The sequence below is a fragment of the Schistocerca gregaria genome, chromosome 3, assembly GCF_023897955.1.
Source record: "Schistocerca gregaria isolate iqSchGreg1 chromosome 3, iqSchGreg1.2, whole genome shotgun sequence".
NCBI lineage: Eukaryota > Metazoa > Arthropoda > Insecta > Orthoptera > Acrididae > Schistocerca > Schistocerca gregaria.
In genome coordinates this window covers 332,516,877-332,661,055 of record NC_064922.1, presented here as the reverse complement: position 1 = coordinate 332,661,055, position 144,179 = coordinate 332,516,877, and the positions used below count along the sequence as shown (strand labels likewise).

General features: G+C 40.7%; 1 protein-coding gene across 4 annotated transcripts; it reads right to left on the bottom strand.

Annotated features, from left to right (window-relative positions):
* Positions 1-23,672: 23,672 nt before the first annotated feature.
* LOC126354324 (RISC-loading complex subunit tarbp2) lies at positions 23,673-142,551 on the bottom strand. 4 transcript variants are annotated; one of them, XM_050003882.1, is made up of 9 exons: positions 141,663-141,732; positions 129,388-129,578; positions 122,424-122,583; positions 86,389-86,518; positions 78,263-78,444; positions 69,264-69,379; positions 50,936-51,088; positions 38,546-38,657; positions 23,673-25,967 (listed from the first exon to the last, which is right to left on the bottom strand). In XM_050003882.1, exons 3-9 carry the CDS (start codon positions 122,578-122,580, stop codon positions 25,831-25,833), a joined length of 987 nt encoding a protein of 328 aa, XP_049859839.1. In that variant the 5' UTR covers positions 122,581-122,583; positions 129,388-129,578; positions 141,663-141,732; the 3' UTR covers positions 23,673-25,830. The 4 variants fall into 4 exon arrangements, with proteins under 4 accessions (XP_049859839.1, XP_049859838.1, XP_049859841.1 ...); XM_050003881.1 differs by lacking the exon at positions 129,388-129,578 and having other exon boundaries at positions 141,663-142,551; XM_050003884.1 differs by lacking the exon at positions 50,936-51,088 and having other exon boundaries at positions 141,663-141,727.
* Between the last annotated feature and the right edge of the window lie 1,628 nt (positions 142,552-144,179).

Genomic DNA, 144,179 nt, shown 5'->3' with positions numbered 1-144,179 from the left:
CCTAAGCTTACACACTACTTAACCTAAACTATCCTAAGGACAAACACACACACACACACACACACACACACACACACACATGCTTGAGGGAGGACTCGAACCTCCGCCGGGACCAGCCGCACAGTCCATGACTGCAGCGCCCTAGACCTTTTGATTCTCGAATGGCAAGCTGTTTTTGTGTCCCCTGCCTTAAGAAGCAGTCTTTCAGAAGGGACAGAGAAGGGCACTACTCCCAGGCATTTACGAGCCGCACTATGCAAAACAGGATACACATTGCCTTTCCAGAACTGCAAAGGTGATTTCCGGCTTACTACACGTTGGTGTAACTTAATCTTGGCTGTTTGCTGTTACTGTGGTAGAACTCCGCTCGTGCTGTGTTGAGCCTAATGTCTCATGAATGCTCCACGTAGCCGGAAACTGTAATTGTGTTTCTTCGACTTCAGCAACACATACATTCTCTCTTCCATTTTAATGCGTTATGGTGCCTACATTTTTGATTCTCCTCTGTGATGACTAATTTATGATCACCATTGAAAAGCCCTGCTTAAAGTCGGCAGGACAGAACAGGTAGTTGTAATTGTGGAAAGGGCCCAAAAGGGGGCTGTCAGTCAAACACTACAACTTTATTTAGTTGTCCAAACAATACAGCAAAAGTTTTTGAACTTAGTTATCGGCTGAATAGGCCACACTATCATACGCTTTAAGGGCACAACCACTTAAATTTAAAAACAGCTGTAAGCCATTAACTTAAAATTCAGAATCAAAACAGAATAGTTAGATGGCAGAAGGCCTCACGTAAGTAGGTTCTATAACTTGGCTCAAGGCCCAACAAATCTAACCCTTGAAAAGCAAACAAGTTTAATTTAAAGATGGCTGAAGGCCCATGATTTAAGACTGCAGGTAAATTAACTAAAAAAAAAAACACACAAGCAGAAGGCTTTATACTTGAAAGACAAGAACTTCAATTTAAAAACGGCTACAGGCCGATTAGTTAAAACAACTAAAATAATGTTTAGTAGGCAGAAGGCCCAAAGCTTTATCTTTAAACAATATTTTAGACAGGCTGAAGGCCCAAACAATCTAAGGTTTAACAAGTAAGGAATTTAAATTTTAAAGCGGCTTAAGGCCCATTATTGGAAAACGCAACTACAATAAATTTTCAAAAGGCAGAAGGCTCAAAGCCTTATCCAAAAAAATATTTTAAATGAGGCTGAAGGCCCAAACAATGCAAGATTTGAGAAGTAAGGAATTTTCAATTTTAACTAAAAGCATGCAAATTCAAACGATCGGCTATAAGCCATTAAAATACACAATCAAACACCAATAAGAAAAGGCAGTACAGCCAGCGGCACTCAGAAGTTTCCGGGGGTCGGTCTGCACTTGAAATATTAACGTTCGCTAAGGGGAGACAGGTAGTCGGCCCAGCTATGTCCGATCTGCTGGCAACCCAACCAAGAGACAGTCAACAGACTCACCAACAAGACGAATTGCTTTCCACCCGACCAGTGCACAAGGAGCTCCAAAGCCAAAACGTAAAAGGCGTAGCCGCGCACAACCAAGTATGCATAAGCTGTCAAAACTACACACACGTGTTGGACAGCGACAACACGGTGAGGAAAGGACACTGCCTGAATTTTACGTCAGCGGCCAGGGCAGGTAACCGGAATGCTAACGGCCACAAGGCAGAAAATTCCGCTGGTGCACTTGGACTTCAAATAACCAAAATGCAGTTAAACTCCACTGAATGGTGGCCAAACTTTCGCCAACTCGAACACTCGCTGTAGCTCACCGGAATACCCCCAACAGCCAATCATGAAAACCAACGGCACAAGGTGAACAGACTGGCTTCGGTAATTAAATCACCACTCAACTTTGATGTCCTGGGTCGGTGATCCACGAACCCCGTAGCAATCGGAACAGCTCCCACACACTCCGACACTGCGTAGAGACCGCCAGCGGGCCCGGTCCACTATGCTGCGCGGAGGTTTCCTGCCTGATCCACACCAACCGACCGACTCCTCAGAGCCAGTAGGCCGACAACATTAAAATAACTTGTCATTCAAAATCACACAAGGTACACACAGTTTCAAGAACACTTGCACGAAGAACTAGTCAGTGCTAATGGCAGTGCCTGTACAGTAACAGGGACGAATCACGAGTCGGCACACACAGCCAACCCATAAGCGATCGCCGGCCAAATAGACGTCGTCCGGCAAGACGAACGACCGACAACCAACCTAAGTCGTCCCCACTCCAATCATTTGTGTCGGCAATCGTCGTTCGTGTCATCGCGGTCCAGGCCTCAACTGCTGCCACGCCCCGATTGAACTTGTGCCGCGTGCCAACTCAAACACTACCAAGTCCGAACTGCTGGCACGTTCCAACTCACTGATCGACACACGACGACAGGGAAGTAATAGCAGTCCAGCAAAAATAATACAGCAGAGCTTATATCGATAAGCGCTGCTGCTGCCGCTCATGTGCAGGCAAGGCAGCAACTCAGTGACACAAGTAACTGAAACTAATATAACGAGGTGGCAGAACGGCAAAAACAGGGTGTTAAATAACAGATTGCGCGACCACGAGCCACGCATGGCTCAATCATAGTTAATGGAGCATAATCAAATGCAGCCTCACCAAAAGACTCCCACGTTTCACATGTAAAGGTAAGACTCTCCGTTTGTCGTACAGGCTTTGAATGACGCCGTCGTTGTGAGTCTTCAAGCGTCTTGGAAGCTGTAAAGGGACACTCACACGTTCAATAATATTGTCGAACTGTCAATATATTGACGTCTCAGAGCGAGTACTGACATGTTGTCAGTACTAGTAATATTGATTAGGAGTATTCAAAAATGGTTCAAATGGCTCTGAGCACTATGGGACTTAACTTGTGAGGTCATCAGTCCCCTAGAACTTAGAACTACTTAAACTTCACTAACCTAAGGACATCACACACATCCATGCCCGAGGCAGGATTCGAACCTGCGACTGTAGCGGTCGCGCGGTTCCAGACTGCAGCGCCTAGAACCGCTCGGCCACCCCGGCCGGCGATGAGGAGTATTGACGCTCCTCCAAATATCCTCAGTATTGTCTCTATATACTAGTGTTACTTTAGAAATTGATAATATTGGTATTAGTATGGAAGTATTGATTAAAAACTTCGAGAATTGAATAAGCATTGTATTGATTATCTTGAATCATATTACGAAGAACACATCAAGCATTAAATGCATTTTCATAAATACGTTAACTGTTCCCATTGTATTACGGGACAAACTCGCTGCTGCACTTAAAGAACTGCAAGATAGCGGAGTAAATCTTCAGGTCGCATTCGCCTCTGCGTTGACTTAAAGTCTACAGTCGACCCACAAACTGTCATTGACACTTATCCATTACCACGCCCAGATCTCATAGACAAATTTTCCAAAAATTGATTTGCGCGACACATATCTTCAAATACCACTCGATGAATAATCTCAAAAAGTGTGTGCAGTAAATTCTCGTGTGGGCTTGTTTAAATATTTGCATTTGCATTTTGGCAGTGTTTCTGCGCCCGCCATTTTCCAACGGTATTTGGAACAGCTAACTGCGCAAGTACCAAACTGTTCAAACTATTTGGACGATATTGTAGTAGCAAGTCGTACACCTGAAGAACATATTGCAAATTTGCGTGCTTTGTTTCGTGTGTTATCTGAAGCAGGACTGAAGTGTAGGCTGGACAGGAGTGATTTTTTTAAAGCGGAATTCCAGTATCTTGGTCATGTTATAAACAGTTATAGTGTAAAACCTCTTCAGTCGCATTTGTTTGCCAGACGAGATTTGCCAGTTCCTCTCAAAACCACAGAACTGCAGCTAGTGTTAGGGAAAATGAACTATTATATTAGCTTCATACCGAATGCTGGACAATTAGCGGCTCAATTGCATCGCTTGCGTCGCAAAAATGTCCCCTTTGTTTGGACAGACGAGCGCCAACTAGCTTTTCAAAAACTTAAAGATGCATTGTTCAGTAATCGATGGTTGGTTCATTTTGATCCTGACAAACCTGTTGTATTGCAAGCTGACGCTTCCTCTTACGGAATTGGTGCAGTGCTTTCGCACAGAATTGGTGATGGAGACAGGCCTATTGCTTTCGCATCAAAAGTGTTGTCCAAAGCTCAGTGTAACTATTCACAAATTGAAAAGAAGGCTTTTGCTACTGTGTATGGTGCCACCAAATTCCACCACTATTTGTATGGCAGAAAATTCTACTTAGTAACGGATCAAAAGCCTTTGCAGTCCTTGTTTCATCCGACTAAACCGGTTCCTGTACGAACTGCCCAAAAATTGCAAAGATGGGCTCTATTGTTGTCTCAGTACCAGAACTAGATTGTATATCGTCCGACAACTCAACATGGTAACGCGGACACACTTTCACGTCTTCCGCTTGGCCCTGGTACAAACTTTGACGCTTCTGCTGCATCTTGTTGTCACATCGATGCTCAGGATTCTCAATTGCTTCAGTCTTTTCCACTGAACTATTAGAAAATTGCACAGGCCACCGACGCTGATCCAGATTTGAACGTTTTGCTCAACTACATTCGCACAACTTGGCCTCACTCAATGAATAGCATAAAGAACTCTGTCGTGCGCCGTTACTTTGCCCGAGAGCATAGCCTCGCTGTACAACAAGGTGTGATTCTTGTTCGAAGTGACAGAGGACAGTTACGTGTGTTGATCCCTAAAGCTTTGCAAAGAGAAGTGTTGCAGTTACTTCACCAAGGACACTGGGGGATTGGTCGTACGAAACAGTTTGCGCGTTGACACTGACCTTGGCAGGGTGGAGACGCCCAAATAGAATAGATGACGTCACAGTGTCACGCATGTGTGGAAAATCAGTCCGCTCCGACGCAAAAATTCTTTGCTTGGCCTATGTCGCAACCGCCATGGCAACGTGTGCACATAGACTTTGCGGGACCCTTTTGGAACACTCGCTGGTTGATTGTGGGTTGACTCGTATAGCAAGTTTCCTTTTGCTGTGCCCATGAACTCGACAATGTCACGTAGCACAATTCCGATTTTTTGCCTAGAAGGCTTACCTGAAGTCATAGTGTCAGACAACGGCCCTCAGTTCTCGTCACCTGCATTTGAAACATTCTGTGAACACAGGTGCTTACAGCATCTAACTAGTGCATCGTTCCATCCACAGTCAAACGGCGAAGTGGAACGTTTTGTCAGAACTTACAAGCAGCAGATGGCCGAACTTCGCTCCGCACACACCAGGCAACAAGCATTGCAACTGTTTCTTGCCTCATATCGTTCGCACCCACGGGATGGACCATCGCCGGCGGAATTGCTTCAAAGCCACCGCCATTGCACTCTGCTCCACCCTGCTCAGCGTCTGGCGCCAAAGGCAGGCCCGCAAGTATCGCTTCACGCCGCATGATATAGTCTTTCATACGGTTTTCAGCGGCGGCAGACAGTGGGTGCGAGGCGAGTTCGTCCGTCGACTTGGCGCTTGCGTGCATCTTCTTTCAGGTCCAGATGGCTTGCAGCGCTCCCATCAAAATCAACTTTGTCATATACGCGATCATCTTTCAGTCTCTCTTCCCCAGATTTACGGGTCCAGATGGCAGTGCGGCCACAGCAGCCGCCAGACGGTGTCATCACGACACCGCGGGACGAGACCATGGAGATGGATGGAGCCTTCGCTTCCTCCGCCTCCTCTCGCCCTGCCAATGGAGCTGGACCCAACTACACCGCAGCAGTTGCCGCCTTCATCTGGTTCATGGCAGCAAGAGGTGGGCGCGTACCCTTCCCGTTGTTTTCCGCGGGATGTTTCCGCCAGAGCGCAGGCTAGATGGTGGGGCACAGCCGAAGTTTGACATCCCCTGCAGCAGATGAGGAACGCAAGACAGAGAAAGCAGTGTGGAAATGTCAGCAAATAGCCCACTGACAAGGAACACGCCGCGCCAGGAGCGAACTCTGCAATAGTGAATATAAGCTCCGCTCCAGCCTACCTCGGCGGCTCATATCGGCTCAATATAAGGACATAAGTGGAATGTATTTGCGGAGCGTGCTGCAAGACCAGATTGTAGTGATCTATATCAAGTGCTTACTTGGACTTCGTATGTAGCGAAGATTATTACTGTTTGCATGTCACTTGTGACACCGATATAACTCCAAAGTATTGTCAATCTGTTTTACAGAAATCAAACTACTAATGTTATTTGTTTGAATTGTTGTATAGCATTCCGAGAACGCAGCATCCTTTAAGCACCCTACAAGCGACGAGTGAGCAAGATCCAACGAAGTCAACTTTGGACTCTTGTGCCAGAGGCTTGGGCTCGACAAAAGTACATAAAGTGTTTCTTTCAAGTTTGAATATTTGGTACACCTGGCATCTATTCTTCTGAAACAAAATGAAAATTTATCACTGCCTGAACAGAAAAGTGGAAAGGTACTGCCACTGGGAAAGGTTGACAGAGTAAATAAATTATATTTTGATGATGAAAACTCTAGAATAATGCCAGGAAAGAAAGACGAAGTGAGCACCACGAAAAATGTACATGAACAAAAACAACTTATTTTAAGTAATTTAATTGAACAGTGCTCTCTATACAAACAGAAATTTCCTGAAAACAAAGTATGCTTTTCTGCATTCGCTCATCTTCGGCTGAAGCAGTGTATTACCTGGAGCATCTGGTACTCATTCTGTACGAGGGGAGTTTGAAAAGTCCGCGCAAAAATAGAAACTACTTGCGTGTTTGGGGTAAACCTTTTTTTATTTTTTAACAGTCTCCTTTTAGACTTATACACTTCGTCCAACGCTATTCTAATTTGTTGATCTCTTCCGAATGATAGGAATTGTCCAAGTCTGCAAAATAGCTATTAGTTTCTGCAATCGCCTCCTCCTTTGAATAACATCTTTGTGCCGCCAGCCATTTCTACAAATAGTAGTCTGAGGGAGGCAAATCTGGAGAATAGGGGAGATGTGAAATGCCGAGGCGTTTTTCTTGCAGCTCGGTTTGCAAACGGTCCAATAACGATGAATAATATGCACCTGTAATATTTTTACCCTTTTCCAGATAGTCGATGAGGATTGTCACTTGCGACTCCCAAAAGACAGTCGCCATAACCTTTCCGGCCGAAGGAATGGTCTTCGCATTTTTTGGTGCAGATTCTCCCTTGGTAACCCGTTGTTTAGATTGTTCTTTGGCCTCAGGAGTATTGTAATGTATCCATGTTTAACCCACAGTGACGAAACGACGCTTAAAGTCCTGTAAACACTTCCTCAACAGCTGCAAAACCATCCTTGCAACACTTAACACGATTCCGTTTTTGGTCAAACGTGAGAAATCACGGAACCCATTCTGCAGATAGCTTTCTCATGTCCAAATTTTTACGCAAAATATTATGTACCCGTTCATTTGAGATGCCCACAGCACTAGCATTCTCACGCACCTTAACTCTTCCGTCATCTGTCACCATGTCATGGATTTTATCAATGATTTCTGAAGTCGTTCCCTCCACAGGGCGTCGATAACGTTCGGCATCACTTGTGCACACATGGCCACTCCGATAATTTTGAAACCACTTATAATCTGTTCTAATCGAAGGTACAGAGTCGCCGTAATGTTTATCAAGCTTCTCTTTAATCTCCTTTCATAAAGTAATGTTTAATCACCACACGAAATCCTTTTTCGTCCACTTTTGACAATCACTCGACATTCTTGATTACAGATGACAATATTGCTAAGTGGTTTGTGGTTTTATTGTAAAAATAATTGACAGTTGACTTATAATATGCCTAATTCGGTGTAATTATTGCACTGATATGTAAGTTGAGCCTATTTGTTTGCAGTCACTAGGTTCTGGTGAGTGAAATATCTAAACAATGTGTATAATGGGCTTGGAACTAGATAGTGAGAAGCTACATTTTTGACATATACATATGTATACCAAGACAGGTTTTCACAACTTACAATGCACTCTCCTAAATAAATTTACATTTTGCGGCATGTCATTGTCTTTCCCCAAGTACTTAATATTATAATATATTTTTTTGTAAATGTATCCTGTTAAGCCTCCCCCCATGAACCATGGACCTTGCCATTGGTGGGGAGGCTTGCATGCCTCAGCGATACAGAGGGCCGTACCGTAGGTGCAACTACAACGAAGGAGTATCTGTTGAGAGGCCAGACAAACGTGTGGTTCCTGAAGAGGGGCAGCAGCCTTTTCAGTAGTTGCAGGGGCAACAGTCTGGATGATTGACTGATCTGGCCTTGCAACATTAACCAAAACGGCCTTGCTGTGCTGGTACTGCGAACGGCTGAAAGCAAGGGGAAACTACAGCCGTAATTTTTCCCGAGGACATGCAGCTTTACTGTATGATTAAATGACGATGGCATCCTCTTGGGTAAAATATTCCGGAGGTAAAATAGCCCCCATTCGGATCTCCGGGCGGGGACTACTCAGGAGGATGTCGTTATCAGGAGAAAGAAAACTGGCGTTCTACGGATCGGAGCGTGGAATGTCAGATCCCTTAATCGGGCAGGTAGGTTAGAAAATTTAAAAAGGGAAATGGATAGGTTAAAGTTGGATATAGTGGGAATTAGTGAAGTTCGGTGGCAGGAGGAACAAGACTTCTGGTCAGGTGACTACAGGGTTATAAACACAAAATCAAATAGGGGTAATGCAGGAGTAGGTTTAATAATGAATAGGAAAATAGGAATGCGGGTAAGCTACTACAAACAGCATAGTGAACGCATTATTGTGGCCAAGATAGATACGAAGCCCACACCTACTACAGTAGTACAAGTTTATATGCCAACTAGCTCTGCAGATGATGAAGAAATTGAAGAAATGTACGATGAAATAAAAGAAATTATTCAGATAGTGAAGGGAGACGAAAATTTAATAGTAATGGGTGACTGGAATTCGAGTGTAGGAAAAGGGAGAGAAGGAAACATAGTAGGTGAATATGGATTGGGGCTAAGAAATGAAAGAGGAAGCCGCCTAGTAGAATTTTGCACAGAGCACAACTTAATCATAGCTAACACTTGGTTTAAGAATCATGAAAGAAGGTTGTATACGTGGAAGAACCCTGGAGATACTAAAAGGTATCAGATAGATTATATAATGGTAAGACAGAGATTTAGGAACCAGGTTTTAAGTTGTAAGACATTTCCAAGGGCAGATGTGGACTCTGACCACAATCTATTGGTTATGACCTGTAGATTAAAACTGAAGAAACTGCAAAAATGTGGGAAATTAAGGAGATGGGATCTGGATAAACTGACTAAACCAGAGGTTGTACAGAGTTTCAGAGAGAGCATAAGGGAACAATTGACAGGAATAGGGGAAAGAAATACAGTAGAAGAAGAATGGGTAGCTCTGAGGGATGTAGTAGTGAAGGCAGCAGAGGATAAAGTAGGTACAAAGACGAGGGCTGCTAGAAATCCTTGGGTAACAGAAGAAATATTGAATTTAATTGATGAAAGGAGAAAATATAAAAATGCAGTAAATGAAGCAGGCAAAAAGGAATACAAACGTCTCAAAAATGAGATCGACAGGAAGTGCAAAATGGCTAAACAGGGATGGCTAGAGGACAAATGTAAGGATGTAGAAGCTTATCTCACTAGGGGTAAGATAGACACTGCCTACAGGAAAATTAAAGAGACCTTTGGAGAGAAGAGAACCACGTGTATGAATATCAAGAGCTCAGATGGCAGCCCAGTTCTAAGCAAATAAGGGAAGGCAGAAAGGTGGAAGGAGTATATAGAAGGTTTATACAAGGGCGATGTACTTGAGGACAATATTATGGAAATGGAAGAGGATGTAGATGAAGACGAAATGGGAGATACGATACTGCGTGAAGAGTTTGACAGAGCACTGAAAGACCTGAGTCGAAACAAGGCCCCCGGAGTAGACAACATTCCATTAGAACTACTGACGGCCATGGGACAACCAGTCCTGACAAAACTCTACCAGCTGGTGAGCAAGATGTATGAGACAGAAGACTTCAAGAAGAATATAATAATTCCAATCCCAAAGAAAGCAGGTGCTGACAGATGTGAAAATTACCGAACTATCAGTTTAATAAGCCACGGCTGCAAAATACTAACGCGAATTCTTTACAGACGAATGGAAAAACTGGTAGATGCAGACCTCGGGGAGGATCTGTTTGGATTCCGTCGAAATGTTGGAACACGTGAGGCAATACTGACCTTACGACTTATCTTAGAAGAAAGATTAAGAAAAGGCAAACCTACATTTCTAGCATTTGTAGACTTAGAGAAAGCTTTTGACAATGTTGACTGGAATACTCTCCTTCAAATTCTGAAGGTGGCTGGGGTAAAACACAGGGAGCGAAAGGCTATTTACAATTTGTACAGAAACCAGATGGCAGTTATAAGAGTCGAGGGACATGAAAGGGAAGCAGTGGTTGGGAACGGAGTGAGACAGGGTTGTAGCCTCTCCCAGATGTTATTCAGTCTGTATATTGAGCAAGCAGTAAAGGAAACAAAAGAAAAATTTGGAGTAGGTATTAAAATTCATGGAGACGAAGTAAAAACTTTGAGGTTCGCCGATGACATTGTAATTCTGTCAGAGACGGCAAAGGACTTGGAAGAGCAGTTGAACGGAATGGACATTGTCTTGAAAGGAGGATATAAGATGAACATTAACAAAAGCAAAACGAGGATAATGGATTGTAGTCAAATTAAATCGGGTGATGCTGAGGGAATTAGATTAGGAAATGAGACACTTAAAGTAGTAAAGGAGTTTTGCTATTTAGGAAGTAAAATAACTGATGATGGTCGAAGTAGAGAGGATATAAAATGTAGACTGGCAATGGCAAGGAAAGCGTTTCTGAAGAAGAGAAATTTGTTAACATCGAATATAGATTTATGTATCAGGAAGTCGTTTCTGACAGTATTTGTTTGGAGTGTAGCCATGTATGGAAGTGAAACATGGACGATAACTAGTTTGGACAAGAAGAGAATAGAAGCTTTCGAAATGTGGTGCTACAGCAGAATACTGAAGATAAGGTGGATAGAGCACGTAACTAATGAGGAGGTATTGAATAGGATTGGGGAGAAGAGAAGTTTGTGGCACAACTTGACTAGAAGAAGGGATCGGTTGGTAGGACATGTTTCACAAATTTAGCATTGGAGGGCAGCGTGGAGGGTAAAAATCGTAGAGGGAGACCGAGAGATGAGTACACTAAGCAGATTCAGAAGGATGTAGGTTGCAGTAGGTACTGGGAGATGAAGCAGCTTGCACAGGATAGAGTAGCATGGAGAGCTGCATCAAACCAGTCTCAGGACTGAAGACAACAACAACATCCTGTTAAGAGACAAAATTTAGGTCTGAAGAAACTCTTCTGTTTGCTATAATACAGCTTTGTTCGAAGAAGAGGTTCTGCTTGTTTTTCCCCTTTCCAGTTTTCTAAAGAAAATATTATATCCTATCATTTCTCCTTCTTCAATTTTTTTTTCTGTAAGATGTGTGCTGTTTGTGAAATAAGTAAAAGAAATTGCATTTAAGGAGGAAGAACACCGAGAAAAAATTTGAATTTTTCCTCTTCAAAAATCAATTAAATAAAAAACACACATGTATTTTTTCCCAATAATTTTTACGTTATATTAAACCTCAGTTTATGAGGCATGCACAATTAATTTTCCATAATTTTAGAATAATTTACATGGAAACTATGGTCAAGTAAATTAGTTTTAGAGTTTCAAATTATTTGTGCAGGACATTACACTTGATTTAATTAAAATGCATATAATTAAAATACAGTCCACTCCCAGTAGTTGGATGGTCAGTGTGACAGAATGTCAATCTTAAGGGCACAGGTTCGATTCCCAGATGAGTTGAAGATTTTCTCCACTCAGAGACTGGGTGTTGTGTTGTCCTAATCATCATCATTTTATCCCCATCGACGCACAAGTCGCCAAAGTGGTGTCAAATCGAAAGACTTGCACCTGGCGAACGGTCTACCCAACGGGAGGCCCTAGTCACGTGACATTTACTTATTTATTTATTTATTACAATACCATTACAAAAATTGACCAAAATCCATGTTATTTTATACCAATAAGTACACAAAGTTTCCTGAATTTCTTAACCTTGAACCTTGACTCACCATCATTCCCCAAATCCCTCAACATGCTAACTAACCTTACATCCACAGAAAGAACTGCAGTCCACCTCCTAAAAACTGATCGCGACCTTATAATCCTACCTGCAGACAAAGGCTCCACCACTATTGATTTGAACCTCAAATTTTACCTGGTAGAAGGACTCCGCCAGCTGTAAGATACATCCACCTACAAATGTTGCCAGAATGACCCCATTCCAGAAAGCCAGCAGGATCTCTAACCACTCCTCAGGTCCTTCAGACACACCCCAGAACCTCTCCCCAGAGTCCATCTCTCTGCTCATCCCTACCACTCCCCGCACTCCTACCTTCTACATGCTTCCTAAAGTCCATAAACCCAACCACCCAGGATGCTTCATGTCATGCGAGAGTAAAAGATACGTGGCTGAACAAGCTATTATTTGAAGCATACTCACATGCAACTGACTGAGAGAAAGCAGTATTATCATAAACACTCATTCTATTCCTTGAAATAAGAGAGCTTTGGTTTGATGTTAACTGATCTTAGTGAGTATGGACGAATATATTATAGCTTAAGAGAGAAGGCACCATTGCGAGACTGCCATCTTTAATTGAAGAGCATTTTCTGATTTTGTGCGGGAATAATAAGCCAAAAAATAAATTTATCGGCAGCATAAACAAGGTACGTATTGCGTAAAATATTCTCCATCTTATGATTCCACATTTTCAAATATTTGTGCATGCTTACGAGACATTTCTTTGGACTGTGGAAGTTAGAACCTGCAAACTCCATGCGGTCATTAATTTAAAGACTTTTAAACAAATCCACATCAGCGGACAGGCTTCCACAAAAAGGAGAATTGTACCATAGTTAACGTAGACTAAGATACCTACAGTTGCAACACGCAGTTCGATGATGGGCAGAGACATCGAGTACAGCCTACAGTCAGCATGCAGCAGTAGATCTCTATAGTCTACCATGCACAATACCCTGAACATAAACGTTGTCTAGTAAGAGCTGTTTGGTTATTTATTCATTTCAAAGACCTAAACTCTTTTCTTAATTCCTTTAATCAGTAATAATAATAATAATAATTAATAATAATAATAATAATAATAATCAGTTCGTCAAGGTTACTTTTTGTCTCTGAAAGGAAATTTTCAATACAGATCTCCATATAATAACTGGGTTCAGGGCAAAACAATGACTACTCTCATAAATCATTACATCCCAGTAAAATTATAGCAATTTACCTCTCACATGAGAGGGAGCTACACCAGTTACTGTGCCCCCAATGAAAGAATCTCTGTTCTCGTGGACCAATATGTTCAACCTATTACCTGGAACCTAGCCTCCTATATAAAAGATACCAATCATTTCCTCCATCGACTCCACACTTCCTGTCCCTTTACCACATGGTGTCCTCATTACTATTGATGCCACCTCCCTTTATACTAACATCCCTAATGCCCATGGCCTTATCACTGTCCATGGAACCTACACAACATATTTGTTCGTCCCTACTCAACCCCTGCTCCCTACCCTTTACTTCATGGATCATATCCCTGTCATAGACCTAGATGCAAGACCTGTCCCATACACAATCCTACCACCATCACCTACTCCAGTCCAGTGACAAACATCACCTATCCCACAAAGGTAGGTAGGGCTACCTGTGAAACCAGTCATGTGATCTACAAGCTACACTGCAAGCACTGTGCTGCATTCTATGTGGACATAACAACCAACAAGCTGTCTGAACGAATGGCCACCAAAAAACTGTGGACAAGAAACAAATGGACCACCCTGTTGCAGAGCACGCTGCCCAACACAACATCCTTCCTTTCAATGACTGCTTCACAGCCTGTGCCATATGGACCTTTCCATGAGCTTTCCTGAATTGCGATGATGAGAACTTTCCCTGGAATATATCCTACGTTCCCGTAACCCTCATGGCCTCAACCTTTGTTAGTCATTGTCCACACCAATCCAGCCCTCATTCCACTATCGCATCCAGTCTTTTTACTTCTCTCCTTTTCTGCTACCCCCCCCCCCCCTCCCCCCAAACTTTCCCCTGCCCACCGCCTAACCTCCTGACTGCACACAGCTGCCCTACTCTCTCTTCACCTCATCCCTGCATGCTCCCCAGCAGCACTTAACTGTACCCCACCCCACCCTACTATCCTTCCCCCTCCCCACCCCAGCCTCCTCCTTACCTCCACCTAGTCGCCACTCCCATCATGCACTAGTGCTGCTGCTTGCAATGTGGATTCAGTTGCCAGGGACTGCAGTCGTGTGTAGTGTGTAAATTGCCTTTGCATGTAAGAGAGAGAGAGAGAGAGAGAGAGAGAGAGAGAGAGAGAGAGAGAGAGAGAGAGAGAGAGAGGTGAATAGCAACTTTCCTTTCATAATATTGTATAAAAAGTTTTAACACAATATCTTATACATGGGTGCCATGATCTGGCATGGAATGACACTTTGTTGATCCAGAATACATCACCTGGGATAACTGAAACTTCGTCCTCATGTAATATCAATAAACACAATATTTCATCACCTGTAACAACACATTACAGTAGCTCTGCATCTAGCGATTGGGGACAGCTTGCATATGCCTTGTTTTAAACCAGTTATGGACTAAATTTTGCTGTCAAACTTCCCAATAAATTCCATGACATGTTCCAACATCACAGCGATTTCTCTGTCTGTGATTTAGCAATAATTTTTTTCTGATTTTCCACCATTTTATTACATACTTGGGGCATCCAGGACACTCATCTTCAGCATCATCACGGCCTCCTTCAAGGCATTTATGCCCCTTGTAAATTCTTGTTTTACTCACAGCACACTCGCTATAAGCAATATTTAACATTTCTAAAACTTTGATGCATGTTGTTCAGTTCTTGTACCAAATTGTAATACAAATCCATGCGCCAATATTACAACACACACAACCTTTTTGACAGCTGACACTAAATATCCGATTTGGCTAATACTACAGATCACTTTTGGACATGTTCACCAACACGCCAATGAAATAATCGTGCATATTGGATTCACACAACATGAAAAATTACAAAATTGCCACTGCTTTTTGAACACAACCTCTAGATTCTCATTTAGAGTTTCTTGTCTAATTCGTCTGCTGACAAATGATGGTTGAAGTGATCGCTATAGGAAAAATGTACTGATACCAGTATTACTGGCCCGTTTTGATCAGAACTGATGTAGAATCTTACTACATGTCAGTTAGGGGCCTGAAGATGGCTTACTAAAACGATGTAAGTGGTAGCCTAATAAAACAAGTTTGGAACCTAGATGGCTGAAACATGTTTATTTTGACATCCTGGATCAAACAGCCGAGTCCAGTAACCATCTCTAAAAAGGTGGACATACAGAGAGATGCTCCTGTTGTGGTCTTCTGTCTGAAGGCTGGTTTAATCCAGCTCTCTGCAATAATCTATCCTGTAAGAGCCTCTTCATCTTTGCGTAACTACTGCAGCCTACATCTATTTGAACTGGGTCACTGTACTGAAGCCTTGGTCTCCCTATACAATTTTTATTCCCACACATCCCTCCATTACCAAACTTACTATTTCATGGGCCTGCGAATGTCCCGTATCAATCTATCCCATATTTTATGCAAGATGCTCAATAAAGCTCTTTTCTCCCCAGTCAAGTACCATCTAATCTTCAGTGTTCTTCTGTAGTCCAACATTTCAAATGTTTGTATTCTCTTTATATTGCCTGTCTTGCTTGTTGTCCATATTTCACTTCCAAGAAAGTTGACACTTCACACAAATACTTTCGAGAATTCCTAAGATTTATATTCAATGTTTAAAAAGTAATTCCATTGTGACAATTGGGCCTTGGTTTCGAAGTCATACCCATGTACATGTTTCATCACTCGTTATAACCTCCTTTAGAAATTCTGGATCACTGTCATCTTCATTCAGCAATTCCTGAGGAATATCTACACGATGTTTTTTGGTCAAAATTCAAGAATTTCAGAACAAAGTTTGCTGCTACACATTTCATGCCTGAAACATCTGAAAAAATTTCTTAGTTTGAGCCAAAGGATATGCCGACATCATCAGCAACCTCTCTGATGGTGATTTGGCGATTTTCCAGAACCATATTCTATACTTCTTCCACATTGTCTTAAGTAAATGATGTGTTAAGGAGTCCAAGGCAGTTGTCTTTCACATCTTCTTGACCCACTCTGAAATATTTATACCACTCGTTCACCCTTATTGTACTCATAATATATTCGCCAAGGCCACAGTCAACATTTTTAAAGCAGTGCTGCATTTTACTCCATTTTTCAAGAAAAATTTAATACAAATTCTTTGTTCTATCTTTTCCGAGAGTAAAAAATTCACCAAGCACTCAAAAACATGTATACACCTTTCAACTGTCAACAATAAACAAAATATTCAAAACAGCTGAAAATGTATACATACATCGAGAATGTATTTACCAACAAGTTATAAATAAAAATAAAATAAAAAAAATTAAATCTGATAAACAGGGCCCGCAAAATTAAACAAATCCCATTACTTTTTGATCTTATCTCACATATGTTGTAAACTAAATAAAGTGGGAAATGCCAGTCGGTGCCCTACAAACAAGCTAGATATTCAACAGAAAATTTGACCTATAGAGAAAGTGTGAGAAAAGATATAGTCAAGAGAGTAAGACTGTAGCACAGTAACGGAAGTACTGCAGTGGATTGGGGCTCCACACTCACCATGCAAATACAGTAGAGACTGACCAAGTATTATTTTTAATTGTGAGAAAGTGTGCAAGTACTAACTTTCTGGTCTCGCATTTTGTGAGGCGAATAAATTAAGGCTGAAAGTTAAGTTACTTTTAATTCTTCTTTAACCCCCCAATTAAGCATTCCATTTGCTATCTCCAGTCCTTTATTTTTACAGAATTTAACAATAATGTAATAGAATAGATTGCTAATCACCATAATGCTGACACATTGAGTTTCCATAACATTGTTTGATTTTAAATAATTTAAAGTATACATGGCACTATTCAAGGCAGCTTGGTGACCAGATGAAAGGAAGCAAAATAATTTCTTTGCAGGCACATTTACCACATTTGTGAGTGAACTGACGGCAATTAAGGTACTGTGTTAGATTATAATGTAAGCCCTACCTTTGACATTGACATAATTGCCATTAAGTACTCTGGAGGTATTGCTTCACTAAACGTAAGAATAAATGTAACTGCTTTCCTACTACAATGTTTTTTTTATTATTTTTTTATTTAGATGTAAATTCTCCATTCTCATGATGATAGTTTTCTCATGAGCTCTATACACGTTTATGATGTGCATATGACAGAAAACCCCTAATAAATTAATGGTGCTGCACAGCTGTTTTAGTATGGTATTATTCTGGGATTTTGTTGCTTGGAACCTGCTAGCTTGTTGGGAAACAGATTTTTACCAACTGTCTGATTTCATAAATGGATCACTAATTTCAAAAGTTCCCTCAATCCACTTAAAATACTGGGTTTATAATGGCAACACTTTCTCAAAAACGAATTCTCATATTTTCAGTATAAAAAAAAAACCTTCATGTACTCGTCTCTCTGGCAGCAGAAGTGTCCACACATTTCATTTTTGTCACATAACAGTAAGGAACTGGGAAAAAGATAGTTGACTTGGGCAGATTCTGTGTGTACCTGATGGGAAGAGGATAAGAAAGTAGAAGTTACAAGAAAATTACTACTTTACTCGAAGTCCATCATACCATTCTTATAAATGAAGTCAATATCCATGGTCACAGTTAAATATAACCACCATACTTTTACATCACCTATAATCCATTTGGTAACTTGCACACAAGCCATGGTGTGTGTTCTTCATATGCGAACAAGAAAAACATTAATTCTGTGTTATTATTGTGACACAGAGATGTTTTTATTTCTGGTTTTAAATTAAGTTAAATGTGAGAAAGCGGAGCATATAATTTTTAAATTTCCGGATCCGAATGTAACTGCTTCAGAAAATAAGAGATAACAACAGAAAATGGCTCAGAATTCGTGATCAAAATAGATAAATGGCTAGATGGTGCAATTTAAATAATGCCCCACCCTCCCACTATGGCCGCCACTGCCACCCCATGTCGCCCCATCCTATTCAATGGGTTGGCAAAATACATCCTCGATGTCCGATTTCACTGTATCCTCGAACTTGATCTTTGTCTTTCTCTCTCTCATGGTCTTTTATCATCAAGTTTTAAAATCATACTTTATTCTTGATAGCCAATTAACATACATGTGGCGATATGTCCATACCATTTCAGCTGCTGTGAGGTTATTCTGTCTAAGGCTTACAACTTGAAGCTGTCTCTGGATTTGCACAGTCCAGATTCAATTCCTCTGTGTTTATTTGACCATGCTACAGACATCCCTCATCTAAGGTGCCTGAATTCTGCTGGTGTCTACTTTTTATGGTCCATGTTTCACAACCATGTCAGAATGGAAATGTAATAGATTTCACAGGTGACAACTTACTACCTGCTTGCATTCTGCAAGTGATTTCTTTGTCTAGAGAACCAGTATCGGAGACAACACTCCCAAGATATTTGAAATGATGAGTCATCTGTGACTGTTTTCCCCTCACTTTTCTCTGGTTGAAAATGAGCTCATATAATTTAGCAGCTCCTGCCCAAGTGTTTTCCTGATCTTTTTAAGTCTTCATTAGAGTCATGCAACAGACATGTCATCTCATCAGCAAATAAAATGAATTCCATTTGCTCACCACTGATTTTTTGGTGTACTTTTCCTGCCTCTCTTTCATTACAGTAATGAAAAAGAGGTAACAGAATTTTTCCTTGCATTAACCCAGGTTTCATGTCAAAGGTTGGTCATTCCTACATGTGTTTTGACCTTACTGTGGCTGTCATCCTACAAATCCTTGATCCTTTGTACTAAATCATCCTATTTTCCAATTTTCATCAGTGTTTCCCTCAACTTTTCCCTGTTCACAGCATCAAATGATTTCTTTCTATCCTGAAACGTTAACCACAGATGTCAATTGTTTTCAGTGTGTTTTTTCCATTAACTGGCACAGAGCAAAAATTTAATCTACATCTACATCCATACTCCGCAAGCCACCTGACGGTGTGTGGCGGAGAGTACCCTGAGTACCTCTATCGGTTCTCCCTTCTATTCCAGTCTTGTATTGTACGTGGAAAGAAGGATTGTCGGTATGCTGCTGTGTGGGCTCTAATCTCTCTGATTTTATCCTCATGGTCTCTTCGCGAGGAGGGAGCGATATACTGCTTGACTCTTCGGTGAAGGTATGTTCTCGGAACTTTAACAAAAGCCCGTACCGAGCTACTGAGCGTCTCTCCTGCAGAGTCTTCCACTGGAGTTTATCTATCATCTCCGTAACGCTTTCGCGATTACTAAATGATCCTGTAACGAAGCGCGCTGCTCTCCGTTGGATCTGCTCTATCTCCTCTATCAACCCTATCTGGTTCAGATCCCACACTGCTGAGCAGTATTCAAGCAGTGGGCGAACAAGCGTACTGTAACCTAATCAGTCTATCTTCCTTCCTGACTCCGTACTGTTCTTCCAAGAGGTTTTTCTTCTACAAGTTGTCTGATCTAATACTCTGTAATCCTTTCACACAGTTTACCAGCTTGAGATATTAAAGTGATACATCTATAATTACAGCATTTGTTTCTATCATCATCCTTTATAATTGGTGGTATGATGGCTATTTTCCAATCGGCAGGTACCATCCCTTCTCTCCATATCTTTCAAGAGAGCCTGCAGAGCCACTGTTTTTCCCACAACTCCCATGGCTTTGATCATTTCACCAGCTGATTTTCCAGTTTTGATGTATTTCCAGACATACTCAACATCATTCAAAGTTACATCTTTCCCACTGTCCGAGTCAAATGAATGTGATACACCACTGTCTTCTTATGTACACTTTACGTCGTCTGCAACAGGTCAGAGTATGACTTCCAACTGGATTTAATTATATCTTTGTGATGAGATATCCTTATTGTTTGTTAGCTACTTTGAATGTTCCTTGTGTCTTTCTTCTCATCTCTTATCCCGTATAGAATTTTCTTATTTCCATTAACATCCTCTCTCAATTCATCACACTATTTGTTAAGCTACTTTTCTCATTGTTTTGTAAAACTAATCTTACTCGATTCTTAATGATTCTGTACAACTACTTATGATCCAGTCGAGCTCTGAAGTATTTTATAAACAGTATGTTGTTGTTGTTGATGCCCACAAACCTTCTCACTTACAGTAACAAGATTTTCTTTCATATCTTTCCACTCCTCCACAACTGTTTTTGTATCTGCCTTTGGAAGTGCAGTCTGTACTTTGTCTTGGAGCTCTATGACTTATCACTGTCCTCAGTTTCCATGTCCTTTGTTTTTTCTCCTGTGCTCTTCTTACTACTTGTAGCTTATTGAGTCTCAAGCAGCCAATGACAAGTCTGTGATGACTTTCCATGGGAACAACTAGGAATCACTTTAACATTCATCAGCCATTTTGGAGTTGTTCCTCAATCAAAATATAAGAGATTCACTGTTTCCATTCTATTCCTATCTACAAAGGTGTTCCTTACACAGAAGTCAAGGAGTCTGTAATCTTCAGAGTTCTGTGGCTCCCATTCATGTGACCCTAGAATATTCTCTTACCCATCTCTTGCAGTTCTGACTTTGGAAATAATATCACCTCTTACTCTTTCCTCAAGTTGTCGTCGTTCGTCTCCTCCTCTTTCATAACCAGCCTGTGGCGCATAGCACTGAATGATATTGCCATTCTGGGAAGAATTCAGCTTTAGTCCAATGTGAGGAATCCAATCAGAAACACATTTTATATCTACTACATTGTCTTTCGTTTGATGATCCATAATTATACAGATTGTATTTTTGGCTTGGTTTCCTCCTGACCAGAATATATGGTATCGCTCTCCAACAAGTTTTTTTTGTCCTTGTCCTTGCCTTTCGGTTTCACTGACTAAATATACTGATTTTTCCCCTTTTTTATGAAGTCTACACATTCCTCTCTCTTACCAGTCAGTGTCACTATGTTGCATGTGACAAGTTTTATTTGGGTCACACATCAACTTTTGTGTTCTCTTCTTTGGTCATGGTATGCAACTCAATTTGTTTTGAAACTAGCTCGCAAAGTGTATAACTTCCAAAGATTTGTCTGTCAGTGTTATCTCCCTTAGCCTTTGGAGTTTCCCACTCCACCACAAGGCAGTGATTCCCTTCTCATTTATCCCCCAAAAGAAGGGTCATCTCCTCTGCCAGCTTTGCCATACCAAAGTATCCTCCTCCACCACTGCTGCTGCCACTAAGGTCTTCACCTGTAGCTCTATACATTGGTTCCGTGCTATACCCAATGAAATTACTCCACTATACGAGTAGGTAAGTTGGCACTACCTCCCTTGAGCTGATTTAATAGCTGTGTATCATGACACCACCATGGTACTTTTTAGAAATTCTTGTGAAAAAAAGCTTTTGAAAAGCTCAGTTACTAATTTCCTTTTTAAAAATAGTCATTTCACAGTTTTTTACCATAGGAAAAATGCAGATTTCTACTATTGTCCCTTTTTAAGCTACAGGGCTAAGAACACCAGGTGGTAAAACACTTGGATGACAAGACTATTTATAAATCATGGTCACATGTATAATACTCTATGGAAAAAGATTTACCAAGCGGGAAAGCGCCGGTAGACAGGCACAATAAAATAGCACACACAAACACACACACAAAATTTCTAGCTATCGCAACCAACGGTTGCTTCTTCAGGAAAGAGGGAAGGAGAGGGAAAGACGAAAGGATGTGGGTTTTAAGGGAGAGGGTAAGGAGTCATTCCAATCCCGGGAGCGGAAAGACTTACCTTAGGGGGGAAAAAGGATAGGTATATACTTGCGCGTGCGCGCGCCCACACACACACACACACACACACACACACACACACACACACACACACACACACACACACAAGCAGACATATTTAAAGGCAAAGAGTTCGGGCAGAGATGTCAGTCGAGGCGGAAGTGAAGAGGCAAAGATGATGTTGAATGACAGGTGAGGTATGAGTGGCAGCAACTTGAAATTAGCGGAGATTGAGGCCTGATGGATAACGAGAAGAGAGGATATATTAAAGGGCAAGTTCCCATCTCCGGAGTTCGTACAGGTTGGTGTTGGTGGGAAGTATCCAGATAATCCGGACGGTGTAACACTGTACCAAGATGTGCTGACCGTGCACCAAGGCATGTTTAGCCACAGGGTGATCCTCATTACCAACAAACACTGTATGCCTGTGTCCATTCATGCGAATGGACAGTTTGTTGCTGTCTCATTCCCACATAGAAAGCGTCACAGTGTAGGCAGGTCAGTTGGTAAATCACGTGGGTGCTTTCACACGTGGCTCTGCCTTTGATCGTGTACACCTTTCGGGTTACAGGACTGGAGTAGGTGGTGGTGGTGGGAGGGTGCATGGGACAGGTTTTACACCGGGGGGCGGTTACAAGGGTACGAGCCAGAGGATAGGAAAGGTGGTTTGGGGATTTCCTAGGGATGAACCAAGAGGTTACGAAGGTTAGGTGCACGGCGGAAAGACACTCTTGGTGGAGTGGGGAGGATTTCATGAATGATGGATCTCATTTCGGGGCAGGATTTTAGGAAGTCGTATCCCTGCTGGAGAGCCACATTCAGAGTCTGATCCAGTCCCGGGAAGTATCCTGTCACAAGTGGGGCACTTTTGGGGTTCTTCTGTGAGAGGTTCTGGGTGTGAGGGGATGAGGAAGTGGCTCTGGTTATTTGCTTCTGTACCAGGTCGGGAGGGTAGTTGTGGGATGCAAAAGCTGTTTTCAGGTTTTTGGTGTAATGGTTCAGGGATTCAGGATTGGAGCAGATTTGTTTGCCACGAAGGCCTAGGCTGTAGGGAAGGGACCGTTCGATATGGAATGGGTGGCAGCTGTCATAATGGAGGTACTGTTGCTTGTTGGTGGGTTTGATGTGGACGGATGTGTGAAGCTGGCCATTTGACAGATGGAAGTCAATGTCAAGGAAAGTGGCATGGTATTTGGAGTAGGACCAGGTGAATCTGATGGAACCAAAGGAGTTGAGGTTGGAGAGGAAATTCTGGAGTTCTTCTTCACTGTGAGTCCAGATCATGAAGATGTCATCAATAAATCTGTACCAAACTTTGGGTTGGCAGGCTTGGGTAACCAAGAAGGTTTCCTCTAAGCGACCCATAAATAGGTTGGCATACGAGGGGGCCATCCTGGTACCCATGGCTGTTCCCTTTAATTGTTGGTATGTCTGGCCTTCAAATGTGAAATCACGAACTGTTCCTCATAAAAAGAATATGAGAAAATTTTTGTTGATAGTGTTAAATATATATAACTGGTGACAGAAGCACAGTAGACAAGCTGTAAGTTATGAACGTATCATGCCAGGAACTGAATAACCATTGGCTATCTTTTTCAAGTGTAACATTAAAAACAGAAATATATCTCAAACTAAAAAACAAAACAAAATGAAGACAAAACTACATAGGAATTCACATTTTTATTTCTGTATTTCTTAGTGCAAAGACAACTCAAATACATTAGGATAATAATTCACATTGAACACAAATGACTGTAAATGGAAAACAAAGAACCATAACAGACATGCATAAGGGAAGTCACTTAAAAAACTTTTCTTTTCAAAAAGCATTAACTATCCAATGCTTTGCACTCACAATAATTCTTAAGGTTGGTTGAACTATACAAAATTAGGTACTGCAATTTATCACATTATTTACCCCAATTACAATATTGTGCTACATGTTCAATATATAATAGGGTGTGATGTATAATGACCAGCACTGTATCACAGCATGAATATAATAAAAGATAATTATGCCACTTTCACTAACTGCAGTGAATTCTGAAAATACCTCAAACAAATACTGAAAAATTCCAATTACTCATAACATGGCGCAATGCAGGAATTGACAATTTTTATATTTAACTTCACAGACAACTGCCCCATTTTCATATTATCAATTTAGTAAATTAAAAAAGCTGTCAAAAGTGACACCAAAGTACGCCCTGGCATGAGCCCTCACATTAAATATGTCCTCTGTACAAATGTAATCTGCTGACAGTTCCAACTGTCAGTCTACAGCTGCCTCACAGCATCAGTTATGTTGTGTTTATGTTCAATAATCAAAGTCAATAATCAAAATGTAATCGTATTCTTAGCTTTAAACTTCCTTGGCAACTGACGCCTTAAACAATAAAATGAAAATAAACATTTAAATTAGGTGGTTGTTTTAATGTCAACAAAATTCACTGTCAATAGACCAAACACTTAAAAAGTACATGCAGGCTGAAGTGTTTACACTGGCAACATATTTTTATGTTAACACAAATAGAGAAAATATCAAAGGTGCCTTCAGTATCAAAACAAAAATTCCATGAACCATACAAAGTTCTCACCCAGTTTTATAGGGTAAAAATAACTTAGTGAGCAACTGAATTTTTCTCAGATTCTGGATATAAATCACTTCACTTCTAACACCAGCTAAAGGCTGGTAACAGATAGGTGAACATTACAGTTGTTGCACTGAAAATGCATACTCAGAAAAAACTGCTTTCTCACATGTTACCTTTCTTTATAAAACAAAGTTTCCCCACAACTGTTTCATGAAAGTACATGCAAAGGAAAAAAATAGTCAAAATTTGTGTATCAATGTAACGCACTTAACCTGCTTTATCATGTTCCTGAAATACAGACAATTTCCAACATTTTTTTTTAGTGAAAATAAATATTTCACATTAGGATTAAATAAGAATTATTACAACCTCTATACTTTGCATTAAAATAATGCTGTTTTCCGAAGTTCAAGCCATAGACTCCTTGTTATACAAACATGACAACACATTACAAGACCCTCTAAGTTTAAAACTCTACATTTACTGGACTGTTACCTGACATGGTCACATACTTCTACAAGAGTAAAACAAATTGTTTAAGATATAACCATAGAATTCAATGGCAAAATTGCATCAAAATTTAACTGTACTCTTACAGCTATACTGAAACCCTTAATTCTAGTCCAATACAGTCTACCCAAGAGTAAATACTTCAGTATAGCACATCATAACCACAATCTGAAACCCAGTATTTAAACAGACCACTCTTATTTGGAAAATTCCACTAATTCTATGCAAAGTATAGCTTGTATTCTTTGTACCTGATACAAACTGCCTCTCCGCTTCAATGGGGCCTTTCCGACCAGGAAATACACTCACATATGAAGGTCTGGGAAACAAACAAAAATGGCAAATTCTGGAAAACAGTACATAGTGAAAAATTACTGTCAGTTAAGACCTGTGCGAATTTATTAGGAGGTTTTTCTATGTATACTGCTTCACAGAATGTTTTGTAGGTGCATTTTCTGATCAGAACGGCCCGGCTCAGGATCTGCCGCAAGTAATTACTTGGATCGACTTGCAGCGGTCTTTAGCATTAAAAAGCGACTTGAGGTTTACAGATCATATCAAGATAATTAACAATGGGACAAAACTTTCAAAGAGGTGGTCAATCACAGCAAAGTGCACTCTATACCATTTACAGACAATTAAAATTCTTTAACATCCATGACTCCTGATTGCCTTCGAGAGGGCACACTGTGTGACCACCTCATGAAGCAATTATTCACTTTTTTGATAAGATCTTTAGATACTCAAGCGCATTTTTTGCAGCTGATGATTGTGCTTCCTTTGTGTCATTTCCAGAACCATAACATACGGCCACAGGAACAGTTGAAAGCTGAACGAGGCATTGTGTTTTACCTGTGAAATATACAAATTTATGAATATTCCTACAAGGAGTGTAATTTTTCAAAATACCTAAAAATTTCAACCAACTGTTGAAGTAAAGTATGACGACTTTATAATATCTACATATTTCACTTAAATCATTTTAGCTGCCAACAAAATAACATCAGTAAATAACACAGTGTGTGCAAATGATCTTCATAAACAAAAAACCAAACAAATTTCAAGCAGAAATAAGCAAGTAGTACACCTTATGATAAAATGTCAATTACAGACTTTTTTCCTTTATTACATGAGGTTGGTAGCAGGCCCAGTTCTGCGTCATTAGTAAGTGAAACTACATATCAAAAATTTAAAAAAACTTAAAATAGACTGGATCCCACTGTATTTTTAATTCTGCTCTATTTCTAATTCAATTTACATTATGGAATATGCAAGACTGACTTATTCACGAAATCATGCATATTTTGCAGTGTGGCTTTGGTCAAGATCTTCACACAGATCATTAATTACAGAGAAGCAATTCTCCAAAATGAAACTGGAATCATTTTTTTTAAGTTACTTATCAGATGACAGCATACACATAGAAAGCAAAATAAAAGCACTTACTGTAACATTCACTAGTCACGAAAAACTAATGGTTTGGAAATAATAGGCATACACGAGATTACTTGTAAGGATCCAAGTTAAAATACACTTAGTAGTTGAGAGCAAGAGCAAGAATGGAAATGGACATTTTCCTACACCATTTTAGTAACTAAAATACCTTCAGTTCCAAAGATCAGAGCAACACAAGAAACCGTAAATGTAAATAAGCACACCAGCTAAGAAACTAATCACCCCCAGGTGACAACATACAAATAAAATGTAACATCATTTGTAACCTTAAAAATGGCCTCAATTCACGCAGAAAGAAAATCCACACAGTATGTCATATCCAGCTGACGCCACTCATTGACATTTACATCCAGCAGATCTGCCACACCACATTGTAGTGGTGTCGACTGCTGCATTTCACCAGTTATTCCACTTAGTCCGAGACATTTGTGATATGTAGCCCAGGTGCTCAAGAACATATGGGCCCAGCCCTCAAGACAGGGCTGTTAACCTAATGGTAGACCGGAGTGTCCACAGCACACTCATCATGAAGGTATAGAGAAAAAAAATTCACACTTGAGAGTGTTGAAACAGATGACCTGGTTCAAGCCCATGGTAATCTGAGTAAGTTGAATGAAGTCATGAAATGAAAAGCACCCCTAAAACATCACAGATGGGTCTCCAGCTTGAACTACACCCTTGATGTACTGTGCATTAAGCGCCTCTTTGGTCACTTGGTATGCTCAACGACGCAACATTTGAAAAAAAAACGCAAAAGTGCAATTCATACAATGACACTACATGTATCTAGTCAGCTGCAGTCCATTTTCTGTATTATTTAGCCCATTCAATGCACACTGGTTAATGGTGCCACTGTGAGCAATGGCCTTTTGCATGCTTCCTGGGACTGAATAGTCACTAAATGCAGTAGTCATAGCAGTACTTTCTCAAGAACTGTTTGAAATGGACTTGCACTCACTGAAAGCAGCAAATCGATTGTTACTGACAAGATGGAACACTCATTTCTCGTCTCTATTGGTTAGGATCTTATTATGACCACTGTTGTGTTGTGTTATATGAATGCAAGTCTCACATGATTCCTTGTAGACTGAGCTGACAAAGCACGAAAGTTTCTTTTGCCATTCTGTCATAGCTCTCTTGTCAGAAAATGTGATGTACAGAAATACTGAAAGGGTTGAACAACTAGAAAACTTTGTGATAAAATTAAGAAGGGGAGCTAACTAAAATAAAAGATTTAGAGAGAAGACAGAAACAAGTGAATTTACATCTAAATCACATACATTCAAATTGTGCAATGTGTTGACTAAATGGTACTCTTTGAACATAGTTAAGTGCTTCTAGATCTTAACAATCAACAAATATAGTACTGGTTGCTGGTTGCCCTCCCCACAAACTGTTAATGGCATTTCACTTCTGGCAGCATGTCACATACAAGTCAAAAAGTCACAGTATTGAGAGTCTATTTCCTAAAAACCTATCATCCTGCCTTATTTAAATGGCTGATGTTGAGACCTGTGATAGGGAACAAATACACTGGCACTAGCTGTGATGGCTCTACTTCTGAGCTATTTACTGAACGAGTTGTGTGTCACATTAATCTACTTGGTAACATAAGACACAGTGTTGCTGAACCTATGTGAACCTCTGCAACCTTCAACACTATCCTACACATCCTCCAAGCCTGGATTCATTTTGGGTCATTGTTCCTAGGTGTAGGAATTTTCACAGTATTTACAGAACCTTAAAAGAATGAGTGCCATTTCAGCTTACTAAGAGTAGCTATAAGCATGCTGTGTTAGTTAATGATACTTTTGAACCTTGCTTTAATGTATCCTCTATTTGTGTCATACAGTTGGTATTTAACATACTCCTCCCCTTCAAAACATGAACCGGCAACATCCATTACTTTCTTAATGTGAACATAAACACTAAGACATTAAAGTAACTGCATCTATGCGGAGAACATGCGTTTAAAAAAATTGACAGTTGAAACATTTGTTTCACTTGTAACATAAGAGGAAACAATAAATGAGTAATAAATAAATAAATAGATGTTTTGCCAAAAGAATAAAATTGTGTTCATTAATTAAAATGCACAATTAATACTATAAAATATTACAGTTTCGTGCAATAATCTGAAGTTTGTCAGTCATCTATTAACTGAAACGTCAGCTCAGCAAGCTTCCACAGCAATAATCATCAGACTTTTAGACTAACAGTGATCATGTTTTGAGAATGTAGCACAGTGACATTAGCTAACTATTGGTTCTGAATGGGACAGCATGTGATGAAACCTCTCATCAATTTGAAAATTCAGTATATGGATCCTAATATCACAATTCTATAATCGAAAATTCATTCAAACCAAAAATTTATAATTCTGTCCTGAGAGTTCATGTACACTTCTGAATATTACATAAAATTCTCTGCATAGCACGCTGAAGTCACATGCACTACTCAAAAGTACATCACTGAGTTCTTAAAATTTTCACAGTCCAAGGCCATCATCAATCTTGGAAAGTTCTTCATCCATGTGACAGTATTAATCTCACAAATTTAAGAGCAAACTCTGCCAGAATAGCCATCTGTGCATAAGAGTTACTTAGTGACAATTTCTTCAACAAGTTGAAGGGATCATGACAAACAAGCGAGTTTAAATGGAAACAGTCTTGAATCAAAAACATTAAGGTTTTTTGTCTAGATGTATTTTCCCGTATGACAATGTAAATGCAAATGCAAAGCAATACTGCCATGTAGAATCTGTAATCAAGTATCAGTTACAAGAACATCAACAAGTAGCAGCATTTCACACTGAAAGTATATTCATTGAGCACACACAGAGTGAACTGCCTGGATTTTCAGAGAGAGCTCCTATTCATACACGCATATAAGTTCTAGTACATTACAATATTCCATGTACCAGTTCAAGCAATTACAAATCTTATACAACAATTAACTGCAAGAAGTAGGAATTGGATTGGTAGCCCAAACGACATTCAAATGTGACTATAGCCATACAGTGGACAACATAAAATGGACAGATACACTCTGCCTCCATACGAAACAGTGACCCAATGTCAGTTGATAGAGGATCATTGCGCTTCGGTTGTGTTGTCAAGTTGTCAGTCACTGTGACATTCAAATGGAGGTAGCTGCATCAAGTCATTGTGACCGTTGCGCAAATTTTCATTTTACTTGTGCTGAAGGCCCCTATTGGGGAATAGTGCTTCAAGACCATGATAGAGCTTCATGTTAGAGACAAAGATTACATTTCTGCATCTTTTCCTCTCAGTATAGGATCATCATCATCATCATCATCATCATCATCATCATCATCATCATCGGTAATATCTAATTAGCCAAAGTGCTACTTTAATCACTTTTATGCAAGTCCAATCTTCCATACAGGTGTAAAAAAACCATGCAAGGTCACCAAGGTTACAGCTGACAAGTTTGTGTTTGGCACTGTAGTGCCCACGGTCTGTATACTGGCTACACACAGTTGATATGAATGTCACTTTTCAGTTCTGGTGGTATAATCATCCTCAGCCACAGTCACAGTCACTTTCAGACAGAAAGAACTATCCATTGTTGTTTCAGCCTCCTCACCATGCATCACAAAAAGTGTATGTGAAACTACTTGTGTCTGGCTTTGCTTTGCTGTGCTGTGCTGTGTATGCATGTCACAACAGACAGTATTGTACCCAGTCTCGATGTCAACTTACAACACATATGCCAATGTCCGTCCCACAGCTTTGACAAACTTTAGAAATGTCATCATTTAAATCATCAGCCTGCCTACAGTGTTGTACACTGAACAGCCAAAGAAATTGGTACACTTGGCTAATATCGTGTAGGGACCACGAGAGCACCCAGAAGTGCCACAACACGTTGCAGGGACTCTACTAATGTCTGAAGTAGTGCTGGAGGGAACTGACATCATGAATCCTGCAGGGCTGTCCATAAATCTGTAAGTGCACAGGGGGCGCAATCTCTTCTGAACAGCATGTTGCAAGGCATCCCAGATATGCTCAATAATGTTCATGTGTGGGGCATTTGGTGACCAGCAGAAGTGTTTAAACTCAGAAGAACGTTTCTGGAGCCACTCTGTCTCCGTTCTGGACAAGGAGTGTCGCACTGTTCTGCTCAAAATGCTCTAGTCCGTCAGAATGCATAATGGACATGAATGAATGCAGGTTATCAGACAGGATGCTTACGTATGGGTTACCTGTCAGAGTCATATCTAGACATATCAAGGGTCCCATATCACTAGAACTGCACACGCCCAACACTATTACAGAGCCTCCACCAGCTTGAACAGTCCCCTGCTGACATGCAGGGTCCATGGATTCATAAGGTTGTCTCCACATCTGTACATGTCCATCTGCTTGACACAATTTGAAACAAGATTCATCCGTACAGGCAACATGTTTCCAATTGCCAACAGTCCAATGTCAGAGCTGACTGGCCCAGGTGACGTGTAAAGGTTTGTGGCATGCAGTCATCAAGAGTACAAGAATGGGCCTTCAGCTCCGAAAGCCTATATCAATGATGTTTCGTTGAATGGATTGCACACTGACACTTGATGGCCCAACACTGAAATATGCAGCAATCTGCGGAAGGGTTGTACTTCTGTCATATTGGTCCTCCTCTTGCAGGATCTTCTTCAGCCCTCAGCAATGTTGAAGATCTGATGTTTTACTGGGTATTCATGGTACACTCGTGAAATGATTGTATGGTAAAATCCCCACTTCATAGCTACCTCGGAGATGCTGTGTCCCACAACTCGTGCCAACAACAATACCACTTTCAAACTCAATTAAATCTTGATAATCTGCACTGTAGCAGCAGAAACTGATCTAAAACTGCACTAGACACTTGTTGTCTTATATTGGCATTGCTGACTGCAGTGCCATATTCTGTCTGTTTACATGTCTCTATATTTGAATATGCATTCCTATACCAGTTTCTTTGGCACTTCAGAGTATAATGTAACAATATTGCGGAAATGCTGAGTCGCAAATAGGCACAACATGAAGATCGTCACAAAGCTTTCAGCCAGTAAGGCCTTCATCAACAGATCTCTCTCTCTCTCTCTCTCTCTCTCTCTCTCTCTCTCTCTCTCTCACTGTAGTCTCAGCCAACACCAACCACATTATTACATTCTATCCAGGATTTTTGGTGTATAATGTCATTTTTTTAAATCTTATTAAAATGTTCCCTGAAGCCATTTGTCTGCACATGCCAAGAAGTTGTCATCCTGTGGGTGATAAGCCACCGTGAAGTAACTCCTGATCACAGTTAGAAGTGAAACACTTTCACCATTCAAGTTCATTACACCTGGTGCTTCACACTTCAAAATTATGCCTTCTTCAAGATCCTACACCTTGTACAGAAGCCCTGTCGATTTCTAGATTTTCAGTAGATCAAAAAGCCTTGGTGATGGCTGGTGAGGCAGTCAGTTCACACTACTACCCACTCATTGTGATCTGTCCATTTTGGAAACCTTCATAAGAGATTAATTCCAATCTGGTGAAATGGAACTACTGTTTTATTAACTGGTCCTGGGGGTGATAGGCATTTGCTCCCCATGTTCGAAGTCTCTACAATGGCTTACACAATGTCTGTCCTATCTGTAGAAGCCCATCCAATAATACCTGCTTCTTATTTTATCAATGATTGCTGATTACCAGATGTCTGAGTCTAATACTACTTTTAGCAATGGCTGGTTGTAAATTAATTGGGATGTTGAGACATCATTTCTGTCCCACTGGAACTTTCATACAATATTCATCTATTATTATAACTTCTCCTTTGACAGCTTCTCTATGGTAGTCAGTAATGGTAGATCTTCCCTTTGTTCTGCTAAAATGTTCACTACTGAATTGATGAATATGATATCAAGAGTGCTGTACAGAAAAAGAGTCAACATTGTTTAATTACAAAAATAATGCAAGTTAATGCAATTGCGTACAAAAACAATCCCTCAATTTTTCAGTGCAGCATTAGTAGTGTGCTGCTGACATTCACCCAGATTAAATACCTAGGTGTAACTTGGCAAATTGTTAGAAAAAGGAACGAGCAGTAAGGACGATAGTAGGGAAGTCAAACGGTCAACTCTGGTTAATTGGGTGAATTTTAGAAAAGTTTGGTTCACCTGAGGAGACCGTGTACAGAACACTCTTGCAACCCATGCAACTGTTCAAGTGTTCGGGATCCTCACCAGGTTGGATTAAATGAAGACACTGAAGCCATTCAGAGGCAGACTGCTACATTTGTTACTGGTTGGTTCAAGCAGCACACAAGTATTACGGAGAAGCTACAAGAACTTAAATGGGAATCACTGGAGGGAAGATGACATTCTTTTCACAGAAAACTATTGAGAAACTTCAGATAACCAGCATATAAAACTATGTGAGGAATGTTTCTGCTGCTACCATTGTAGATTTTGCATCAAGGACCACAAAGATAAGAAAAATTAGAGCTCGTACGGTTGCATATATACTGTCTTTTTTTTCCTCTCACATAGAACACAAAAGAAGATTATTATTATTATTATTATTATTATTATTATTATTATTATTATTATTATTATTATTATTAGACGCAGATTGACTGTACAGTCATTCTGTTATGTTACTGTAATGGTGTATTTCTGAAGTTTCAGTGGCAATCTTGCAATCGTCCTCATGAAACCTTCAGTCTTTTCAGTCAGCATAATGAATTGTGTTTAGTAATAACAGTAAGTTGTGCACCATATAAATTTGGTCAGAACTTATTCATGGGCCAAACAACAACAAAGCATTCTGGTCTTAGAGTACAGTACAAACTCGCCAATACAAGCATTGAAGTTCTGACTCCCTGGTTAGTCTGACCATCACATTTCATTGTTTGTTTATGTACATGGGCCACTGCAGTAGTCAGGTCTAGAATTGTCAATGACTCGTTGTCTACAATATGGATCAGTAGGAAATTGATGATTGCTAGGTATGACAATTTGACCAGTTTTAGTATGAAATTACTTGTTTCTAACTTGATTAATACATTTTATTGTGCGCACATTTGTTTTATAAATCAGTGACAGTGTTCTTCTTCCATATTAAAGCATGTACAAGTAAATTATGGTGCCAATTAAAGATAAACATGTGACACTGCATTTACAACTGGATATTGAGTTCCTGAGTGGATCAGTACAGCTGACACTGACTGCACAACAGAAGCTTTGTGTATTAGGAAATGGCAGAACATAGCACCAAAATCAAGGTTGTCATCTACTATGTAATGAACAGTACCCACGTTTATGTGCTGTTTAAGGACAGAATTTTTTTTACCATGTGACTCATGTTTTAAGCAGTTAAGTGCAAATTAGTTGAATGTCAATTCAATACAGTAACAAAATATGTACTAATGTTGAACTTTTACTCACAGTAACAGTATCTTACCATCTGATACAGGCACTATTGTAGATTACAGTTTCATACACGACTGTTTATTGTGGGAATGTTTAGGTTTTGTTTTAATGTGGAACAATGTTTCAGACAATATATGCAGTTGAAAATTATAATTGTACTCTATTGTATTGTGATGGATCAATAAAAGTGTTCCTCTGATAATCTGACCTTTTTTACAATTCCGACAACATTCCTACTCCCGTTGAGGACAGATTAGTGAGGTTCTACTGTATTCTGGATGCAAAACCAATCACACTTGCAGCAACTTCCAGGATTTGCACTAGAACTGCACCTCCTTAAGGATACAGAATTATCTTTATTGCATAGAATTATCTTTATTGTTTCCATCTGCAAGAATATTTGGAGTCTTCCCTGCAGCAATTCGAGCAGTGCCCATCCCTTGAAAACAAACGGAAGTGCATCTACAGTAAGAATACCATTCCCAGGAATCTCAAGCATGAATGTGCCTAGAAGTTGGAAAATCTGTTATAGGTCTTACTTTTACTGGATTATGATTGATTTTGTTTCCTTTAGCTATATGCTCTAAGATTTTTTCTTGGGCAACATGGTGGCACTTTCAAAGCGTCAGGCAGACACTTGCGCCATGAACTTACTTCAGTATAGCTGTCAGGTGGCTTAGATGCTCTTCAAATGGCTTCAAGCAAACAACAATATCATCCACGCATGAAAGAGAAACCCATTTAAGATGTTCATTAGGCATTAAAAGCCAGCTGTCGTGTAGTGTAGACAGACCATATATCACAATTTAACTCTTAGAGGCCACTGGATGTTATAAAAGCAATCCTTCCCAGTTAGCCTCATCAATCTCTATCTTCCAGTAGCCCATCTGAATAGTCATAAAGTAGGAGTACTTTGCAGGGATCAGTTAAGTTCAAGGTGTCACATATGTGGCAACGAGTATACCTCCTTTTTGTTTATTTGCATTAGCCTGCCACGCGAAAACTTTCTCCTACATAAGGATTACAGAAGGGGACCAGGAACTCTCCAAACAGAATGATGATGTCTCACAGCATCTTTTCCACTTTCTTCTGATCTACAAATTGTTGAGTACAGATATTCTTTACGAGTGTTGAGTAATGGATAGGATGTTCCCCAGTGGTGATACGGTGTTTCACGTTTTGTTGACTCCACACTCGAGAATGCACCTGAAAATTGAGGCGGAATGGTCAACACTCACCAACATTGTTCCTTGGTCAAGATGGAACCTACTGGCAGCTAGATAGCAGAATCCTCCAGTGTGCAATTGGTAATGGAAAAGTAGTATGGTTTACCAATGACAGTAAAGATGTGAACTTACTGAACTGGTTTGACTGGTATTATTAAATAACTTTAAGGATAAGTTGTGGCTGTTCAAGGCAATTGGTGATTCAGTGCTCTTTTTGTCCATTGTACTAACCATGATCATTGCTGGCTTGTATATTTCTTTTGTGAATCTGAGTACTTTCCTGCACTCAACCAGAACAGGTCTTGATTATGGTGGGACAAATGTGGCTTCAATGAGCAATTGTTGCATCAATTTTTTGCGAGTAGACTCATCAATTTGAGGCTCAAATCTTCTACAGTTTGACTACTTGTGATGTTTGTTTAACTCTAATATTATGGCTGCATTCTGATAAAATGATAAATGCAAAGGCTACATTCAATCTTCAATGCTTATTCTCACAATACAGATTCCTTTTGACTGGATATATTTTGCATTTTTCGTCTTCCGCACAACTTTCTTTGAATCTTGAATTGTCTTCAGCTGGCGACAATCATCAGACATCACAGAAAATGAGTCTCTGGAATTGACTAGTGCCTTGAAAGGTTGCTGATAGACATGACTTCCCAACACCATGACAACTATTGCCCATGGAGACTTTGATAAGCCTTCTTGACTAACAGAACTCTACGAAATGGGATGATTAATAATTGTACAAAGTACCTTTCATTATGATCTGTGGTTTATAAATAATCCTTCCCACACTCCTGAATGGAGGAAGTGGGTGGGTTTTTAAGAGCACTTATGCTCTTTTCAGCCATAGGTTTAGGATTTTCTGTTTATGCACCTTTTGTTTTTAGATTGGGGAAATTTGGAGTATGCTCGCAGCCAAGATTTAGAGTGTTTTAAGGCATTTTCAGAAAGCAAGAACCAACAGCATATCAATCTCAACATTGAGAGAGATCTATGTTGACAACTGATGAAAATGCTGAAGAGCCAGAGGCCTCAGATACTTAACAATCACTATTTGGAAACAGCTGAATTTTGCTTACACCTATTCATCATATTTGGATAAATTACATGGCGGTGAGGCAATAAATGGTTGTGAAACACCTATGTTGCAGTGAGAAGGACAACAGGAAATTAATGTGTTTGGGAACACATATGAAGACCTTTTTAAGTGTATTTATTGGTGACAAAATGTATTTCAAATGCGATCTGTGAACAAATGGATGGAAGAGCAAACATGGCACACTTTAAAACTCTGGAGGAAAAACAGGTAGCTGTTTGGCCAGATACCAGATGTCCAACCATTCTGTAACCTTGACAGTCAAGATATCCCACAGCCAGATATTCAGCCGAACATTGTCTCCGAGCGTGTTGTAATGTGCAAGTCTGAAAAAGCCTGCAGGTCAGGTGAAGACTATTGGGTGGACTCAAGTAAATTCGGTCCTGTCACTCACGTGTGAAGTGAGCAAATAATAAAATGATTTAATGATTTAACTATTTGGCTTTCTGGAAATTGTAATCACTTTCACTTGTTATTTTGTTTTATAACTGAAAATAATTTATTAATTGCAAGATAAATTATGAAAAATGCCACTTATGAAGAAAAGGAAGTCTCTCTGGGAATACTTTGATATAAACAGCGACAATATCGAGTTTGCCGGTTTTCTGTTGTACCGAGTTCAAATTTCTCATGAAGGAGAAGGAAGAGAAATAGCTGTGTATCAAAGCCTTGGCTTGTTTTGTTTTGTACTGTTTTATTACACTGACCAACAAGGAGTTTGTCTACAGATATGATCATTAACATCTTTAAGTAAGTACCTATTCTGAATGCTCAGTTTAATTAAACTTGTGTGGGATGTGTGGATGTTTTTGTGAAAATAAGTTTTAAAAAATGTTTGTTAACTAAAGAGACCTAACCTACCTTAAACCCAATGAGTAAAAACTATCCCAATAAATTCAAAGCAATTTTAAATAATGACAGAACCACCTCCATGCTATGATATCTATAGCCATCTCCGTAACAAGTTCATCTTCAATATCAACAGAAGAGCAATTCACTACGTAAGGATGATTTGAAAGGAAGTTGTTTCGGGATTATACGACACGTAAGCTAAAACATATTACAATTTAATAGCTAAAATGATTGCACTAGACAACTTACCATTATCTGTTGCAGAAACGATTAGGTTGACAAGTATTCAAGAAGTTTTACCCTGGTATAAAATGCCATATGTACATACATTTACCAAATAATTATTCCAGACATCTATGACAGGATTTATGAAAAAATCTAACAATACATTTCAGACACACACACACACACACACACACACACACACACACACACACACACACACACACACACAGAGTTTCTGTAATTTCTGATGCATATACCTGTTTGGGTAACAATACCAGCCAATGGAGTCTTATGCATTCCAGTTCTTGCTATGAAGCCTTTCCTAGGTTCTACCACTGGAGAAAATATAATGAGGGAGATTATTCATCACCGATTCCTGAGATCTAACTGAAGCAAAACACATTCACTTACTCATGACAGTGGCCCTAACAAGGTGAAAAGTGTTCCAAGTGGCTGAGTATGAGTCTGCTAAACATTTGTGTTAATATTCAAAATGCATTGGTTCCATATGTCAACATTTTGCGATGCTTGGCCCAAAGTACCTCAGGCAGTTTGGGCCTAGCAGGAAGCCAGTACACAATTGATGTCCCACAACAATTTTCAGGGAGTTGCTAGTTAACATTCATTACATCAACGTCATGGGTTTATCACTATTAGGGTCATTCAGTTAGTATTTAGCCATGAAACTGTGCATTTTGGGCCCAAATATTGTGAATTTGTGTATTAGTCTGCCACCAGAGGACTTTGCGATATGGTGCCTACGAATGAAATTTGTGTAACTGGATTGGATATTTTGGCTTACTTGTGACAAAGCTGATGATCAGACTGAGAGCACTGAGTGTAAATAAATATTAAGAAATCAAAAATCAAGTACTGCAGTGCGGTGTACAGTGCCGCAAATAGTGACTCTGCATGGTACTCAACAGAATACTCAGCAGAATGTTATCTTACCTATACCAATGATAAAAATTCTCTCACTTAGAGCAATTTCACATTTTAAGAAGCACTCAATTCCTGACGTGATTAGAAGTTGTCTTAATTTACCAGATAACAGGTTGTTAAGTATGAAGAATAAACAAACAAATTAAAAATACAGCTGTCTCTCTAATATAATTTTCTCTCAAATTTTTCTTCACAAATACATATGAGTCCTTACCTGTGACAGATTTTTCTTCAATGTCTACATAAGTCACTTCGAACCTCTGTTCAGTTGCTATTTCTTGCAGAAATTGCCCAAAATTGAAATTTGATGTATTCAGGGGTGTATTCTGGAAGACAAATTATACAGCATTATATGCATTTGGAATGTTAACACTCACTCACTCACTCACTCACTCACTCACTCACTGTATACTGAATTGTGGACACCAGAAAGCTGATGGCTGACAGTTATATTATAAATTTAGGAACTGTGGAGGCCTTAACTTTCAGCGAAGAAAAAAAATAAAACTGTTTATGGTTAGAACCTTTTCGAAAAATTCAAGCAGTTCTGAACTGTAACTCTCAACCTGTTATCTGCCTTTTACATGAACATTCTGACATCTGAACACACCTCACCAATCCAAAAACTGCTCTCCATTCATACCTCACATCTACTTAATTCTGTATATTTTGCCACTGGAAGAAAAGATTCAATTTCCAACCTGTGGCTGGTCATCTTGGTCAGTACACGAATCTCTCCAATCTGGAAGAGGTGGCAGTAAGGCTGTTGGACTGAAATTCTGTCACAATCCATGGGGGCTAGCTTAGAGAAACAATTTGTGGCACTCTGGACTTACAAGTCCACGATTTAAGTACTGATCATCAGTTGCACAAACTCAATATGAATGTTTAATGATCTATAGCAGTGTACAAATTATGCCAGCAAAAAAAGTGCCATAAGATGGGCAAGTTCATGAACTTTCATGATGGAGGTGGAGAAGCATTGATGTCTCCCCTTCCTTTATATGTTGGGCAGGATGAAGGTTGTGCATATGTTGGGACCTGCTGTATGTAGGATGTCAACTCTCAATGACTTGTATCCACAGGCTGATAGTTGTCACCATCTGGCTCTGTGTGAAGCATTGCTTCATACCTTGTTTCACAAGGCCAATGTCACCTCACAAGTGAACTTCATAAACTTGACCTCATATTTTCTCGAGGAAATAAACACAAGGTAGATATAAACCCCAGCAATCAATGCCACATGAAAATTTGAAGCATTATCCAGATACCACACATGTTGCTCTCTGAACATACAGCTTTTAAACATTAGTGTGCTCTGATTGTTGCTTCACTGCGGCAGCATAATGCCTGAACACAAAGTACTGTGCAATCAAGTGGCAACAGCAACTCCCCAAAAATGTGAAATGTGAAGAGCTAGGGAGGTGGAGGAGGGAATGATAGTATGAAATGCTACCCATATAGTTTAACTATTACAAGTTTACTTCACTTTAATAGTGGCAGCTTTTACGTATCAAAGAAAATTGACACAATGAACATACCACTTCACCAGTATCATAACAGTATTTCGCTGGACATTCACAGTATTCTGCCCGGTCACCTGTGTAGTCACTTTGATACCATGTGTACTGGAAGACTGCCCTAAACACTGGTACACAAAACTGTCTGTGAAGAAGTAACTGCATTTACAGGATGGTATTCCACTAACCAAAGTTTATATAGACACCCAGAAGTTGTACCAAGTTGGTAAACCTTGAGACAAACCCCTTGAACATGTGGAAGCCAAAAACATCTAGTGGTTGGCAGTATTTTGTGCCACCCACTAGTATTGTCAATATGGAAACCCAAGATATCGAAGGCACTATTGTGTAGCTATGAGTCCTGTTACTGAAGGACTGCATGGCTGTGATGACACCTTTTGTCCCTTTTTTCGCAACAGTTCACCCTGACGTCACCTCTAAATTAAACCCATTCTGATCCATATCATAAACATTCCGTTTACTGACCGCTTCCGTAACAGCTTAGGTGTTGGCAACAAACTTTTTCACACGCAGCAATTTGGGCTGCTTTGTTATATAGCATTTTTGTTGTTTTAGCATCAGTTATCTATCAAGACAATACCATATTTCTCCTTGAAGCCATAAAAACCCACCCAGCAGATGCCTTGAAATAATTTAGGCCCACCCCCACTGCTTCTTGAATGTCCTACCTAATGTATGTTAACATCACATATCGTGAACTTATCACTCTATGCATTATTAACTGTATCTTTTGCAAGCTTTTGGCAATATTTACTATGGTTTTTGATATATTTATTCCAAACATACAGATAGCTTTTTCGTTTTAATAATTTAAAGCTCTTAACAGTCTTGTAAGATAGATTCTCTTTCTTTCCATTTTTCCAAAATGGCCTGCAGCATATATTCCTCAGTTACAGACATGAGCAAAGTGGTATTTGACAATTTTACATCATCAAAGCATAACTGCTGTCATCATCCTCTTATACACGTGCACCAAACATCAACCCACTAATTTCTTCTATATCTAGCACGTCTTCATCCATGAAAAAGTCTGCAACATCTGCAATGAAGTTGAAAGATACAAGGAAAATCATAAAGAAAGTCTCATGTGCTTTTGTTTACCATGTGTAGAAGTCTGTTCAATAACCAAAAATATTTATGCTTACTGGTCATGACTTTCAAGAGTTCTAGTTGCCATTTAATCATTGCAGTTTAGCCATCATTCCATAACGCTCCCAGAGGTGTCTCACAAAAGCTGTGGTTTCACTGACATCATGAACATAAACCTCTTACTGAATTCCACACACAGCACTTTGCGTTTGGCATTACAGGGTCGCAATGAAGCGGGGCGCGTTACAAACAATCCGAGTGTACGAATGTTAAAAATTTGTACGTTAGAAAGGATATACATGCATAGTATCTGCATAATAGCTTGGATTTTTATGTGAGATTGACTGCTGGGGTTGATATCTAGCTCATGTGTTTTTTCCTCATGGCAACAAAAGGTTGAGTAGTAGTTGTTCCCTTGTCAGACCATGAAAGTTTGTCAGATGAGCTAGCCCATCTCAAAGTCATCTTTCATCAGAATGGTTATTAGTGACAGACATAAGAAGTGTATCATGCTACTATCCAACTGTGCACCATGAGAGTGATGATAATACCAATGTAGCACCAGAGTCTACAACCTTTCTGACTTAAGCATGAAGCAGTTCCAACAGTACGGTTTGTATTTCTCAGAAATATGACATGAGCGTGTTTTTTGGATACTATCTTAGATCAGGAATCTTTTAGGATCTGTGAAGAGTGATCTCTGTATGAGGTGGCTCTCTACCGTATTCCTCGTAGTTGTGGAATGTCTTGTATTGCTCACACCATCAGGACCATGGAAGAATGAGGTACTTGTATTGAGCATAAGTGTCACACACACACACACACACACACACACACACACACACACACACACTTTGAACACCCGTGCAAATCTGCTATTACAAAATACTGCCTTGGCACCAGTTGTCCCACTAAATACAACAACATGGAGATTGTTGCACATATTTCTGGATATTGTGATAGTGTTTTTAAGAAAGCAGTTGAAATTAAATTAGCAAGTGACCTTATAAATAGAGATGGAGGTATTTGCTTAAATTCTGCAGAGAATCCTGCTCTCTCCTTTGTCAAAAAACAGAGCAACAGAGTTAGCATTTCCTTGCCCATTGGTTGTTAATATTGCCAATCAGTAGCTAACTACTGATGTCAGTCTTCAGATGGTGCTAATGTTTAGAGAGAGAGAGAGAGAGAGAGAGAGAGAGAGAGAGAGAGAGAGAGAGAGAGTGTTTGTTTGTTTGTGTGTGTGTGTGTGTGTGTGTGTGTGTGTGTGTGTTCCTGATTATGTGCTCCATACTGAGGTTTTAAATTTGCATTCTTGCTGCATTTGTGCCTCAAAATTGACAGGGTGTGCAGCATCTCTCGAAATATTGGTGGGTGTCGAAGACGTCAGATGTCACCCACATGCATTTCGGTAAGTTATCCGAAGGTTTGTAAAGTCCAATAATAAATAACATGATATAGCCAACATCCTCATCTGCCATTATTCAAACCTGCGGACTTTCTAATCTCTTTCTGAATCACAACACAGATTTTAAATCAAAAGTACGCATTACTCCTTTATCATAAATTTGTAAAAGGGGGTCATAAATTATTAGACGAGAAAATTTTAAATGGAATGCTGACAATAAGGAGTGCATAGAAATTCCAAGTATTTTTATTAAAATTTCATGAATTTAGATTTTATTCCTTATACAGAGTATTACTGGTCTTAAGTTTCTTAGTACTCAATTAGCACAATTGGAATACTTTGGGCAATAATGTTTGTTTTGGCAACTGTTCACCTCTACTGTCCAACAATATTTTAACTCAATCTAACAACTGAATCACTAATTTTGTATTTTTCATATAAAAAAACACATTTACACTACCAATTGCTCTCATTATGCGCATCTGCCAATTTGCAAGAAAATTTAAAGTTCACTTCGCAAAAATAATTTATGCTGTCAGGTCTGTGCCCCAGGCTTAAATCTACAGGTGGGCAATACAAAACACAAAATTCAAATCCTTTTTCTCTGAATGAGAACACTACACAAACTGAGGTTTTAAAGCCCTCAACTCCATACAGCACCCCCAGCATAAGGTTAGTGTTACTCTCTCCAGACCCTATTCCCTATGCTGAATGTGGCAAATAAGAAGTGTGAAGGTAGTGCATGTTACAAATATGTAGCACACAACTGAGTGAAGTTTATTTTAAAGGTAGTTATAGAAGTGAATTGATAGCAAGTGGAACATTCAAACACTTTATCCCAATTTCCATTATTTACATACAGTAGTGGTGAAAGATATTCCAGACTTCATCATGACAGAAAACATCCCTAACCTAACCTATTAAAATGGTTGCAGAATAATTTTGCTCTTCTCTGAAACGAAGAAGAAATCTCCCCACAATTTCTACTATTTTACACCTTCAACAGCATAGTTGATAATAATATCTACCTCAATGCTCTCTCTAATTGTCCTGCATGTGAACATTAGTTATCATGCAAAGTATTTCTTTACATTCTGCAACAAAGATAGCACCACATCTGTAACATATGGATATTAAATGCAACCAAGCATTACACAATTTCATTCATACTTCTTTCCTTGATTTTCAATCTCAACAGTCCTCAACAATATTTCTTCAACATCTACCAATGTCACGGCAGTGGGAGTATAGAAACTCTAGAACAAATTAAATCAGTCTCGCAACCTGAAAGGAGAGAGCAGCACAGAGAGGGAAAGGAAGGGGCACAACAGAGCTGAATCATTATGACCGACTGCTTGCAGCCCAGACTTGCAACAAAGAAAGTTCTTCACTGGTAGTGGTGATACCAACGTTTCAATGGAAAAATGACTCATATTATTTGAAAACAACAATCCTGAGATCAGCACACATTATGGGAACAATCACAATTTCAACTAGCAATAACTTTTTTACAGTGTCTAAGCACATAAAAATGTGCCTATACAATTTTGCATATGATGCTACACAAAAATGATTCCCAACAGGAAACCACACTCAAGACACAAAATTAACCCATGATGGTTTAGATGATCACAAGCTCAAGCTGCTGTATGTGATAATTGATAATTCACCTTTTATTAAAAAGAAAAAATGGAACAATGCTTCACTGTTAAATATCAGGTATGTGGGAAAACATTCATCTCCTACTTTACCCGGATTTGAATTCAGGAGTCTATATTTATCTATACTTCTCCAAATTCCCAGTTTGTACATTGCAATGGCTTGAATTATGTAAACTACAAACAATTCTCTCCCACATTCTCCTTACTTTCGTCAGAACTCTGGGGTCTTCCATTTACACATTCTATTAGTATAGAATGTCCTGCCTACAAGAGCACTACTTTCCTTTAACTGGACACTACACTGACAAGAAAACAGTGTATATTTTACATAAATGTAGTTTTCCTGCACTGTCACCACTGTGAAGTCTGAATCCACTTATTGTGCCAATATAAAAACTCTTTAAAAGTTCCCATTACTATTTATGTATCAGCCATTGTTATGTATATACTGGACTATTAAGCTACAACTCTCTGAAAACAGACGAATGCTTTATAGCCTCTCTGGAAAACTGCACAACTTTTCACAATCAGCTGATTAACAAATTCTAAAATTAAAGCTGCCTTCGATCTGAATGCTGTTTGAACACAGCTATTATATGTGGTATGCCATTATCTTCCACCAACCTTGAACTGACTTATCCAGCCAGTTATACAAAGCCAAACTTTAACGAGGAATCTGAGCGAAGATGTAACTTAGTATTCTTCACATACACAGATAATTGCCAGAGACAAAATATGTGATAAGTGAGTGAAAGAAGAGGGGGGAAGGAGTGTGTCTAGGACCAACCAAGAACAAACTATCTTTCAAATATGTTGTCTAATATTTGTCTGCTGAGCCACCAAGCTGCACAAACCAATGTTACCAAAGTCATATTCCTTCAGATAACCATTACTTGCAGAAAATTTTGATCGACAAATTACAACAAAATGAATCAGAGGTAGGTGTGTGTGTGTGTGTGTGTGGGGGGGGGGGGGGGGGGGGAGGGGGAGGGAGGGAGAGAGAGAGAGAGAGAGAGAGAGAGAGAGAGAGAGAGAGATAGGTAGGTAGGTAGGTAGGCACTATTGCCAAAGCTATTTAAATAGTGTGGCATTTCAAGTGCCTGGGCTTTTAGACCTTATACTAGTAACAGTTAAGTTTACTGCAGCCAGACCATGAGTGTATCCAGTGCAAGAGCATGAAACAAACCATCTCTTGAGATTGTGCAGGCACTGGGCTTTCCACTTACTATTTAGTAGGCCTAGGGTGTATTACTACATGTACCTGGATTCAATGAGCTCCACTGATTGCACAGTCAACTGCCATAGGCAAGAAGATGCTTGAGACAGGGGTTGCTGTGAACTATCACAGATTATAGTAGTGGATATATGAAAAACAGTGCAAAAAGTTATTTATCAATTCAATGCTGGAAAGCGACATGTGATCAGATGTTTCAATTAGAGCCATCTCGTCATTAAAGAGTACTGAAGTAATTGCCCCAATTGTACACCTCTTTTCACTGCATGTCACAGTATGCATAAACATAGAAAGCATTCACCTAAACTAATGAGATATGGTACATGTAATTACAGGCTAACAGTGTGGTACAAGCACATAAAAAGCCATGTAAGGTGATGCGTTATCATGCATGCCAACCAGGCAGGGTTCTGAGAGTTTATGGAGGTGTTCTTCTGGAAGGAGTATATATGTAGAGTAAAATTTGGCTCCGATATTTCATCAACTCTCACTGGTGAATGGTATAGGAACCCACCATCCAATCATTTGCATCTCAATAACCCTCAGGCAGCGAGCAACTTTGTAAAACAATGCACAGCATCATCACAATGTAAGAACAGTTTGAAAAAGAAGGGAAAGAAAGAAAACTAGGATTGAACAGCCCATCGAAGTCTTTAGAACTGGAGTACAAGCTTGGCTTTTGAAATGCAATTAACCAAGTCCTGTAAATGGAACTATTCTGGCATTTGCCTTAAGCAATTTGGGGAAACCATGCAAACCTAAATGTAGCTGGCCGAATGAGGATCTGTACCACTGTCGTCCTGAAACTGTGTCCAATACCTTACCACAGTGCTGCCATGCTTGGTGGAACAGTGTGAAGAACACATATTGCACTATTTATAAGTATTAATTTTCTATCTCCTACAAAAATCAGGTAACAATTCTGAAATCACATATGGTATACATACATCTGTCGTGTATAGAAGCATGGAAAAAATCTGTTCCAAATTTTGTTTAGGCCCAGTTTCACATTTATTCTTGAAATAGGCAGGGTTTTTGCACCCAAAAGTTTCCTACTTAATGGCAATGCTTTGTGCAGCAGAAGTGGAAACACAGTGACAGCAAATCGGCCCTCTAACTGTTAAGATGCCAACTAATTGCAATCAGATACATGTACTCAGATATAATTCAATTCCTCAAGAGATACATAACTATGTTCACCTGCTACAACATATTCTATTTTGTGATATAACACTTCCCTTAATAGTCATCTATCACAAGATTTAATAGTGAGTGTGTGTGTGTGTGTGTGTGTGTGTGTGTGTGTGTGTGTGTGTGTGTGTGTGTGTGTAAGCTATAGTTCATCCATAGAGATATTTTATCAACAAATACAAGTAACAGAAATTGAATTGCTGCACTTCATACAACAGGCCCCTTGTATCTTCCAGATATGCGGCTGGAGGTATCTCTAACGAGCAATGCCTAAATCCAAATATTGAAGTGTTTCATGTAAATGAGAACAAGAAATTACCTTGATCACAAAGCAATAAACGCGAACGACTTCACTTGTACGCTTACAAATTTCAAATTGTGCAAGCACTGCAGCGAATCAGTTTGCTGATTCGCCATAAATTTGCTTCTGAGACGTTGGACCGAATAGAGCAAAACTCCCAACTATCTAGGATATGTCGTTTTCTCTGTTGTAGCGAGCTTCCACACATGCGAGATGGTTAATCGGCACAAAAATTGGCATCCGGGTTTCGGAAAACCCCCCCTCAGTTACCGGGAACAGGTTAGAGACAGTGAAAAGGCAGAATGTATGGTAGAATGCAGGTTTATTTCTGTGGAGTTCTGTGAACGACAATGTGTGTGCCTCGGCTGTATGACCTTGGCAGTCTCTGCTGAAGAACTGTGGATGCAGTAACCTCCATGACCCAAGACATCCTTATGCGGACATGGGCTGAGATGAATATCGTCTATACATTTTACATGTTATGAACAGAGCTCATGTAGAGGTATTATTATAATTACTTTGCAGAACTTGAGTTACGAGGGTCGTTCAGTAACTAATACCCCACTTTTTTCCTCAGAACATATTTGTCTTTTCCATGTCTTACTTTCCTACGTAGTCTCCATCACGTTCTATAGCCTTACGCAAACGTTGTGGAATAGCATGTCTTCCCTGCTGGGAAAAGGCGTAACCATTTTTTCACTGCATGACTGACACTCTCGTCATCTTCAAAGTGTGTTCCCAGTAGAGAATCTTTGAGGCCCAAAGAGATGGAAGTCCGACGGTGCCAGGTCTGGATTGGAAGGTGGATTAGACAATACTGTACTCAATTTGGCGATGTGTGTGGGCTTGCACTATCGTGTTGGAGCAAGATTTCTTCTGGATTCTTGTCCGATCGAACGTGTCAGAAACTGTTCTTGAGTTTATTCAGAGACTTCACGTATGCCTCTGAGTTCATGGTTGACCCTCTTGGTATGATACCCACGAGAATGACACCATCACAATCCCAGAAATCTGACACCATGACTTTCCCGGTGTGCAGAATTAGTATTTAATTTAGGGGCGACTAGACAGTTCAACAAGAACAACGAACAACAGGATTAGCGTTGCCAAAACTTAACAAATAGCCTCTAGTCACCTAACACTACATCAATGCCCGTTCCCAACTGGCCATGGTTGATTGGCTAATGGAGATGGGTGTCTTCAATAATTGCTTACACATCATCACTGATTTACATATGTATTAATAATAGTTCACTGAAAAACAAGTCTTAAAACAGTCCATAGAAAGGCTGGTTAAATAACTGTTCCTTTGGTTAATCGGGTAATAAATTCTCAACCAATGACACTATCAAACATCACTTTCAAATAAAAACGTAATGGTAGAAAGGTACCTTACAAACTTCAAAATTCACTTTCATTTAACACGCAGATAAAAAAACATATCCAAAACTCACAGTTAGGGTATTTGTCAAATTCCAGTATTTATAACGCGCTGAACTACAGCGCAGAACTGGCAATTTCAAATCTGTCCAATGAGTAATCCTGGTAAACAGAAAATTGTGTTCACAAATAAGAAATATAATAATTTTATGACAACGCACCAATCAACAGAAAATTGAAGGGAAATTTTTCCTATCAATAAATTAAAAGTAAAGAAACAAAAAATCATTTTTCACACAGTAACTACCCCACTGCACAAATATAACACACTGTGGTACACGTGAAGCTGGTAAATGGTATTTACCTGAGTATGCGAGGGCAATGGAGAAATTTGGCACTGATGGTTTGATGCTATGGTGCCACGTTTCCTTATTTGGACTCAGTAATAGTTTCAGTCAAAACAAAAAATAATACACTTTGGACAACACAATGCTTCAAAGACTGCAAAAACAGGTTGATAACTTTTTTCCTTCTTCTATATGCCTAGATAATACTCCTGTTTACAATGCAAGAACAATTGCATCACATTTGCTAGTCTGAACTGCTCAAATGCCAACTGTGAACCCAATCAAATACCCTTCAGAAAGGCTAGAGCAATAATTGCATGCCAAAGCAAACTTTAATAGAAGCTAGCAACAAATATTCAGTATTGTTCTGCAAGAATGAATATTGCACATTCAGTAACTATAAAAAATAGGACTACACACATTTAATTACGTGGGTGACACCTGTGATGCTAACAAACAGAACTGTTTGTCAGGAGACTTCTGGCCACATGGTATGTCACACTTCCAGAGAATACAGTACAAAGAATTTTAAGATCCAGATCAGAACATGTGACACTTGCTTTCACTAAGAGAAGTCTGTCACTGATCTAGACAGAGTGACCAATCCCAAGATCTTTTTTGGCAGAAAAAAAAAACAATCTTCCACATTAGTGTTTACATGCAAGGGCCTTGTACACCAAATGCTCAAAGGCAAGTCATTTCTATGAATTCCATCTTCAATTTTGTCCTCCTTGGAAAGTACACCTATCCTGCATTTTTTTTTTTTTTCCCCCTCCCATTTGAAGATTGCGTTTATTACTTACAACGTAAGTATCTGTAGACCTTTATTGTGAATACTGACCACTTTGTTCATTCCTGTTTTACATTTACCAATTCTGAGAACCAAAAAAATAAGTACTTCTATTTTTCCAAATTTTTACTTATTAAAAGCCATTTCCTGAATTAGCACATTACATCCCCAATGAAGATCCATATATTCTTATGCATACAAAGACGATGAATACCATCAATGGCAACTCTCAAGCTCCAAAAAAATCTCTTCTGGTGCAATTTATACACATCCAAACTCACATGCAAAATACTTCCAATAATGAAGAAGTACCCTTAGCAAAATGAGCAACTAACAATGTGCACCTAGGAAAAGCTATCAAGGAAATGGAAGCTAATTCAAACCACATTTCAATAAACCTCTTTATCAACAGACAGGAAAACATTATCAAAACTATAATGAAAAAGGTAATGAAAAGTTGGCAACTATCACAAAATGTCATGAGACTTGGCATTTTCCCTGTTGCTGTACAAAAATGTCACTAAGTGCTGCAGCTTACTAAAATATTGTTACTTATTTGTAATTTAATTTTGAAATTGGATCTTTACTTTCTTCACGGATTTACCTTAAAAAGACCAGTAATTTGCATGTATATAAAGAAAGGATTATCTAAATGTGACATCACATGAAAATACCCTACATCCAATGAACTCTTGTTTCGATAACAGTTTTATCTCTGATATATTTCCCAATACTTTTGCACAAAAAAATGTTCACAATTGTACACAAATTGTGATGCATTTTGAAGAGACTAACGAAAACCACAAAATATGAATCACAGTTCTCATGCACTATATTCAAACTGCTTTAAGTCCATTTTGAACTGCCTTATGCTAATTTTTTAGCACAATCGATGTAACAAATGAAGAAACTGACGACGACGACGACGGTATCTTGTATGACTTTTCAAACAGCCAGTTGAGATTCTGAGTATCATAGAGGCCGTATTTCTAAGTGGAAGCCCAGTTCTACAGCCCCCACAAGCCAACCCTCAGTCCGACCCTGATGCACACACATCTTGAAGGACTTTCTCTGAGAAAATATGAAGCTAAATTTTCAGTAAGGCAGGAATCTGCATTACTTTTTTTAAAACTTTCAGTGAGACAGGAAGGTTAAATAATGGGTGATTGAATGAAGAGAACAGATCAAAAGGAAGAAAGCTGAAATATAAGACTGATTAGGGAATTTAAACAAAAATATGATATGAAAGGTCATGAAACTAAGCGCTGGAAGAAGGTGCCAAAAACAAGTATAAAAACTGAAGTTCGTTCTCGTTCTCGTTCTCTCTCTCTCTCTCTCTCTCTCTCTCTCTCTCTCTCTCTCTCTCTCTCTCTCTCTCTCTCATCCACTATACAATGATGAAAAGATATGATGGTAACTGATAAATTTTTAAACAAGCAATTATCCTACAAATACTAACAACAATTCCTTGGAATATTTACTAGTATTTCCCACAGTCTGAATATATGCTAACTGCACGACTGTTTCCACATTTCTCCATTATGAAAGTTTTTCCATTCAGTACATGCAAAATAATGATAAGCACTTTAAGGTTAAGCTGACATGTTTCCATAGGAAATTTGAGCCATAGAGGGATAGTTCAGGATCAATTCATCAGTATCTTACCTGTAGATCATTCAACTTTTGTCCTTCTAAGAGCTTCAATTGTTTATGAAACTGAGAGACTTTTTGGTTATGGTGAACACTATGCGTAGTATTTATCTTACAGTCTTTCAAATCTGAGTAATGGGCAGCGACATTCCCAATTTGATGAGAAATCTACAAAAAAAGAGATATTTCTAAAACTCGTTGCAGGATCAGCTAAACTTACATTCAAAATAATTGTCTTGACAAAACGTATCAATTGTTTGATAAATATCAAGGTAAGGTAAACCAACCACCACATGCCCAGTTATGGATAGGGAGCTACCCTAATGTTGAGGGATGAATGGTAGCAAGTACACACTAAAATCATTCATGAAAATTCTTTCATTTAACAGAGGGAGACAGCCATTTACATTAAAAAATTTAGTATTTAACAATTAGGTTAGTTTTATAGTCCGTATCAGTTTTTGCAAGGAGATCTACAGAGGATATACCAGAGCCAGTGAGAAGATGTATGACAGCAAAGGAGAATATACTGCACGGAAAAACAAATTATCGAAGATGAATAGGGGGAGATACCCGACAAGTGAAAAATGAAATAATGGAGCAAATGAGAAACATGGTTAACAATGCACATAAAGTCACAATCATTTCAAATCGAGATAAATGGCAAGGTTCTTTACATGTACATAAAAAATAAAACACTCACAAATAGTAAGAAGAAGCAATTTGGCTACTAGTTAGTAGAAGAGTAATAATAATAAAAGGAGTGGTGGTGGTAGTGGGCTGATAGGAGGAGAAGGAATATGAATTTAGTGAACTGGCACAAAAGAGGAGTAAATATAGGATCAGGAAGGTGGACAAATTAATAGTAAATATGAAACATTCTTTTTGCAGAGAATGGCAACCATAATGAGGCAGATATTTACTGTGAATACATACAGAGGTGCATACATGTCCTCTCAGTGAACTGAACTAGAAGCACACAGTGCTGCTTCTTTTCAGAACTGTGACTTGTCTTCTTTTCCACAGCCAATAAACTAAATGACAGCAATTAGATTAGTGAATGGATAATCAAAAAAAAAGTAACACTGCAAACGCACTGGAAGCAATCAGTTTTACCTTTGTACAATGTTGCAGAAGAGAATAATTTGAAATAAACTTCAACACAGCAAACATAAATTAAGAACGAAGACTGACATATCATGGAAGAATGTCGTATCAAAATTATTTTTGTGATTTTGTTATGAATCATAATCTACTTAATATTCAAGATCACGAGCCATTTTCCCAGTTAGAAACACAACTAAGACTGAGGATGTATCCCTAAATTATTTTAAAAAATCATGCAACTAAACAATTTTTCAGTGGTCTAGGTGTTACCACAAATACACTAGTGTCACTAATGTTCAAATGGAAACACACTAGAATGAACTATTCCTACTTCGTTGTGCTTGCTGTGGCAACCACTTGAGATCAACAAGGATAGCGATTGGGCACGTAGTACAAGCAGATTATCTGAACTCTGCAGGCAATACAGAACAAAGTATAGCACCACAATAATTGAGGCATACAAATAATTCAAGAGAGTCTCTAGTTGTAGAGTTGTTCCACAAAGCACATTCCTTTGAGTGTAAGAATAACATTTAACCAGATATTCTCGTAACACTTGTCAAAGATCAGTTATAGAATCATTCTCTTTTTGAAAGAAGCTTCCGGTGGTGGCAGCCGAGTGTGCATGAGGTGTGTGTGTGTGTGCATGAGGTGTGCCTGCTTGTGTGGATGTGTATGGTTTCTTTGGTGTGGAAGGCTATGTGCATCAACCTTTTTGTTGCAACTGTCTGCAACTCAACCTGTCATCTTTACGGTGAGTAGCAATCTACCCCACCCCTTATATTGTTATTCCAACATGTAGTTTCTATTGTTTCACTTTTAAAAAGATTTATACTGTCCAAATTTTAACTACTCAGTCCTCTTCAGGTTTTCGTGCTCATTGTCTACTCATAAATTTTCCAAGGAATTTAAATGTGGATGATGATGTGGGCTACAGTAGTACAATTCTCTTGCTATCACTGAAAACTGCAAACAAACTATGAAATCCTTAATTCTGTCTTATGCTTGAAGAAGTAAAACCCCTATTTTTAAAAAAAGTATTCTAGCGAGCTGATCTGCAGTTTACCAAGAACTGGAGCAAAGAGTCTGCTGATGATGCTACGAATAACTGAATTAAATGTCTGAATAACGCAAAACAGGATGCCCAAAAAGTCTCAAACCATTTCTGGATAATGTTCATTTTTGTCTCTCTATTGTAAACAATCTAAAATATTTTTATCACAGGACAACAAATCACCATCATAAGTTGGTGACTCAATGGGCTGCTCTTTGCCAAGAGTCAAGAAATATTTTGACTATGCAACCGCACAACGCGAACAACCATTATTTAGGGGTTCAGTCAACAAATTGCAGTAATATTCTGGGTCGCTGTTGACATCACAGGAAACAGTGGAGACCATATGACAGGCTATCGAAGTAGAGTCCAAAAGCGTCGACACACAGTCTCAGCCAATAACACGGCATCCAAAAGTGTTAATGTGGCACACCTTTTACTTCATACTGAAGAAAAACGCTTACCACATCCAAATTCTCCATCATCTAGAACCTAAAGACTATGCGACACACATGGTCGTGTGCCACGGCTTAACTGTGTTGCCACACATCCTGTTCAGTGATGAAGCTACTTCTCATTCCTGCAACCTGTCAATCGTCGCAATGGCAAGATATGGGCTGATAAACAACCAAATATGGAAATGGAATTAGGATGTACCACCAAAAGATATAAGTCCAGCTGGGCCTCACCCAACAATGCATTCAAGTCCGTTTCTCTTTTGCTGAAGTAGCACTTGTGTCAACATCGAACCTGGGAATGTATGAGCAATTCCTGCATCCCCAATTGTTCGCCGGCAACACTGGATTTGAAACTTCCTGGCAGATTAAAACTGTAAGCCGGACCGAGACTCTAACTCGGGACCTTTGACTTTTGTGGGTAAGTGCTCTACCAACTGAGCTACCCAAGCACGACTCACACCCCATGTTCACAGCTTTACTTCCGCCAGTACCTCGTCTCCTACTTTCCAAACTTCACAGAAGCTCTCCTGCACTGCCCTTCTTTGCACCTTTTCAAAGTCCTCCATCAATCCTATAAGATATGGATCCCACACAGCACAGCAGCACTCCAGAAGAGGGTGCACCAGCTTAATGTAAGCAGTCTCTTTAGTAAACGTGTTATATTTTCTATGAGTTCAGCCAATAAGTCGCAGTCTTTGGTTTGCTTTCCCCACAACGTTATCCATGAGATCATTCCAATTTAGGTTATTCGTAATTGTAATCCGTAAATATTTTGTTGAGTTTAGAGCCTTTCAATTTGTGTGATTTATCATTTGACTGACACGTCACAATTGCTTTTTGTGCTCATGTGTATTAATTCACACATTTCATGATTTAGAGTCAACTGCCACTTTTTGCACCATACAGATACTTTGCCTAAATCCTTTTGCAACTGGTTTTGATCATCTGTAAACAATCTAAGAGGACTGCTCAGATTGTGTCCTAAACTACTGTATTTAATCCACAAACTGCTACAACCAGAATGAACGAACTGTGGGTATTACTGAAATGTTGCTGTAGTGACCTGCTTGCATAGTTTAATGCTTAGCACACTAACTTTTGTGATATAGGGAGCAACACAGACCCAGATTGAAACAATACACTAAGTTAATGACCACCTGCGTTGCAAGACCCATTAGTATCAGAGCGATCTAGGCAAATGGAGGGATGGTCTCCCATATCCCCTCTCAAAACACAAATGTTATACATGAAAACATGCAGAACAAACCTTGCAGAATTCACAGATCCTAAGTGGCTTTCACTGCCAATTGAGTGGAAATACAGTGTGGTTGTAGCAACAACATCTCTCTCCAGAAAATGACATTTGTTAAATTAAAGATGGGTGAATCTCATCATAAATGACATAAAACTAGATAATTTGAGGGGGGAGAAGTGGCACATAAAAAGGACTTAATAAGTGTAGCCATCTACCAGGATTAGAACTGGAACAACAATGTAGACAAAAATAAAAGTTTTAGATAAAAGCATTATATTAACTGTCAAATCATTTATTTGCCTGCTCTTTCTGTATATCCACCAAGAGATGTGGAGCTATTTGCTTTTGGGATGAGCAGCATTCAAATAAGCATCTAGCCAACTAATTTTACCTTTTCGTATTTCTCCTAAAGCATTTCATTATAAACGGTTCATATTAAACACATTTTGATTTTATGCTCTATCTTGTCAATTTGATTATGAGAAATAAAACACAGATTAAGTATCATCAACAGGACGTTAAACTAATTTTCCTTTCTTCCAACACCTCCTGTAATAACAACAAATTACATATATGCACATTGAACAATCAAATGGAATTGCAAAACAATACAGATTTCCCCATTTGCTAAGCTTAATATGAATGCTGCTGTAGACTTATTATGTCTAATGAATCATGTACCACACTTTCAAATATTACGTATCACAGATGACACAGATTAATAATAGAAATTTTGGGCACAAAATGAAACATCTGTTGTCAGAACATTACTGGTAGTGTCACTATTAAGTTCCTTTTCTAGAAAATTACAGCCTGTATTCTATTTTAAAAGTGGTGAATGATATTTAATCTGTCAACATTCACAGCAACATCAGCTTAAAGATAAACAATATGGGAGGACTTTTGAATTTTCAGATGACTCTCATTCCTTTACTTTATGTTGAGAAGCCCCAAAGTTATCCTTGTAGCATCAGTTATGCCATCCACAAAGTGTGTTTCTCAATGTGAAGCACATCAAGCATTGTTTTCAATATATTTGGCTCATACTCAAAAACAAGCTCGTACATCATACTGAATGTGCTACTAAATATGATGACTACAGTGCTCTCTTGCAGCAGTTACCTACTACATCTGGTGTGAAAACTACACATTTCACTTCTTTACATATGCAGGAAAGAGCCTACGCTAAGCAATGTTTACTGTAGCAATTGTTCCATTTCATCATCATAAAAACATTGTTTCTCTCTTACTGTGTCTGTTGGGACCAAAAGCTAGCCATGTTGTTGTAACAGAATTGTGAAGGATTCATCTAGTGATGTAGACAATTATCTTCCAGTTCACCACCAGTGGGTATGTATGAGTTGTGACAACAAAGTAGATAAACAAATATTTTTTTCTTCCTAGGGCGGCAACCCTGCAACCTCCTACTGCAGGCAATGTGTGATCTTTGTTTTTCCCACCACATCCCCAAGTGGCATGCACCTGCATCTACAGTGTTTCAATAAGGAGTAGCAGCTTGAAGAGCTTTGTCTGCTAATTGTCACAATACTGGAACCTCAAAATAATGTACAGTGGTGCGCAATCGCCTTCTTAGTGAAACTCCGTGAGAGTGCCACAGTAGCGTACAGGAAGTGTCAGCACGTTTTTGGGAGTGACGTTTTATCAAGGGCACAAGTGTTTCATTTGCACAAAATGTTTCCTGAAAGCAGAACCAATGTCAAAGACGATGACCATAGTGGGTGACCATCGACAGCACAGCCAGATGGCAGCACAGCCAGAATGAGTTAACGTGAGTGAGCTGAGCAAAGATTCACCAGGAAAATGAATGCAAACTGAAATTCATTGGGAAACTGTTTGCCTGATATTAACTGAACATCTGGGAATGAGGAAACTTTGTGCCAAAATGGTTCCGAAAAACAGCACACAGGAACAAAAATATCAACAGAGGCCGCTGATCTGTTGGAACTATTGATACTGAACCAAGAAGAATTATTGAACTCAGTTATGACTGGTAACGAAAGTGGTGCTGTTCATTCTTGATGTGCCTTTCCACCACCAATGAGCCATTCTCTTCATTATTATGCTCTTTAAACCTTAACATTTCTTCCTGTTTGCCCATCATACTTTACTTCACCATCCTGTCACATTCTTTAACAAAATCCCACTTTCCCTATTCAGTTCTCCTCCATACCAATTTTATGCTTCAGCCTCTCCTGAATATAGTTTAACCCCTTTGATGTTAAATAACCTCCCAACTTATACGACATAATCCCCCAATATTACTATTTCTGTGGATTTTTATGTTTTGTCGGTTTCTGTGCCCTATCACTGCATCTATCACATCTAGTGAACTTACGTTAAACAGAGGTAGAAAATGCTTTAGATACATGTTTAATTGATAGAATGAACACAGCGATAGGGCACAGAAACCAACAAAACAAGAAAAATCCGCAGAAATAAAGTCATGCCATATTAGGAGAGTAACTCGTATAAACTGGGGAAGTTATTTAACAATAAAGGATTCTGCACTCAGAACAGACAACAAACTGGAGCAGAGGCTCAAGCATAAGACTGGCACAGGGGAGAGCAGGAAGGAAAAAGCATAAGTTTATGAAATAATGCACCTTGATTGTGAAATGAAGTATGTGGAGCAAATGGGAAGAAACTTTAAAATAAGTTTTAAAGAGCTTAATAATAAAAGAGAATGGCTCACTGGTGGTGGCTAGACACCTCGAGAATGAGCAGCATTCATTTGGTAGCAACACAGGGAGCATGAATGTACTGCACTTCAAAGAAAAATGATGGTTGCTGTCAAATTTTGAGGAAGCTGAAATTTTCTGCACTTTAGGAGAGGAATGCATCAGAGTGTTAAATGAAAAGATAGAAGTATTTCTGGGCCCACCATAACAATTTTGTCCTTGAGAAGTAGCCACCAACTTTTACTTTAGGGAAACTCCCTATCGCACCCCACTCAGATTTAATGGTAAAATGGCCCAGTGGACAGCCTGAAGGCAGGTCAAGCTTTAAAACAGGAAGAAGGTGTACTGAACTGTAAAAAAACAGTGAACAGTCTACAAACAAGAAATGCAATGAAGAGCAGCATAGAACAGCAATGGCGTTGTAAATGCTCATGGTGTTAGGACTGCAAAGCAGACAAACCATGTCCAAAACTCCATGTCATCATCTTTTTTTCTACAACATTATGAACTGTACAACCAGTCACTGAAAAGTTTGTTCTCTTTCTGTAGTCCTGGCAGTTGTCATACTATACACTGGTTATAGAATATGAGCCATGTGGTAAGAATATGTTACCGTTGCAAGTCAATGTGTGAAATAGTGAGAGCAGGCGAGATACCACATAGCCGTCTCACAGAAATGAAAACAACAAGGGAATTCAAGAGTCAAGACTGAATGCAATTTCGAAAATGTTACGAACATATGTTTTGACAGAGCACAGAGAAACTGTGTGATTGTGAAACTGTTGCATTCATTTGTTGCAGCTTATGTGAGAAACTATTACATTTTCATCATTTACTTGGGAGTGATCACATTCACATTTACATCAGGCAAGAAGGCATATCTCAGTCACTTACAAGTTGTACAAATTATGCGCATTGATAAGAGATTCTTATAATACGAAACACATACTGCCACTAATGCCGTTTGTGACACACCAGACATGTTTTCTGGTGGATTATTCGGTTGACTTATCAAATGTTTGTGGTTCTCATTTGAAAGCCACTTCCTTTCGGCTGCTAACAGTAGTTGTTGAGTTCATACCTTACACCTCACTGTTGCAAACAGATGTTACACCATGACACAGATACAAATTTGAATCAAGCAAATAGTGGGAAGAAGGAAAAGAAGTTGGCATGAGTGAGGTTTGAACGAGGCTCACCTGCTTCACAGTTCAACACCATAATAACTTAACCATGACACTATTTCTGGTCCCAGCTGCTCTATATTGTACTTCTTGTTCTTGGACCATTCACTGTTTTTATCTTGCTTTCTTTTTTCATAGTCCAGTACATCTTCTTCCTGTTTTTGTTCTTTATGTGTGTTTAATTTTTTACGGGTTGTCCGCTAGGTCCTCTTACCACTAAATCTGAGATGGGGGTGCAATGGGGAGTTTCCCTTGTTAGCAGGATTAAATGAGCCTTGGGAGACTATTACATGTCAACAAGAGAGTTTCAAGGAAGACCTATTTGTTTTTTACTTCTTATGGTGTGTAATAACATAGAAACTTTCAGGTAAGTTACACCACAGGACAATATTGATATTTATGTGGCTAGCTGTATGTACAGTATTGCAATGCATTGATATTCCCTTGCTTTTTAGCAAGTAATAATGGGATAATATAATCCTAAAACATGCTGAGGTACATATATCACACACTTGACAACTGACATGTAAATCTCTCAGTACTGATTCAGAGGACAGTTGTACAATGGCTTCACAACAGATATTCCAGGAATTCCTTAGCTGCAACTTGGGCTCGCCATCCTTCCCCCGGTTTCTTCCAAAGAACCCAAACCCCACAACAGAAGAAAGTACACCCTTCGATAATCTCGAGATCAATCCTGATTTAATCATCCTCCCTACAGACAAAGATTCCGCCATTTTCGTGACAAATCATAGTGACTAACTGACAGAATGCTTCCACCAACTGTAATTATTCCACCTACAATCTTTGCTGCAGTGATTCCTCCCTAGACATCAAACAAAATCTCCAATATCTACTAAAATATCTCTCTCTCTCTCTCTCTCTCTCTCTCTCTCTCTCTCTCTCTCTCTCTCTCTCACACACACACACACACACACACACACACACACACACACACACACACACACACCTATGTTCTACGTCCTTCCCAGCACCCATAAACTCGACAATCCTGGACACCCTATTGTTGTTGGTTACTTAGCTTCCACTGAAATAACACAAGCTCTTGACCATAAACACCTCCAACCAGTTGCCCATATAACATTACAACATCGATAGTCAGTGCCAGACGACATCATAGAGGCTCTCTGAAATAATGCGAAGAGCCTATTACCACATGTTGATTATTTTCGCAGGAAATCAGTATGCTTACATAATGTATCCACGGCCATATGTCTTACAAGATTTTCTGTGGAATTAAAATACAATAGTTATATTTGCTCAATAACAGTGATATTTAGACATAGAAAATAGTTTTAGAATGCCAGAATGTGGAAAAATGTAGGAGTGTTTGTTATTTTGGACAGAGTACCTTGTGTGTCAGAATGTGGCCAGGAGCATCGCAAGTGGTGAGGGCCCAGACACATGTTGCTTGGGAGCAGTGCTAGAGTGTACATATGACCACGTAATTGGAATAAAGTAATATGTTTTTAACAGTGTTTTTTTTTATTTAGCCCAACCAGCTGCATTAAGTGAACAAATATCATGTAACCCTAGTATTGGCAAGAAGCTAAGTGAAATCGTCCCTAGACAGCCAGTAAGTTAACAGAAAATGACAAGATTTTTTATAGTGAGCAGGGCCATTTAGCGTTACAAAATGTCTGAGATGTCTGAATCATATCAGACGACCCAAAGGCAGTGTTGGTTGAGGCAAGAAGCAGTGAAGAAGGATTAAACGAATATTTGGCACTTCAACGGAAGACTGTCAGCAGCAAAAGCAGCAGAAACCACGCAGGCAGCAGACACAAGCAGTGGAAACCACATGAGTGGCAGCAGCAGTGCAGTACAACATGAGACAAAGGCAGATTCAGCGCGGCAGTACCTTCTGGCACTACGAAGTGCAGTAGTGAAGACGTGAACTTCAAAAGTTAAGTATATCTGCAAGTGGGAGTTACTTGTAGCTTTTATTGTTGTCTATTGCAAATGTTTGTGTTTGTTTTCTTTATTTGTCATAATGGGGGAAACAACAACAGCGAATAATGTTGTAAGTGATGTGGAATTAACAGATCAAAATATTATTGTTGAAACAGACATTATTGTTGTAAGTACATTCACAGAAATTTTGAGCTCTCCTGTTCAATCACAGAAAAGTGTAAATTATGTTCAAAATAGTGTGCAAGCACAAGATGTGCAATTAAAAACCAAAAGGAGAAGTTAAAGAGTAGTATGAATGAAATAAAAAGCAGTATACAGTCTATGGAGTAAAGATTAAATCAGGGGCTGTCAGAATTTCAAGGCAAGCTAAGATTAGAAATAGACAGAAATGAACAAGAATGTGTCAGATTAAATGCAGAGGTAAAGGACAAAATTGTGAAGTTGGACGAAAAATGCACAGCTGAAAATTCCAAATTGAAAGAATGGCTGAAGGGGGAATTGGAAAGTAATCACATTGGTATAATGAAAATTTAATGAAGTGGATAGTGAGTAAATTAGAGCTTGATGTCAATACTGAGATATAAAAACAAATCAAAAATATAGTTTCAAAGGTAACTAAGATGGAACATGGAAATGTTAGCAACATTGTAAATATGCAGCCCATACATAATATTCAGAATATCAGATGTTTAAATAATGATGGAAAATGTCACCCTGCCAATTTTGCTGCCTATTGGAAAGATCGATGTGCGGATGGAATGACTGATTTGCAAAAGATTAAGTTTATGATAGGGGCATTAAGGGGCATCAGAAGGGGAAGCTTTGTCATGGGCAAACCAAAATCTGAGAAATTTCACGACTTATGAAGACTCTGAGAAAGGATTTTCAATAAATACTCGGAAGAGGTAAAACAATCCAAAATAATTTTTTAAATGGGGCTATATACAGGGTGCTTGGGTAGGAAAGGTCAATATTTTACACAGTTATACTAGCTTAATTCTGAACAAAAAATAATGTATGCACATAGGTCCGCAAATGCTTCATTAGGGAGGTATGGGTATTGAAAGAAACTTTAATTCTGCAAAACTGATGTGCTCAACGTGAATGTATCTGTAACACAACTGGACCGTAATGTACTTTTCTTGAAAACAATGTTACAGAGAAGTACAGTTGTGTTACATATTTTTACATAAATTTTATTTACTTTGCATTCAGTACATAATGCATTACAACATGCATGTTACATGTATTCAGTTGAAAAAGACGTACCACATCTTTTACAAACAGCTGTAACACTTATCATACAGATGTTGTACAGTTCACAGAGCAGGTTCGAATATCACACCACGATCATCATTGCACTTTTGCGCTCTAGCGATAACATGTTGTGCTGCTTGTTAAATTACCTATGGTTGGTTCCTAATCAATTCAGCAGCGTCCATCATGCGACGAAGCACTTCATCTCGTGTATTTACCTTCACTTTGTTCACCTTTGATTTCATCCAACCCCATAAACATAAATCTAAAGATGTAAGGTCAGGTGATCTTTGAGGCCAGTTAATAGCACTGCCACGGCCAATCCAACGATTAGGATAGGTGCGGTAACATGTGAGTGGACACCGTCACATTGAAAGTACATTTCAGTTCGCTTGGCTAAAGGAAAATCTTCCAATAGTTCCACAAATGAATTTTCTAAAACATTCAGGTACCTCTCTCCCATCAATCACAGATTCATAATAAATGGACCTATCAAAAGGTTACCAATCATGCCACACCAAACATTTATGGCAAAACGAACTTGGAAAGTGCTATCCACCGAAGCGTGTGTATCTTCTGATGACCACACACGATTATTGTGTGTGTTGTTTATTCCATGTCGTGAAAACAAGGATTCGTCAGTGAATAGTATGTATGGAAGTTAATGACTATTCTCAATTACCCAGTGGCAGAATTGAAGTTGTTGGACACTGTCCCCAACATGGAGATTTTGGTCACGCTGTATGTGAAATGATACAGGTCTTCTGCATGTAATGTTTCCCATACACATGTCTACGGGACATTCATACGTGGGGACATTCTTTGTATGCTCGTACCAGAACTTGCTCAACACTTGCGATAATTTCTTCCTGTTCTTGAAAAGTTTGTTAACGTGCATACTTGGAAGAAAAATATCTACTCTGAAGAGAGCCTGTTGCACGCAAAGTGACAAACACTTTGGTAAATACCCTGCTATCAGGTAATCGTCGAGTTGGAATGCACCTGTGGTATTCTTCTCTTGCAGTGGTAATTCTACCGTCACAGAAGCCATAAACATACCCCGCATCTGTGTATTCCTCATTACTGTAGATGTGGCATTGTTAGCAGCTCTTGTATGAACACAGTAACACCATACACTACACAGCTAACTGATCTGCCGCCAGTACACTACATAATGCAGCATACACAGCACAACAGTACAACAATAGGTGACTGTACTACATACATCACATGACCATAATACATGGTAGGTTGCATAGCATAAACAAAGCATGTTCTCGTGCATTGTTTGCAAGAAAATCACATTACAGTAAAGTTGTATTGCACATACATTCACATTGTGCACATCAGTTTTGTAGAATTAAAGTTCCTTTCAATACCTACACCTAAATAATGAAGCATTTGCAGACGTATGTTCATATAACTTTTTGTTCAGAATTACTTAAACTATCATTGTTTAAAATATTGACATTTAGCACATTTGGACAAGCCAATGGGGCCATTAATAATCATTTCCACTTTAAAGAGGAGACTGCCTGAAAATGTACGATGTGATCTCATAAATGCTCCTGGAGATGATGCATACTTATTCCTTGATTATGTTGGGAATATAAATACAGCTTTACCACTGACAAACAGAAAAGATTCCCAAAATGACAGAAATCAAGATGGAAGGGTAAAGGGTAATTACAGGGATGACAACAGAACCTACCACAGAGATTCCTGTAATAATGTAATGATAGGAGAAATTCAGGATCAAATTATAGAATAGATTACAATAGGCCACAATATGATCATGTTGAAGGGACAGCTGGACAGCTGGGGGGGGGGGGGGGGGGGGGGGTCAGACAGATCTCGCAACCGGGGAAATGAGTAGGTATCCCACCTAAGGTACGAGTGGGGATTAAGCCTGACAATGCTTGGGAAAGGAGCAGGAGAGAAAGGCTGACTAAGGCACCTATGCGTAGCCAGTTTAATTCGTTCCATATGGAGAGGATTTTGGGTGAAGGTGAATTCTGGGAAGAAAAGGAAGGGAGAGAGAAAATTCAAAGAAGTGTGTCTATGAAAATGTAAGAGATTTGTTTCAATGGGCTGGGTCAAGTGATGGAATGAATGGTGAAGATTCAAATATTTCTGACAATGGAAACATTAGTCCAACAATTTTGAGGTATCACAATTCTGTGAGTTCTGATACTGTAGTGACACTAGAAAAGTTGAGTGTGTGTATTAATACAACTGAGCAGCGTGAGAAAACTGTAAATGAAGTAACAGTTGTGCTTGTACCGCATGCAAATATTGGAAGGGTGGATCCTTTGTGTTAATATTTCTTGTGCTGGTTGCATATGTGGTATTTCAAATATTGTCAATGGTGATGTGAATTTTCAATCTTGTGCCAAGAAAGTTGCTAATGTTGCATGTGCTAATGCTGATGTTGATGCTAGTGTAGAGGATGCAGTATATGAGGTAGTGAAAGCAGAGCCACCTAATGATATTAATGGTGTACATGGTATTATTGGAGATCTTTATGAATCCATTATTGGGAGCAATGCCTCAGATGTGTGTTGTAAGCAGTAATGCTGCAGAGGCAGATCACGTGTGTAATGTACATGTTGTTATTGTAAATAATTCTTCATGCACAGAAGACAAAATTTATTGCTGAGAGGGGGCACTAGCAGATGTACCTAATGCAAATGGAATTGCAGACATAGCAGTAAGTACTTTTTGGGTACCAACGTCAGAGCTAGACAAAATTAGAGGGGAATTTATAAATGTAATCAGCAGTTTAAAGCAACAACAAAAGACCAGCGCACCAGAAATACTACAGCACAGTGGAGAAAAAATTTATCATGAGGAAAATGAAATAAATACGAAATTATTGGCAGCTACTGAGGAACTTTTTGATGAAACTGGTGTGGTAGACAATGTTTTGCAGTGTGCTGTCGATACAGCAGGGGATACAAGCAATAGACATGTAAATGTGAAACAGACTGTTGAATTAAAATGTAATATTAGTTCTGGGGGTAGCAATAAGGCAATTAACCGCATAGAAGGAGAATTCAATATTACAACCATGAGAGGTGCTATAAATGAATTTCAAAGTACTGAGAAGGATATGTTTGAGGAAGAACCTTTTAGAAATAATCAATTAATAAAATTACAACCAAAAATTAAAATGAGTGTTGGAAGGTTTAAGACTGAAGCACTTCTTGATTCAAGCAATGAGATTAGTGGAATCTCTGAACTGTTTTTTGAACATCTGAAATCCATTACAGAAGTTATGGAATTGCCAGTCAGAATGTGGATTAGGGGTGCAACTAACAGGTTAAGGAAACAAATTAGGACCCAGGTGTACTTTACAACAGGTGATATTGAGTTTAGCCAAAACTGTATGTTTATTCCTGAACTCTGTATGAATTTTATTATTGGGATGGATTAGATGACCGATGTAGGAGCTGTTCTAGACTGCAAAAGAAACCAGTTAAAGATAGATGAAAGTGGGGCTAATTTAATCATAGACTTCACCAAGTCATTAACAGGGAAAATGATGATAGCATCACTTGTAGTGGATTAAAGGGCAAGAGAAAATGGTACACAGTGCGAGGCAGCCACAGAGATCTGAAGAAGGCAATGTCAGAAATTAAAACAAAATTGATAATATCAAAGGGATAAGTAAAGAACAAAGGCAGGACCTGCATGATCTGTTGTGTGAATAAAATGACATTTTATGATGTGCCAGGAAGGGTGAAAGACTTTGAATGTGTTATCAATGTTAAGCCAAATGAGCCATTCATGCAGAGACCATACCATACAGCTGTTGCACTAAGGAAGGTAGTTGAAATAGAACTGGAAAGAATGCTGCAGATAGGGATAATAGAGAGAAACAATAGTCAATACAATAATCCACTAGTTGTTGTCAAGAAGATGGATAACTCAGTGAGTCTTGTATTAGATGTTAGAAAGCTGAATACCAGAAAATACAGATGATCTGATCTATCAGTTCCACCATGCCGAAACAATGTCAAGGGTGGATCTGACATGTGGTATGTAGCAAATTCCCTTAGCCAAGAAGAGTAGGCAGTATACTGCTTTCTTATATGGTGGCAGATGCTACCGGCTATTTTTATAAGAGCATTACATCATGTTTTACATTGAGAGCTTTCGAGCAAACTGATAATTTATGTGGACGACATATTGATGGCATCTGTTGACTCAGAAAGTTACTGCCATCCACTGAGAAGTGTTAGGTGCCCTTAGAATGGGGCGGCATTAAGCTAAAACTAAGTAAGTGTGAGTTTGCCAGGAAGGAGATAGAATTCTTGGGACAGGTTATCACACCCACAGGAAAGATACCAAAGAAAGACAGGTTTCAGGCTATAGCTATGTTCTCAATGCCTAATACCAAAAAGCAATTAAAAGACCTTTTTGGAAATATGTAATTTCTATTTAAAGTTTTATCAGGAATCAGACTCTAAACTCACCAAACCTAACAAGTTACTAAAAAAATAAAAAATAAAAAATGCAACTTTTATGTCGACACAGGACTGCACCAAAGATTTCAGGAGATATAAGCTAGTTTAAATATCAGTGGATTACTATACCACCAAGATACAACCCTGACTTACTGTTTGTACACTGACAGCAGTGATTATGGTTTGGGAGTGGCATTGTCACAGAAAAAAGTGTAAGTGGACACGAAGAACTAAGGAGTATAGCTTTTGCATCAAGAACTCTTTCCAAAGATGAACGGAGTTATGGGTCACTGAAAAGGAGTTGTTAGCAGTTGTGCAGGCATTCACCAAGTTCAGAAACTATCTACTGGGTCATGAAGTGATTGTTTTCACTGATCATAAAACAATGAGCTATATACATGAATGTAAATTGTTGAACAGCAGACAATTTAATTGCAGCATCCAGTACATAAATGGAACTGAAAATGTCGTGGCTGCTGCTTTCTCAAGATTACCAGTGAAAACTGGCGATGTGCTTAAGAGAGAAATAGGATGGAAATGAATTTAAATTGCTATACATAAAGGGTTTGCTGAGCGAAAGACTTATCAGAGGAGTATGTAGGGACATAAGAAGATCAGAGGATCAGGATCCCAAGCTACAACAGATAAAGAGGCACCTTGGGAACTACAGAGAAAGAAAATTTGAATTAATATTACAAAATACGCCAGAGAATTTTGTTCAGAAGGGCAAACGAAAACAGTGATGAATGAAAGTTGTGTTTTCAGATAACTATGTCAGTAACTCAATTCAGCATGTGCACCGGAGCTATGGATCTCACAAATGCACTGAAATAATAAGGGAAAAATGTTTTGTTCAGTAATAAGGTCAGACGAGTATGGGAACAACTTGAGAGCTGTGACGCCTGTCAGAGTTAAGGTAAGCCAAGCACACAGTCAGGGATGCATGTAGCATATAATACCAGAGAAGTCAGAGATCTGGTAGCAGTTGATCTTTTTGGGCCTCTGCCAACTGGAGGAGGTGGATGCTCATACATTTTTGTAATAGTGAACAATTTAGTAAATATATCAAGTTGTATGCAATCAAATGGGCAACCAGTAGAAGTCTGATTTCCAAGTTCACACAAGAGTATTTTCCTTTGATTAGTGTACCAAAATCTATTTTAAGTAGCAATGGATCCCAATTCACTAGCAATGGTTGGATTCAGTTTACAGATACTGCAGGGATAAAGCACATAAGAATCTCAGTGTATTATCCTTCGAGCAATCTGGCAGAACAATATATGAGAGAATTGGGATGGTTCTGCAGGATATATTGTAGCAATAAACATAGCTCTTGGGTGCAATATCTAAAAGATTTTGAAACTGTAATTAATTGTGTGAAGCACAGCTCAACGAGGTTTTCACCATGGGAGGTGGAGTTCAACACAAAGCCACCAAATCTGATCTCAGAATATGTCAGTTACACCCTGTGTCATGAGGTGAGAAGAGAAGAGTTGGAAACTTTTGTAAGTGAGAACATGGAGAGAAGAGCAATACAGAGAAAGCAAAGATGGGACAGAAAGGTGAAGGTGACAGATAAGAGTTGTTGGGGATCTGGTGTTGGTGAGGACAAAGAAGAAAAAGTGAGTGAGAATGGAGAGAATGGTGTGTGTGTATGTGTGTGTGTGTGTGTGTGTGTGTGTGTGTGTGTGTGTGTGTGTGCTACTTCTGAAGGGTAAAGATTCAGTTTAATATTAAAAATAGGTATTGTTTGATCACTGACTTTGTAATAACGCTGTGTGCGATTTTATCAAGTGCATATTTAAAGATTTTGTTATTGCTTAGATTTTAAGTTATATCTGATTGTTATACACAAGCAGGAGGGTAAAACAAGCCATTTGATTTATGAGGGAAATAGCTGGGGATTAATGGTTAATTTTCTTGTCAGATATGGAGTTGGACTTTGATTCATTGATGCTGAGAAGATTGCATGATATCACAGCTGGGAATTATTTTGCATTTTTATGTTACTTTGAAAACTGAGTCCCAAATTGAAGGTTTGATTTGTGCATTTATTGAGCTTTGTTTTGTTTTCCTTGATGACTTACCACAGTAATATTTCAGTGAATGTGAGTTTCAGTAGAATATCTTAACTTGTTACTAAATCAAGTAACTAGTCGGTTTTCTGCTCAAATTTGCAAACTAAATATGGTCGAGTTTAATATTAACTGTAACAGAACTCTTACTATTAATTATAAATGCTGTCGTGCTCAAAATATAAACTTATTACACTTCATGAAACAGAACTAAATATTCATACAACATAAAATTACCGATTTTAACTGAAATTTACTTCTAAAATACAGTTTCACTGGGTAAAACCAATTTCAACTTCAGCAACAGAACAATTTAAGCACTGTTTTATTTAAAATGCTAGAAGAGAATGAAGATGATTTGTATCTCTAAGAAAGCAGATTCCCATCCACATTAAAGAGAGATGAACAAAGCACGTGACTAATCTATATTATAATCATGAGACAAGTCTATCCTGTGATTCACAAAATTAAATTGTTTTGTGACAACAGAGTTTTCACAAAAGCAATTTTTAATTTCCCTTCATTGTTAATCCAAATAACAGAGCATCTGATAGACTGAAGAAGCACTAAGCATGTCCCAGTATGTAAGTCTTACAGCCTGGTCTTACTTTTGAAACTATTTCCTACGTTATTTACTGTACAATTCACATTGCTGGGTGATGTCACCCTACACCCAACAACACACATGCTTTTGTCAAAACTATCCTATTATTGTGCAACAAACAATACTGAAACAAATTTGAGAACAATGAATTTGGCTATTAAACTGAAGATTTGTATATTTGGAAATCCGACTTTATCATTGTATTAATCTAATAAATAAAATACCACAAGTAGTTTCCAAACTCACTTCATCATCGTCATCTGGTACTGGAGCAACTGTAGCTGTAACTGGCAAATCCTGCAACCGTTGCCACATTTTGTGAGCTGCCTGCCGCTTAGCTAATTTCTTTGACTTCCCTGTACCTGTCATCAGAAAAGTAATATTTAAAAATTTGTCTTTCATTAAGAAAATAAGAACTGCAAAGAATTGGTCATTGGATATATAATTTCAGAACACCTGAGGCAATCTTTATTGGGAAAGATGATATAAAAGTACATTCATCATAATTGATGTTCTAGTTGTAACACTTCTCGTTTATATTACTGATTTTATAGCATTTTCATTTCAATATTAAAAACTTCACTAGCTCTAAAATATTGTTATGAAGTGTCTAAAACACTAGTTACCCTGTACCAAAATAAGACTAAATAAATCAAGCAGTGGTGCTTTACAGCTGAACACATTATTATTATTATTATTATTATTATTATTTTATTATTATTATTATTATTTCCTTTTTTATATAGAAAAAAGCAGTAAATGCACAGATGAGCTCATTGGTAATGACTCTCAGGACAGAAGTCCCAAAAACACACACACACACACACACACACACACACACACACACACACACACGGCAAACGAATCTGCTCCAGTCCTGAATCCCTGAACCATTACACCAACAACCTGAAAACAGCTTTCGCATCACGCAACTACCCTCCCGACTTGATACAGAAGCAAATAACCAGAGCCACTTCCTCATCCCCACAAACCCAGAACCTCCCACAGAAGAACCCCAAAAGTGCCCCACTTGTGACAGGATACTTTCTGGGACTGGATCAGACTCTGAATGTGGTTCTCCAGCAGGGATATGACTTCCTCAAATCCTGCCCTAAAATGAGATGCATCCTTCATGAAATCCTCCCCATTCCACCAGGAGTGTCTTTCCGTCGTCACCCTAATCTTTGTAACCTGTTGGTTCATCCCTATGAAATCCCCAAACCACCTTCTCTACCCTCTGGCTCCTACCCTTGTAACTGCCACCAGTGTTAAACCTGTATCATGCACCCTCCCACCACCACCACCACCTACTCCAGTCCTGTAACCCGGAAGGTGTACACGATCAAAGGCAGAGCCACGTGTGAAAGCACCCAATTGATTTACCAACTGACATGCCTACACTGTGAAGCCTCCTATGTGGGAATGACAAGCAACAAACTGTCCACTCGCATGAACAGACACAGGCAGACAGAGTTTGTTGGTAACGAGGATCACCCTGTGGCTAAACATGCCTTGGTGCACGGCCAGCACATCTTGGTTATCTGGATACTTCCCACTGACACCAACCTATCAGAACTCTGGAAATGGGAACTTGCCCTTCAATATATTCTCTCTTCCTGTTACCCACCAGGCCTCAACCTCTGCTAATTTCAAGTTGCCGCCCCTTGTATATCACTTGTCATTCAAGAACACCTTAGCCTCTGTACTTCCGCCTCGACCGACATCTCTGCCCAACCTCTTTGCATTTACATATGTCTGCCTGTGTCTGTATATGTGCGGATTGGTATGTGTATACCTGTCATTTTTTCCCCCTAAGGTAAGTCTTTCCACTCCCGGGATTCGAATGACTCCTTTACCCTCTCCCTTAAAACCCACATCCTTTCGTCTTTCCCTCCCCTTCCCTCTTTCCTGATGAAGCAACCTTGGGTTGTGGAAGCTTGAAATTTGTGTGTGTGTTTTTTATTGTCTCTATCAACGTACCAACGCTTTCGTTTGGTAAGTTACAGCATCTTTGTTTTTAGATATATTTTTCCCACGTGGAATGTAGAAAAACTGTTTCTTCTTCAGTTGGGGGAGTTTAAGAATAAAATTTCCTATTTTATACAAGGAACAGATTAATTCATCTTGATGTCGAATTCACCACTATTAAATCTCAGCACCACACCCCATTACGAGTGGTCAGAAAATCCATCTTTGGCTGCATTTCTCTCTGCTAACATCGCAGGCCGTCTTCATGCATGTGTGCTCCAAAACACAGAGACTGGCCACCCATGACACACTATGATTGGCCATCCAGAACATACAGTGACCCCAGCCCCATTAACTATGGAGCCTATTTAATGCTGCTACTGACATTTACAAGCCAGTTCTCATCGTGCTATGTTATACTCCACACCCCGCAAGTGCTACACTGTGGTCAATGTTGATTCGGCTGCACTCTGGACTTAGAATCCGAATACCATACTGGACTTCATTCACTTGGCTTAGTATGCCAACGGACTTGTGATTTCTGCCGGAATTTCACATTTCACTTGCACATCCTGGGCATTGGTATAAACATCATCAATTTATATAATTTGCCATAAAGTGTTCATCTAAAACTTGATAACAGAACACTGTGTGTGTGTGTGTGTGTGTGTGTGTGTGTGTGTGTGTGTGTGTGTGTCAATAAACTGGCATTATATCTATTGTGTTATTCCTAGTTATAACACTCAAGTGACTCATGCAAGAGCTCTTATTAGCATTTAAACAAACAGTGTTGTGAAAAGTGAAAACATCAGGTGAACATTTTCATTGGATGATGTTTTTAAATGTGTTAATAAAAGAGCAACTTAACAACAATGCCTCAAACTGATTTCTTCAACTTTGTTAATGAATCTGTTCCAGAAAGATTGTTTGAAATTTGTTTACAGAATATCATTGTGGCTGAGTTGTAGGGCCACAAAATTGATGTAACTTCTATGACATGTAATGTAGCTATGTTCTGAATCTGCATGGTGGATATGTGTGTGTTTTAACTGTCAACTTTAAATATGTTTAGTTTTTTTCTTTCATGAGGTTTTGATTCTGATTGTTGCCTATTTTTAATTTAGTGTGAGGCGAGCAAATGCCATGGCCGACTCAAGATTTGTCTGTTATCCATCCTAGACTGCCTGCTGTTAGCCCTCCCTTGACACACACACACACACACACACACACACACACACACACACTTACACACACTTACACACACTTACTTTCTTTCGTTTTTTTTAACAATAATTACTGTTAACTGTTGTTTCCCTAGTTCTCTGATGAAAGCTATCAAAAGGAGGATTAAGACACGTTATTTTGCTCTGTTGAGCAGAATGTAACACAGATTTAGTAAAATATGTTATACATTAATAGAAATAACTGGGCTGTCTTTTTCCATAAGAGCAATGAAAAAAGGTGCTATTATTATTATTATTATTATTATTATTATTATTATTATTATTAGTTTACTTCCTGTTTTTCAAAAACTAACTTACTGTTTGAGAAAAAAATTGTGAGGAAGATAACCCCTGTAAGCTCGCAAAAAAAAATAGAAAACAAGAGGAAAAGGCAAGTAACTAAAACAAAATGAGGAATTAAGAAAAGTGATATTTTGGAATAATAACCTCCAGTCTTGGTCACTTGGAACAATTGCATATCCTTAATAAAGCTTGTGAATAAGAAGTGGAGAAAAAAAAAGAAGGATCAAGGTACACAAAGGGACACTAAACTCCATCAGAGACCAACAGTAAGCAAAAGTAGCTGCTACTGTAAAGTAAACAAAGAAATTACTGAAGAGCCCTATGGAGGACTCAAACATAAAGTGAGAACAACAGCTAGGAACAGGTCTTGCAATGGAGAAAGGTATACAAACAATCGTTGAGGCTGAGGATGTGGAAAACTCTGGAAAGCAAGAAACTGGTTGCTCCAAGAGACCATATAGTGAAGATCAAATCAAGAGGTGCATTGGAGAAATGATAATTGCATGAAGGAGATCATTGGAGACCAGATTATATGCATCATAAAAAACTTAAAATATGGATGCAAATATGCATGAAAAATGCTTAAAAATGCATGAAGTGTTGAAATATGTAAGATCAAATAATAATAAAACATGGTTAGTTACTCCGTGCATTATATCTCAAAGTTGAACCTGTGCATATCAACTACGAGGAAGAGCGCCGGCCACAAGAAAAATTGGTACGTTTAGAATGCTGATATAATTTTCTGAATACTTTCTGGTATAGGTCAGGAAGGGGGCCTTTCTGAGATTATTTTCTAAAAATTTGCAAAATGGGGATGCCTACTGTGTTTCAAGAATTGTTTCTTCTTTGCTATTGTCAGTAATAAGTAGATGCGATACAAGTGAGTCACAGCGAAACAATCTACATGTACTAGACCAACTTCCAGATATATCGCACGCAGAAGGACACACTCAAAAAGTCTGTAATATTTCATTTAAAAAACAACATACAATCATGAATTCTTTTAACAGCATTAACTTTTAATTAATACTATTGGACCAAAGCATCATCTACAATTTATTTGACATTTTTCTACAATTGTTCACACAAATGACCAAGTACTGCTCCAAATGTTTGGTAGTAAGATTGCATCTTCGATCACTCAAAACATTGTTATAAGCAGAAAAGTGCCATTCTACATCAACTGAGTAACTGGGCAGTTTTTGAAATTGGGTGCTATGTTGGCATTTATTGTCTCTGGCGAAAGTTCACCCGGCCCATTAATAAAACTATCGATTTGGCAAAAGGGTTCAAAGCCTGGGTTATTATTTAAAATGTTTTCAAGCTTTTCTTCAAGTTTTCTCTGGTATTGAAGAGTTCAATAGAATAATTTTATTCATTAATTGAACAGATTTTTTCAACACCAAACCCTGAGTTTCAAGCTTTTTAATACTTGCAGGGACATGGGAAAAACGAGTGCCAGCAATGTCTTTTTTAAAACCAGAATCAATAATTGCTTCCTTGCACTGGCAAACTGCCAAAGCCGCAACGAGTTACCACTGGTTCAGCAGGTAAAGATACAATTTGTAATTTTTCATTGTAGGTCTTAATGCGAGCAGGAGCCTTTAGAAACACACTGTAGTTTCATCAACTGAAATCCAGATAATGCTGTCCTTGAGGTCATTGCGTATTGCTTCCAGAGCATTCATGTAAATAGTCAGTATGTACTTTTTACGCAATGTTGATTCATCTGGTACATTTTGATCTAAGCAACATTTGCACAGGAAGCCTTTGAGGATAAGGTTTGTAAGTTTGTGAAGAGGAATATTGCTTGCAATGAATGCTTCACATGGATCCATGTTAAACCAACTTTTGTGGTTACCTTTGGACAAATCCCTGCTGCTGCAACTTGCTGTTGTTAGAAGTTGTTGTCGTGGTCCTTACTTCTGCATTCCTGCAATATGAAGACTTGTCTTGACATGCTTGTCTATTTGAAACTTTTTTTTTTGCACGAAAAGTTTTTCTCACAAACTCGAAAATATAAAACAATTCCGTCATGTAAATGTTCCAGGATGGTCAGCTGTCCAAGGAACGACATATCCTTTTCCGAGCGGCATGGCACACAACCATTACACACTACACATCGTAAACACGTTCAATTGTGTACAAGTAAATAGAAAGCTATGCTGAAACAATGGACATGCAACTACAAGTTTGCATAGTTTAACTTAACTGTTGCCAATGTGCACAATATGACAGCAGAGAGGGTTAACCAGGGGCATGGGCACAGTAGTATTGACTCACTCTGCCTGTTCGTGCTCCTCTTCTGTAATTGATTCACTAGGCAGTGGCCTCTCTGTTAGTGATTGCAAGCAGTTCTAGGTCGTGATCAATCTGTGAGACATCAAAACTAGATCGAGCTAGAGAATTCCCCATCTAAATTTTTAAAATATTGTAAACATAGAGCAAAAATATGCATCATCACTAGTTTTTAGTTAAAATAGGCAATAAGTGGTGAAAAGGAGTCAAATACGCAAATGCATTTAATCTGGTGTCTATGCATCATAATGATTTTTAAACTATGTACTGGATACAGAATTAAGTTATAGGGAAGGGCTTGTATAAATTTTGTATTTTTCTGACAGCAGTTACGAAAATGCAGCTCTAAGTTAGCAGTGAGTCCTAGATCAGAATACAACAATACAACTTGGTGTTTATTTAGTATTTACTGAAACAGGCCATTACCAGCCAATTATTTTCAGGTCATAACATACAGAAAAATGCTTTGACAGACAAATGATGATGAAACAAGAGAAACACCCCAAGTCATGACCACTGACTGACAACACCTGCCCTGAATGTATATTAAATTTTTGCAAGTAGTAACATTTTTTTGTAATTTGTCAGACTTTTATAGGGACAGGCTTTGTAATGGATTGAAATTATGTTTATTGTTTGTATGTACGTTAGTCTGATTAAGTTCGATCCTAATCAGCTTTATAAATAGACACCAGTTTTAAGTATCTTACAATAATCTACATCCTGGACTAAAAATGGACACTGAGGGCTATAATTTGGTACAAATAATGTGTGTTTAGATTCTTCAGTACTTTTGTGTCGTGGTGGTGGTGGGGGGGCGGGGGGGGGGGGGGGGGGGGACGACAAGTCTTACACCCGCAGATGGTGTACAATTTTTGTTTTCTTTTGTTTTACTTTTTCTTAGATTACGTCCCTGAGAGGGCATAACTATTTTACAGGGTACAGAAGCACCTGGAACTGCTTAAGGGAGTTCCCTGTTCGATTTGAAATTAATTTCATTTGAACATATAGTTGTAGCAGCAGCCAAAATGTATTATCAAAAAGAACAAAATGGGATATGGTCTCCCAATTTCTTGAGCCAATACACAATTTGTTTTCTAAAATAATTAACATAAAACACATTTAAAAATTCTTAGAGCATTAAGACTTTCCATTAGTGTCTCAGCACAGAACATTTAAGAATGCATTTATAGTCTGCCAAAAATTACTTTAGGATTGATAGCGAGGACTGAAGTGCTCGAGGGAAGCCCACGCATTAGGCCCAGGCCACATTTTGCCAACATTCCATAGCAGCCATAGCAAACCTCCAAAGCTACCAAACCTTCGCCCCACAGAACACAACACTTGCTGCTTGCAGTGCGCTTCAGTTGTAATCAGCTTGCTGTACTGTGTGATCACTGTGCCCTGTGGCTAGTGTGTGGCTTTTTCCATTTGTAGGAGTTATTCTTTTATTTGTTGTTACCATTATCTGTTGTTTGGAGGTCAATGCTGTCAGTGGGAAGTTCGTCAAAAGTTATAAGTGGAAAAGTTATATAATGTTCTCTTGGTCAGGGAACTGCCATACAAAGGCACTCACAAGAAACAATTTGCAAGTTATGTGCGTACTTTGAGAATAAAAAACTTAATGGTGACCTGCTGCTCTCCATTTACAAAGTAATCTACAAAACAGTTGCAGCTTTGATTGTGAACAAAAAAAAAAAAAAAAAAACACTACTGTGAAAAGGTTCGGAAGGAAATGTTCAACAAAGAAAAGGAAGCTGAATAACCAACAAAACTTACAACTTCTTATGGATAAGTGGATGACCAATACTGATTCATTTTTCCAAGTCCCCTTCCTGTTCTAAAAACCAAACCTGCTATTTGAGCACAAGTTGGAGAGAAAGATAATTGCTACAGTGCTTCAGCCAGCAATAAATTCCATTAACTCAACAGAAATCTGTTATTCCATAAAATAATGATGCTGTGCATAATTTAATTATAGAGGAATGACACGCACATGCACCAGTTCTCTATAATTACCTTACGCACGTGCCTTATCTTCACAGTGACAATGTCAGCTGTCTCACAGCCGATCAAACAACTGACTGTGATGGATAAAAACCATCAAATTAATGTGTCACTGCCCATATTCACCTAATAGTTTTTTGTTTAATCATGTAAATGAAAACATGGGCGGGCAGTGATTTATCACCACCTTCAGAAACTGCTGCGTCCTTCCAAAACCATATTTTTGACGTACCAACAGTAGACTAGTAGACTGGAAAAAATGTTTCCTTGGTTGGTGTGAATGGATGCAAATATAAATTTCACAGACACATTTTTTCAGGAACAAAAAAACAATTTATACAAAAACTGTTTATAGCTGTCCTTAGGACTGTTATGTTCAAAATTATTTTGAATAAATGGGAAAAGATTCACCGACTTGAGAGTTTCAAACAATATAGTAGTCCTCGACACAATATGATTGAAAGGCTTTATCCAAGAGTTGCGAAAAAGTGGACATTCAGAAAAATCTGTCTAAAACAAATGTTGTGCACAATAAGTGAGTAACTGCAATACCATTGCTATTGAATAACACCAGTCCAAAAAATGTTATTTTATCAGGGTCAGGTAACTGATGTCCATAAAGACTTAAAACCCGAGGTTTTTCACCAAATCAAGCTACGTTGGAGAGCTTATGAAAGAAGGATAAGGACATTTCTAGATCTAATATGCCAACACACATAATAAAGGTTGTTTTCTAACAATGTGTTCTTCTGGTACTAGCACACTGCCATGCAACTTTGATTTTAAAGAAGTTTTGCAAAAGAAAACTACCAACAGCTCAAAGAGCTATGGAAAGGTCACCACTAGGTCCCACTGAGAAAGATCAGAAACAAAGACATAAGAGCAATAACAGGCATTCAGGATATTGTGGAAAGGGTAAAGGCTCAGAAATAGATAGGGACAGGACATATCACACAAAGAAACGACAGGAGTGGACAAAGGCAGTACTGGAGTGGTGTCCCAGGGAAAGAATAAATAGTGGGGCACACCACCTGACTCCTGGGATAAAGACCTGAAGAAAGTTGCAGGCTCCAACTGGCAGTAGACAACAGGAGAAAAAGGTGTGAAAACAGTTACCAATATTGTATTCGTTAGTTTAAGATTAAAGTGGCTACATCCTGCAAAGGCTGAATTAACTGTACAATAAGTAAATACAAAAAATTCTCTTATCACTGCTCTCACGAAAATTTACAAGGCAGTCCATAAAAGTAGTGACTGATGTTGCAAAAAGAAAATACTCAAATGGCAATAGACTATACAAATAATAAGCACAAGTAAACAGATAGCTAAATGTGTCACCATAATCATACTCTGTGCTGCAGATAGAACACACATTTTCAAGACAGGAATGGAACAGTAAAGAGCTTACAGAGCAAGTACATAAAAACATCAGAGATACATTACCTGTTTCTTTGTATTTAAAAACATAGCATGCAATTGTAAACAATCGTTCATGAGGTAATCCTTCTTCATGCACCATTTCATAATTGGGTGGAGGCCATCGTCTTGACATGCACATTTCCTGCAAAGAACCAATTGGGTTTCCTGGTATCTTGTTGTCATATGGTGATAAAATTTCAGTCTTTCTGCAAAAACAAAAAACAAATAAAAAATAGAGATCTGATACACAAAACAGTAACAAACTATGACATACAAAATCTTTCAGCAACAAAATATTATTTATATTCATAGAAACAAGCTCCAGTTACAGTGAAATTCCGGTTAGCTGTACAAGTTGTTTTCAGTGACAGATATTACAATCAGGAAGGCCGAAGAAGAGTTAATACTATCGAAAGTATGTTCAAGAAGAATGGGTACACTATTTAGGAAATAAGATGCACTATCCATCCTATATTGTGACTGCAAACAGATAAGTCTCCCCAGGGCGAACTGCATCCAATCGCCCTACTTCAAAAAGGAACAGAACAAAATGTCTTCCGCCCACTGATAAGACACAAGTGTCCTCAGTATAGTTAAATATGACCTCAAACTGAAAAAGCTACGAGTGTTCTTGTAACTGAGGGAAGAAATTCATTAGACAAACAATGACAGCAGCACACACAAGACAAAGACATGTGCCACTCCAGACTGCTCCAGGCCAAAAAATCATCTTTTTCTCAAAATTTACTTATGTGAAAACACACACTGCAGTACAACGAAACAAAAATCTTTTGACCGTGACATCAAGGACACCGTGGATATTCACCTTTCTTGAAAACTTGTGAAAAGGGACAATGGGTTCACTAGCAGTAAAGTATATGGTATACAACATTAAAATAATTACACATTTCCTTCCAGTGCACTTCTGATGATGGCCACCACTGAAATTCGAAGCATTGGTGGACATGTGACTGATGGAAACAACCACCATCCCCACAATGCAAGCCAAGAGAAATGGTAATAGGTGCACACAGAGCAGACAACGGGGTACACACCATGTGACAACTCTTAGTTTGATAAGTTTTAAATGTGGCTGCTTGATTCAGTGACCATTTCTGCATTAAAATTTAAACAAATGAGCCTCAGCCACTATTATTTTTAGTCTCACTGACCAGGTTTCAACACTCCTAAGAATGCCTTCATCAGAATTAATTCACTAAAAATAATAGTGACCGAGGGCTCATTTGTTTCGATTTTATCTTAGTTTGATGTTGAAATATTGTGCTATTTTGGCACAAACATCCAATGCTGATAACAGATAATTTATTTTTTAAGACTTCTTTCAGGGAAGACTTACGCCTCACTTAGTAGGGAAAGTGGTTTAAGGACACAGACATTTGCCTATACAGGGTAATTCATGAAGATATGCAAATATTTTAATACATTATTCTAGAAGTAAAACTAAAGAAAAAAGTTCATATAAACATAGGTGCAAAAATGTTTAGTTATGGAGTTACGGCTAATAAAAGATTTTGCCTGAAATTTAGCAACTTTGCTAACATGAAGCCATCACAAAACTGTGCGAGGTTAAGGAAAGCACAATTTCCATTTATTTTGTTGTTATTGGTCTGGTAAATCCATTAAAACACGTCCAAGACATTCATCTGCAGTAGTTTTCCAGAACATCCAGAGAAGCAAAGATTATTATAGGAGTAAATTTGTTTACTTTACATTGAGAATGTAGAAATGTTTGTGTCATTGTTGGTAACTGTTAAGGAGTTGCTGCAGTCGTTTCCTAACCTTGAAACGAGTCAGTTTTCTGTATTGTTCAGTGAAAGAACATAACAACAACATTGTATATAAGTGAAACCACATAGTAACTGTTGTTGTTTGTAGGTTATTTCTGAAAATGGATACCTTTCAAATTTACGACAGAGGAATATGCCGATATGGTGTTTATTTATGGCAAATGTGATGGTAATGCTACGGCTGTAGTTAACAAATATCACGTACATTATCCAACTCTGAGGATTCTGAATGCATGAACCATTAGTGGATTATTTTGTATGTTATGGGAGACAGGTTTTCTACCTAGCATTCATAATCAGTACAAGCAGTCGATACGTGAAGATGATGAGGGGGATATTATGGATGCTGTTCGACATAGCCCGGGAACCAGTACACAACGTATCTCTCAACGATTAGGCATTTCACAATCTAATGTATGGTGTACACTGAAGTACAACAATCTGTATCCTTACCATAAACAAAAAGTGCATCATTTACATCCAGGCGATCCTGCCTTTCACTTGGAGTTGTGCAATTAGTTAAATACTAATTGGCAGTTACACACATACATTTTGTTTACTGATGAGGCACAATTTACTTGAGATGGTATAAACAATTTACATAATGAGCACGTATGGTCTGAAACAAACCCACATGCAGCAGTGCAATGCAATTTTCAACAGCGATTTAGCGTAAATGTGTGGTGTGGTGTGGTATAATCAACACACACTTTACTGGACCATTCATTTTCCTAGCATGCCTAATTAGCGAGACGTGCTTACAATTCCTTTAAGAAGAAACACCCCGCTTGCTCAAAGATGTTTCACTTCCTATGCGATTAGCAAATGTATTTTCAACATTACAGTGCACCATAACATTTCACGAACACCATTACTACACATTTAAATGACCATTTTCGCCAATACATGGTGCCTCATGCTTGTGGCCACCCAGATTGCCGAATTTAACACCAATGAATGTTTGTGCATGGGGATGGATGAAAGAAAGTTTATGAGGACAAAGTCAATATATGTGATGCATTACTTGCTCACATAATGAATGCAATAGATGAAATTAAGAACAACCCTGTGAAACTGAAGTGAGCAACAAAATCTGTCCGTAGACATGCACAGCTAAATGCATTGAACTCTGTGGAGACATTTTTGAACATTTATTGTGAATGTATAATAAAACAGTATGTACACTGTACAAGTTACTTAACACAGAGGTTTTTTTTTTTTTTTTTTTTTGGTTAACATGAATTTACATGTGCTGTGGTATTATTAAAAGCAGATTATCTGACATTCATACAGTTCCAGTTAACGTCATTACCATCATTTTTCCAAAATTAAATTCTCTGCAACTTCTTTTGAAAACTTTTTGCAACTGTCTGGAATTTAAAAAAAGGCCAAGTAGTTAATGAATTAAAAATTTTACAAAATTACTTCTTTGTTTCTCTGTATGTTCTGGAAAACTACTGCAGATACACGTCTGGGACATGTATTATTAGATTCACCAGATCAATAACAACAAAATAAATGGAAATTGTACTTCACTTTAACCTTGTATAATTTTAAGATGGCTTCATATTAGCAAATTTGCAAGATTTGAGGCAAAATCTTATTAGCTGTAACTCTGTAACTAAACATTTGTGGACCTGTATTTATCTGAATGTGTTACTTGTAGAATAGCATATTAAAGTATTTGCATATCTTTGTGGATCACCCTGTATAGGCTCCCAGAGGTAGGTGTCAAAGATTACATTGTAATGTGAAATGGGATTAATATAGCAATTTGGGTCACTATCAAATTCTGTAAAGAAGGGCAATTGTGTGATGATTAAAAAGTCTTGAGACTAGGAACAGAAGTGAAAAAAGCAATACCGAAAAGTAGGACTTTTGCGTGCTTAAAAAAAAGTGAGACTCTGGTAAGTTTGAAATTTACTTTCTCGAGAATTTTCATAGAGTTGCATCAAACTGCTACGGATGATTGCTACATATGTTCTAAACTTCACGTACCATGAATATATTTTTTTTTTAAATTACAAAAATCCAATTGCTTTGTGGTCCCCTTGGAAGTCTTTCATTCACCTCCCCTAACACTGAATTCACCTGATGATCCCACTTGAAATTGCTTCTAGTTCATGCATGATATTACATGCTGAAGAGACACACTATTAGCCTTGTTATCAGATACTATACAATTTTCTCTCTTTGTTATAGGTCTCATCTTACATTTAAAGACAATTGCTACTTGTTACACTTAGTGGAAATTTTATCCAAGTCTTCCTGCAATTCCTTCCAATAATCCAATGATGATACTTGAAGTGTACACAACAGCATCATCAGTGAACAACTTACAGTGCTGCTTATCCTCTATGATAAATCATTTGTGTGTTTTGAAAACACGAATGGCATCAAGTACTGATGAGTTGGAGCAAGAAGTGATATAAAACTGAAAGGACAGCATGATTAAATACCAGAGCAAAACAATGTTCATCTATCCAACTGAGATACAACCAGCCACTAAAAATACTGTTTGGTAAATGTTCTATTAACAAGAATCATACAGACACAGATATCACTTCTAGTGTAGGAACTGACAAGAGAGCAAACAATCTTTTTTAAAATGTTACTGGCAAGACACACCAAACAGGATGGACCCTCAGAAAATCTTCTGTGTTCTACAAGTGGAAACAGTGACATGAATAATTAATTCTGTCCTCTCCCAGTGTGCAGTGCCAAAATGAGTGAAAAATGCACATAATGTAAGAGAATAGGTGAACAAAGCAGAAAAAGATGTGATGTTTAAATTCAAAGACTACAATGGCACCATAAAGAGTGCCTCAGTATATTTAACAAAATCAGTGTGCCCTAAAGAGAATACTAAAACATACTCTGAACTGGAGGATGCAGATAGAAAACAACTCCGAAGTCTATAACCTGTTAACTAGCGTAAAAAAAAATGAAAGATCCTCTTCACAAATGAAAGATCCTCTTCATAAAGTTTATACTACAAGGAATGAAGCTCTCATCCCAGAGAAATTTATTTTTAAGTTCATGAGGAAGCATGCTTAGTTCATAACCAACCATCCTAACACAATCTTCAGCACTTTGCTTTTATCAACATAATGACAGATGTTCAACAGATTTGCTTCACACAATTTAATTCTTAGTGTCTCATGGTTGTGTGTGTCGATGAGGTCAAGCTGTATCGATTCCGGTGCATTCTCAGGCAAAATGGCAAGCGAGTTCCTCAATAAGTGACTCGGTGGATTTATACAGTCAATTTGGTGATACAAGCATTGAAGGTAGCTATGAAGTTAACAATATTTTTGTTAAATGTACTCTTAAACCTGAAGTTTAACTTTTCAATCACTTTCTTCAGTTAGGAAAATAGGTGTAATTGCCATACTTCTGTTAGGTCTGAAACAGATTTAGCTTACAATTAAACGACAAAATATGAGAATGCTGAGTATCACTTTATCTTTACTTTCAAAGTCACACATTTAAATGGTGACGTCAGTCCGAAATGCTGAATCATGTAACCAATCTGGACTTTTTCTTTTATTCAGAGATATTTCTGGTCTTTTCAGTCCTGAAAATTTCAGTTTCTATAAATTCTATTATGTAGGAGAGCCTTCAGGGATGTGGATCAAGTGAAGATACATAGCAAGACACAAACATGCACTCCATATTCAGAGGTGCTGTTAAATTTTGTTGTTTGTGTATGATTTTGCATTTTAGCAGACACTGTCCAGCCTTACAAAGACAACATAATTGTTGCAGCTGGTCATCAAAAGATGGAGAAATGGACAAAATATACTAGTTTCATACTTGCAACAGTCCACTAAAACTGAGTATTTCAAATTTCAATGAACCTGATTTTTGAGCATAATCTTTGACAAGAAATTAACCTGGTTTCCACAGTAGAAAGCTTTAAGAACAAAGTGCATAAAATCATTGGCCAGTATGGGAGGCAACAACATACAAGCATGCTGTATAGACCGGTCTTGTCTCCTGTAGCGTTGATTCTACGATATCTATGTAAGTTCTCAGATTGATTTGAGAACATTATTTACTGATTTTCTAGGGCCTTTTACATCAAGATGTTATATGCTTCCCATCATGGTGAGCCTTCAGTGATCTGGATTTTTTACATTACCAGGCAGAACCAACCACTGCTAGCTACTGTGTGAAGTACATCAACACAAAATTCTGACTGGTGCTGATCTATTCATACTGATAATTACAGTAATTATTATTTTCGGTTCTAGTATTGTGACTGAATTGCAGAGTTCATCCTAATTCCACTCATTATTAACTACAAATACCTTTAAAGACTACATGTACTGATACAGAAGTTTAAGTATTACTAGCTCATTGAAGAGGCTTCTGCAAGATGTTCAACTGTCAACTTTGCACAATATTCTTATTGCACTCTTCTGTAGGTGAAGTAATTTGTTTTATACGTTAGTTGTGTCACATCAGAAAATACAGCATAGGACAGTATTGAGTGAAACTGTGGTAACAATATCTGCGGCTCTCCACACATTGAAGAGATATTCAGTCATAAATGGCCAGCAAAAGGCAAGATATCAACAAACGTATTCTCATTGTAGTTTCAGAATCTTTAAAAGCTTTTGTGATCACCACATGCTGATATGCCTATTGTTTCAAGGACAAGATTTTCTGTTTACCTATTCTTCGGCAGTTCTGAAAATGTGTCTCATTTTGATGCATTCTTCTCAGACCACTATCATATGTTTTGCAAGTAAGGCAAACAAAAATATTCAGCAATAATATTCAGAAACTCAAATTATTGTTTCTCTTAGGAGTTCGGTTGATATTAGTGAATCTACACAGAGACATCGAGGAGCCATCATGCTCTTACAGAAATGTATGTATTTGGTTCGTCGGACCTATCTGACAGAAAAACCACCACTCAAGTATATACATTTCTGGAACAGTGTGACGACTCCTTGACATTTGTTTCAGTGCAGATGTACTAACATCATCCAAATTCCTATAGGAATAAATAATTTGTGAGTAGGGGTTAATAGATGACTGCTGCTGTACTGCTGTGTCCAATAAGTTGAAAATTTTAATTGGTCACGAACTGTATACATATGGCCAAAGAGGTTACGGTAACTGCTCACAAGAAGTGGTAAATCCAGGTTTTTTCAACTTTTGTAATTAATTTATTAAATATATTTTTTAAGTAAAAACTATTAATGCCTAGATTGCAATTTTCCTGTCATAATTAAAGTTCAATAACTAGTTTCAGTTGTTTTCTGCAACCATCTTCGTAACGTACAAAACATGAAATGGCAGTGAATAAGCAATGGAAAGCATTGTTAGCTGTAGTCATACAACAATATACATTCATAAGTACTAAAACAATAACAATACACCAAGAGCAAGCTAGGTTATAGACAGTAATTTTGCATCTCGATAGTCATATAGGAAATTGTCCAGTTGCACAAGTAGAAATGCGATCAACTAAATTCTACACCACACAGGATCATTCTTGTGTAAGCCAGGCTACAGAGCAGCAGATAGTTTTTGGAATGGTTTCATATTCCGTTCTCACAATAGTACCCGTTATACTATTGCAAATAACGAGCTTTCAATCAAACTTCTACTCGTGCAACTGGCCAATTTCCTATTTGACCAACCTGCACAATTACTGTTTACAACCTGGGTTGCTCACAGTGACATTTTCAACTATGTACTGTTATTGTCTCGATACTTACAAAGTCATGCTGTTGTGCGACTACAGCTAACGATGTTTTCCAATGCTTATTCACCACCTTTTCACGTTTTGAACAATCTGAAGATGGTTGCAGATAGCAACTGAAACTGGTTATCAAACTTTAATTGTAATAGGAGAATTGCAGTCTCGGCATTAAAAGTTTTTACTTAAAAAATTGTTTAATAAACCACATTAAGACCACTGTCTCCCACCTGACCATGTCAGGCTTCATTTTCGTCACTGACTGAACACAATGCCCTGCACAAGAGTCACAAATTCCCATCCATTCCTTCTCTTTCTTTCTTTCCTTCTCCTCTATTTCATATAAATGTAAGCTGCTTATGGTCTGTTTACATTATCATATTATACTGTGATGTGTGATAAGGAATTCATTTGCAAAATAATGTTAAATTATAGTCAACATAAATCTGAAAAACCATGACAAACCCAGCTATGTAACTATATGATTATCTAATAAAATAAGTTATCACTGGATATCTAATGGGAAACTATCAAAATAATTTAGGAACATATGAAATTAAAAAGTTTTGCTTGTTGGCAATTTGATCAAAACTGTAAGCTATAAAAGACAACAATAACATTCTTACACTTCTGATATGTTCTCACTGTTCACGACGACGCCATCATCTCCACTGTTGGCAGTAACCATCATTTTATCAAGTAAAGCCTTAGCTGCTGAATGTTTAGCTTCCTTTTTCGAACGTCCTGTCCCCATAGCTGCAACCAAAACAGCCAAGAAAAACATTTAAATTGACAGATCTTACATAACAAATGAAAGACACTGCATTAAACTGTAACTCGGCATAATTAATAAGTTGTTTAATTTACATCCTGCAACACTGTTGGTTTTCAAAGTGTATAAGCGCAATTCAATAAGTACTATTATTTGAATGCAGATTTCATTGTTACAAGTTGGTGTTGTTATTGTGTACAGCCCTCCTTTTAGGCGACACAAACAAAAATGACACTATATCTTGAGTATGGAAGCCCAGTAATACTATGTGACTTTTACAGAAATGACAAGTTAGATAACAGTTTAACAAATTAAAATAACAACATTCATCTTTGATGATAATCATCCTGGACACATGGCAGGTGAGCGTACCATAGGAATCACTGTAATTCTCACTTACCATAGAACAAAAGTGTATGAATTAGCAGAGGCCACTGATGTACCAACACAAATGTCAAATTATATTTTATACAAAAAGTTGCTGATGTAAAAGTTGTCATGCCAATAGGTGCCGAATTGTTGACAGTGGATAAAGAGTGAGTTTGCCTTGTTCATGGTAGAGAACAATATTCTCCAGCTTTCAACTTCAAAGCTGTGTCTGGTGTAATGTAAAAGGCGTATGAAGGTCTCTTTGCATCAATTAGTCTGGACGAGATGGGGTAAGTGAACATCTCTAATATGAAACTAAATTGTTTAAGACCTCTTGTCATGGTGGGGATATAATGTTCACCCAACAAGGACCCTCTTTTCTAAATTTCTCAGCTGTGTACCCAGTGCTTCACAAAATAGCATCTTCTAAATTTTATAGGTATTTTAAGGAGATTAAAGCAGCTTTGTATTAAAAAAATGTTTTGTAAATACAATAACGCCAAACAAGAAAAGTTGTCCTATTTTATATGATAGTTATAAATGCCTACAGATGTGCCCAGTTTGCAATCAGCGCCCCCAAATTGCTACCTGACAGCTGGCGTCACTGTAGCAAAAAGAACCTACACCTAAAACATGTTAACTCTGCTGCTGCTGATAGAAATGAAAATGGCAAAGTTGCTAGGAATACATATGACTGGCTAAATGTCGAAGGATAGCAATGCCAACAAAGTAACTAATATAACCAAATATATCAATTTTGAGCTCATCTTCAGCTACAAAGGTAGTGTACATTGCAAAATGGACACTGACAGAAATGAATTTGCACGCTGCATCTTTGCCAAAGTAAAGGGACCTGTTGGATTTCCTGATGCGCTAACACAATGAAAAGAGTATCTTCTTAAAAACATCTGGATCTGTTGCCTGCAGGAATAAAAAGAATCTGCCTGTAAGCCAAAAGCACCGCCCACTGTGGAGGGGGAGGGGGTGAGGCTGTCTGCTTGGTGGTGCAAGAAGTCACAAGTCAAAGGGCTATGGCCTATGCAAAGGCAAGTAAGGTGAACATCATCCCGCTTGCGTGGCTGGAAGGAGGTATGCCACAGCCATGTTGTGGACTTAACAAGACGTAGTTTATTATTTGTCACTTCCACCTACTCTTCTTCCCATCAACACATGATTGTGTGCTCAACGGCAAAGCAAGAGCATGCAAGCGGATGGCACACTGAACTAACTGAAAATCATGACACCACCTTGGCTGCTGCATCTGCTCTTTCTTTCCCCACAATAGCTATGTGCCCTGGTACCCAGTAGAAAACCATCTCCTTTCCCAGCCTTTGTAATCTGAGAAGGGTGCCCTGGGTATTGTGGACTACTATATCTGCTGGGTACAACTGTTGTAGACAGTGAAAGCCATTCAGGGAATCTGAACAGCCTAGGAATTTAGCACTCATAACATGTCTCATCTATTCCAGTGCCTGCTAGATCATGTATGATTCCAACCGAAGACTGTGAAGTCCTGAGGCAATCAGTCATTGAGGATATGATTGGGGAAAAGAGCAGAGCAACTAACAGAGTCCCCCTGTTTAGACCCATCCATAAATACAGCTACAGAGTAGTAGTACTCAGTTAAAATGTCATAAACAATGTATTAAAAACATATGCAGAAGTCTAATCTCTCTTGTAATGTGCTAGATCTAAAATCACTCTGGGCCTCTGAAGAAATCAGGATGGCAAGAGGTTAAAACGCTGACTTTGGTGTTGTAGTTTCTCCTGACCAAGTGACTCCATCATATGCTACACATGGATCCTAAACAACCTTGTTGCTCATAGATGGCAGGAGAAAAGGGGTGCCAGAGATGGATGGGCAAAAGAATAGTGTGCAGGTGGATTTGGAGAAGCAAGGAACTTACATGCTTGAAACAGTGGACAGAAATCTCCAGAATTTATACCAAGAGCAGCTACAGAGTTGGCTGGTCTTTAGCAATCAGACCAGATGATAGTTAACCATTCGTGCCAGGGTATCTCCTGCACAGCTCATTAAGGCAACACTCCAGCACTACTGGGACGTGGGGTACTTTCCCGATTTGAGGGGGCGTATCAAAACTGTCTCTTTCTACATGTTGAGAAACTGGCTTGTCTGCCATACCAAATTGAAACAATAGAGGAGGATTTCCTACGACAATGTTGGCAAATGTCTACCTATGCCGTACTGGATTTGGTTAAGACAAGGTGCAGTATCACATTAGCTGCAACAGGCAGAAGATGTGCTTTATTAGTGTTACGCATTTTAGCGATTTTGACTGAGATAAACTCACGCTGCAGTGTTGTTTTTCCAGCAGGCCAGTGTAGAAGTACGCCCACAACCAACCAAGTGACATATCTGTGCAACATGCATATTTATTCATGTAAAAAACCCAATTTGGAATTTTCCTTTGTGCAAGACCATGTGTACTAGAACAGTGTGCCGATCTGAAGTTCTAGATTCACATATTATGCTTCTGCATAATCTTTCACAGTTTGTATCAATACCCGTTTGTACTGTGATACATTGTGAAATTTTGAACATTCGTGAGTGGTGCAATAAACTCTTACAATTATCATCAATTATAGGCTAATCTTAATTGGGCTCTTTCAAAATTTTTGAGAACAGTAGGCCTATCCTCATCCAAAACAATCTTTCTCACATTTCATTGTACAATTACGTGAGAAATAGGTTAATTTTGAGAACTTCTGGATGCTTATAAACTATATTTTCATAAGTTACCAGTAAGAGTGTTTTGGATATGTTATTTATTTCATAGCAAATCATAATTTATGGTTCACAGTTCTGACAATGAATACATCATCCCTGAATTTCATTGTACATCAACACAAATAAGCATATGTTTTTGAGAAATTTCAGAAGCTATCAACGTCCATTGCATAATTTAGTTACTGTAGCAAATATTTTAATTAACATATTGTGTTACATCTAGTTTTCCCTTGAAGAGGAGTAACTCTATACATTATCTGCATTTATCAGGAATTAACTCTGTATTCAGCTTCGCAAACAGCTATACTTAACCTCAAAACTTTTAGGAAACTAATAATTTTTGCCATAGATTTTTGTGTTGCCTTAATAGAAATCTTGTTTTGTGTATTTGCTTCGATTCTTATACATCATTACCAACTTTTTAGCTCAACAGATTAAATGATAATCACTGGGCATAATTTAAAATTATTTGTTCACTGCCTTGTAATACACTGCACCAACCAAAATGCAGCCCCAATGAGAATGCCTTTCTCAAACACAGGATGAATTGGTTGATGTTTATAAACAGTTGGAAAATGCACTGACTGCTGTCTAATGATTGGCAGCTGATGCAAATAAGTGGGTTGGCAGAGCTCCATAAAGTCATGTACCTCTGCTGGTACTAGAGGTACCTCAAGTACTATCGTCTCCTGTTGATCCTGTCTCCTGTGGATCCTGTCTCCTCTGCACAAAGTACAGGATCTGTCATTACTCATCCACTTGACCAGGCTGTTCCAGCTCGTCAGCACTGTTGTGAGCAGCGCAGTGTTCCCCTGCTCCAGGGAGCCGTGTTGCTCACAGTGACCATTCAAGTGGGCCAGCACATGGCACAACTGGCTGAGGCAGGCAGCAAGACAAGCGTTTTGATGTGTCAGCTGCGTCTTACAAGATCGGCAACCTCATACTCTTAGCTGCTAAGACGTGGTGACATGCTACACCAGGAAATACAATGTTCAGGAAATAAATAAGAAACAACTGTTTCACAAGAAATTGCACACTAAATTTATTGGGCTTCTGTAGCTTGACATTTTCTTTCCATTATAAGATCGGAAATATAAGGCATCAAAGTGTTTGCAGCGTTAATGTGGAGGATGGCCTTCATTGTTGCATCCTGAAGAAACGATCGTTCCTTACTTTTTACTCTTTTCATTGCTGAGAAAAGCTCCTCACAACAATATGTAGATCCAAACATGCACATGATTTGAGCGGCATTGTTGTGAAGCTTGCGAAATGTTTTTTGCTGTAATGAACGATACCATCATGAAAAATCCAACGTGTTGTAGTACCTCTCTTTCAACAAAGTTTAATTTTGCAAATCAATTATCTCCAATTGAGGTGATGGTGACAAGTCATTGGGGGAAACTGAAAAAGGTGCACTGAACACCTTAAGTTCCATTTCCCAACTAGTGAGGTCTTGGAATCGTGTTTCAAACGGCGTGATGAGCTGCTTTAACTTTGCTTGGTAATCACTGAAAGTAGTACCTTCAGGTAGTTTTAAAGAAGCAAGACGATTGAAGAACATTAAATATCCATCACTCACCTGTCTCTCAAATAAACGTAACTTTTCTATTAACGCTTTGATCTGGTCGTGCATGTCAACGTTTAGCTGCCCTTTGTCCAGCAGTGACAGATTTAAATTATTCAGATGCATAGTTATATCAGCTAGGAACACCAAGTCTGATGTCCATTTTATATCTTTCACATGACGCATTTCTTCCCCTTTCATTTGAATAAAAAGGGATATTTCCTCACAAATGGCAAATAAAACATCAAGAACTTTTCCCCGACTCAGCCAACGAACTGTACTGTGGTAAGGTATATCCCCATACTCCGCTTCCACATCTTTCAGGAATCCTTTGAATTGGTGATGATTCATATCATGACGCCGCACAAAATTCACACACTTCACAATATCTTTCATTACGCCACCTAGCTCTACTGTTTCAGCACACAGTACCTCTTGGTGAATAAAACAATGAGAGTCAAAATGTCTCTCCTGAATTCGTCCCTGAGTTTATTTTTGAAACGAGAAGCAAAATCCTTGATGACGCCCGACCATTTGTGGTGCACCGTCTGTCACTACAGAATGGAGCTCGTCCCATGGCAAATTCATATTGTCCACTGATTCACAAACAGCTTCAAAAATGTCATGTCCCGTTGCGGTGTAATCGAGTGGTACCACATCCAAGTGTTCTTCAGTTACTTGCAGCTCCATGTCGACACCACGCACAAAGACTGCAAGTTAAACACAGTCCGATATGTCTGTGCTTTCATCAAGCACTAGCGAAAATGCAACAAAGCTCTCCACCTTTTTCCTGAGCTGTGTCTCTAAATCTGATGCCATGTCCAGGATTCGACGAGACATTGTTTGCTTGGACAGGCAAACCCTTCAATTGCCTGCATCTCCATTGGAAGCAAAAATTCTGCAACTGCTACCATGCACGATTTTACGAGTGGGGGGGGATTTAAGTGTATAGCGAAAGGATATGTTAACAGAAAATGAAGGTAGTGTATTTGTCGCAGTAAACAAGAAACTCAAATCCACTGAGAGAGAAATTGAAGCTACATGCGATATAATCTGAGCAAGACTCAGTATTAGGGGTAGACACAAAATGGTAATTAGATCCTATCGCCCAACAACCTCATCTCCTTGCGTAACCTAAAACTTTTGAGAAAACCTCAGTTCACTTGCAATTAAGCCGCCCAATCTTACTGTAAGACAGATAGTTAGGAACTCCACTCATGATGGAAATACACTCCTGGAAATGGAAAAAAGAACACATTGACACCGGTGTGTCAGACCCACCATACTTGCTCTGGACACTGTGAGAGGGCTGTACAAGCAATGATCACACGCACGGCACAGCGGACACACCAGGAACCGCGGTGTTGGCCATCGAATGGCGCTAGCTGCGCAGCATTTGTGCACCGCCGCCGTCAGTGTCAGCCAGTTTGCCGTGGCATACGGAGCTCCAACGCAGTCTTTAACACTGGTAGCATGCCGCAACAGTGTGAACATGAACCGTATGTGCAGTTGACGGACTTTGAGCGAGGGCGTATAGTGGGCATGCGGGAGGCCGGGTGGACGTACCGCCGAATTGCTCAACACGTGGGGCGTGAGGTCTCCACAGTACATCGATGTTGTCGCCAGTGGTCGGCGGAAGGTGCACGTGCCCGTCGACCTGGGACCGGACCGCAGCGACGCACGGATGCACGCCAAGACCGTAGGATCCTACGCAGTGCCGTAGGGGACCGCACCGCCACTCCCCAGCAAATTAGGGACTCTGTTGCTCCTGGGGTATCGGCGAGGACCATTCGCAACCGTCTCCATGAAGCTGGGCTACGGTCCCGCACACCGTTAGGCCGTCTTCCGCTCACGCCCCAACATCGTGCAGCCCGCCTCCAGTGGTGTCACGACAGGCGTGAATGGAGGGACGAATGGAGACGTGTCGTCTTCAGCAATGAGAGTCGCTTCTGCCTTGGTGCCAATGATGATCGTATGCGTGTTTGGCGCCGTGCAGGTGAGCGCCACAATCAGGACTGCATACGACCGAGGCACACAGGGCCAACACCCGGCATCATGGTGTGGGGAGCAATCTCCTACACTGGCCGTACACCTCTGGTGATCGGCGAGGGGACACTGAATAGTGCACGGTACATCCAAACCGTCATCGAACCCATCGTTCTACCATTCCTAGACCAGCAAGGGAACTTGCTGTTCCAACAGGACAATGCATGTCCGCATGTATCCCGTGCCACCCAACGTGCTCTAGAAGGTGTAAGTCAACTACCCTAGCCAGCAAAATCTCCAGATCTGTCCCCCATTGAGCATGTTTGGGACTGGATGAAGCGTCGTCTCACGCGGTCTGCACGTCCAGCACAAACGCCTTCCTGGGACAATGAATTCACGGTGTTCTTATTTCGATTTCCAGGAGTGTATATTGGAGCTAATGGCAACAAATAGACCTGACATCTTGGAGGATGTCCTTATTGAAACCGGTATCAGTGATCATGACACAGTAGTGGCAACAATAATTACCAAAGAACAAAGAACAACTAAAACAAGCAGAAAGACATATGTTCAGCAAACTACATACAAGTCAGTAGCATCGTATCTCAATGTGGAACTTTAAACTTTCAGCACAAGGCAGGATTACGTAGAGGAACTACAACTCAAGTTTAAAACACTAGTAGACCATACACTGGATAGATATGTACCCACTAGAACAGTTCATCATGGGAGATAACCCCCATGATATACAGTCACTGTAAAGAAACTTCTAGAGAACCAGAGATTACTGCATAATAGGTGTAAAACAAAGCACAAGGCTATAGTTAGAGATGCTGAATGGAGCACATGTTTGGCTATCATGAGAGCAATGCATGATATCTTCAATTACTACCACAGCATAATACTGTCAAATGATCTTTCACAGTACCCAAAGAAATGCTTGTCCTATGTAAAGGCTGTTAGTGGCACCAATGCTAGTGTCCAGCACCTAGTGAATGAGAGGGGACCTGAAATTGAGGGTAGCAAAACCAAAGCTGATATGATTAACCTAATTTTCAAATATTTATTTACAAAGAAGAATTGCCCCAAATTAAGCCTTGTACCACTGAAAAGATGAATGAAGTAAGTGTTAGTGTCAGTGTTTAGAAATAGTGGAAATTGTTAAAACTGAAGAAAGCTCCAGGTAACAATGGAATCCATGTCAGATTCCATACAGAATTTGAGGTGGAGTTAGCCCCTCTAGTAACTAAATTCTATCATAGTTCAACCGAAAAAAAAAAACCCATGCCTATTTCTTGGAAAAAAGCAGGTCACACCTGCCTAAAAGAAGGGTAGTAGAAGGGATCAACAAAACTACTATCCACTATCTTTGACATCAATTTGTTGTACCACGTAGAAGCAGTATTTCTTGATTTCCAAAAATCATTTGTCTCAGTACCATATGTACACTTATTGGCAAAAGTAGAGTCATATGGGGTATCAAGTGAAACTTTTGGCTGGATTGAGAACTTTTTGGTAGGGAGGTCACACATGTTATCTTGGATGGAGAGTCATTTTCTGATGTACAAGTAACTTCGTGTGTACCCCACAGAAGTATACTGACAAGGGGACCATCAGTAGTGTAAATAATGAATTTGGCTGGGTCTCTGATATGTTGTAGAGACACGTGCCTCGAGAATGAGGCTATCTGCCTTTTTAGCGATGGGTCTTGGTTTTCAAGATGATGATAGATTTTGAAGTTCACTGCACTGTGTAACACAAGTAACATTAGCCATGTTCCGAACCAAGTGAGTGTGGCACAGCAGTTAAAGTCTACAGTTACCACACTGGAAGTACCATGTTCAGGTCCTTTCCGTGATTTTGCCTTTTTTTTTAATCAGAATACTCTGACATTTTTCCATTTTATTTTACAGAATATCAACAAAGAGTGTAAATTGTTTGACATTATTAAGAAGTTTAAATTCTGTAGGCTCGGTGAAACAGAAAGTGGACTGTTCGCACGGATATCATGTGCAAACTCTGTGTGTTGTGACAGTGTGTCGCCCAGGTCACCGCCTTTTATTTGGCTACAGTGATATAATTTGGCAGTACACAAGAGTTTGCACAGACAGTCCTCTGTATTATGAACATGTATCGCCATGGTCAACCTAATGACTGTGACCTAGCTCCTAAACCACTAGTTTGAATTTGCCTTCAACACCCGTTGCTCACAACGCAATTTTAATGCTACATGTGTTTGAAGAATACAGTGAAATGGATGACCCAAGTGTGTCTACAGAAGTGCCGCCAGAATAAGATACATCAGAGGTAAAGGAGCTGAATGAACAATTGAGAGGCAAAAAAATCACGAAATACACCGAAAAGTTGCTTCATGATTTAAATCTTCCAACAAATAAACCGTCCAGCACGATCTCTGCTAATTCAATTGCAATTGGCAATGAGATGGTCCCCTTGTGAGACATCTGCTGTTCACATTGTATATTAATGGCCCCTTACATGTAGCTGCCCACCTGGACGAGCGACCACCGACCAGCCCTTGTGATGGCACATTCAACATTCGTCACATGTTCCTCTCTCTCACTGCCCTATCATTCAACAACAACTTGCCTCCAACTCCCTCTAATCAAAGAGCCAACTACCAGAAGATCAAAGCACCACCTGGTGGTGTGACAAGAAAATGAACTGCGCCATTAAGCAGAGAGATAACAGCTCAGAAAATGAGCCAACGTGGCTCATTTACTATTGGTTTCTTTTTAAGGCAACCTGTTGAGAATCTTGTATTATCTGAAGCTTAGTTCACTGAAGTCAGTCCTGATAAAGTGACTTTTCCTGTCATAAATTGCAGCACTTCTGTCCCCACAGACATAGTTGAGAAATGTACAGTAATACACTCTAGTGAACATTACAGATAACTGCATCATCTGCGACAATCACGATTTTACTGTTAATGTTGTCTGCAAGATCATTGGTGAGATCCAGAACTTCTCTTAAAAGAAGGAATTTATTGTTTACTGTTGTGTATTTCATTACTATTATTCATTACTATTATTATCTCATGCTGAAGTATTGGTGCTCCAACATTTTTTGCTACTTTTAAGTTTACTTAAGTGAATTGGTTTTTATATGAGTCTTTTTAATAGTTAGCTGTTTAATCAAATCAACTGCTATGTTTGGTCACTACTGTTAAGTGATTATGTGGTTAATCACCTTTGTTGTATTTATGCAGTCTTTTTAATGCTTAGATTTTGGTCGGTGTCTGGTTTGCATTTTGTATTCTTTTGTTGGGCCTCGAGAATTTACTTATTTTGATGCTGAGTCTTGGATTAATTGTAAGTCTTAAAAAGAGTTAAACTTCTAGTTTCATGTTTTCAAAACATATGCTTTTCCTAAGTTAATTAACTTTGTTTGTTTGCCCTCAGCTTTCTGAGATGTTCATAGCATTGGCGCCAATGGTCCTAACATGTTATCCACTATCCGCCGATTCATCAGGTGTGGCAAACCCATGTCGGCTGTGTGTGCATGTGGCGCGGTGTTCTGTCTCCTGTCTGGTGGTAGCTTCTGAGGTGGCACAGCATCCTCGCTTGCTACGGCATCTCTCTGTTAGTTAAGTTCTTAACCTTTCTGGCATTCTGAGGTAATTTTAAATCAAATTATCTGCTACCCTACCCAAGCCTTGCCTCTGCCAGCCCAGGCTTGTCTCATTATTGCTGCCTAAAAATTTGCTTGATGATCTTTCAATCCTTAATTGTGGATTGCTCTAAATTAAAAAATCATTGTTACCTTTCTGTTCCATAATTGTTAGTGCCCAAAGAGTGCTCCAAATCTTTTATCATAATGCTGGGGCTGTAAATTTTAAAATATTGTTGAATGCTGAACTTGTAAAATTTTGAATATTGTTATCTTCCTCTTTGAAAAGTTGCAAATATGAAAGAGCTCCTTCAGTTTTGTGAAATGCTGACCCTGTAATTTTTTTTTTTTTTAGGGGGTTGGGTGTTAATTCTTCGGCTTCTGATGAGCTGTCGCCAAAAGTGTGCTCAATTTATTTTAATCGTAATACTGAACTCGTAAATTTTTTTCTTAATAATGGCCACCTTCCTTGTTTGAAGTTTACGATCTAATGAGAGGTTCTCAATTAGTTATGGTAATGCTCTTTCTGTAAGTGTAGAGAAGTCATATTTGCCTGGCTGAAATTTTACGGGTGCCTAAAAGGATCTCGAGTTGTATTTTAAGAATGTTGAATTTTTTTTAGAAGCGTTGCTTGTCCTAAAAAAGAAAAAAATATTTATTCTAATCTGGCAAATTTTGGTATAATACCTTCGTTACGACATCTCAGTAGAAAGGCAAGGGCACTCAGCAGCTTCCATTTCTTCTTGCGAAGTTTATCAAACTTACTGACGAGTTGAACCATCTCCTCCCCATAGAGGCATTTTATGATGCTATGTAGACTTTCCCAGCGTATTAGTATATCAAATTCTAGAAGCATTCCCATCATGGAATTCATTTCTTCTGTTGAACAAACTGTGTTTCGTCTTCCAGAAGAACAGGCAGAAGTGATTAGACAGGAGGTTTCTCACCTTTTGCGTCAGGTTCTGACTCCACAAGGTGTTGTTTCTTCAGCTGAACGAGCAGCTATTCGGTCTATTAGAAGACCCTTAATTGTTAATTTTACCAGCAGACAAAGGTAATGCTACCATTTTAATCTCAAAGGCAAATTATGTGAATAAGATGTATGATTTACTTAAGGATCTGTCGTACCGTATGGTACAAAAGGATCCCACAGATCGCATAAAACTGACTATGATTTCACTTCTGAAGAACAGTTCCTTACCTGAGGACACTATCAAAAAACTACATTCTGGTGCTGCTGTTCCACCTAGATTATACAGTTTGCCAAAGATCCATAAGGATGGGGTCCCATTGCGCCCTATTGTTTCTAATTTGGGTGCACCAACTTACAACTTGGCAAATATTTAGCATTGACTCTCAGCCCTCATGTGAGTAAATGTGAACACCATATTTCCAATTCCATGGATTTTATTCAGCGTTTAAAGTTGTTTCATCTTGGTCCCTCTGATTTACTTGTTAGTTTTGATGTGGTGTCACTTTTTACTCATGTTCCTCTTGAAGAGTCACTGATTTTAATTAATGAAAAACTTGATATGGAAATAACGAAGCTCTGCCGTCATGTTCTGACATCCACCTCTTTTTTAATTGAAGACAAATATTTGGAACAAACCGACGTTGTGGCTATGGGGAGTCCTTTACCCCCATAGTCGCTAACCTTTTTATGGAGGACTTTGAGGATATGTCCCTGAAAACATCGTTTTCGAAGCCTTTGTGTTTTCTGAGATATGTTGACGATATCTTTTTTGTTTGACCACATACAATAGACTCTTTGCGCTGGTTATTGGACCACTTTGTCTTCTTCCGAACATCAAATTCACAATGGAAATTGAAAAAGAGGGAAGCTACCTTTTTTGGATGTACTATTTTATAGAAAAGACGACGGTACTCTTGGACACAGTGTTTACAGGAAACCGACTCATACTGACAGGTATTTACATGCCACCAGTTGGCATCCACCTTTTCAAAGTACAGGAGTCCTTCGGACCTTGGTTAAACAAGCATATGCTGTGTCAGATGCTGAGAATTTACCACAGGAGCAGCAACATCTTAAGGATATGTTCAATAATAACGGCTATACGGACCAACAAATTTGACGTGCTTTTAAGTTTGGACCTCCACCTGAACCATCTGAAGACACATTTAGGTCTGTGGCTATTCTTCCGTATGCTGGGAATGTGTCTGCCAAGATAGGTAGACTTTTGAAGAAATATGAGATGACCCATCAGCTAAGATTTGAGCACTTCTTGGCTCTGTTAAAGATGATTAAGCTCTGAGGAAGTATGGCATTTACAAAATACCAAGCGAGTGCGTGAAAATTTACATTTGCCAAACTATCCGTACCGTCAACAACAGGTGTATTGAACATCATCGCCATACACGATTATTACAGCCAGATAAATCTGCGGTGGCTGAGCATTGCCTTACAGAGGGACACAGGATGCTATACAATGAGACACAAGTAGCTGCAAATGCTTCACGGTACTGTTATTGTGTTTTAAAAGAATCCGTCGAAATCAGACTAGCAGATAACACCATTAATCATGATAATGGATACCCGTTAAGTAAAACATGGAATTCTGTTTTATCAGATATGGAAAAACAATGGCATCTGAATTGTCCGGCTATGAATAATCATTTCTAACGATATATCGTTTTTAACAGTATTCACCACCGGAGGCGCTGCAACTCACTTGGCGCCAGGCGGCAGCAGGAATGATTGAGCGTGCACGCACTGTATTTAGTGCATGCCCTGCTGTACTTCCGAGGCATATAAAGGTGCAGCCATTTGCACGTGGAATCAATTATTGGCGGAGCAGCATAGCTTTTGTCACCTGATGATGGCGGCCAGGTGGACCACTGAAATATTGTGTTCAGATGACAGTTTGATCCGGCTGAAAACCCGACAAGAATTTGAGAAACGCCTTTATTTTAATGATTGCCACTCCATTTCGCATATCACGTCTGTTGCACTATCTCCTCTATTTCGCTATAATACAAAACGAGCCGCCGCCTTTGAACTTTTTCAATATCATCCGTCAGTCCCACCTGATACAGATCCCACACTGTACAGCAATGCTCCGGAGTAGGGCAAACAAGTGTAGTGTAAGCAGTATCTCCAGTAGACCTGTTGCACCTTTAAGTTCTGCCAATGAATCACAGCCTTTGGTTTGCTCTACCCACAACATTATCTATGTGATTGTTCCAACTTAGGTTATTTGTAATTGTAATCCCTAACTATTTAGTTGAATTTATAGCCTTAAGATTTGTGTAACTTATGGCATAATTGAAATTTAGCAGATTTCTTTTAGTCCTCATGTGAATAACTTCACACTTTTCTTTATTCAGGGCCAACTGCCACTTTTCACACCACACAGATATCATATCTAAATCATTTTGCAATTCATTTTGTCATCTGATGACTTTAAAAGACATTACAAGACAAGACATCATCTGCAAATAATCTAGGAGGGCTACTCAGATTGTCTCCTATGTTGTGAATATAGATCACGAACAATAGACAGCCTATAACACTTCCTTGTGGAATGCTGGATATTACTTCTGTTTTATTCAATGACCTTCCGTCTATTACTACGAACTGTGATCTTACTGACAGGAAATCACGGATCCAGTTGTACAACTGAGGTGATATTCCATAGGCACACAGTTTGGTTAGAAGACACTTGTGAGGAAGTCTCTAAACCCTTCTGAAAATCTAAAAATATGGAGTCAATTTGATATCCACTGTCAATAGGACTCAATACCTCACGAGTATAAACAGCTAGTTGTGTTGCGCAAGAACGATATTTTCTGAATCCGTGTTGACAATGTGCCAGTAAATCTTTTTCTTCAAGCTATTTCATAAAGTTCAAATATAGTATATGTTCATTTAATTCAGCGTATTACTCCTATTTCCCTTTTTGGATACTGGTGTGACTTGAGCAACTTTCCAGTTTTCAGGTATGGAACTTTCTGTGAGCAAGCAGTTGTACATAATTGCTAAATATGGAGCTATTGGATCTGCATACTCTGACAGGAACCTGAATAGTACACCATCTGGACCAGAAGCCTTGCCTTTACTACGTGATTTAAGCTGCTTTGCTACACCAAGGATACCTACTTCTATGTTTCTCATCTTCGCAGTTGTTCTTGATCGGAATTCCGGAATATTTACTTTGTCTTCTTTGGTGAAGGAGTTTCAGAAAATCATGTTTAATAACTCTACTTTGGTGGCACTGTCATCAGTGACTTCACCATTGTTATCGCGCAGCGAAGCTATTGACTTCATCTTGCCTCTGGTATGCTTTATATATGACCAGGATCTCTTTGGGTTTTCTGTCAGATTCTGTGACAGAGTTTCGTTGAGGAAATGATTAAAAGCATCTAACATTGAAGTACACACTATATTTCGAACTTCTGCAAAACTTCACCAATCTTCGGCATTTTGCATTCTTTTAAATTTGGCATGCTGTTTTTGTTGTTTCTGCAACAGCAATCTGACCTGTTCTGTGCACCATGGGGGTCAGTATCATCACTTATTAATTTATGTGGTATTTATCTCTCAATTGCCTTCGATACTATCTCTTTGAAATCATTCCACATCTTTTCTATGCTTACGTGATCGGATTGGAAGGAGTGGAGACTGTCTCTTAAAAAGGCATTAAGAGCATTTTCATCAGCTTTTTTAAACAGATGTACTTTGGTTTGGTTTGGTTTGGTTTGTGGGATTAAAGGGACCAGACTACTATGGTCATCAGTCCCTTGTTCCATAAAAACTAAAACCACCCGAAGAGAATAAAAAACGAACAACAGGCAAGACAGCAGACGAAACAGGACATGAAATACTCTGACAGAGACCAGACAAAACAAATTAAAACACACAGTGTGACGGTGGTTGGTCGACCGTAGAGAAAAAGAGGAAAAGCCAACCACCAAGAACACTTTAAAAACTCAGTTTAAAATCAGAGGCTAAAAGCCAGAATCAACACTTAAAAAAAACACTCAGATTAAAGGATAAAACCCCCTGCCCGAATAAAACACAAAACCAAGTCCACCATGGCAGAATCATCTGATAAAAGAGCTCAGAGCGTGTCAGGCATTGCAAAAGTCTGCCTGAGCACAGTTAAAAGGGCGCACTCCGACAGAATATGGACCACCGTCAAGGACGCCCCACAACGACAAAGAGGGGGATCCTCACGACACAGTAAATAACTGTGCGTGAGTCGGGTGTGGCCAATGCGGAGCCGACAAAGGAAGACTGAGTCCCTGCGGTTGGCTCGCATGGATGACCGCCACACAGTCATCGTGTCCTTGACGGCACGGAGTTTGTTAGGGGTGGTCATCCCAAAACGAGAGAACTTTGCAGAGTAAGACTGCCTGCAAATCAGCCAGGAGGCCAATCTCCAGAGATGGCGCACTGGTGGCCTCTTTCGCCAGGCGGTCAACAGTTTCATTGCCGGGTATACCGACATGGCCTGGGGTCCAAACAAAGACCACAGACTTGCCGCTACGGGCGAGAGTATGCAGGGACTCCTGGATAGCCATCACCAGACGAGAACGAGGGAAACACTGGTCGAGAGCTCATAAACCGCTCAGGGAATCGCTACAGATAACGAAGGACTCACCTGAGCAGGAACGGATATACTCTAGGGCACGAAAGATGGCGACCAGCTCAGCAGTGTAAACACTGCAGCCAGCCGGCAACGAACGTTGTTCAGAATGGTCCCCTAGAGTTAGTGCATAACCGACGAGACCAGCAACCATCGAACCGTCGGTGTAGACAAGCCAGAGCCCTGATACATGGCCAGGATGGAATAAAAGCGGCGTCGGAAGGCCTCCGGAGGGACCGAGTCCTTCGGGCCATGTGCCAAGTCGAGCCGAAGGCAAGGGCGAGGCACACACCACGGGGGTGTACGCAGAGGGGCCCGGAAAGGAAGTGGAACAGGGAAACACCCAAGCCAGGAAAGAAGCTGTTTGACACGTACGGCGATCAGACAACCCAACCGGGGACGACGTTGTGGCAGATGAACGACTGACTGCGGGAAGAGGACACGATAATTTGGATGCCCGGGCAAGCTAAAAACATGGGCAGCATAAGCAGCCAGTAATTGTTGGCGTCGTAACCGCAGTGGAGGGACACCTGCCTCCACAAGTATGCTGTCCACAGGGCTGGTTCGGAAGGCACCAATGGCAAGGCGTATCCCGCTGTGGAGGATTGGGTCCAGCACCCGCAACGCAGATGGGGATGCTGAGCCACAAGCCAGACTCCCGTAGTCCAGACGGGACTGGATTAACGCCTGGTAAAGCCGTAGGAGAGTAGATCAGTTGACGCTCCACCTGGTGTGGCTCAGGCATCGCATAGTATTTAGATGCTGCCAACACGCCTGTTTAAGCTGCCGAATATGAGGCAGCCAAGTCAACCGAGCATCAAAAACCATCCCCAAAAACCTATGTGACTCCACTACTTTAAGAAGCTCGCCGTCAAGATAAAGCCGCGGCTCCGGGTGAACAGTGCGTCGCCGGCAGAAATGCATAACGCAGGTCTTGGCTGTGGAAAACTGAAAACCATGCGTTACAGCCCAAGACTGCACCTTGCGGATTGCGCCCTGTAGCTGACGTTCAGCAGCTGCAATGCCAATAGAGCTGTAGTAAAGGCAGAAGTCGTCAGCATACAGGGAAGCGGAGACAGTATTTCCCACGGCCGCACCGAGCCCGTTAATAGCTATTAAAAACAGACACACACTGAGAACAGAACCCTGTGGCACACCATTCTCCTGGACTTGGGAGGAACTCCGCGACGTGCACGCGGAAGGTACGATACGACAGAAAATTGCGGATATAGATCGGCAGAGGGCCCCGAAGACCCCATCCATGAAGCGTAGAAAGGATGTGATGACGCCATGTCGTATCATATGCCTTCCGCATGTCGAAAAAGACACCAACCAGATGCTGACGGCGGGCAAAGGCAGTACGGATGGCCGACTCCAGGCTCACCAGATTGTCGGCGGCAGAGCGGCCTTTACGGAACCCACCCTGAGACGGAGCCAGAAGGCCTCGAGACTCCAGTACCCAATTCAAGTGCCGGCTCACCATCCGTTCAAGCAACTTGCAAAGAACGATGGTGAGGCTAATGGGACGGTAGCTGTCCACCTCCAAAGGGTTCTTCCCTGGTTTCAGAATGGGGACAACAAGACTTTCCCGCCATTGCAACGGAAACTCACCCTCGACCCAAATGCGGTTGTAAAGATCGAGGAGGCGTCGCTGGCAGTCCACTGAAAGGTGTTTCAGCATATGAGAGTGGATGCTATCTGGCCCAGGAGCGGTATCAGGACAAGCGGCGAGGGCACTTCGAAATTCTCACTCACTGAATGGAACATTGTACAATTCAGGATGGTGAGTGCGAAAAGAAAGACTCCGACATTCTATCCGCTCCTTAATGGAGCGGAAGCCCAAGGGGTAGTTGGCAGAAGCAGAATTCATAGCAAAGTGCTCTGCCAAATGGCTTAAATGACGTCAGAGTCAGTACCAAGGGGTAGTTGGCAGAAGCGGAATTCATAGCAAAGTGCTCTGCCAAGCGGTTTGCAATGACGTCGGAGTCAGTACAAACTGCTCCACTCAGTGAGAGGGCAGGGACACTGACAGGGGTCCAATAGCCATAGAGGCGGCGAATCTTGGCCCAGACCTGCGATGGAGTGACATGGAGGCCAATGCTGGACACATACCACTCCCAGCACTCCTGCTTGCGTTGGCAGATAATGCAGCGGGCTCGCGCACGCAGCCGTTTGAAGGCGATAAGGTGGTCGATTGAGGGATGTCGCTTGTGATGCTGGAGCGCCCGCCGGCGAGCTTTAATTGCTTCAGCGATCTCAGGCGACCACCAAGGCACAGTCCGCCGCCGAGGGGACCCAGAAGAACGGGGAATGGCAGATTCGGCGGCAGTAACGATGCCGGTGGTGACCAATTGAACCACTGCATCAATGGCATCGTTAGAGAGAGGCTCAATAGTGGCAGTGGAGGAGAACAAGTCCCAGTCAGCCTGATTCATAGCCCATCTGCTAGGGCGCCCAGAAGACTGACACTGTGGTAGTGACAGAAAGATCGGAAAGTGGTCACTACCACAAAGGTCGTCATGCACTCTCCATTGGACAGACGGTAAGAGGCTAGGGCTACAGATGGAAAGGTCAATGGTGGAGTATGTGCCATGCGCCACACTGAAGTGTGTGAAGGCACCATCATTTAAGATCGAGAGATCAAGCTGCACCAATAAATGCTCAACGATGGCGCCTCGACCTGTTGCCACTGACCCACCCCATAGATGGTTATGGGCGTTGAAGTCGCCCAGTAACAGGAAAGGTGGAGGCAATTGAGCTATCAGAGCAGCCAGGACATGCTGTGCGACATCACCATCCGGTGGAAGGTAAAGACTGCAGACGGTAACAGCCTGTGGCGTCCACACCCGAACAGCGACAGCCTCTAAAGGTGTGTGGAGAGGTACAGACTCGCTGTGAAGAGAGTTCAGGACATAGATGCAAACGCCACCAGACACCCTTTCATAAGCTGCCCGGTTCTTATAATAACCCCGGTAGCCACGGAGGGCGGGGGGCGGGGGTTCGCATTGCCGGAAACCAAGTTTCCTGCAGAGCAATGCAGAGGAAAGGGTGAAGGCTGATAAGTTGGCGGAGCTCAGCTAGATGGTGGAAGAAACCGCTGCAGTTCCACTGGAGGATGGTGTTGTCCATGGCTGAGAAAGGCTTGACGGGACTGGGAAGGGAGATTACGCCGTTGGGTCACCTGCTGCCTCCGATTTAGCACCTGTGATAGTGCTTTCCATGGCGTCTGATGAACCGGCGAGATCGAGGTCCTCAGCGGACGCCAGAATCTCCACCGCATCCTCAGACGCACAGCTGGAAGGTTGCGGTGGGATGGCTGCCACCCCGAGTTCCTTGGGCTGAGGGCTCTTCTTGGGTTTTTCACGCCATTCCTTGGGTCGCACCGGCTGGGAGGGCTTCACCAATTCAGTCTCCGGGACGGAGGAGGATCGTGAAGCCCTACGACCAGCCGATTGCGGGCACTTACGCCATTGTCGGCCGTCAGGCTTCTCGCTGGCGGAAACCTGAGAAGGGAGGGACCCAAGGGACCCCTTGGGAGCGTGAGAAGCCGAAGAAGTTGGACACTTCTCCGGCTTAGAAGTGGGGACGGACGTCCCCGATGGGTGGGATGGTGTTGCTCCTGAGGTAGGTGGCGCAGGAGCAACCCAGTGGGTAGAGCCCCCCACTGGCGAGGGGGCAGGAGGAGTTTTACTACTCGTCGATCCGGCCACAATTGGAGAAACAGACGGGGCTAGCACAGGTGTTGTAGCAGCAGGGTAGGAAGATGTCATTCTCACAGGATGGAGTCGGTCGTATTTCCTCTTGGCCTCAGTATAGGTTAATCGGTCCAGGGTCTTGTATTCCATGATTTTACTCTCTTTCTGGAAAATTCGGCAGTCTGGCGAGCAAGTTGAATGGTGCTCCCCGCATTTGACACAGATGGGAGGCGGGGCACATGGAGTATTGGGATGTGATGGGCGTCCGCAATCTCGACATGTGAGGCTGGAAGTGCAGCGAGAAGACATATGGCCGAACTTCCAGTACTTAAAGCACCGCATCGGGGGAGGGATATAGGGCTTAACGTCACATCGGTAGACGATCACCTTGACTTTTTCCGGTACTGTATCCCCTTCGAAGGCCAAGATGAAGGCACCGGTAGCAATCTGATTTTCCTTCGGACCCCAATGAACGCGCCAGACGAAATGTACACCTCGGCGCTCTAAATTGGCGTGCAGCTCTTCATCAGACTGCAAAAGAAGATCTCTATGGTAAATAACTCCCTGGACCATATTTAAACTCTTATGGGGTGTGATCGTAACGGCAACATCCCCCAACTTGTCACAAGTGAGTAACCATCATGACTGGGCAGAGGATGCCGTTTGTATCAGGACTGACCCAGAGCGCATTTTTGACAAGCCCTCCATCTCCCCAAATTTGTCCTCTAAATGCTCGACGAAGAACTGAGGCTTTGTGGAGAGAAAAGACTCCCCATCAACCCTCGTACAAACTAAGAAGCGGAGCGAATAACTGCTACTGCCATCCTGAGACTTACGTTCCTCCCACGGTGTGGCCAGGGAGGGAACGTTTTCGGATCGTACTTCTGAGCGTTAAACTGAGCCCGAGAACGCTTAGAGACTGCTGGCGGCTGGCCACCAGCGAGAGACGATGTACCACGCTAAATTGCGGGTCATCCGCCCTGATGCCACCTATTCCGACCAAGGGCCCTCCCCACAGGCGCCACCCAGCCACGGCAAGAACCACCTGGCACGATGGCCGTTACTGGGAGTCCCGATACCCCAGGAGGATAGGCATCTACTCCTTGGCAAACGTGGGGAGTTAACTGCGCAGGCATCAGTAGAGCGATCCCTGTGTTGTCAGGGGGCTACAACCAACAGGGTACATGGCGGCCCCACCACAGCGGACTTGCTACCATGCTGGATGTTAGGTAACATGTAGTCCATGGTCGCCGTCGGTGCAGAAAGAGGCACTGCACAGTGCAAGGTGTTATCTGCACGCAGAAAAAGAGTCATGCCCAAGAGATGGAGAGCGGACAGGACTGCAGTTCAACAGTGTAGAAGCTGGCGAAAGGTCTGATCACAAGATGGACACAATGCACCAAGTTAGGCGCCCTTCCCCAATCGGCTCGCTGTTCGGAAAATTTTGAGAGATGGAGGTCAAACCCAACAGGGGACCATCATATAAGGCCAAAAAGTTTGAGACTCCTTTTAGTTGCCTCTTACGACAGGCAGGAATACCGCGAGCCTATTCTAACCCCCGAACCCGCAGGGGGACAGATGTACTTTGCTTTTCTTTTTGATGGTTGTGGGTGCTACAGTATTCAGCCTAGCAGCAACTGTCTTGTGCTTGCTAATCCCTGTATTCGTTACAATACTTACTATTTGTCGAGGATTATTTACTGCTAAGGGGTCAAGTATGCTTTCACAACCATTTACACTTCGAGTAGGCTCATGAACTAATTGTTCAAAGTAATTTTCTGAGAAAGCACTCAGTACAATTTCGGATGACGTTTTATGCCTGCCACCGGCTTTAAACATATACGTTTTCCAGCATATCGAGGGTGACTGAAGTCACCACCGACTATAATTGTATGAGTGTGGTATCCATTTGCAATGAGACTTAAGTTTTCTTTGAACTGTTAAGCAACAATATCTTCTGGGTCCGGGCGAGAGGGGGAGGGGGGGGTTGGTAAAATGATCCAGTTAATGGTTTAGCCCAATTGTGAAGTATAACCTTACTATTTCACAGGAACTATCTACTTCAATTTCAGTACAAGGCAAACTACTTATGACAGCAATAAATACTCCACCACCAACTGTATTTAATCTATCCTTTCTGTACACTGTTAGATTGTTTGAAAAAATTTCAGCTGAACTTATTTCCGGCTTTAGCCAGCTTTCTGTACTTATAACTATTTGAGCTTCAGTGCTTTCTATTAAGGCTTGGCGCTCTGGTTCTTTCCCAACACAGCTACGACAATTTACAACTACATTACCCATCATTTCTACCTTACTGTGTTTTACCTGCCCTCTCTTAGACGGACACCCTTTCTGTGGTTTCCTGAGACCCTCTAACCTAAAAAAACCACCCAGTCCCTTCCACGCAGCCCCCGCTACCCGTGTAGCCACTTCCTGTGTGTAGTGGACTCCTGATCTATTAAGTGGAACCTGCAAACACACCACCATATGGTGCAAGTCAAGAAATCTGCAGTCACAGAACTGCCTGACTGCCTGCCTGGAGCCTCTGAATCAGACCCTCCACTCGGCTCTGCACTGAAGGACCACAGTCAGTTCTGTCGACAATGGTGAGCTCTGTCTCAATCTCAGAAGCAAGACTGGCAGTCTTTACCATTTCCACTAGTTGCTGGAAACCAGAGAGAACCTCCTCTGATCCAAAGCGACACACGTCATTGGCACCGACATGGGCTACCACCTGCTGCTGGCTTCACCCTGTACTCTTCATGGCATCCAGATGTACCCTTTCCACATCCAGAATGACTCCCCCCCAGTATTCACACGGAGTGCACATGGCTTCCTTACCCTCCTTGGCAACCTTGTTTCTAAGGAGCCCCATTACATGCCTAACATTAGAGCTCCCAACTACCTGCAAACCCACCATCTGTGAATGCCCAGACCTTGTGGGCCGAGAAGCTCCCTCTGGAACAGGATAAATGACCGCATCCAGGTCAGAGACATCATCAGACACATAACGCCCGAAACCTGTTCGTCAAATGAACCGGGGAGGTCCTACAATCAGCCTCACAGAAAGTCTTTTGCTGGCTGCCAGACTTCGGAATGATCTCCCACTCGACCACATGTGAGGGGTCAACCTCAGTGCAGGCAGCACCCAGGGCAGACACAGAAGTGGATCAATCAGGGGACACATGGGAGTGCTCGACGTCCCTCACGTCCCCGTGTCCGCCCACTTGGCAGCAGCCTCAAGCTGTGTGACGGAAGCCAACACTGCCTGCAGCTGTGAGGAAAGGGTCACCAACTCAGCTCGCATCTGTACACAGCAATCACAGTGCCTATCCATTTCTGAACATGCTACTGTTTGAAACTCGTAAAGATATGTAATAAACAAACGGTGTACTCGCCTTATTAGCAGCGGGAACTCGCAGTGATCTCTCACTGACTGGCTAACTGACACTTCTCATCCTGGGGCCCGTGTTACCTGTCCTTCCTTTTTAACATCCCCCCAATCTACCCCTCTCTCTCCCCCCAAAGGAATGAATTAATAGTTCAAAAGACTAGGATAGTGTACAATGGGGGCTGTTACTGAATGGAAATAATAGTATAAAATTTGAATTTTATTTTTCACTTTATGTTCACCAGTGCTTTCTGCCTGGTGGCTAGTTGCAGCATATCAGTCACGTTGTACAGTAACGCAACCGAACTGTGTGTCTACAACTTGGCTGTCCAACATGAAGGGTGGGACGTGGTCACATGGGTGTGAAACTGCGGCCAGCTGCGGGGAGTGGACACCCCGTCCGCTCTCTTCTGCTGGCAGCTTCCGATCCGACCAGACGCTCTCCTCTACTGCTCTCTTGGCAGCAGCCCATTCAGTTTCAGCACCTTCTCTAGGCCTGCCTTTCCTTTGTATGGCATTAAATAACCACACACTTAAAATATGTTTGATTTTTCACCTCAACGTGTGCCCACAGATTTCCCTTTCTCACCAATCCTGACACTTCAACATCTGGTGACCAAAAGTGGGATACTCACCATTAGCCCTGTCTTATTGACCTAACTGCCATACCCAATGAAGCTACCAGTAGTACTTCATGCTTGATGCACCAGCTGCGATGCGCAACAACAAGAGCACGCATTCGTGGTTCGCCACGCAGCCTTCCGCCCTTTCAGCGTTCTATCCAAACAGCTGCTACAGTGAATGCCAGGCTTCTTGCATGTTCTGGCCGTGCACCGCCATCCAGGAAACGCGCATGTTCCAGCCGACTAGATGAGGCATGTCGCACAGCCATCGACACCGTCGACATCATCTTCGCCGCTGTTTCCTGCCGCCGTTGCCGAATGAGATGCAGCCATCGATGACCCACCACCACCACCACCACAACTGCAACTGCAGCATTTTTTTTGGTCCATTGCTCAATTTCTCCTCACTGCTGCCTCCTTGCTGCCAGTTATGCTGTCATCTTGCTAAGTGTAGGCCTTTTTTCTTTCGTGGTCAAATTGTAAAAGTTTTCGGTAAGCACTAGGTGTCCTAACATTGTAACCATCCCTCAAAAGCGTAGTACCGCCACTGGCGAAGGCAATTCCCCACCTACAGAAAAATCAGACCCAGTAAATGCCCTTCAAGCAGAAATAGATAAGTTATTGTTACAACATATACAAGAATGCCTAAAATTGGCCCAAACCCAGTCTGCCAATCTAAGTGCATCAGAAGTACACCCTGCTGCATGGCAAATGAATGCTGCAAGCACCTTAAATAGCACAGTACCCCAACTACCCATTGCAACTTTGACTACGAGTTGCCCTGCAGTCGATTTTATTTCGACACTTTCCGGAAAACCTAATGAGCAAATAAATTCCTTTCTACAAACTACCGGGAATGTAGGCCATGCTTGCACTTGGCCAAATGATTTCTTATTAATTGTGCCTGTACATATACCAAATCAGTTCCCATCCTCAGGGACACTACCTCTTTTGCCAGGTTAGAGACTGGGTTGAAAGATATTCGGACTATTACAGGGACAAGTTGTCCACTCACCGTAGTAACAAGGGGAGGATGTAGATGCATTTGCTGACCAAATCCACACTGTGGCTTACTGTACTTATACGCTGGGTTCGGATCCCGTCCGTAATGAGGTTTCCCGGGAGCAGGCAGAAGCTTACTTGATAGACACATTTACATGTGGAATCGACCCGTATGTTGGAGGAGAGGTAAAAATAGCATCATCCGCCTTGTTGCATGATGCCACACGCCTCGCGATGTTGCGAGATGAGGCAGCACATTTTATTGTCAGTTTGATGTGTCCTAACGAACAACAGTGTCCAATTTTTAAATATGAGCAGGCATGCCAATGCTGCCGAAAAGTAGGCCATGCTGTGACAAAATGCTGCGCACCTTATTGTTCTCGGTGTGGAACCGTAGGGCATATGAGTAAAAACTGCCCTCAGAACCTGGGAAATGGGGGGCCCCTTGCACAATCAGCAGAGGTAATAACTCACCACCAATTCACCACAACCCCAAAAATCATCCAAACTGTCGGGCAGGCAAGTCACGCTGCCGGACCATGCCCCCTGTAAAATTCACGCACCCAGTCCACCGTGGCGTCTTAAATGAGTCGATATGTATCCTCCTCAACGTCAAAGTTCAAGAGAAAAATGTAAGAGTGCTTATCAACAAGGGAGCGCAAACCAGCGTATTATTCGTATGACATGGGGATATACAAGTGTTAAAACCACCCAGTCACCACATTAACGATCTGAGTGACGAGATAATCATACCCGTTGGGTATTGCCACGTTAAACTGAAAATCAGAGCCATCCACTACCATTTTGACATGAATATAATGCGAAAACAAAAGCGAGATTTTGAGGTCATCCTGGGTAATGATTTTCCTCTACCACTATCGGAGTGTAGTAGATTACAGAACACAAACTGTCCATCTAGGTCAGGAAACCCACCATTTCGGCGGCCCCCACGTCATTCCGCCGCAAGGTACTTGTGAAACGCAGCAGCTTCCACCTGTTCCTTACACGCAAATGTGGGTGTTACCTACAACTACCTTTGTTAGAATCAGCAGTGGCACAGCATGTATTCTCTGGCTTGGAGTCAAATCCCGCGAACTGCTGAGGACAGCTGTATTGGTAGACACTCTCTGTCAAAACAATGTCCTCAACAGATTACAGGTACATGTTAAAGTGGTTTAACAACGGTGGAAGTGCAGGGAAAGAAATTTTATGTTCCCGTCTGTTTGGACAAATTCGGAACGAATGAGGTAGAAATTCCTAGTGGTACCATTATAGCTAGTGGCCACAAGATTGAAGAAAACCACCATGTACAAGAGAAGGTAAAACCTATTCTGAGTCAAATTGTTGATGGTGAGAAAAGACCAACTGGTTACGCATCCCGTCAGCTGGACCAGGCGGAAATTAATTACAGTACAACGGAAAAAGAATTGCTGGCATTAAGGGTTGCAGTCAACTATATTAGATGCTCTCTTTATGGGAGAAAGTTTACAATAGTAACAGATCATGCAGCACTTCAGTGGCTATTAAGTTTGAAAGACCCTAGCAGCCATCTCACCCACTGGGCCCTGAAGTTGAGCGAGTTTGATTACCAAGTACAACACGAAGCTAGAAAATTGCACCAGAATGCTGACGCCCTTAGCAGAAAAGTGAGAGTAGCTCAAATTGACATTGTGTCAATTGACGAATTAAAAGACTCGCAGAAAAATGAAGCAAAATGTCACTAGTATCGCTTCCATCCGGATTTTGTCCCAGAAGACGGAATTCTATACTGCAAGACCCCCCCCCGGGTAAACGTAGAGTAACACCTAAAAACCTACAATCCAGAATTATTGCCGTGTCACAACAGCATTCAAGCTTTCCATAGTGGACGAAGAGCCACAAACGCCCAAATTTCCACAAAGTATTGGTGGGATAAATGATGGCGAGATGTTGGTTAGTATATAAAAAAACTGCCTACCAAGTGCCCAAAGAGCACCACCCTCATGAATGAAAATTCCCTTACAATCTCTCCCTGAGGCATCAAACTCTTTCACTTTGTGGTTTTGGACATAGTTGGGTCACTTCCCGTAGTACACAAGGAAGTAAATATATCTTATCCATTATTGATCACTTTTCCCAATACCTTACTTTGGTAACCATCGCTGATAGTTAGCTGAAACAGTAGCATGAGCTTTTGTGGATCATCTTGTCCTTCCTTTTGGAAGCCCCGAACCCATTATAACAGATCAAGGAACCAATTTTACATCTGCCTTATTTGTCCAACTTCGCAAATTGCTGAGAATTATAAAAATGGAGAACTACCCCTTTTCACCCTCACTCAAACGGCCACATTGAGCGTGATCACCATGCTGTGAAACAAATGCTTTCGAATTACATCAACTCGCCCTACAATGACTGACAATGATACATTCCATGCGTGGCAAGTGTGTACAACAGCCGTTTCCATGAAGCCACTGAACAGACCCCTTAGGAGGTAGTGTTTGACTGCTTTATGGAATCTCCCTTTGAGATCAATAATTTACCTCCGGGAATCAATCACAGAGCCATTAAGAGGCTAGCCCGTCGCCTTAAGGTCATTTGGAAGAAGGTGCAAGGGAACAACTGCAAAGCAACCAGAAAAAAGGTGGAAAGAAGTAATAAAAATGCCACCTCCCTCCCCATAAACTTGGTGATTTGATTCTGCTAAGAAAGCCTAGCATAAAGAAAGGAAGAGTGAAGAAACTTACTCCCCTGTATATCAGACCATGTTCAATCATTCGGCTCACTTGCCCTGTCAATGCAGAATTACAACTGCCTGACCACAAGGTGGTCGTCCATTTTGACAGACTAAAGCCCTATTCAGGAACTATGCCTCTCCCACTGTCTTCTGAGATAAGTGCCCGGACCTCCAGCAGGTTTTACCCCCCCCCCCCCCCCCCCCCTCCACCCCATCCCCCACCCCACACACCAGCTCGCACTAGATTCGCTCTGAGATCTAAACACCCATATGCCCTCAGATCCAGGGACTAAACACCCAGGTACTACTGCTTACCAGTTACAGCAACAAAAAAAGTAAAAAAGCTGAAACAACCACCTTATTACTCACGTTTGCAAATGAAGATGTCACCCGAGCCTCCCTCTATGAAAGATTTTATCAGAGCAATACCCACCTAGCCTGTTCTGCAAAGCTGGCCTAGCCTAAGTAACTCCTAGTTTTAACCAGTATTTTTATTATGTTATTTATGTGTTGTGACATGCCTAATGGTCGGACAACAGCTCTATTTTCAATAGGAGTACATTTAATTCTAAATAAGAGTATCATATGGAGAAGCTATTGATTAGTATTAAGATATTGTATGAAGTACTTATTGCATTAAGTCTCTACCATTCCATTTCAAAGACTTTCTCACTGAAATGACAATTTTTCATTAAGTAATTTTCCCATTTGACCACCCAGAGTGGTAATTAATACCATGCAGTACTAACAGAGAAATTTGCTCCTAATGAAGATACATAACCTATCACTTTGACACCAAAAGAAATGTTAGATAACTCAAAGATTATTCTTGTACTGCAGTGCATGGCCTGCACACACACAACAGTGACACCCTAAACTTCCCCTACTGTCCCTCACCGATGTCCGTTCTCTTTCAGGTTAACTCAGAAGGTAAGTTTAGCCACTCGGCGGTGCTACGAAGTTGTGAACACGTGTGCTCCGCCTGTCAGAATCAGGTGAACCTGTCAACAAGGAGTCGCATGTGTGGCGACCATAATGTGAGGGACGGAGTCACTTCAAACACCTGACACGGCTGCTACCTCCCCACCCCTCCCCAACCTGCACCGTCCCACTATGCGCATCGGCTGTCGCCACCTGATCTGATCCCCCCGCCTCCTCCTCTCCTCTCCATGTGCTGACCATGTGCCTGCCTGCCACTGTTAAAGGGACCTTACACATATTAGAATGTACTATCTTTGTTATCAACCAATTAATAGCAACTAAATACTGAACAATACCATCTTCTTACATAATACCTATGTCAAATGTGATTTCTTCCATCCTTCCGTCTCAATACCCGGGTAACTTCAACAACTTGAAACCCCACCCGTAAATTTATTTGCACACCTAAACCCTTAACATGCCCACTGACCAGATTGTAACTCCGAATGGAGTTTCGAAGCAAGTGACCTAGAGGTGATCGAACGCAAAGCGGAAAAACATCGCAATAATGAAGCGCACCATTATGAGATGTCTTCGCATGCACAGCCATTTAGTTTGGTGGTGCTCTGCATTTCTGAGACTCCTCCGAAGTATAGTACCACCACACACCTTCCGTTTAGTCTAACACATCTTAAGAACCATCTACCTGCTCCTTTTCCAAATTCTTAAATGTTACACCATTACATTCCTTTCACAGCCTATTCAATTCTGCCACGATGAGAGTAAAAAAATTAAAATTTCTTTATACATGAGCTGTAGTAATTTTACCCAACAAACTCATATCTATCAATTTGTTCGAGAAAGGAATTCTAATACTACTGCAACAGTCACTAATCCCACTCTAATATTATTCATGTCAATGAACTGCATTTTATACATGGTTGATTCAAACGGCCCAAGGAGTCACTCACTCCGAACATGTGAGGCACGCTGCATGTGCTGCCCCGCTGCTATCCCAGTGCTACACGCATTGTGCTGCTGTCCCACTATCTCAGCGCTAACCTGACACCTGCCTCCATCACAGCACGTCTGCCTGTGTCTCTCGCCAGTTTCATAATGCTACCTGCTTCACCATGTACCGAGTTTGATAAACTGTTTCACCATCCAGCTTTGGCAGTACCTCAAAAACTGTGAACATATGCGCATCTTCACCAATAAGAGAACTCCCAAACAGAGAAATTTAAGAAGTAATACTACGAATTAAATATTACGTACCTATTCACTATACCCCACACTCCGGGCGTAAGGTTTATGAATATCGACTATCGAATTGACCCCTTTATACTCTCGATAGCTTTGGGGCAGAGCACATGACTCAAGAGAACCAGACTTCAAGCCTCGGCCACAGCAGATAAGAAAAAAATAATCACAGGTAAGTCCGTCTCGTCACAACAACATGATACAGAACACTAAAACTAGTACACCCCACCAGTAAACAGTGCCCAATCTCTTCTTCCCCACCCAGAGATATACCAGAAGGCTCAGTATTACGTGCATTTTGTATGATTAGAGGTGTTGAGTAATGTCTGACCCACTATGCGTCGCTGGGTAATTGTTACCCAAAACTAGTATTTTTCTCCCCTATGATTTTGTGTTATGTTTAAGCATTTCACAAGCATTTTGCTGTACAGCTTTGCCCTTGTTATACCCTTTATGTTATATCATGCATGTATTTTTTTTTTTTTAACTTATGCCATTTGTTTTGTACAATATGTACTTTTTTTTATACCCCAGTACGTAAAGGCCCACCACAGCCCTGGATTCTAGGTATGTTGCACTATAGCAACACTCCCATTATGCAACTCCCTTACAGTCGTGATAAACCATTTGGTGAGTTAGCGATTCCAGAATCCCATTATGCGCCATGTTCATGCCCAGAGCCAGACTGATATGTTGAGAAGAAAGTGAAGCATCCGAGTTACCAAGGATACTCAATAGAGAAGAGTTGAATGTGCCCCTCTCCCTGAAGAGCGGTAAGCGAAATAGATTTTGTGATAGGATAAAAGTAAGTTTCACCCAAGTAAGTGTAGAATTGTAGTTCACACCCTATGTGCATTTTTCACATTTAAGAGTTCACTCAGACGAACAGAAGTTTCATTATTGTTCACCCTACTTTTTATGTTGTAATTTAGTGATGAAGTGAAGATGTTACGAGCAAGCACGGAAATCAGCACTGCTAACATTGGGATACAGTGCCCTGCCATATGTTTAGGAAGTGAGAGACATGCGTTTGTTTATTCCAACAAATACACCCATGACGTGATAAGATTGAAGCTGCCATTGTAATAAGCACTAGATTGTTGATGATTAACACTCATGTGATGTCATCACCAAGTACAGTAATGTGTTATTTTGTTGGAAATATAGTGAGCAAAAGACTTCCACCCAAATGAATGAAAGTTTTCATTTCATTGTACAATGTCGCAGTAGTTCGCGGCCCCCTTCCTTTTCGTAGCTCACCCTGTTATTTCATAGATTTTGGGAATTTTGTAGTAGTTAACCCCCCCCCCCCCTCCCCCCCGACATAATCACACCTATGGAGACAGAACACAGTTCCTCCCTCACATATGCACTGCACTGGGTTGCTACCCTTGCTCCGAGTCGCTCGTCTGTTCGTTCCAACCTCAACCATCACTTTGTACCTCCCTCCTCCAGGGCAGTTTGCCTTACACGATACGGTTAGCACCGGCAGAGTGCCCTGATCGGTTTATTCTTTCAGTTTTTGCTTTCATAAACTGTTCACCTAGCTATCTCTTTCATCTATACATCATTAACACTCCACAATGAGGCTCGCCTTCGTTTGCTCCCTGGTTGATAGCCAGTGCAACTCGGACATATTGCCTCCCCCCAGGGGGAGTTGTAGTTGTAGTTGTCTTCAGTCCTGAGACTGGTTTGATGCAGCTCTCCATGCTACTCTATCCTGTGCAAGCTGCTTCATCTCCCAGTACCTACTGCAACCTACATCCTTCTGAATCTGCTTAGTGTACTCATCTCTCGGTCTCCCTCTACGATTTTTACCCTCCACGCTGCCCTCCAATGCTAAATTTGTGATCCCTTGATGCCTCAAAACATGTCCTACCAACCGATCCCTTCTTCTAGTCAAGTTGTGCCGCAAACTTCTCTTCTCCCCAATCCTATTCAATACCTCCTCATTAGTTACGTGATCTATCCACCTTATCTTCAGTATTCTTCTGTAGCACCACATTTCGAAAGCTTCTATTCTCTTCTTGTCCAAACTAGTTATCGTCCATGTTTCACTTCCATACATGGCTACACTCCAAACAAATACTTTCAGAAACGCCTTCCTGATACATAAATCTATATTCGATGTTAACAAATTTCTCTTCTTCAGAAACGCTTTCCTTGCCATTGCCAGTCTAAATTTTATATCTCCTCTACTTCGACCATCATCAGTTATTTTACTTCCTAAATAGCAAAACTCCTTTACTACTTTAAGTGTCTCATTTCCTAATCTAATTCCCTCAGCATCACCCGATTTAATTTGACTACATTCCATTATCCTCGTTTTGCTTTTGTTAATGTTCATCTTATATCCTCCTTTCAAGACACTGTCCATTCCGTTCAACTGCTCTTCCAAGTCCTTTGCCGTCTCTGACAGAATTACAATGTCATCGGCGAACCTCAAAGTTTTTACTTCGTCTCTATGAATTTTAATACCTACTCCAAATTTTTCTTTTGTTTCCTTTACTGCTTGCTCAATATACAGATTGAATAACTTAGGGGAGAGGCTACAACCCTGTCTCACTCCTTTCCCAACCACTGCTTCCCTTTCATGCCCCTCGACCCTTATTACTGCCATCTGGTTTCTGTACAAATTATAAATAGCCTTTCGCTCCCTGTATTTTACCCCTGCCACCTTTAGAATTTGAAAAAGAGTATTCCAGTCAACATTGTCAAAAGCTTTCTCTAAGTCTACAAATGCTAGAAACGTAGGTTTGCCTTTTCTTAATCTTTCTTCTAAGATAAGTCGTAAGGTCAGTATTGCCTCACGTGTTCCAACATTTCGGCGGAATCCAAACTGATCTTCCCCGAGGTCTGCATCTACCAGTTTTTCCATTCGTCTGTAAAGAATTCGCGTTAGTATTTTGCAGCCGTGGCTTATTAAACTGATAGTTCGGTAATTTTCACATCTGTCAGCACCTGCTTTCTTTGGGATTGGAATTATTATATTCTTCTTGAAGTCTGAGGGTATTTCGCCTGTCTCATACATCTTGCTCACCAGCTAGTAGAGTTTTGTCATGACTGGCTCTCCCAAGGCCGTCAGTAGTTCTAATGGAATGTTGTCTACTCCGGGGGCCTTGTTTCGACTCAGGTCTTTCAGTGCTCTGTCAAACTCTTCACACAGTATCGTATCTCCCATTTCGTCTTCATCTACATCCTCTTCCATTTCCATAATATTGTCCTCAAGTACATCGCCCTTGTATAAACCTTCTATATACTCCTTCCACCTTTCTGCCTTCCCTTCTTTGCTTAGAACTGGGCTGCCATCTGAGCTCTTGATATTCATACACGTGGTTCTCTTCTCTCCAAAGGTCTCTTTAATTTTCCTGTAGGCAGTATCTATCTTACCCCTAGTGAGATAAGCTTCTACATCCTTACATTTGTCCTCTAGCCATCCCTGTTTAGCCATTTTGCACTTCCTGTCGATCTCATTTTTGGGGAGAGGGAAGAAAAAATCCTGCGACTAGTGGATATATCACTGCTAAATCAATCTTATTCTGAAACCTGTTCTCTGAACTTTTTCCCAATTATACCCAATTACTTATTCGTTAACGTGAGTGCCCTTCCATTTCGCCGCGAGTGGGCCGCTTGGCATAGATGGCCAATACGTTGAGCTACCCTGTCGTTGCGATTGCAGATGGCTGTCCATGAATATACCCAGAAAAGGCCCTACGTTAACCACAACATAATTAACTCATTGGTCAAATCCCTTTTCCTCCTAAGCCACAACACCCTTTATTAAAGCTTCCTATTCAGCAAATCACTTCCGAAACTACTAAATACCACGAACTCCACATACGATCAACTGCAGGCATTGATTAATGCTACCCCACATTTTTGCACTCATGCTGATCAAGATGATGAGTAAGCCTTTCTTCAGCATGACCATACTCCCCTCCTTCCCCCACTACCCCATTGCTACTAACTTATACCCCTGTCCTTCTTTGGACTTTGCCAGTTTCAACTGCCCAGTGACATAGTGACACTTAAATTAACCATTGACTTTTCACCCGCCACTACTACCTCAGGTAATTATTTACTACTTTTTCATTCACTGTAGTACTTCTCTTTCGTAGCATAACTACCAGCTGGAGCTAACAAGATAAATTGTTGCGCTGTTTCTCACTGAGCAAGCGACCCACTTCTGCAGCCATCTGGTTATACCAGTAATTGAACCACAGTTCATGGCTAGGCAACAGTATTTTATACACCGTACCCCACCCACTAACAGCCACTATCGTATGTTATGAATAGTTTCGAGCAACCCAGACCTACCGTGTGCAACTCACTGGTAGCGGTTTACTGTTTAATAGCTCTCACTGTGATATCACTACACCCCACTAAGGAGGTGTTTGCACACTTGCCTTACGCCCGTAACATGCGACTCCCCCCTCCCCCTCTCCTGTGGTATTTATCAGAGCAACCAATGGTACTACCATCACCTAACAATTGGCCATCTCTCCCCAATCACTCACATTCCCAGCTCTGGAGCTAGTCCAATAAAAACTAGTTATGGTGCGAGTGGCATGTGGAGAGAGGAAGAAATAGTAAATAATTAAAATACCTCCAAAAGAAGAGGCATGGTCCTCCTTTAGACTTAAGTGATACAATGCCCCACCTTGTGCATGTGAAGTGATGCAAAAATTTTAACCCCCTTCCCCCCTTGTGATCTGTGCATCACTCCTTCCGGAACCCCTCACTTACACGCTTCGGCGCAAGTTGCAGTGCGCCACAGCAAGTGGCACGGCGCTGCCCACTGCGGTCAGCAACCTGCATCACTGCCAGCGCCAATAGCTGATTGCCGCACCTCACACCACCGCTGCACCATCCGCTGTTGTCCCAAATTTTGTCACGCAAGATTCTATTGCCAAATTATTGTCATTCGTTCAATGCAAATATAAAACAAAATAATCAAACATGTATTGTTAAAATTATGTAAAGCCATTCTTCGCAGGAGCCCCCCCCCCCCCCCCCCCCATGCCACACTCCTGCGTGAGGAGAGCAGGTTGTAAAGTGGGGGCAGTTATTGAATGGATTTAATAGCATAAAATTTGATTTTTATTTTTCACTTGATGTTCGCTTGCCCTTCTGACTGACAGCTAGTTGCACCATATAAGTCACACTGCACAAAACCTCTACGAAACTCACGTGTTGAACCATCAGCAGCTAAACACGTGTTGCTGACAAGTTAATGCTACCGAACTGCGGGTCCACAACTTGGCTATCCAATAGGGAGGGTTGAACGTGGTCACGCGGGGATGGAACCGCAGCCAGCCGCCGGGAGCGGACACGCTGTCCGCTCTCTTCTGCTGGCAGCTTCTGACCCGACCAGACGCTCTCCTCTCCTGCTCTCTTGGCCAGCAGCCCATTTAATTTCGGTGGCTTCTCTAGGCCTGCCTTTCCTTTGTACAGCATTAAACAACCATGCACTTAAAATATGTTTGAATTTTCACCTCAGAGGGTGCCCACTGCTTTCCCTTCCTCGCTAATCCTGACACTTTAATAATAGTGTTGTCACTCTTATGTATCTCTCTTGGCAACAATAAATATTTTGCCTCCTGAAAAGTACTACCCACCAACTCTGTTTCATAATTTATTAGTTTCCTCATTACAGAAGCTTTTAGATATGCATTTAATGTATGCTGGACAAGTAGTGCCCAAGACGTCTAATGAATGCACACAAAAACATTTTGTAATAGGCATCATTGGACTGTCCGCAGCTCATGGTCTTGTGGTTAGTGTTGCTGCCACAAGAAACTGCGTAGTTATAATTCAAGTTGAAGGGCCTCTGACAAAATTATTCACACAGCAGAACTTGACGGGATGGTAATGGACCACATTAGGCAACATTTAACAATGAGCACATGTGAACTTGCACAGAAAAGGCAAATTTTCAAAAATACAGTGTCTAGAGCACTGACAGAGCAACAGTATAAACAGAGAACACCAATTACAATCTGACAATCAATTGTATTGTAATGCATACATTGAGACAGATGGACATCACTTTGAACAATTGCATTTTAGGATGTTAAGTTGTTTATGCACATAAAAAATTGAATATTCTTCTCCAAGCATTATTTCCTGATCTCAAAATACTGTCTAGAATCTTTTAAAATTTGTAAAATTTTCTACCTAACGGTTAGTGAAACTCTGGATTTTGTCTGCTTATAATCACTGTAACTAATAATACATATCAACCTAAAAAATCATTGATACCTTAAGTGTGTACCTAATGAAGCTTACTCATTAGACTGTCACTGATAATACAATATGATACAAAGGATCATTGGTGTAAGTACAGCAAATCTTTTTTTTAATTATTAATGTAAACATACCAACAACATCTCCAACTGTGACACGGTAACGGAATGTAGGCTCATGAATTGCTCCCTCTATTTGGACAAGTTCGTATTTCGGAGTTGTCCCACGGCGACTTAGCAGCTCCTGCAGCACCGAGACAGGAGTCTTCCCCACTGCTGCAGCTGCTGCCATCGTCTGATAAATTAATAACGAATGAGTAGTCTTTGTAAAAGTTGCTTAATTACATTATTTCATAGAACAGTACAAAATGCTTTTCCCTTTAACCATTCTGCACAACACACAAGAAAATTTTTTTTGTTCGACCTCTAAATAAAAAAGCTTCATTTCAATAACAACAAAATCATTGTAGGCTCTCAGTTTTTACATAAGAATTCTTATTTCAGTCAACAACTTACATAACATCTTTGTTCTCATCTAAGGATCAACAATAAAATATTAACACAACTGGAAAGATACTACTCCACAAATAATTACATTTTAATGGCAGTATACACCAAGTACTGTACATGACACATCACGACTTTTGGACAAAAAACTATGGTGTATCCATCAATTGTGTTGAATATATGGCATTATTATTTTCAAAACTATACTGTGACTATTACTTCTCATATTGTACAGGAAGAATCATCCATACTGTCAGCCTCAATTATATAAGACAATTTATGGTATTACCATTCTATTTTCACCTAGATGAAGTCCTCATTAAACCACAAGTAATTTCTTGTTTTGTTTCCTCAAGATGAATTCCAAAAATTTCTCATGCTATGCTCATTACTCTGCAATGATGAAACTCAATGGTTTATGCCTCTTAAGACTATGGCAAATAATTTAGGAGAAGTTATAGTATGAAGGTAAAAGATTTTTCTGTTTTGTTCATCAGACTGTTTTCAGATGCGCACAATATGAAAATACAAGTGTCTACAAGTTCTTACGAAAATAATGAAATAATTTTGTCTCAAGAAACTAGAGTTTTTTTAAAATTTGCACAAATAATTGTCTCAAGAAATTAAAGCTTTAAAATTTGCACACTTCAAGTATTTGCACAAATGCTAAAAACATTTTTCTCACTTTGATGTTGGTATTTCAAATATAGTTTTCGAAGTACGATGAAAAGTGATGAAAATCACATCCAGAAATCAGCTTCAAAGGTTGGGGACACCAACTGGTTCTTAAAGGCTGCTTTAGCTAGCTCTTCCACATAGCCATTTCCTAAAATACTGACTTCGTTCAATAACCAGAGGAAGACAATGCTGGCTATTGGTATGTGTAGGTTTTATAAGGACATTTGGAATGTCATACACGGTGGGCTGTTCCAAAAGGCATCCTGTTATTGCTAGGGAAGAGCTGATAAAAGTTGTCATATACAAGAGTTTCTCAACTGAAGTGAGTTTTGATACAGATAATGTCAATTCTGCCATATAAATGCTTCATTCACTTGTTACGGAATGCTGCCTGAAGAAAAAAATGTTCAAAATGTGTGTGAAATCGTATGGGACTTAACTGCTAAGGTCATCAGTCCCTTGACCACACTAATTAACCTAAATTATCCTAAGGACAAACACACACACACACACACACACACACACACACACACACACACACACACATGCCCGAGGGAGGACTCAAACCTCCGCCAGGACCAGTCACACAGTCCATGACTGCAGCGCCTCAGACCGCTTGGCTAACCCGCGCGGCAGTGTCTGAAGACCCAGTGGACATATGTACATGAAACTTTTCCTCAGGGTTTGGAGTAATCTGTGTAAGTGGATATATATGATGAGGTAAATAAAATAGAAAGAAACCCCCACATGGGAAAAATATTTCAAAAACAAAGATTCCAAGACTTACCAAGCGGGAAAGCGCCGGCAGACAGGCACAATGAACAAAACACACAAACACACACACACAGAATTACTAGCTTTCGCAACCGATGGTTGCTTCTTCAGGAAGGAGAGGGAAAGACGAAAGGATGTGGGTTTTAAGGGAGAGGGTAAGGAGTCATTCCAATCCCGGGAGCGGAAAGACTTCCCTTAGGGGAAAAAAAGGACAGGTGTACACTCGCGCGCGCGCGCACACACACACACACACACACACACACACACACACACACATCCATCCACACATACACAGACACAAGCAGACATATTCAAAGGCAAAGAGTAAGGGCAGAGATGTCAGTCGAGGCGGAAGTACAGAGGCAAAGAAGTTGTTGAAAGACAGGTGAGGTATGAGCGGCGGCAACTTGAAATTAGCAGAGGTTGAGGCCTGGCGGATATCGAGAAGAGAGGATATACTGAAGGGCGAGTTCCCATCTCCGGAGATCGGATAGGTTGGTGTTGGTGGGAAGTATCCAGATAACCCGGACGGTGTAACACTGTGCCAAGATGTGCTGGCCGTGCATCAAGGCATGTTTAGCCACAGGGTGATCCTCATTACCAACAAACACTGTCTGCCTGTGTCCATTCATGCGAATGGACAGTTTGTTGCTGGTCATTCCCACATAGAAAGAGTCACAGTGCAGGCAGGTCAGTTGGTAGATCACGTGGGTGCTTTCACACATGGCTCTCCCTTTAATCGTGTACACCTTCCGGGTTACAGGACTGGAGTAGGTGGTGGTGGGAGGGTGCAACCCTTGCAACCGCCCCCGGTGTAAAACCTGTCCTATGCACCCTCCCACCACCACCTACTCCAGTCCTGTAACCCGGAAGGTGTACACGATTAAAAGGAGAGCCACGTGTGAAAGCACCCACGTGATCTACCAACTGACCTGCCTGCACTGTGATGCTTTCTATGTGGGAATGACCAGCAACAAACTGTCCATTCGCATGAATGGACACAGGCAGACAGTGTTTGTTGGTAATGAGGATCACCCTGTGGCTAAACATGCCTTGATGCATGGCCAGCACATCTTGGCACAGTGTTACACCGTCCGGGTTATCTGGATACTTCCCACCAACACCAACCTATCCGAACTCCGGAGATGGGAACTCGCCCTTCAGTATATCCTCTCTTCTCGATATCCGCCAGGCCTCAACCTCCGCTAATTTTAAGTTGCCGCCTCTCATACCCCTTACTCTTTGCCTTTAAATATGTCTGTGTGTGTGTGTGTGTGTGTGTGTGTGTGTGTGTGTGTGTGTGTACACCTGTCCTTTTTTTCCCCTAAGGGAAGTCTTTCCGCTCCCGGGATTGGAATGACTCCTTACCCTCTCCCTTAAAACCCACATCCTTTCGTCTTTCCCTCTCCTTCCTGAAGAAGCAACCATCGGTTGCGAAAGCTAGTAATTCTGTGTGTGTGTGTGTGTGTTTGTGTGTTTTGTTCATTGTGCCTGTCTGCCGGCGCTTTCCCGCTTGGTAAGTCTTGGAATCTTTGTTTTTGATATATATATATATATATATATATATATATATATATATATATATATATATATATATATATATATATTAAAAACAAAGATTCCAAGACTTACCAAGCGGGAAAGCGCCGGCAGACAGGCACATGAACAAAACACACAAACACAGAATTACGAGCTTTCGCAACTGGCAGTTGCTTCGTCAGGAAAGAGGGAAGGAGAGGGAAAAAAGAAAGGATGTGGGTTTTAAGGGAGAGGGTAAGGAGTCATTCCAATCCCGGGAGCGGAAAGACTTCCCTTAGGGGAAAAAAAGGACAGGTGTACACTCGCGCGCGCGCGCACGCACACACACACACACACACACACACACACACACACACACACACACACACACACACACACCCATCCGCACATACACAGACACAAGCAGACATATTTAAAGGCAAATTGCCTTTAAATTTGTCTGCTTGTGTCTGTGTATGTGCGGATGGATATGTGTGTGTGCGCGCGCGCGAGTGTACACCTGTCCTTTTTTTCCCCTAAGGGAAGTCTTTCCGCTCCCGGGATTGGAATGACTCCTTACCCTCTCCCTTAAAACCCACATCCTTTCTTTTTTCCCTCTCCTTCCCTCTTTCCTGACGAAGCAACTGCCAGTTGCGAAAGCTCGTAATTCTGTGTGTGTGTGTTTGTGTGTTTTGTTCATGTGCCTGTCTGCCGGCGCTTTCCCGCTTGGTAAGTCTTGGAATCTTTGTTTTTAATATATTTTTCCTATGTGGAAGTTTCTTTCTATTTTATATATATATATATATATATATATATATATATATATATATATATATATTCTTGAATGACGGAGTAGAACTGATAGCAGCAAATTCCTTGAGCTATGTCAACTTACACGCCATGCTTGGGGTCCAACTGCGTGGCAGGATAAGTGGTACACACTGCTGGAATGAGAGTAAAAGAGAACATTTCTAAAACATACCTTATTCTTCCTGCCCCACTATTTCACTGTTTCTCTCTCTCTCTCTCTCTTTTGGCTATACAACTAATAAGTGTTATGGTTATGGAAGAAGACTGAACAGGAGCCATTCTATATATTTTAATTCTGCAGTTAATTAAAGCTGTTATTGTAATTTCATTGGAGGAAATGAAGCTGCTAGTGAGTCATATGGAAAGCTCCTATCACAGGGTTGAAGGAAGGAAGGAAAGATGGATTAGGGTGTAACATCCTGTCAACAAGAAGGTCATTACAAATTGAGCACAAGCTCAGGCATTTAAGGATGGGCAAAGAAATTTGCAACAACCTTTCAAAGAAACCTTCCTGGAGCCTGCCTGGCACAATTTAGAGAAATCACAGAAAATCTAAATCTGGATGGTCCAATGTAGATTTTAACCATTGTCTCCCAAATGGGAGTCCAGTGTGCTATCTACTATGCTGCCTCACTTTGTGTACAGGGTGTAATAACCCAAGGATAGATGAGGAAATTGATCCATCTGTTATCAGTCCCGTAAACTAATCAGGTTGAAATTAGTGACATACAGAATTTTATAAGGACAATTTTAACTACTCCTTGGAAGGCATTTCCAAGTTAACAATCTACTTCCTGGAGGTTTACTGAAAATAAGATGGTGAGTTGAGCCTTTAGTTGCTTGACATGTGGCAGGCAAATTAGCTTACTATTGAGGAATACGCCAAGGATATGGGAATGGTCAAAGCTCCTAGTGAATTGCTGGTGAGCACAGCAGAGGTGTGTGTGTGTGTGTGTGTGTGTGTGTGTGTGTGTGTGTGTGTGTGTGTGTGTGTGGTGCAAGGGGGGAGGGGGGGGGGGGAGTCTGCATACCACAATAATGATTTTTTGTTTCTTCGCAGCTGACACACTAGCCACAAGCGGCAGTTTAACCACAGTTTTTAAACATCAATAATTTATATGAAATAATATCCATATAATTAGAACCCTTGGAAATATTAAATATTTTAATTTTTTTGATTTATAAACGTTTAATGCTACAGTAAAAGCACAGAATTCCCTGAGATGTGAAATTTCTGAAATTCCCAAGAATTTTCATCTTTTCCAGGTAAAATGTAATTTACTGAGAATTTCAGTTCTTCCAGAAGAACTGCCACCCTAATACAGCATCAATGATACATTAGGCCCTGCTGTGGCAACAATTCTATTTATCGCAATGCAAAATTCTTTTCTTGTCCACCTAGGTTGCTAAGGGTTGATCCTACTCTCATGCAAGAGAACCTAGAAGATATGAAGTTTTGTACAAAGATGGCCACATTGCTCATGATGTCCTATTCATGCCTCAGATTTTGGTCTCTCTGTGTGGTGTTATACAACTTTTATAAGTAAAGAAAATCTGTGATAAGACATTGACACTGCATGAAGGCATCTCATGGTAGATTACAGTTGTCTACGATTATAAACAATCGATCAGCACTGTTTGAATCCAAACTAAAGTACTGTCTTATTTAGAAAAGAGCGAAAGTGATCTGTTTTACTTGCTAAAAAACATTTAACAACCTAGATTGCTATAAGACAACTGGTTTCAACAGACTTTGCTGTCATCTTCAGGTCCTTTTTTTTTTTTTTTTTTTTGGAACATGGTGTACAACCTTATATGCTCAACAAATATAAACATTCAAGCCAGCATGAAAGCCTTATTTGCCACCTGCCCTGGCAGTTTACAGAGAGTTGCCATCAGGACAGTCACGAATGTCCTTACTATGAGCATTTCTTTCCCTGTTTTCGAATTTGTTCAATTTTGTTTTCTTCCACTATGTAGTAAAAATTCCTTCTACCCATATTTTGTTGAATGCCATTCATGTAATTTATTTCTCATTGTTACTGAAGTAACTGAGCATCTAGTAATGGATTGTGACTGGTCCTAAGGTCATATCTCTAAGGTGTGTAAAAGTGTTGCTTAATTCTCACTCAGTGGAAAGGGTACAACAAAACAATTCCGAACAACACACTATATGTGAGTACTGTTCAAAAAGAATTTATTTAAAGTCTGAATAACATGAATAAATGGCGGCATCACATGACTATACAGTGCTTAACATAGCTTCTTCGTACAACACACAGATGTTCCTGAAGCAGATTTGTGGCTGAATGCTTCAGACATTAATTCAATAATGATTAACATACAATGCTGTGCATTTTGAAATGAACTGATAGGAAAGCAAGCTGCAGAAGTAAAATACCTTGATGGAGAAACCTCGGAACAGAAAATAACTACGAGTCCATGAAGAAAAAAGTTAAACAGGCCCATTCCCTGTGCACATTTGTCAAAAACACCAAGAACGGAAAGTGATAAAAGGAACAGATTTCAGAATTAACAGTAGAGTTAAGCAGTATTTACAGAATTTGCAATTAAGAGTTGCAAGATGTGAGGAAAGTCCTACTAAAACAACTGACACATTATTGGTTAACATAAAATAGAACTATGTTGTCAACTAGGGCTGCAGTTACAAGTTACCTTACAAGAAATCATTTTTGCAATTCAAGTCACTGGAAAACATTCATCCTGTACAAACCACAAAACTTCTTGAAAGTGCAGAACATTTACAAGTTTGTGGATCCAAAAATTAAAATGAGACTTCATCACTCATTACCTGCAACTATAAGCAAACATGAGACATGTCAAGGCAGCAGGAAACTGCAGTTTTTCTATAAAGAATCTGAAGAGGTTTTCTCGCAGTAGTAATAGTAGTAGTAGTAGTAGTAGTAGTAGTAGTAGCAGCAAACCAAACCATTGGCACAGAGTCAACATTAAATCCAGCGCCTTAATCAAGTAGCAATATCACTGTAAAGGAACAAACAAAATGACAGTGGAACAAATATGCATTTCTAGGAACATAATAAAAGCCGAGTTAATCAAGATTTAGATTAACTATTTCCTTTAGCTATAAGAAATGTTTCCATGTCAAATAATGAAAATATTTATTTACTTATGTAAATTAAAACCAATGATCACAGAAAAGAAGCACTAAGCAAAATGGCGGAGTTAGGAGGAATATTTTAGACACAAAGAAAATCATCGGCAGAGAGGTCTGCGTAAGAAACAAAATATGTTGAAGGAAGAACAAACAGCTACAGAGAGGATAATGGAAGTCACCAAGACGAGAGATGTCTCTTGTAGGATTTTATTGCATTTAAACTGATGGAAGTATCAGGTAACCCTAGGACAGGCAATGACATTCTATCGAATTTGACTGGGTGGTGGTGTTTACGGGGAACTCAAGACATGCTGATGGCTATCGTCTGCTTAAATGATGAGACTGAAGACCAATGGATCCACTGACAATGGCAATGAGGTGTCGGCCATTTCTTAGCAATTCTGTCAACATGAGGGTAACTTGTACCATTACTAGACTTCCTTTCATGTTCCACTCACAGATAGAGCGAGGAAACAAAGACTATCTATATGCCTCTGTGTAAGCCCTAATTTCTCTTACCTTTATGGATGTTACACAAAATATAGGTTTGAACCACTAGAATCACTGTGTAGTCAGCTTCAAAGGCTGGTTCACTAAATTTTCTCACTGGTGTTCCTCAAAAAGAAGTCATCTTCCCTCCAGAGATTCCTGTCCGAGTTCCTGAAGCATCTCTGTAACATCCGAGTGTTGACTGAACCTACTGGTAAAAATCTAGCAGCCCACCTCTGAATTGCTTCACGGTGTTCCTTTAATTCAACCTGGTGGCAATCGACATACTAGCAGTACTCAATTGGTTGGCTGAGGAGGGGCCAAAAAGCAATGGCATTGGTCCCAGGATCCAAGGTGGAAGAAACTAAGGGAAGAACAACGCCAACAACACAGTCCAGTCAATGGCAAAGGAAAACGGGGAAACAAATACGTATAAGCAAGGTCAGGAATGACAGGAAGGGTAAAGAACAGGTGGGGAGCAGTGAGAGCAAGGGGAGCCCAGAGGCTCTATGCGTGACAGGGTACCAGCAACGCCAGAAGCATTGTTAGCTGCCACATGCAGAAGACATGCTTTGTTGGTGCTGCACAATTTTCTAGATTTTGACAGATAAATTCATGCTGCAGTGTTGTTCTTCAGCAGGCCAGTGTAGAAGTGGACATGGAAACAGCTAAGTAAAAGGTCGGTGCAATTCGCACATTTCCTTAAATGTAAAAGCAGACTTTGCAATTTTCCTTTTTGCAAGACCATGTTTGCAAGATTTATGTGCCAATCTGAAGTTCTAGATTCACATATTTTACTGTTCACATTGCTTCTGCATAATCTTTCACTATCAATACTTGTTTGTATTGTGACATACTGTGAAATCACAAACATTCGCGGGTGCCGTGATAAACTCATACTGTTGTCAGAAATTATAGGCTTACACTTATTTGTGCCCTTTTACAATTTTTGAGAAGAGTCCTTGTTGAAAACCATCTTCCTTTAGTTTCATTGTATGATTACATGAGAGATACGTTACTTTTGAAAATTTCTAATGCTTACAATACTATATTTTTAAGTTACCGGTACAAATGCTCGTGGATAACTTATATTGCAGCAAGCCAGCATTTTTGATTCATATTTACTGGCAAAGACTATATCACTCCAAATTTCATTTTAGATCAGTGCAAATAAATGTGAATTTATCATAATTTTTGGAAGTTACCATTGTCCTGTGCATAATCTCACAGTAAATGTTCGTTTGTGATTTAGTTACTCTAGCAGACATTCTAACATATTTTGATACATATATGTTACATCTATTTTTCCCTTAAAGAGAAGTATATATTATCTACATTTATCATAAATTAACTCTATTCCCAAGTTTGCTAACTACTATAGTTCACTTCAAAAAGTTTCAGGGAATCAGCAACTTTTACTTCAGGTTTTTCTGTTGCCTTATTAATTCCTTTTTTTACTACAGCAGACATAGAAGATAAATACCTGGCTAAGTTTGAAGTTATTTATTCACTATCCTGTAATACCAAACCATCCAAAAAGCAGCTACACTTTGAATGCCATTCTTTAACACGAGATGAGCGGATTGACATTCACAAGAAGCTGGAAATTACCCCAACTATTGTCAAATGATTGGCAGCTGCTAAGAATCGGGGTGTTCCACGAGCTCCTGAGAATCATGCTGTCACCTGTTGCACCAGTACCAAATGTCCCTCAAGTATTATCATCTTCTATGGATCTTGTCTCCTCTGCAGAAAGTATGGGATCTGTCATTACTCATAGAGTTGACTAAGAGCAGTGGTTCAATCACAGATCTGGGCATCCTATACAGTGAGCACAAGGACCAGATAGTACTCATGGTATTACACCAAACCCTCTAACCAATATGTTCAAGGTGCTGTCTTTCACTGAAACTGAGCCAGTGGGACTCACTTCATCCATTTTGGAGAAACCTTTTTTGTCCAGTGGTAACAGAAGGCAAACAAAAGAAAAGGATAGGGTCTATTAACTGTTAGCAGTTCAAACATAGGGCAAATGATCTTAACCTTTAGAGAAATGGCAGCAAGGGACAGGAAAGGGCACTAGGTGCATTAGTCTGTATGCCTGGGGACCTCATTCAACATGTTGAAGAGGCTTTTCCTGCAGCCATTGAGGGAGCATGGTGCAACCAACTGGAGATTGTGGCACATGTTGGAACAAATGCTGTCTGTCGTCTGGGCTTCTAGGTCTTTCTTGGGTCTTTCCAGTGACTGGCAGAGAAGGTTGAGAAGACCAGCCTTGCACATGGAGTTCCAATGAAGCTCACAATTTGCAGCATTGTCCCCAGAACTGATCGTGACCCTTAGGTTCTGGGTCAAGGGGAAAGACTGAATCAGAGTATTTAAAAGTTCCGTGACAGGCTAGGCTACAACTTCCTGGACTTGTGCCATAGTATTGAAAACTGGAGGGTCCCCTTAAATAGGTCATGTGAGCACTAAATGTCAGAGGTTGCTACTCAGGTAGCTACACATAAGAGATTTTTAGATTAGGTGACTCTCCATCAAATCCAGATAACAATAGCTGTAGCCAGAAGTATCAGTGTAAGATTAAAGGAAGTGCCTTACACAGATGAGAGTATTGAATTCCTCATGGCAACTGCTGAAGCATTCACAACAAAGTGCCAGAGTTTGAAGCACTTATGAAAAGCAATGAAGCTCACATAATACTAGATACAGAAAGCAATGAGATTTTTGGAGAAATTGGTTGCATAGAGAAAGGATAAGCTAATGGGAAATGGAGGTGGTGTATTTGTCACAACAGGCAAGAAAGTCAAATCCACTGAGACAGAAATTGAAGCTACATGTGAGACTGTCTGAGCAAGACTCACTACCAGGGGTGGGCATAAAATGGTAATCTGAGCCTTCTATTGCCCACCAGACACATCTCCTGATCTAAACAAAAACTTTAGAGAAAACCTCTGTTCCCTCGTATGTCAGTCCTCCAATCACACTATAACCATCAGTGGAGACTTTAATCACCCAATAATCAGTTGGGAAAATTACAGTTGTTAGTGGTGGTAATGACAAGACATCCTGTGAAACTCTACTAAATGCCTTCTCTGAAAACTTGCTAGAATGTGTAGTTAGGAACCCCACTCATAATGGAAATATACTAGATCTAATGGCAACAAGCAGACCTGACTTCTTTATGGAAGTCCGCATTGAAACTGGTATCAGTGACCATGATGCGGTTGTGGCAACAACACTTAGCAGAGTACAAAGGGCAACTAGAACAAGCAGAAAGACATATATGTTCAGTAAACTAGACAAAAAATTCAGTAATGTAATATCTCAAAGAGGAACTTGAAACTTTCAGCACAGGGTGGGAGCATGTAGAGGAACTCTGGCTCAAGTTTAACAAATAGCTGACCACCCACTGGATAGATATGCACCCAGTAGAACAGTTCATAATGGAAGGGAACCTCCATAGAATACAGTCACTGTGGAGAAACTTCAAAAGAAACACACTACTGCATTACAGGTGTAAAAAGGGATTGGCTGGTTGGTTGGTTTTAAAAGGGAGGAGGGGGGGAGACCAAACTGTGAGGTCATTGATCCCTTGTTCCTGGTAAAATAATTACACAACGGAAAGAAGAAAAGAAAGGAGACATACAGCAAAATAACAGAAAGGAAGAACAAGAAGAATGACAGAAGGACAAATACACTACTATGGACAAAACAGGAAAAGAAAACCACAGAGAGCAGCAAGAAACAGGTAGAAAGGGTAAAAACAAGGGAGCAGGTGACCATGGCTGGCCAAGCACGAGAATAAAAAGAAAAAGCCAACCACTCTACGACACATTAAAACATCCACCCTAAAAGCATTAGAATGGAGAACACAAAGGGACAAAGAACATGCGCTAAAACTTATATAGAATGATAAAATCCACCACCACGTATAAAACGTAAAACTAAATTAGCCGATGAGGCGTTGTCAGCTAAAATTAATGGCAACAAGTCTGGTAACCGAAGAGTCCATCGCAGGGCAGCCTAAGGAGCACAGCTCAGCGAGCCAGCAGTGAACCACAGGAGGACTGCCACACATTCGTAGTCTCCTTAATGGTACGCAGTTTGTTGTGCGTGCTGAGGTTATGCCATTTCGTCTCCCAAAGCCGCAAAACCTCGTGGCATAGTACTGAATGCAGGTCGGTTGCAGAGAAGCCTATCTCCATAAGCGATTTCTGCATAGCCTGTTTGGCCAGCCTGTCAGCAAGTTCATTGTTTGGGATTCTGACGTGACCTGGGGTCCAGAGAAACACCACTGAACAACTGGACCATTCCAGGGCACAGATGGACTCTTGGATGGTCAGTACCAAAGGACGACGAGGGTAGCACTTGTCGATAGCTTGTAGGCCGCTCAAGGAGTCAGTACACAGAAGAGACAACTCCCCAGGGCAAGAACTCCAGTTCAGAAAGAAGGGAACGGACACGAACTGCAAGTGGAAGCCCTGACCTGGGCCACCAATACAGGTGGTGAATTGCCATGGGTGGGAAAAGGTAGGTTGGTTGGTTGGTTGATTGATTGGGGTTGAAGGGACCAAAAGAGCAAGGTCATCAGTCCCTTGTTTCAAATGTGGTCCATTCAGACAGTTTGACATCTCAGAAAAGTCACAACAATAAAAGGGAAAAGGCTAAAAAACGTAAAAGTGCAGTCGTGTCATCAATGGTAAAAACAAAATGAGAGAAGTCAGCAAGAGAGCAACCCTACGGCTATGCTAGAGGCAGTAGAAGCAAGACCACCTGCTATTTAAAAGTTTTCAAACGCTAGAATGTAGAGGTGTGTATGAGGAAAAGGCGACTGACCAATTTTAAAATGTGACAAAAACAGAGTAAAAGGGACGGGAGTCAGGAATCTCCGAACACAGCTTACAGTGGGAGACACCCCAACTCTCACCAATCTGCCTTAACACCAGAGTGAGTTTAAAAACCTTAAAACTGAGAATAAAAACCACTTTCACGGAGGAAACTGAGAACCAGTTCGAGCATCCAGGAATTGTCAGCCAACATTAAAGGTAAAGTGCGGGGAAGTCGGTACTTAGTACGCAGAATGAAAAGAAGGGGGCATTCCACCAAAATGTGGGCTGCTGACTGGAAGGCTCCACAACCACAAAGTGGGGGTGGCTCATTACACAAAAGAAAACCATGGGTCAACCTGGTACGGCCAACGTGGAGACGACACAGGATGGTTGAAGCCTTTCGGGAGAGGTGGAAGGAAGAATGCCACAGGACTGGTGTCACCTTAATCGCACAAAGTTTATTAGACAGGGAGGTAGCCTCCCAAGAGTTGGCCCATGGTTGTGAGTGGGAGAGGAAGTGACAGTGATTGCATAAGAAACCAGAAGCTGGGACCACCGAACAGAAAGGGAAGGATCCCAGCTTCAACCAGGAGACTATCAACAGGGCTAGTACAGAAGGTACCGCTGGCCAAACCGATACCACAATGGTGAACCGGATCTAGCAGGTTCAGTGTGGAAGGAGCAGCCGAACCATAAACTTGACAACCATAGTCCAAGCGAGACAGCACTAAAGCCTGATAAAGGCAGAGAAAGATGGAGCGGTCCGCACTCCAAGAGGTGTGGGCAAGGAAGAGAAGGACATTGAGTTTACAGAAACATCCTACCTTCAGAAGACTGAGATGAGGCAGCCAATTGAAATTGTTGTCAAAAAGAAGACCCAGGAAACGAAAATGTGGGAGCACAGGTAATCGTTGTGCATGGAGATAGAGCTCCGGATTGGCGTGGATTGTAGTATGGCGACAGAAGTGGACCACCCGCGATTTTAAAGCAGATAACTGAAACCGGTGTGAGAGGGTCCATGCAGAGGCACGCCGTATAGCTCCCTCGAACTGCCACTCTGCAGAAGCAATCGAAGAGAAACTAACCCAAATGGAGAAATCATCCACATACAGAGCAATGGCGACCAAAGGACCAACAGAGGCCCCAAGTCCAAAGACAGCAATGAGGAAAAGAAGTAAACTCAATACAGAACCCTGTGGGATGCCATTCTCCTGGGTTCATGGAGAAATAAAAACAGTACCGACCCGAACCCTGAACGACCGATGGAACGGGAACTGGCGGATAAAAATCAGGAGTGGGCCCCGAAGACCCCACTGATGAAGTGAAGTAAGATGTGATGGCACCAAGCCGTGTCATAGGCCTTGCAAAGGCCGAAAAATACTGCAATCAAATGGTGGCACTGGGAAAAAGCCTACCGAACTGCGGATCGATCGGCAACCATCCTTCTCGGAACAGGAACTGGCTGGAAACCACACTTGTATGGGGACAACAGATCCCGAGATTCGAGGATCCAATTGAGCCAACGGCTACCATCTGTTCAAGTAACTTGCAAACAACTTGTCAGACTAAGTGGCCGATAGCTTTCGACAAACAGGGGGTTCTTACCAGGCTTAAGGACAGGCACCATGATGCTACCCGCTCCACTGTGAAGGGAAGTCACCCTGGAGCCAAATACAGTTAAACACACAGAGATGTTGCTGTTTTGGAGTACCGAGATGTTGAAGCAGTTGGTTATGAATGGAGTCTGGGCCAGGGGCCATATCATGAGAAGAAGAAAGTGCGTAAAGAAGTTCCCATTTAGTAAAAGGGGTTCATTGTAAGATTCTGACTGACCAAGCGGTAAAACATAAGGCGGAAGCTTCGGTCCGCTGTTTCTGGTGAAGGAAAGCAGCTGGATAGGAGGTTGATGCTGTTGCAAAATGGGTTGCAAGATGTTCTGTGAGAATCAACAGGTCCATGCAAAGGCCATTTGGGAGGTGAAGGCCTGGGAGAGTGGACTGCCGATGGCAATCTTGGAGAGAGCGAATTGTAGCCCATAATCGTGACATAGGGACAATAGAACTGAGGGAAGAAACAAAGCATTCCCAACACATCTTTTTTCTCTGTTTGATTAAGTAACTGGTTAAGTGCGAAGGCTTTTAAAGGTAATAAGGTTGGTAACGGATGGGTGCCTCTTGAGGTGGGACTTGCCGGCAGCGAAATGGTCCAGATGAGCGTGGTACAGCAAGGCTAGCAGCGTGAACAATCGCATCAGACACATCATGTAGGATGTCATCAATCCAACCTGACAAAGAGGGAGAATACACAACCTGTGCAGTATAGAGAGGCCAATCAGCGCCTTGGAAAGACCAATGAGGTAACCTGTGCATCGGGGAGCAGGAAGGAAGCGAGAGAATCAATGGGAAATGGTCACTATCACAAAGGTTGTCGGGGCACAACCAGTGAAATGAAGGGAGGAGGGAGAAAGAAGAAAGAGCAATGGCAGAAAAGGTACCACGACTGGCACTAAAATGAGTAGGTGAGCCATCATTAAGAAGGCACAAGTTGCGGTCTACAAGAAACTGGTCTATGAGAAGACCTCGTCTAAATGGAAATGCACTGCCCCACAAGGGATGATGAGCATTAAAACCCCCAAGGAGGAGGAAGTTGCTGAAGAAGGGCAGTTAAGGCAGTAGGTGTAAGTCCTGTCAGGAGGGAGATAAAGATTGCAAACCGTGAGCTCAGAGTCCAGTTGGATCCTAAACAGCAACCGCTTCCATTGTAGTATGAAGATGAATCCAAGTGCTAGCATTGTCTCTTCGGACCAACGTACAAATGCCACCAGAGACCCGGAGGGGGCCGACCCGATTTCGATAGAAAACATGGAACCCACAGTAGGTCGGTAAGTGATGATCAGTAAAATGAGATTCCTGTAGAACCACACAGGCTACAGAGTAAGAAGAAATAAGGGATTTCAACTCCAGAAGGTGACGGTAATATCCATTACAATTCCATTGGATAACCACAGAATGATGATTCAAATGGGGGTTTAACAGGCTAAAGTCAGTCATGCCGCTGGGTCACCACCTGTCACCGAAAAGGAGGGGGCAACATCCATGAACAACAGGTCAGAATCAGGTTGCGAAGCTGGAGATGGGACCTCTGGTGACATCAGTGGCTCCTTGTCCCGGAGCTTATGTGTCTTCTTCTTTTCTGTTTGAGTTAAGGAGGACTGTGCGGCGTAAAGGAGGCAGCTGCAGCAAGGTTCCCCAGAGCTTGTTCCCATAAAGGTATGACCAGTGCCAATGCCAAAATGACACCACCTGCTGACAGATGGCAACACAGAGATGGAATGGAAGAACTAGCGGGCCGATGTATGAGGACTGCAGCCTTGGCAGCAGCATCAGCGGCCTCGTTGCCCATCAGACCAACATGACCAGGGACTAGCATAAACATCACAGTGGTTCTATCACAAGTGAGCAAGTGAAAGCTTTCCTGGATCCGTTGCGCTAAGGAATGGACAGTGTACAACATACAGAGCCTCTGAAGGGCACAGAGAGTCGAAGCAGATGACAACCGAAAACCCAGTGTCGCCAGATGTACTGCTTGGCCTGATACAAGACGAAGAGCTCCACTGTAAATACTGAGCAGTGTTCCTGTTCCGGAAGTTGATACCGAAAAACATCGGTGCCAATGACGAAGGCACACCAGACACCACGCTCAGTCCACGCCATCAGTGTACGCAGAATTACTACTACAAAGTTCTGTGCAAAGGCCAAGAAAATTACAGCGATAGCGAGAATCTGGGATAGTGCCCTTAGGAAGCAAATGAAGTACAAGGTGAACACGAGCTGCCGCACTAAGCCATGGGGCAAAGGGTTCACACCCATTGGGAAAGTGGCAGGTAGTGTGAAGTTAAGCTGCCAGAACAACAGCCAAAAGCAAACAACAAGAGGTAACAGAGAAGGGGCATGCACCCCATACTGGCAATCAAAGAAGTCACAGTGGAGGACACACAGGATGAGAGGCCAGGCATGACACACAAACAGCACACACATCTGAGAAGAAAAACACAGCAGTAGTTCAGCAGCTTCTGCATACAGACTTTCAACCAGGCTAGTGTAAAAGGAACCAGTGGCCAAATAGCTGCCACGACGGTAGCTTGTATTGAGACAGCATAAGATAGACGGATGTGCAGATGCATAAACAAAATACCCCTAGCTATGTTTCAAATGGACAATGGTACAAACAGAGGCGTGTGGTCCGATTCACTTCCCAGGAAGTACCAGTTGGTCCGATTCACTTTCCAGGAAGTACCAGTTGGTCCGATTCACTTCCCAGGAAGTACCAGTGAGGACATGTAGGACACTGACGGATCACACACAGCAGGCAGACAGATAATACATGTGGGATGACCAAGAAAGTTTCCAACTGAGCACAAGCCCCAGTAATTTTGTAGTTTCAACAAACAGATGAGCAACAGGCCCAAGATGTAAAGGTAGTGGAAGAAACTCAATGCACCACCAAAAATTCATACAAACGATTTTGTCGGTGGCAAGCTAAAGCCGTTGTCGATGCTCCACAAGTAAAGACGATTGAGACAATGTTCAAAATGCCGCTCCAGGAGACAAGCCCATGCAGAACAGCAATAGATGACAAACTCGTGAACGAAAAAGGAGCCGGGGGTGCCCGGACAGAGAAAGGCCATAAGAAAGTTAATGTCAATAGCAAACAAGACGGCACTCATGATGGAACCGTGAGGCACACCATTTTCCGCTGGTTGCCACTGATTATGCGTAATGTCCCATTGCAGCTGACAGCAGTGATACCTTCCAGATCATATATAACAGTCACTGTGTGAAGACAAATTACTATTGCCACTTGTATGTCAGATTCTGATCTGCTGGGTATGTCTTACAAAAACTAATCGCCAGCTGATCATCATTCTGAGTACACTGTTAACAAACATACATAAATGTGATAATATTCCCAAGATGTGTTCAATTATTTTTAAGCCTCACTTCAAAGAACTTTTAATCAACAGATAAACTCTGAGGGGAATATTACTAAGGAACATGATTTGCAGTTCAGTAAATTTACACGAAGAAATGGGTTTCCAGAAGTATAGCTTGCAAATATTTTATGATTGAGATATGAAGCAAATGAACATTTAAGAACTGACATTACAAAGAGCAATGCGAGATTGGACAACATTAAATCTGGAGATAACTGTAGGAAGTTTTAACAAATTCTATCAAATGGAAGAGAAATTAAAGAGAACAAGATATGCCTGCCAGTATGAAGCAAGGTCTAGTTCAATTATTAGTCAAATATTCCATTGCACTGGCTAACAAACCTGAAATAAATAATGGAATATGACAGAATTACAGATGAACACAAATCACTTTGCATCAAGCCGTATACTTTCTCTCCAACCATGTGAGATACGAATGGCAGAGAAATAAACAATGCTGGACGCCAGAATCATCTGACAGTCCTTTCTATTGAGAGGACACAGGAAACACGTAAAAAAGACTGCAATGTATGTCTGACATCCAAGTCGTTACCAAAAAGGAATAGAACAAAATGGGGTGAGTGGGGGATGATAGGGGTGTGTGCGTGTGTCAGAGGTGATGTGGAGGGGGGGGGGGAGGGGGGGGGTAAGAGAAAGAAGAAACAGGAAATAGGAAAAGAGAAAGAAGTGGTGAAAATATATTGCTAGCCGTAAGAAAATTTTAGTGACAGAAAAACAATTGAGTGAACAGGGCCTATAACACGGCCGCAAAAATAACGTAAATGGCGGGAAGACGTAAAATCTTGGAATGGAGAAGCAATTTTTACTACCGTTGGCCTGGCCACCTTCCGAATAAAAGTCAGGATCTTCATTGCGTGTGTTATAAGTTGTTCCTTCCATAACTCCAAAACAGTTTCGAGATCGACACGCATACATAGCGCTCGACAATATGTAAAATTCTGACTAGTACCATTCACCAGCTTCGTGTCCTTAAAGCCGCGCGGGACAATAACTTACATCGCAGAAAGCACAATACTATAGCTACTATAGTACCGGCCCACTGTAAACGGCCTGCAGCATTAGCTGACTGTACCAAAGTAACTTGCATATCAAGCCAAATGACCCACCTATTAAAATTATGAAAACTGACTATTACTAACATTCAAAGCAGTCCAACAGCAACATTAGAGGAGATCGTAACATGTGACACACGCAAAAAAACAAAACCTTATGCTTTTAGTCCGACACCTGGTATAGCTGTTGGTGCGCGCCCTGTTTAATTAAATAAATAACTAATGTGCAATACAATTGTCAAATACTATGACAGTTTCACCACACAATCTGTCATCGCGCCGGTATCACTCAAAGACCAATCTCGTAATACAGGCGATGTTGACATCACTTGATCAGGATACAAGCAATATATTCCAAATAGCAAAAAAAAACATTTTGTCTGTGCGTAAGGTAACAGTTCTGCTGTCACAACTGCAACTAGCCTGTTCAAAACGACCTGGCAATTTCTCCTTAAAATACCGGCATTACACTTAAGTGACTCTTAAAAGCTGTTGCAATGATACAATTAACTAAACACGATTTATTGAAAAAAATAAAGTTACATTATTATTACTAATACTAACCAGGACGTTTCTCACCCCGATAACAAACTTTAAAAGCCGAAACTGTTATGCTAAACCAAAGATCTTCGTTGGAGATAACACAGACTTTAGAGATGATATTTATCACAATCGGCGAATTCGAACGGTGAAAGAACGATAAAATCTGTTTCAATAGGCAGCGCAATCTTGAACATGCGTATCCACCTTAGGGGCCAGTCAACTATCATGTGTAAATATCCCATAAATTCACTGTCACGCCTTTTGCTTGTCAATCAGAAAAAGTTAAAAGCTATTTAACTTCCTAGTCTCGTCTACCTTCCCTTACAATCGTCGAAAAGCTTCAATGACTATTTCTAGGTGGAATTACGCTTATTTTGAATTAGTTCGTATTGTAACATGGTACATTTATATCGAAAGCGCCTAGAGGGCTCTCAACATTGAGTGTATATGAGTTTCGCCATCACCAGCTGATGTTGGTTACACCCTCGGTGGTCAGTTCTGTGCCGTGAGTGCGTTAACAGTGTAAAGAGAAATGTACATTGTATCTAACTTTTCATCAATAAATATTCTTAACATGGTAGCAGTTCGCAGTTGTTAAGTAAGAAGAAGACTGTTATTCGGAAAAACAGTGCTCGGTTGTGAAATAAAAGTAAACTCTTGTCGGGTTCAGCTAAACTCGTGGCTGTCCGACCTTTGCTTAACGTGATTCAGAAGAAAAAAGGCCTTCACTTCAGCAACAATAACTTCATTGCGAGCGCCTATCTGACGACGCCCGGCATGCATTGACTGAGCGGAGTTATAAAATTTGCTTCCGGCCTCTACAGAAGAATCCTTAATCCTGGGAAAACTTCCGTAGTTATTGGAGAGAAAACAGTACTTGTCCACACAAGCCAGAAGGCACGGAACTACTCATTAACTGAAAAAAAACAAGGATAATAATGATAAACAGAACGTATATAAAAGCTAGAAAACACAGCGCCTCTAGAGGCTGGGCGCGGAACTACAAAGGCGTCGTGTACAGTAATTATGACCGCACAGCACTGCACTGAACAAACACACACACACACACACACACACACACACACACACACACACACACACACACACACACCGGCGAGCTTGAATTAGCTTGCGGCAGCGTCACTACATCAGCCCCCCGGGCGGAAGCGGAGCGTCGGCGTCGAGATACCGCGCCGGAAAGTGCACCCGACGTCCAGAACGGGTCGTCGGAGGAGGAGGAACAGCGTCAGGAGGCGGATGTTGTGCTGCGTTGGACGGCGGATGTTGAAGAGCCGGCGCCGGAGATGTGGCGTCAGTGTCAGGAAGAGCGGTAGGTGGATGCCTACGACAAGGTGCCGCTAGTATGGTGTCAGGAAAAACATACGCAGGTTTAACCCGATTCAACGCAACAGTCGTGGTTTTGCCGTTCACTAGGATATCCATCGTGTGGGCACTGCGCCGTAGCACTTCATATGGACCAGAATAAGGAGCTTGTAGAGGCGGTTTAATGCCCTCAGTGCGGAGCATGATGTGACGACATTGTTCCAGGTCCTGGTGCCAGAAAGTTGGCGGCTTGCCATGACGTGTGGCTTTCGGAGGGCGAATCTTTGATACGTGGTCTCTCAAGCGTCGCAAGAAATACGGCTGGCCAGTATGGCATCAGCGTCTACTAAGTCACCAGGAAGGTGCAGTGTTTCTCCAAAACCAGTTCTGCCGCTGCCGACCCCAGGACTGGTTTGAAAGTCGTCCGTAAGCCTAACAAGACCACTGGTAGTGCGGTTGTCCAGGTTTCTTCGTGGCACATCAGCGCGGCCTTCAATCAACGGTACCAGCGTTCGATCATTCCGTTGCTTTCTGGGTGATAACTTGTGGTCTTATGGTGGGTGTAACCACAGAACTTGGCCAGCTGTGAGAACAGGTCTGATTTAAATTGCTGTCCGCGGTCAGTGATAATATGTAGTGGGCACCCAAATCTTGCCAACCAAGTCATTGTAAAACCAGAAGCTAATGTGTCTGCTGTGATATTATCCTCTGGCACTGCCTCCGGCCAATGTGTAAAACGGTCGATCATTGTAAACAGATATCTTTGTTCGTTGGAAGGTGGAAGTGGTCCAACTACAACCAAGTGAACGTGGGCAAAGCGGGCAGTGGTATCAGGAAAATCGCCGATCAGCGCGTGTACATGGCGGTTAATCTTGCAGCGTTGGCACTGAAGACAAGATCGGACCCACTCTCGGCAGTCTTTTTGTATGCCCGGCCACACGAAACGTTGCGGTACTAGGCGGAATGTCGGCCGTACCCCTGGATGGCACAATCCATGTACTGTATCAAAGGCTTGTCTTCTAAAAGCCGGCGTCAGAAACGGACGAGGTCGGCCGCGAGAAACGTCGCAGTATAGCTGTGTATCTTCCCCCATAACATCAACAAGTTTCAGTTGCAATGCGGAAGCCGCATCTTTAACATAGGCAAGGAGTTCTTCGTCTTCTCTCTGTGACTGTGCCAGTGCAGGAAAGTCTATGGTACTGGAAACACTGCTGA

Excerpts from the sequence above, each read along its gene's own strand:
- LOC126354324 (XM_050003881.1), bottom strand. The coding sequence starts at position 122,580 with ATGGCAGCAGCTGCAGCAGTGGGGAAGACTCCTGTCTCGGTGCTGCAG. Across the intron at positions 69,380-78,262 it reads TTTTAAATACAAAGAAACAG|GTACAGGGAAGTCAAAGAAA; the intron begins GTAATGTATCTC and ends TTCTGATGACAG. Across the intron at positions 51,089-69,263 it reads TACCAGATGACGATGATGAA|ATTTCTCATCAAATTGGGAA; the intron begins GTGAGTTTGGAA and ends CTTTTTTTGTAG.